The 137,596-nt window shown below is 55.2% G+C and overlaps 6 protein-coding genes and 1 pseudogene across 15 annotated transcripts; 4 read left to right on the forward strand and 3 right to left on the reverse strand.

Moving 5' to 3' along the window:
* Window positions 1-5,016: 5,016 nt before the first annotated feature.
* On the reverse strand, window positions 5,017-26,204 carry ILF3 (interleukin enhancer binding factor 3). 6 transcript variants are annotated; one of them, XM_077838871.1, is made up of 20 exons: window positions 26,112-26,204; window positions 20,484-20,576; window positions 20,174-20,400; window positions 19,664-19,844; window positions 19,152-19,299; window positions 17,745-17,836; window positions 17,263-17,358; window positions 16,775-16,886; window positions 15,957-16,054; window positions 15,433-15,544; window positions 15,221-15,331; window positions 14,725-14,924; window positions 14,041-14,211; window positions 13,408-13,545; window positions 13,013-13,189; window positions 12,572-12,725; window positions 12,232-12,285; window positions 8,103-8,468; window positions 5,885-6,013; window positions 5,017-5,668 (listed from the first exon to the last, which is right to left on the reverse strand). In XM_077838871.1, exons 2-20 carry the CDS (start codon window positions 20,484-20,486, stop codon window positions 5,535-5,537), a joined length of 2,703 nt encoding a protein of 900 aa, XP_077694997.1. In that variant the 5' UTR covers window positions 20,487-20,576; window positions 26,112-26,204; the 3' UTR covers window positions 5,017-5,534. The 6 variants fall into 6 exon arrangements, with proteins under 6 accessions (XP_077694997.1, XP_077694993.1, XP_077694995.1 ...); XM_077838867.1 differs by having other exon boundaries at window positions 5,876-6,013; XM_077838869.1 differs by having other exon boundaries at window positions 12,572-12,728.
* A 3,213-nt stretch (window positions 26,205-29,417) lies between these two features.
* SLC44A2 (solute carrier family 44 member 2 (CTL2 blood group)) lies at window positions 29,418-67,888 on the reverse strand. Of its 5 annotated transcripts, XM_077838552.1 has the most exons (23): window positions 61,349-62,125; window positions 55,934-56,089; window positions 51,475-51,523; window positions 51,105-51,178; window positions 49,866-49,950; window positions 48,904-48,988; window positions 48,137-48,256; window positions 47,881-47,941; window positions 47,126-47,252; window positions 46,246-46,329; window positions 45,270-45,382; window positions 44,363-44,494; window positions 43,400-43,499; window positions 43,020-43,112; window positions 42,688-42,772; window positions 41,723-41,985; window positions 41,508-41,602; window positions 40,427-40,530; window positions 39,868-39,941; window positions 39,097-39,167; window positions 38,721-38,809; window positions 38,115-38,199; window positions 29,418-34,373 (listed from the first exon to the last, which is right to left on the reverse strand). In XM_077838552.1, the coding sequence occupies exons 2-23, from the start codon at window positions 55,968-55,970 to the stop codon at window positions 34,267-34,269; spliced, it is 2,133 nt and encodes a 710-aa protein (XP_077694678.1). In that variant the 5' UTR covers window positions 55,971-56,089; window positions 61,349-62,125; the 3' UTR covers window positions 29,418-34,266. The 5 variants fall into 5 exon arrangements, with proteins under 5 accessions (XP_077694678.1, XP_077694679.1, XP_077694676.1 ...); XM_077838553.1 differs by lacking the exons at window positions 55,934-56,089; window positions 61,349-62,125 and adding an exon at window positions 67,778-67,888; XM_077838550.1 differs by lacking the exon at window positions 55,934-56,089 and having other exon boundaries at window positions 61,349-62,126.
* Window positions 67,889-72,593: 4,705 nt separating this feature from the next.
* On the forward strand, window positions 72,594-78,899 carry AP1M2 (adaptor related protein complex 1 subunit mu 2). Its single transcript, XM_077838530.1, has 11 exons — window positions 72,594-72,870; window positions 73,108-73,175; window positions 73,735-73,865; window positions 74,114-74,261; window positions 74,534-74,660; window positions 75,580-75,722; window positions 76,246-76,317; window positions 76,980-77,138; window positions 77,467-77,592; window positions 78,358-78,433; window positions 78,677-78,899. Exons 1-11 carry the CDS (start codon window positions 72,624-72,626, stop codon window positions 78,697-78,699), a joined length of 1,320 nt encoding a protein of 439 aa, XP_077694656.1. The 5' UTR covers window positions 72,594-72,623; the 3' UTR covers window positions 78,700-78,899.
* A 1,837-nt stretch (window positions 78,900-80,736) lies between these two features.
* Window positions 80,737-83,543, forward strand: CDKN2D (cyclin dependent kinase inhibitor 2D). The gene is made up of 3 exons (XM_077838734.1): window positions 80,737-80,800; window positions 81,033-81,190; window positions 81,859-83,543. Exons 2-3 carry the CDS (start codon window positions 81,047-81,049, stop codon window positions 82,216-82,218), a joined length of 504 nt encoding a protein of 167 aa, XP_077694860.1. The 5' UTR covers window positions 80,737-80,800; window positions 81,033-81,046; the 3' UTR covers window positions 82,219-83,543.
* Window positions 83,544-85,514: 1,971 nt separating this feature from the next.
* On the forward strand, window positions 85,515-96,817 carry KRI1 (KRI1 homolog). The gene is made up of 19 exons (XM_077838751.1): window positions 85,515-85,625; window positions 85,994-86,070; window positions 86,420-86,525; window positions 87,064-87,163; window positions 87,772-87,823; window positions 88,172-88,221; window positions 88,457-88,553; window positions 88,794-88,868; window positions 89,721-89,837; window positions 90,742-90,864; window positions 91,254-91,349; window positions 91,735-91,905; window positions 92,499-92,574; window positions 93,067-93,170; window positions 93,422-93,563; window positions 94,069-94,199; window positions 94,531-94,595; window positions 95,138-95,233; window positions 96,034-96,817. The coding sequence occupies exons 1-19, from the start codon at window positions 85,544-85,546 to the stop codon at window positions 96,476-96,478; spliced, it is 2,205 nt and encodes a 734-aa protein (XP_077694877.1). The 5' UTR covers window positions 85,515-85,543; the 3' UTR covers window positions 96,479-96,817.
* Window positions 96,818-100,390: 3,573 nt separating this feature from the next.
* On the forward strand, window positions 100,391-101,950 carry LOC144277594 (galactosylceramide sulfotransferase pseudogene; annotated as a pseudogene).
* Window positions 101,951-102,684: 734 nt separating this feature from the next.
* ATG4D (autophagy related 4D cysteine peptidase) lies at window positions 102,685-112,848 on the reverse strand. The gene is given in 12 exon segments (XM_077838485.1): window positions 102,685-103,122; window positions 103,613-103,732; window positions 103,819-103,895; window positions 104,394-104,472; window positions 105,095-105,243; window positions 105,501-105,565; window positions 105,782-106,115; window positions 106,698-106,871; window positions 107,577-107,660; window positions 110,712-110,802; window positions 110,804-111,013; window positions 112,723-112,848. Coding segments are annotated over 11 exon segments (1,473 nt in total). The 5' UTR covers window positions 110,930-111,013; window positions 112,723-112,848; the 3' UTR covers window positions 102,685-102,948.
* Window positions 112,849-137,596: the final 24,748 nt, after the last annotated feature.

A 137,596-nucleotide genomic window follows, 5' to 3' on the forward strand; every position in this document is an offset into this window, starting at 1 on the left:
TGATACTGACCTCCTTTCCCAAGTGCTTTGAGATCTACTGATAAGAGCTAGGTGGTGCTAACTGAAACCGTCAGGAGGTGTTTAAGTAGGTAGACTGCCATCTGCCATGCCAGAACCCAGCGGGAACACCAGGGTTATCGCCCCAAGCCTTAGGAAAAGGGCCCTGTGACCTGGAACAACCACACACAAGTGCAGCCTGTGATGCAAATCTCATGCAAAAGCCAGCTCCGTTCAATGCAGTGAATAGCTTACTGCAGCCACCCTCCCTTCATCTGCTTTAGCACCGGGCCCTTTGAAGCGAGCTGCCTGGTTTCAGCAAGGGACACATTTCCATGAATATACAGCTAGCAAAGCCTGTGCAGATTTACGGAAAATGCTCAGTACATCCCCCCCAGCCAGCTACAGCCTAGTATGGCTGGGTGCAGCCTTCCCTCCCCCAAGACATGGGGCTATTTCCCCACTTTCTCCCTCCCTCTCTAATTGGTTTCCCAGAATTCCCCACGAATATCCCGTCCTAAGAACAGCCCCCCAGGGTCAGACCAACCAGTCCATCCAGCACAGTACCCTGTCTTCCCACAGCAGCCAATGCCAGGTGAACAGAACAGGGCCACTCCCAGCTTCTGGTGGTCAGAGGCCGCTTTCACTTTTATGCCAGATCCAGCTCATTGCCTGTGAAAGTCAGCCCTCCCCCAAGCTATCGTACCCAACAGCTCCCCCCCTCACCCTATCCTTAGGCTTAACCTGCATGGCTTGGAGAAGGGTCCTCCCATGCCTACCTTTTCATTTCCTCCCCCACAGAACTCCCCAGGCCTGCTTAAGCATTAAACCCTTCCCTGGTGCATCTTCCCCCACAGCCTGGCTGGAAACCCAGGAGGACCGGCAGCGGGGACGGATGTCAATCTAACGACAAAAGGGACAGACAAGGGCCCGCAGGCTGTGCCCAAACACCCAAGCAGATGGGGATTCACTTCCACTAAAGCACACACCAGCTTCCCTGACAGACAGGCAAAGCCCCGTTGATTTCTAGCCTGGGTTGTGTGTGCCACTGTCAGCAGGGTGGGTGCTGCATTCCCCCACACTCAGATGTAACACGCTGGGGTTCCTTTTCCTCCTGCACCTGGCAAGAGAGCAGGGTGCCCACTGGCACCCTGCTGGCTGGGTTGGCATGAGTGCCCATGAAGCCCTACCCTGCCTTGTCAGGTAGAGCATGATGCAAGGGGGCTGGAGCTGATTGGCTCTTCTAAGCAGGTTCTGGCTCAGACGATCTAAATCAGCAGCAACGTGCTCTCCTGTGAGTCTTTCCCACGGCAATTCAGGTATCAACGCGCTGCAGGGATGCCGTGCTCGGCAGCATCAGGAAGGGGTTATTAGCCGTGCACTTGCCCGGGCAGCGAAGTCAGGACTCTTGGGCCTGTAGACGTGAAAGGGGGAAGCTGTACAGGTAGGCTGGAGCAGAACCAAGCTGGAAAGCCTCTGCTACACATCACCAGGGCAGTTTTCTTCCCACAGAGGGGGAAACACACTTCCCTGCAGAAAGAACAGGAGGACTTGTGGCACCTTAGAGACTAACAAATTTATTAGAGCTTAAGCTTTCGTGGGCTATAGCTCACTGCGTCGGCTGCATAGAATGGAAAATATAGTAAGATATACACATACCCACAGAGAAGTTGGGAGTTACCATACAAACTGTGAGAGGCTAATTAAGATGAGCTATGATCAGCAGGAGAAAAAAACTTTTGTAGTGATAATCAAAATGGCCCATTTAGACAGTGGACAAGGTGTGAGGATATTTAAGGAAATAGATTCAATAAGTGTAATGACCCAGCCACTCCCAGTCTCCCTTCAAACCCAAGTTAATGGGATCTAGTTTGCATATTAATTCAAGCTCAGCAGTTTCTGGTTGGAGTCTGTTTTTGAAGCTTTTCTCTTGCAAAACTGCCTCCCTTAAAGAATAAATGGACACAAATCTGACATCAGGAATCACAACACTCAAAAACCGGTAGGCAAACACTTCAACCTCTCTGGCCACTCAGTAGAAGATTTAAGGGTGGCAATTTTGCAACAAAAAAGCTTCAAAAACAGACTCCACCAAGAAACTGCTGAGCTTGAATTAATATGCAAACTAGATCCCATGAACTTGTGTTTGAAGAGAGACTGGGAGTGGCTGGGTCATTCCACTTATTGAATCTATTTCCTTAAGTATCCTCACACCTTGTCCCCGGTCTAAATGGGCCATTTTCATTATCACTACAAAAGTTTTTTTCTCCTGCTCATAGCTTATCTTAATTAATGCATCCGCTGAAGTGAGCTGTAGCTCACAAAAGCTCATGCTCAAATAAATTGGTTAGTCTCTAAGGTGCCACAAGTACCCCTTTTCTTTTTTCTTAATTAAATTAGCCTCTCACAGTTTGTATGGTGACTTCCAACTTATCTGTATGTTTCAGAGTAACAGCCGTGTTAGTCTGTATTCGCAAAAAGAAAAGGAGTACTTGTGGCACCTTAGAGACTAACCAATTCATTTGAGCATGAGCTTTCGTGAGCTCATGCTCAAATAAATTGGTTAGTCTCTGAGGTGCCACAAGTACTCCTTTTCTTTTTATCTGTATGTGTATATCTTACTATATGTTCCATTCTATGCATCCGATGAAGTGAGCTGTAGCCCACGAAAGCTTATGCTCTAATAAATTTTAGTCTCTAACGTGTCACAAGTCCTCCTGTTCTTTTTGCGGATACGGACTAACACAGCTGCTACTCTGAAACCTTCCCTGCAGGTTAACCTGCCCAACCATCTGGCACTGAACTGCTGATGCTAGACTCCGGCCCATTCCCCACCACTGCACAGCAGCCCAGCACCCTCCCTGCCTTTCACCTGTGACAGCAGATGCCTTGGCTTCACTAGACAGGTCGCTGCACAAAGCTGCCTGGCTGGTGCCTGACTGGCCAGAGGCAGGGGGGACACCAGTCACTGTCCGGCGGAGCCTTGACATAGTTTGCTGCCTGCCTCAGCACTCCTTGTACAAAGGATGATTAAAGGCAGCAAAGTTCAGCCTTCCCCAAGCTGCCTGACCTACTGGCTCATTTGTTAATCCCGTTTGACAGCAGCAGGATGCAATACACTGCTTGTCTGCAGCTGGGTAAGCTTGCCAGTCATTTAAGCTACACCAGACTGATGACTGAAATTGATGTGCATGTCAGAGAAAGGGCAGGCAGCATAGGCTGCCATCCTTTCCTCTGGGATCTTCTCTAGCGCCTTAGCTTAGTGACTGATGCGCTTTTGGGGGTGAGGAATTTCTCAGAGAAACTTATTGCTAACGGTCTTGCTAACAGTACCGACCAAACCTGGCTGCCAGAAGAGGTCAAAGCTTGGTGAGTCTGCATGGCCACGCTGCGTCTGGACAGGGAGAGGGAATAGAGGTCGCTGGGGCTGGAGGGGGAATGAACACTGACAGGTGGGAGTTGGCTCAAACCCGATTTCTGCACAAACACAGGCAAAGCCTTTGGGTTTAATGCTGCAGTGCTAGTCGCAAAGGAACGCTCTGCCCGTTCCCTGGCGGACAGCAGCACCACCTAGTGCTCATCTAAGGCATTTCAGACACGCCGGCTTGAGACGGCTCTCAGCTTCCACTCAATCTTTCGTGTGCCAAGGGCGAGGTAGACCGGTTTTTTAATTTTGACAAGAGTCAGTGTTTGTGACAGCCTGGTGCTCTTCGGTGTCCACGTTCTCCATAACTGGGTGGAGAAGAATTGCTGTTCTCTTATGTAAAAGTACTCCAGGATCTGATTTCCTTTTGATCTGTCACGTCTTCCAGTCCATGGGTACCTAGGGCAGCACGGCCTGCAGAGTTCACGCTTGCTACGAGGAAAGGAGTTTTCTTGGGTCTCTTCCTCTGCCTGGCTAGAGGCTGAGAACTCATCCTCTGCAAGCAAGGAGGCAAGGGAAGATGCTGGTTAGTAGATTGTTTTCATGAACAGCATGGTTACTTTTTGGAGAGCCTCTTCCCACCTGGTTAATTTCCCAAGGATAGGCCTGGAAATAAACTCAGCAGCCCCTGACAGAGGAGACGGGCTGCTGACTCCATGTGTGCCCTGCTACTTGAGGTAGATCTGAGCCACTGCTGTACTTCCAGTAAAGGAGTGAATCCCAGTCCTTTACTGGTTACTGATAGGGAGTCTGCAGCTAATGGTGCCACCAGGGATCTGCCACAAGGCAGTCCGGGGCTCAGGAGGGACAGCCCTGTTGGTACTGGAACCTCACCAAACCTCGACTAGGGAACTACTGCCTCCTGCTGGGCTTGAGGTATTCCCACTACGGCTGCTGCTGGAATCTCTCTGCCCACGGCAGCACTGGCACGTGAGATACCAGACTGAGGGAGCGTCAAAGCTCTTGTCCTCTCACTGCTTCCAAGGGCAGCCACAGAAGCCTCCGGGAACCACTATTCCTAAGTGTGTCCTTTGCCAAGGCAGGAGATGAGGTGGAGAGCTCTGTCTCTGCACGAGGTGGGGAAAACAAGGCTGCTTCACACAGTCAAGCAATTCTCTCTGCCCTAAAGGGACGCTGCTGGAGGAGCACAGCAATTCCCAGCTGAGAAAAGAAAGGAGGAACTTTGATCTGAGTTCCAGGCTCCAATGGGAATGGCAAGCCCCCTGATCTGGTGACTGACAAGTTCGGTCCCATTTCAGCTACACAGCAGAAAACCCAATGTAAAAATGGCAAACCTGGATATGAACCAATAGGACTGAACAGTCCAAAAAGGCGATTGTAGCCAATTTTTATAATTGAGAAGAAACATTGAGTTCTACTTTCTATATTGATAGAAACAGCTATTTAATTCAGGTCTATCATCTGCACACCTCTGGGGCTGCTGGATATATTTTTGCAAAATGGTTTTCTGGCCATGTTTCACTATTTGTGCCACTGTGGCTATTAAAGGAAGGGAAAAAGTTATTTTGCTGCAGACAAACATTCTAGCTGACATTTGTATGCAAGGCAAAACTACACGTTTGGAGACAAAGACATCAAGAGTTTGTGTTTATTTGTCTACATTCAGCTTAATCAAGATGTACTGCCTGAATGATCCAGACATACAAAACCCACTCTTTCCCACTGGTTTTTAAAATAAAATCTTCACTTATAAAACTGAAACACTAAAGCATTAAAATACAGAAAGCTTGTTTAACTCACTTCACAAAAGCATTAACAGATGGCATATCCCTTATCTATTTAAAGCCATACTGGGTTAACACTTGAATGACAATTTTAAATAGAAAAAGGATACTGAAATTTTATTAACTCAAAAATTCTATTTAGACAAAGTTGTAATGGCAACTAACAAACCATTAAATACATAGATGTCCAAAATACAGCTAAGTATGGAATTACAGGTACTCGACCATTAGTGACGGATATCACAAAGAGCACTGCAACATGGAAACGGGGGTTTACATGTTTACTGTGATGCAATAAAACTGAATATTCAAAGGGTGCGCAAGTGCGGAAGGTAACAAAACTTCACACCCACGGAGAAAGGGTCGGTTTATCTGTACTGATAATTCATGTTGTGATCGTTTCTGCCGTAGCCGCCTTGGGAAGCTTGGTAGGAACTTGGGGGTCCGCTGTAATTCTGGCCTGAACCTGGAGAGCTGTAGTTAGTCTGAGAAGAATATCCACCTGAAATGGAGAGAGAAGAGTTCATCTAAACCATGTTGAGACGAGCTATTTTAACACAACAGTACGCAACAAGAATTGTTGTTACTTATCCAGTCTGGGCTGCCATCCAGCAGAGCACACACAGAAAACAGAAGAGTGGTGACTGCATCTTCGCACCACACACAAAAACATTTTACAAAGGAGAGCCGAAGAGGGTTGTGTACTGACCTTGCTTACCTTGGTAAGACGACCCTCCTCCCCCAGATCCTCCCCCATAGCCGCTGTGTGAACCAGTATTGTATGAGGCACCTCCTGACCCATAGTTATTTCCTCCACCTCCACCACGGCCACTGCCGCCACCATAACCTGCAATTGAGAACACACGCTGAGCAAGGCTGACAGTGAAGTCTGCAACTCTGCTCTTAGACCAGGACACCTTAAAAATATCTAGACTATCAATACAGAACTGAGTTAGTAACAGGAACTGCCAAGGAGTTTATGACTCATCAAGGTAAGGGTTACGGCCAAGTGTTCAATTAGAGAAAATCTTTCTCCTGCAGCCTTTGGCTGGTAAAAGTGCCACAGGCTTAGCTGCCAGCGCAGGAGAGGCTTGATCAGTCAGAGCTGCACCAAGGAGAGACTACGGTCTGTAACAGGGTAACTTCTCCACAGCCTGTACAACTGCATATGGCTGGAGGGTCTGGCCTACAGCTGGAAGAACAGCTCATGCAAGTAAAAAAATTCCTTTTGTGGAGAGTGGGGACTTGGGTAATTTTTTGGCTGAGTCACATGGGTGGCCTCAATTAGCCTTGCCTAGCCAAAAACTACATGGGTGTTGTACGTAAATTTGTTAGTCTCTAAGGTGCCACAAGGACTCCTCATTGTTTTTGCATGAAGAAACAGTATTTCTGGACAGAGGTGTTTACGGGCCTTGAAGATTCTTTCAAACCCTGTTCATGTCCCTGATTCCACGACACTGCTCCTTAACCAAGGCTGGCTTTTGGCATAAGTGCCCTGAAGCAGTTTGATTTGTGATGGAAAGACCAAAACTATCAAATGTTTATTCTTCTAAAGTGTTAAAGACTAAATGCCCAACTGATCACGTTAGTGGTAATGTAGCAGACAATATCCACAAAGACGCAGCACAATTGTACAGGCTGTGGAGAAGTTACCCTGTAACAGACTATAGTCTCTCCTTGGTACAGCTCTGACTGATCATGGGAAGTAGCATCAGAATGGGAGAGAGATCAGTCTAACAGGTCAAAAGGCCAATCTGGTATCTGCTACATTTGGCAGCAAACTACTAAGGCTGCGTCTCTACTTAACATGCTACAGCGGCACAGCTGCAGCTCTACTGAATCTCTTCGGTGTAGACACTCACTACAGCGAGAGGAAGGGTTCTCCCATTGCTGTAGTTAACCCACCTCCCCGAGAGGCAGTAGCTATGTCCGTGGAAGAATTCTTCTGTGGACCTAGCACTGTCTATACAAGGGTGTAGGCCAGCTTAGCTTTCTCTCAGGGGTGTAGCTTGTCACACAGCTGAGAGGTGTAGCTATGCTGACTTAAGTTTCCAATGTAGACCAGCCCTACGTGTAACAGGGACAGTTTAACTTCACTAACTACCTACATTATTCTAGCAGATTCAGATCCTGAATATGGATACCATCTCACTCTGGAATGAAGTCCACAGGGTGTCCATTTCAGAATACAGATTTACATTCACTGGGAGTCCTACTTCTTTCCAGTTGAACACTAAATACGGTATCTAAACTACACGAAATAGGAGGATATATTTATGTCAAACCCACGGATTTTCTGCCCAGAATCACCAGGAATAGAAAGGCCAGGTACACAGAATGGGCCTGCATTTAGAATTTGTAATTCTCTGCATCTCAGACCAGACACATGATCAAGGGCTAGTCTCTCACTAGCCATCTTTCATTTGGACTGTATATCATGAAGAAACAGGTTTTAGAGTGGTAGCCATGTTAATCTGTATCAGCAAAAACAACACGCAGTCCTTGTGGCACCTTAGAGACTAAAATTTATTTGGGCATAAGCTTATACCCAAATAAATTTGTTAGTCTTTAAGGTGCCACAAGGACTCCTCATTGTTTTTGCATGAAGAAACAGTATTTCTGGACAGAGGTGTTTACGGGCCTTGAAGATTCTTTCAAACCCTGTTCATGTCCTTGATTCCACGACACTGCTCCTTAACCAATAAAGGAAGTTTCAGCAGAGCAACACACCCATAATAGACTCTCATGCCAACATGGCATTGAAGTACCATCATCACAACTCCTGAAGCTCACTACAATTCTAATGTTTAAGGCAGTACCACCTGCTCATCCCAAAAAGACTTCATAATCCCTGTGGAAATCTCTGTCTGGCCCCCAAGTGTAGCATTTTAACCCTGAGTATCTACTTAGGTCCTTATAAACAATCCCCCACTCACTGAATTTGCTCTCGTAGTTGTAGTCTGATCCTCCGCCAGAGGAGTTGTAGGAATTAGAGTAAGAGTAGTTGCCTTGTCCGTGATTATATCCTTTTTGTTTGCCTTGTGGAGGGCCGTAATTGCTGTACTGGTTTTGGTTGTAAGACTGCTGTTGCTGGCCTTGGTGGGATTGATACCCTGACCCATAGGAAGGTTTTTGCTGTCCTCCATGCTGCTGCTTCTTTCCAGCATGTTTGGATGGAACTGGTGAGCTGTAGTTGTCACCACCTTGGTAGTAGGATCCATAGCCAGAGGAGCCCCCGCCGCCACCACCACCTCCACCACTTCCTGTGTTGCCGGAGTGACCACCATTGCTATAAAACTGGCCTGAACAAAGGAAGAGGAAGTCAAACGGTGTTTCTGACAGGCTTGAGGAAACAGTCACTCCACCACTTTGTTTTAAAATACCTTATTAAATGTAAATGGTTGTGTGCCTTGTATCACACTATGATGTTTTGACATTATATAAGCAGCAGTTTAGACTCCAGAACTCTTTTGACCAACACAAGAAGATTTAAGTAATTCCAGACAAGGCCAACAGGTGTAACATTTTGTTCATTTAAGTAGATAAGGAATCACGATACACATTGACACAGGATCTTCCAGTTACTATCACTGCTCATTAAACAACTCTTCAAGTCTTAGGAATTAAATGTGTGTAGAACTTTAAGGATCTATATCAAATTCTAGAACTAAGTTCAAGGTGACTAGTGGTTTTTCCAATGCATGTTACAATATCTAACAATTATTACTTAATGTTCTACAAATTTAGTTGGTCTCGTCCTCAAATTACACTGGAGACAAGCTAGCCACCAATGATAATTGAAGCTCATTCTCCACAGAAAAGGAATGAAAATCAGGAAGAATCTTACTCCAGTGACAAGGACTTAGAGCCAACATCCATGCAAATCACTCTAAAATAAAGAGCACTTTCCACATGAAATGCTGTTTGAATAGGAATAATTTGACTGAAATCAAAGATTCCTTATACAAAGCTTATCCAACTGTACCAAAGTGCTCACTCCATCAAATTCTGACATCAGCATGAACTCAGAAGGTTACCAGAACCCTGTGTTAGGGCTGAGGATCCCCAAAAGGAATAACTGGAATAACCTTGTACTTAGTCTTTTGGCAGCTAGAAACTTATTTTCTGATCGACCTGTGGCACTAACAGGCTGGATCTTGCACTGTTGAGTAACTACCTTCCTGCCCAATTTAAACATGTTCAGGTTTAAGGGATTGTTCAGTTCAGGCCCTAGATAATTGGCCTACTTTAATAACTTAAGACGAGAGCAGGTATGTTGCATTTTGATTTTTTAATAAAGGTCATGATTCTTATTTACCAAGAAACAACAGCCACTAGGATCTAGACAAAAACCTGCATCACTGTCCACAGTAGAGTACGCACAGCTCCAGGAGCTTAAGTGATGCTTGAGAGACAGGTGGAGTTTTACTGAGTTAAACTACATTAGAAACAAAGGAGGGGTGTAATAAAAACATAGTACTTCTCAAATAGAGAAGAATGTAAAGTTAAAAAGTCAAGGAGTAAACTTGTGACCTTTAACAGCTCCACATTTGTGAAACTTTAAAAAGCACATCTGAATGATGGAACGTGAATCAGAGCTCATTTCCAACATACAAACTGCAGTTTGTACAGAAGAGCTGGCTCTAGGAACCATCCAGCTTTTTTCTTTATTTTGCATACTAGTTTAAAACTTCTAATATTCCTGGAATAACCATTTAAAAGGACTTCACCCCACCTCCAAATTAGGGTAAGGCCCTTTCCACACTATGCAAATAAACATGTTATAACATCTCTTCTTCTGTGGGCAGAAGGCCACATTTCAATAGGGCAGAAACAAGGTTCTTTAATAGTTCTTTCCACCCAAAAGAAGTTATAACATGGTTATACCATACTACAATAAAAAATATTCCTGTAGTGTGTAGCTTGGTACTAAACCTCCAGTCTTTGGTACAAACAGAGATCCAGAGTTATAGCAAAAGAATATATGAAAGAATGCAGAAGTGAGCTTCTTCCGAATGGGAGGTGAGGGAGAAACGTGCATCACCTGAGTTGAAAACGTAAATGGTGGAAGTTGATGCTTTTCCCAAGAGAGTTAAGACAGCTTTTGGGACAGTCATTTCTAGATGAATGCTTTATATTTAACTAGGCAAGTGTTAACACGGTTCAATGCCTAAATTCCACCCCTGTTCAGTTAAAACTACTGAATAAAAATATCCAACACACAAGTTACTTTAACATGTATTCATTTAAAAAAAAATGGCATTTTCACCTCATTCAGAACAATATCTATTCCCTTGTATAAAAAGACATTATCTCAAACAATAACTTTCTAAAAAAAATAGGACATGCATTATTTTTTTAAAAAGTGTTCACACTGAATATTTAAAATTTTGCCCAAGGAGGTTTCAGCAACCGGATGTTTGACAGGTTACTGTTTTCACCAGTTTAAATTATTGAGTTAACTAAAAGGTTATTGAGCCTCACAAATTAAATTAATGCAATGCTTCAGGATTTGCAGCTAAAAAGAACAGTGACAAAGAAAATACAATTTTGAAACATAAGTATCATAGCAAGAATAAAGGACCGAACACATGATGTTTTATTAAATATTAGAGAGTCTCAAAAGGCAATTTATTCCCTGAGACTTCAAACTCTTATGACGTTTCATTGTCCGGGCTATTAAATACTTCTGCTTTTAGGGCAATGTGCATTTTACAAGAGGCATAAGCTACAGAGAATATCAGATGGCCTGAGCAGCCAGTCAGCCTGCTGGGTTTGCAACCCTTGGACATTTTAGTTTTTGAAGTGCTTTAGGCCCTTTATGCTTGGATCAAAAAAAGCCCATTTTTATGTAACTAATGAACCCATGCATTTTTAAGAAGTCATGAAAACTAACACTTTTACATCAACTCCTTAATGCCTGGATATTTATTGTACCAGTATTGGAAGCACAGTACAATACCTTTGACAGTATACTAGCTAGCAGCCACAATAAGTCACACCCCTCCAGCATTTATTCACCAGTGTATTACAAAGGATGTAAAGATTAATTTAGCACATATGATTGCACATACAAGTCACCATTTTGCATGCTTAAAATGCTGGGCTGTACTAGATTCAGAAACGCTGAAAGTATCTTCCCTACTGTCAGAGGCATCAACCCAAGTTCTGGTGTTTATTAAAAGGCTTAAATTTTGTACAAAACCTGCTGTAAATTAAGACAAAGGTAGATTAAAACTTCAGTATTTGTTTCTTAAAAATAAAGTAATGCTTTCCATAAAAAGCAAAGGTGGGCTTTTTGCCTTTATGCTGAACAGAGCTGACTTTAAAATTTGTGCAAATTGCACAAAAACGTTCTTGGATAATTAGTTCCCCCTGTTGTGTACATCAAATTACGAGCAAGTTCAAAGGCAAATCACAATAAAAACTGCCACTGTCTTAAGTTCTGCCGGCTAATAGTTTCAGACAAGCTGCGGTGAAAAGCCACTGTTGAGAAACCCAGTGAAGCACAGGGACACAGCACGAACACTTTGGGTTTTGGAGTTCGAGAAAATTGGAGTAAAAAGCTGTTTTTTGCAATACTTTTAGATGATCTAGGAAGACCCAAAATCATGATAGCCGTAGCAGTCTGTGAAAAAGTCACCTACAAAAGGGGGAGACAGAGCAGAGAAAAAAATTAGAATTCTTTTGAAGATGGCAAAATGCGCCACATTTGAAAGTCATGTTTTAGATTTCTCTGCTCCTGTCACCCCCCAATGAAGGCTTCTTCTCAAGACAAATAGCTGTGTATTTTCAGGAAAATCTTATTCACAAGAGTGGTGGATTGCTTCACATGGCTTAAAGCAGAGAAATTTAAAATATTCACATTTGAAGAGGAAACCTGATGTTACCTGGATTTGAGTTTAAGTTTTAAACATCTGATTCAGCTCCCTTTCATTATTTCTCATTTTAAAATGAACATGCTATGATGGTTCAGGTACAGGTATATCACTGTATGTTGAAACCCAGAGTTCGAGTAACCCCAGTTGGGTGCTGTGTTTCAAAGATTAAAACCTTAACACTTACTATAGCCTGCTGTTGCAGAATTTCCTCCATAACCATAGCTTCCGTATCCAGCTCCTAGAATGGAGGAAAGCAATTACTCTAAGATATTCATTTTCTATTGTTGATGAAAGGAATGAAAAGCTCATTAAAACAAACTTCACTTCCAATAAGCTACAGCGTAAGTTATCTAATTTGTGTAATGTAGGAACTTTATTACCACCTATATGCTTAAACCAAGAAAGCTGATCAACTCCATTGGAGATACCCTACTTGTGAACAGCTACTTCACTTTACATGTATTAAGTTTAACATGCGACAGCAGACGTTTAGTTAGTAGAGTGAAACATTCACGGTAACTCACCAGCATTCATATAGCCACCATGATTGCCACCACCAAATCCACCTCTGCCTCTGCCACGGCCTCTGATGTTGCCTCCTCTGCCACGTCCACGCAGATTCGGAGGAGGTGGCACTTCATTGTGCATGGGGCCTCCCATTCCAAAACCTGGATTATGCTGCTGTGGAAGAGACACCTTGTTACACAACCCTATTTTTAAATCAGCATTTCAGTGCCCAACCTGAAATGGATTTGTGTTTCTAAAGTCCAGTGCAGGTAGAACTGAGCTACGAACTTGAGTGTTTGGCCCTAATTCTAAACCTAGGGGTAAATCAATCTCCGTTTCTCCGAAGGCAAACTGGGATAACAACCACCCCTCCTCTGCCTCTCTGGGGTGTTGAGTAACATTGCTTAGGTTACACACACATAACAGAAACATTTAAAATCACCAGCAAGTGTACCTACCTTTACTGCAAACTTGGGTCCTCCCCTTGCAGGTACAGGGGCTCTTTTCTTCTTATTGGGCTCAATAGCAACTGGAGCATCGGGAAACAGCTTCTCTAGGGCAGCTAAAGCAGCGTAGGCTTTTGCCACTTTTTTGTTTGAGCCAGCTCCTTGAAATTTCTGCCCATCAACCTCAACCTTAGAAATAGATTAAATAACCATGCTATGAATCACACAAGAGATGTCACTTTTGACACTGCTATGTTGGTAAATTATGGCATAGCTTGCTACTTCCATGCACAGTGTCAGACAGAAATTAGTATGAACTAGTGAAATTTTACTAGGCCTGGAAGTTAAAGCTGCACAGAATGTCTATAAATGTAACCTTGTGTACAGAGAACTACAAAGTCGCTCACCTCCATGACAAAGCGCTTGTCATGGCTGCCACCTGTTTCTGAAATCAGTTCGTATTTTAGACCACGCCTCTTCTCATTGAGTTCCATCACTGGATTCTTGCCATGCTTAGTCAGGATTGGTCCCTGTTGTTTCACATTCTAAAATGAATTAGAAGTGCCGTTAAAGGTACAAAGAGCTGTTGGACTTGGAGTTATCCAATGTATGCTTGTGGTTTTTATAATTAAGGAAAATGTTAGTCTTAAAGGGAAAGTTACATTGAAAGTTAAGTTTGAGGAATAAAAGTTTCAGCTATAACCCTTATAATTATTGTAACTGAAAAGTTAATGATTTTTATAGTTTTATTTTGCATTTGTCAGCATTATGTATAGTCAGTGTGCTCCTTACCTACAACACCCCTTTAAAACAGGAGAGAAAAAATCCTCAAATATTTTACGGGATTGTAAGGAGTTTCAGGACACACTATTTAATCAAAACTCCACTGAAACTCAAGTGGACAGTATTCCTGTTAAAAAGTGCTTGAGAGTTTCAGACTCATGAGTGAAAGAATCATTTAAGCAGCTTGTCACAACACGGCTCTCCTGAAGGTTGGAGGAAAGATTTGGTCTCAAAAGACGTAAGAAGTCTGTGCTCACCTCTGGAGTTTGCTCTGAGGGAGGAGAAGCAGCACTGGGTGTAGAGATAGTTTCCACTACAGGAGGAGGAGGAGCAACTACTGGTTTCTGTTCTGTTTCTTCTGCCGATTCATCTCCTTTTCCAGACTCTTTGCCTTCCACTCCTGTAGGTAAACCCATATCCTGCAACACCTAGGGGTGCAGGAGGGGAGACAGGCCATTGAGAAGTACTGACACTATATCCTCCATGCCTCTTATCCCCCTACGGTGAGGTACATAGCTGAGAGGGCTATGTAGAAGTGGATCCACTGGCCCTGTCCCAGAAATTACAACTACCTCCATTCATTCCAAATGTAGTATTAGCCCAAGCTTCTAGCACCATCAGTGGGGATGGATGAACTTCCAGGAGGCTATGACCATTCCCCCAAGCCCTGCAGGCCCTTTAAACATTGGCAACAGAAAGGGTAAAGTCTTTGGGCTAGTGATTTACTTAATCCGTCACGGGCTGCTACTATTTCAGTGTTTTAACTTCAACACAAAACTGTACCCAGTGTAGAAGGGCCTACACACTTCACATACGATTTCTAACATGATCTTCCAGAAGATTAAGTCTAAGGGAGTAACTGTTTGGATACTAATGTTTTTTAGAGAAAGGAATTTGAAGGGGGGGAAAAAAAAGTGTTTACATGAAGACAAAGCTCTTACTTTCACTGCCACATGCAATTTGGCTGTCTTTTTGGAAGGTCCAGATGCCTCAAACGTGCTGCCATCGACTTCCACGGACATAGTAAAGATAGGAGCATGAACCGGACCAGTCTGAGACACAAGTTTGTACTGGAGACCAGGTTTTAGCTGATTTAATTTCATCAGTGCATTCATAGCCTGGGGAGGTTCAGTTTTTTCCTCTAAACAGAAAAACAGTTTGTTTGTTAGACATGCACATTTGTTTTAAGACAAACTTGACAACTGAGTTCAGACAATAAGAGGTTACAATCTGCCACTGTGGACTTCTTGTTTAGAAGTATAGATTTGAAAGGATCATTTACAGTAGATAAAGCCTTAAAAAGCAGGAGAAAAATCCAGTCACTCAGATTTACAAGCCATTCCACAAGAAACACTTTCTTCTGCAGTTTGCCCCTCATTTAGTCTGAAAACAGCTCTTAGGCAGCAACTTGTTACCTACCTCTGGTTAACTCAATACCTTTTTTCTGAATCTTCTTTTTCTTTTTGCTGGGAGACTTCTCCTCTCCATCCTCCTCCATAGGACGCTTCATTGGGGTGATGGCATATGTGGTACTGGGGGGAATCTGGACTGTAAAGATCATAAGAGGCAGCTAAATATATCAATTACTGAGTGATGGAGTAGCAAGAGCACTGGGCACTGAGAATGTATTCGTTTATTCCAATACCTACCAGTGTAGTCAACTGGATTTTCGTTCTTTGGTTTCTTGGGCATCTTGGAAGGCAGGGGATCCATCCCCAAGACCTTGTGAAGCTGGCCAAAAGCAGCAAGTCTCAGAGCATGCTAAAAAGATGGAACACATGTTAATGGGATGCACAAGTTGCTAAAGTAATATTTGCTCACTGCAGAGGTTCAAAGAGGAATCTTCTACCCACCCCTGCTCAAAAAAAAAAAACCAACAAAAAACACACCAAAAAAGACAGCTCAGTTTAAATGGGATGCTCCTTAGAATTCTAAGTTCAATCCAAAACCTGGGCCACAGTGGTAAGTCACTATTTAAAACCTGATACTTTGCTTCTGGCAGATGAAACTATAAATTTCTTTTTTAGTGTGAGACCCATTTTTTTACATGACTAGGTATTAAAAAAATTAAAACCAACCTCAGAGAGGTTACTAGACTACCATTAACCAATATGGAAGTTCAACATAAATTGAACTCATTAAGTTTTTGCAACATCTGTAGGCAAAACTATACCTGAGCACTCTGTGTGATATCTTCCCTTTGTTGTCTGTCTAGATGCCCAATAGCATCAGTGGCTTCTTTTTCACAAGGATCATAAATACCAGAACCATCTGAAGGCAGGAAACAAGGAAGATATGCAGAGAATTATCCTAGTGTTTCTAAAAAAACTAAACTAAGTATTCCCTTGGCATCATTCAACACTCATCTGTGTAACACCGATCAACGTCCAACATTTTGAAATTTATCTGGATTATTTTACAAGTACAATTATAAGTGAAGTTGGTTAATACCACTTAGAAAGTAAGACAACCAATTTAACACTTGTAGAATCTGGTACTTCACACTGCAGGGCTTATCATCATGGGTCCTTGTGCCCTAGATAAAATGATGGTACTGTAATACCCATTTATGCTACATATTTTTATGAACTTTTAAATCTCAACTGTGCAAACACAGAATCACAGAAATTTAGGTCTGGAAGGGCCGAGAGGTCATCTTGTCCTCCTCCTCGCGCTGAGGCAGGATCAAGCATACCTAGACCAGTGGTTCTCAACCTGCGGCCCATGGGCCGCTTGCAGCCCAATCAGCACAGAGCTACAGCCCATGTGACATCCTCAGGGCCATACAGGTAGTATTGGATGCGGCCCACATAACACACTGGGCCATATATGTGACCCACAATGGTAAATAGGTTGAGAACCACTGACCTAGAGCATCCCTGACAATGAGGGGGGCCTTGTAAGTACCACACAATACTATAATGCACCAAACTTTAATTGCATCCCATGTGATTTCTTGCTTTGAAATGTATATGCAGAGAACCATCTAACCTGGCATAACAATTCCTGATGCAAGACATTCAAGTACTCTTCTCAGGGCCTCACCAGCTCCCATTGGTCTATTAGCTGTTCCAATTGATTTTTCACACAGCAGCTCCAGAGGCTGTAAAACATTTGAGATTTTAAAAAGTGAGAGATGCAGACACATGACGGTTTTAGGGAAACTTTACAACAAATGCCTAAGCAAAAGCAAAAGAATCACCAAATTGAATATAAGAAGCAGACGGCTGTAACTGCCATAAGTTTAGAAATTACTTTAAATTCAGCCTACAGATCCAAAGTATGTGATCATATAGAAAGTCTTCAAGTGTATATTTCAAAACCAAAATGCTTCAATAATGTCTTCAAATTAAAGAAAGTTGCAATTTGTGAAAATGGCATTTCAGACTGAAGAACAGTTCTCTCCAGTGACTTAAAGAATAAAACCAAACAATTCAGAAAACAGTAAAAAAAAAAAAAAAAAAAAAAAAAAGAATTACCCATCCTCTAAGTGGTCCCCAAGTAGGAATCCGAGTACACAGATCTCTCAGCACCCTGATGACTATGACGCACGATTTCAGACCATTAGCCCTGGCCTAGAATAAGTAATCAAGCAAAGGCATATTCAATAAAAATACCAAAACCAATTTATGTGCAGACAAATATTAATTTTTGCAGTGCTACTTTGTCAAGGGTAAACAATATATATTTACATCATTACAATTTTATAACGGAATAGTAATTACAGTGTACAAAAGTGACATTACTCTTAACACAAAGCAGCAACTATGCATCTACTCATTAAAAAAAGTTTCCTCTTTGAACATTAAATTCGCTTAAGTGCTTCTTTAGCAACTGTATGGTTGACAGATGCTAAGTTCAGCACAACTATCGTCCAATGTTAAAGTACTTTAATATAAAGTTAGATATTTGTAAACTTTAACTGGCTACTTAAAGACAAATATAAGAACAAAATGCAAACCTGGAACCACTTGGCGTGTCGGAGTGACGCCAAGGCAGCAAGGCATTTCTGCCTGTCCAGAACGTCCGGGGTGTCGTTGACTGATAGCGTTTCTATTCGTGGATGGAATAAGAAGACAGGCACAGTTTGACCAAGGGGGTTCTGTCAGGTGGAGAGGGGATGAGGCAGCTTCCTAAAGGGCAGCGGAGGCTCCCAAAAGATCTCGAACTATACCCTTTACCTGAAAGGATAGTCTGCAGTACACTTCACTTTATTACCCTTAACTGGAACTTCACACTGCAGAGAGGGGGAGATTAATGTAACAGGGAATAGGCTAACTCCTATACTATAAGGGGAAAGAGGAATTCTGTGTAGGAGGGGACAGAAAGCCTATACTGCTTTAACAAAGCTTCAGAAAGTAGAATTCTACAGTACCTAACAGAAAGGGAAGTTTGAACTTAACCCTCACTCTACATCCAGAGCAGAGGTAAAGGCTTTTCTAAAGCCAAGGGAACCCCCTCCGCCCACAAGGCTTGACTGCCCTGGCCCCGGCCCGTGACAGAGTGCGTCCTGTTGGTCAAAGGTCCAGCGTCCCTAAAATTGACAAACTAGAAGGCTTGGTAGACGAAGTCAGATATCAGAACCATAGACAATCAATAGAGCACAAAAATATTCTCCAGTCTGTGCTGCAGCAAAACTGAAGATTTGTGTTACTAATTTTGAAGTGTCTGAAGACCAGGGTTTTAGATAAGGCTAGTTCGAACACTTGTTATGCATACAAGTTCATGAGTCAAATAGTGTGATGCTTGTGATACAGAACTGATTATAGTAAGAGATTTTTCAAGTGAAAATATTTTTGACGTCTTATTCCAAAGAGTAAGTTTGAATAAGATCATGGATGGCGTCTAACTTTATCCAAAACTCTGCATCACGTCCTGGAATTCTGAACTTTAGCTGATAAAACAGCCAAAGAGACCCAACAGTGCACCTATCATTTTTGCTGCAACACAAACCATTTTATATAACATATCCAATTTTATGTACATGCAAAAGTCATTTACAAGAAGCCTTCAATATTTTTTAAGGTACAAGCTTACATTTGATGTCATTTGTGTGGGCCTTTAACACGGCTAGGTATAAAAAAAGATTTAAACAACATTACATATTAGTGAACTAAAGGCCCAAGTAAGAAAAGTGAAATACCACTTGAAAGGTGCTACTCAATTTTAGGAGTCTGTTTCTAATTATCCACATCCATGGTCTCTTGTAGTATTACAATCTGGAAATTGAATTTGTCTGCATGAAATATTTTTGTCTCAAACAACTTGGACTACCTACGCTGAAATTGAATAGCACATTTTAACAGTGATTAGCAATACACAACGTAAGTTCCCAGACTGACTGTTAGCCGTTTTCAGTCTTCCATACCTCCAGCTAACAGTTTTTCCATTTCTTCTCTCACAACAGGGGATGTCAAGTGAATGGTCAGCGTCAATGGAGGCTCCTGTGTGTTCTTAATGATAATTGCAGCTTCGCTCACAGACTGGATTATTTCATATTTATCTTCAGTAATAGTCTACAATATAATAATTTTACCATTTAGAAATTTTCTCTTGGATTTATGCGTTTCTTCCAAGTGCACAGCACCGCCCTTTCCCTTAAGGGTATCAACAAGCCTCATACGGATGCTATAACTTACTTTTCAGTTTAGTTAGTTTATGAAGTGATATTATAAAATTGTTCGCGGCAAATGACATCCACCTACTTTACAAGGTGTTTCTGTAAAGACATGGTGGTTCTGTAAAGATATTAACCACATTTTCCCATTCTGTCTTAGTAAGAAGCCTAATAAATATCCCAGTAACCTTCTAGTCCCTTTAATCCATTCACTTGTGTGTGTTCACTGTGACAAGCATACACAATCAAAGGATTTTACTCACAGCAAGCTGTACGCCAAGATTCTCAGCTACTTTGTCCAAGAGACCAGTTGTGGGTTTCTCTTTGCACAGGAGAACTAGCTCAAGATCCAAGTCTCCCTTCAGTAGCAGGCCTTTTGCTACAAGCCCAACACGCATCACTCCACGAAGGGTCCTAGTCAAATGCTCGGCAGCCTTCTGATCCCTGTGAAAAATATGTAAATGCAGTTATGGCAGCACAAAAGTCGAAGCCTGAAGTGCACTTAAAGGGACACTTAAATTAACCTAGCTCACAGGACAAAGCAGTAAAGGTTTAGATCCAAAATATGAGCACTACTACTATACACATACAGGAAAATTACTTGAATTCCATGTTTATTTCCTCTGGCTATGGAATGTCAGAATTAGGGAGAAAATGAGAACTAATGTCTTTTCAAGCACTTAAGAACACATTATAACAGTCTAGAGAAAAAAAATACTACTGAAGCACTTGACAGAGTCCCCATAAAACAGCTGACTAGTAATGTTACTTACCCTCCTTCTTTGTTTTCTTCTTCAGCTGCTGTTTCCATGGCCTCCGGTTCTGGCTGCTCCCCACTGACTTTTTCCTGTTCATCAATCCAGTCAGATACAGCTTTGAGAGCACGTTCTGTATGGGAGACCATGTTCTGAACTGCCTCCAACTCTTCCTGAGTTGGGTAAACAGCAGAATGTTTTGCCATCACATGGCGGTCATCATTCACAAAAATACGCATCGGTCGCTGAAAAGACAAAATTTGATGCAATTTAATAATAGACTAAGAATAATATTTATTTCTGAAAGCTGGAGATTTCAGAGTCTTACCATTTTTGCTTCTGAATCTTTGCTGAAGCTTTCAAAAAGTACTTATTTAACTTCTTCCTCCAAGGAATTACAACCAATACAGCTTTCTATAATCTAAAAACAGAAAAATAATTACCAATGATTTGTAGGTGGACTGATAAATCATCTGTCTACTTGGTAAGTACATACCTGTAACTCAAATTTGTTATCAAAGTAATTGGGTGTATAAACTGTGCAGATTAGGACCATATGAACAGTTTATAGCTGACCAAGTATTCTACCCCTGAAGACCAATACCCATAGGCATTGATATAGTAGCTGAACATTAACCCAAATGCAGAATAATGATCAAAATCAAGTTTGCCATACAGACACCATTCTAACATGTATGGATTGCTTTAAAAGTTCTTACTTTGAGAAGAAGGATGAAAACATTCCAGAGCTCATCAAGTGCTACATCAAATATATCTATTTAATAAAGGTTTGACAACCACTACCATACATCCAAGATGTGCAATGCAACATGTGAAATAACTACACAGACCTAAATGTATAATGCCAACCCTATGCTATATTTCATTCAAGAGCACAAAAGGAGTGAGGTTTCATGTTGTCTAAAGACTTAATTATAAGAGTCCAATGGTCTGAGCAAAAAAGACTGCCTGATTTCTAATCCTACCTCTTACACTGTACCCATTGTGGACTTGGGGAAGTGATTTAGCCTCCCTCTGCCTAAAACACGCTCTCATTTTCTTTACAAAAAAAATCCACTACACAAGCCCCTCTCTACATTTTAAAGACATGAATTTTTAAGTCCAACCTAACTAAATCCCCAGTTAATGCAAAACTACTTTCCACTAGTGAAGTGGAGCATGAAAAATGGAATCACTGCAAACTTAACTAACTACTGCAGTTTCATGGCAAAAGGAACAACCTGGTGTCCTAGCAGAAAGGATCCTCCAATGCCTGCTCATCCCAGACAGGCCTAAGTGATCACTTGCGATAATCTATTTCCCATACCACCACCTCATCCTACTGCCTACAAGTAAACGGGCAGCCTGTTTCACTATGATGATATATGAGCAAGTATGGTTATGTTCACTGCCTTAACTTTTGTTTTCCTTGTTTCACTATTTGTGTTCTGAGTAGGCATGGCAGAATTCGGGTTTTTTTATACTTCTGACAGATAATACTGATGTCTATTTTTAAGCATTGTTTGTTATTTTTATCAGTTTAAATTTTCACCAGTTGCAGGAAGTTACGTGGAGGGTCAAACCATTATTTCATGACAGACGACACTGAGATTCAAAAAATTAAAGCTTTATAACCATTAAAACAAATTGTCAACATCACATGTCAAAATATACAAAGTAAATATCCTTATAACCAACCCTAATAATTCAAACAACATTTTTCTTAATTTGACTATGTGTAAATTTTAACGTTAACATTTTTTCCATCAGTTTGTGTGTTTAACGAAATCCATGTTTATTGATAAAAATCTAATCCTTCCAGGCCTACCTATGAGGAAATACACTTGTGCAAACTAAACTCTAAGTTAACTAATTTTTGTGTAGGAATACAAGTGTTTTGATAATTCCCATAATTGTTGTGCTACAGTTGTACAAGAATCTCCATGGAACTACTCATCACCATTCTGAGGTCATCTTTAGAAACGAACAAAACGCTTTAAAACAGTTTATGCCAGGGGATCTCAAACTGGGGGTCGGGAGGTTATCATATGGGGGGGTCGCAAGCTGTCAGCCTGCACCCCAAACCCCGCTTTGTATCCAGCATTTATAATGGTGTTAAATATATAAAAAAGGCTTGCTATGTGAAAGGGGTCACCAGTACAAAAGTTTGAGAACCACTGGTTTATGCCATAACTGGTTTTTAACTCTGTATCAACTCAAACTTCTACCCCTTTGTTTCTTCATATGAGTAGATAGATGGCAGTAAGATTAATCTCCTAAGGATTCATATCTATTCTTTGTGAAAGGAAGGCAACACCTTTCCAAGAACGTTTTCAGATGTGCAGGTGACTTTTGGCATGAAGCCCAAAATACAATCTAGCACCAAACTGGCTTTACCCTTCTAGTTTTAAACAGCAGTAAGAATGCAGGAAGCTATGAAATAAGAATATGACAAGAACCAACAGTTTATTGAAATAGAGACAGTAAATCAAAATCAGTTTGAAAATATTTATCTTTAGTAAGTCTCCATGATTTCTCTCTGCAAAATATTACAAGGTCAATTTACCCCCCACCCCAAACTCCTAGTTTTCTAATAACTTCAAGGAACTAGATTACCTGTTAGGTGCTGGCTAAAAACATCTAAGCATATGGCATCTCCAACATGAAATTCTTACTGAGCTCAAAAAGGTGATGCAAAGTTATCAAGCCTCAGAGCTAATGAATAAATTTGTAAAGGTTTACAACAGAAATTATAGTTGGAGACAAGTGCTGGCAGACCCTTAACTTCAACACCACTACTGGGCTCTGCTTAATTTTAATTAAGATTTTGTCGAACTGTTTTAAATGCATCCATATTAACCTTGTCTGGCATTTCCTACCTACCTCAGATTTACATGGCAATCGTGTCTCAACTGTATTTTACACATCAGAATCAAATACATGTACTTGAATTTCAGCTGTTTGCAAATGAACATACATCTTCACAAAAAGGGGACTAAATTTTAACTTTTATTACATTAAATTACACTGGGATCCATGCAGACAGGTATCTTAGGAGACAGTAAAAAACAAAAACACCCTGATGAGTACTATAAAAATACTTAGCATTGACAATATACTCAGGATGCCATATCACTTTTTCAATAATACTAATTTGCAATTAATCCGGACACATCTTAAATAAATATAAACTATTGTGAGGGGCTAGGAAGAAAAAAACACTAGCAATGAAGTGGCAAAACACTCAGTATTTTACTAAAGCAGTGCTGCTCTATGTTTTATTAGCTGTATCATCATAGTGCCTAGATCCCCGTCACGGACCAGGACCCCATTGTGCTAGGTGCTGTACCAATACAGAAGGAAAAGGCAGTCCCCCAATCCCACAAAGTAATATCCTATGATGAAGACAACTCACTATCATTAATCCTTTGACACAGCAAGTGGGGAATTTTCACCATGCAGCCTTTTATGATAACATATTAAAAGAAACAGCTAGGGCTGCAATTCTGCAAATATTTACAAACATGATAAACTTTCCTACTGTGAGCAGTCCCATTAGCTCAATGAGACTACCTGCAATAATAAGGATAAGCATGTACGTGTTTGCAGGACTGAAGCCTAGATGTCTCAATTCCAGGATTCATTCTTATCTTGTAATACAGAGGTGTGCTGGTATGCTGACACCTTGTCATATGTTAGGAACATATACAAGTCCTAACCTCTCTAATCCCTGTCCGAAGGCCTGAGTTTGGATTCTGAATATTTCTGAAAGTATTTGTACCAATTCTCAAAAATGCCCTCACCTGTTAGCCAAATATCTACTTAATTTACTAAAAATTTCTTTTATATTTATTTGTACCCTGAATATTAATTTTGTAAATAAGTGTTGACAGCCATACATTGATATTTGTTAATGACATCTGTATTGTTCCCTCTCCAAGTAAGATGAGAAATTCTGAATCGTGTCAATAAAAAAAAAAATGAAAGGTCACATCCAGAAAATGCTACAGCAGATTAAACTGAAATTTCCAGTTTTCTAAGACTAATATTATTTATGCATTTAAGATCATAAAAACCCCTTTTTAATGTGAGAATAAGAGCTACTTATGGTTTCTGCAGCATCATAGGATTCAGACCTTGCAGGAAAGGTAACCACAGAATAGGTTAAAAACATTAATTTTACTTATGGTGTGAACTATCGACAATGCTTCACAAAGTTAACATTCAATAAAATGTGGGAAAAGGACTAAAAAAGGTAACACACACACTTCGAAATCACATCATGCTCTTTACTACACTAAAACTTCCTCCTATCATTTCCACTTCATGATTTAACTAATTATTCCAATGCTATAAAGCACTGGGTTCTTGCATTTCAAAGTAATGGCCCAAACTGGCTCATGTGGGTGAAAAGCAAGAGAGTAATTAGAATGCTAAAGGTTTAAAGTTTGGTTTTTTATAAACTTTTCAGAGTAGCGGCTGTGTTACAGTCTGTATCTGCAAAAAGAAAAGGAGGACTTGGGGCACCTTAGAGACTAAATAAACTTGTTAGTCTCTAAGGTGCCACAAGTCCTCCTTTTCTTTTTTGCGTTTTTTATAAAGATACCCCATCTATTCTGCGATATCTTAGCTTGATGAGGAAAAAAATAGTTTCTATTTCTCCATTTATACAGTTTTCTTTTTTAACTTCCTCAATTTGAATAAGACTGGGTACTCCATTTCATTTTTGTTTATGACCAGTTCTGTAGGCTTTCAAGTTCTCATTCACTAACAGGACAGGACACATTTCTGAGTTGTTCAAATCTTGGTCCCAGAACAGCCTGTTTGTGGGAAGATTTACAAAACCTGGCTCAAATGTAAAGAGATGCAGGATGTTAATGGAAAGCAGAGATTTCCAGGTTTTTCAGTAGGTATGCCATTACCAATCTGCGAGTCGTACTTTACATTGAATTCTGAGTTACAGAGAAATCCGGCAGCTCTGAAAACTGGTCTGAAGTAGAACAAAGGAGAAATTTCAGCGACCAGGGAAGCTGTGGGGAGACGAACTCAATGGGACCCAGCCGGATGTTTCCCCATCTCTGCTACATGCCCCTCCGGGCCTGTGCTCTGACGGAGTCACCCTCCCCCACAGCGCTGTTTCACTGCACTGAGAACGGCAGAGATCTGCAGCCTACTGCCAGGATGCAGGCCTCGGGCAGTAGGTGTCTCCTGCCGCACCGGAGAGCGCCTCGGGCAGGCCCCTGCTCCCCCCACCACCCGCAGCAGGGGAGCACTGAGCGAGCGCGGCTCTCTGCCCGGGCTGCCACTGGTGCACGCCGCGGGGCGGCCTACCCGGGATGCGGCGCTCCGCCCTCTGCAGGAGGAGCGGGCGGCCCCGGGACCGCGGGAGGGGGGAAACCCCTGCATCGCGCCGCGCAGGGAGGGAGGGAGGGAGGATCGGGCCCCCCACGCGAGGAGCAGCCGCCGCCGCCGCCATTTGCAAAGGCGGCAGCGAGAACAAAGCGGCCCCGAGCAGCGCGTGGAGCCGCGGCCGCCGCGAGACCCCGCACGCGCCACCCCCCCCGCCACCCCCTCAAGCCGGGCAGCGCGCGAGGGGGTGAGCGAGGTGCGCGCGCAGCACCCCCCTGTGCGCCCGCGCCGTACCACTCCCCCCCCCCCCGCTTTTACTCCCGGCCCAACCGCCATCCGCCGCCATTTTGTCTCCACAGCACAATGGGGCGAGCGGAGTGGGGGGCCGGGCCGGGCCCGGGGTGGGGGACCAGGCACCCGCTCGCCTTCAGGCCGGGCAGGAAGGGGCCGCCAGGCCTGGGAGTAGGCCCAGCACCGCCCCCCCGCGGCCCAGCACCGCCCCCCCTTCCTCCGCCTCAGCGCGGGGAGTCCCTCAGGCCGGGGGCGGCCCCTGCTTCGCCCGGCCCCGCTCCCCGGCTGCTGCCCGGCTCCCCGAGGCCGCACTCACCGGCCGGGCCGTGCCCACCGCCGCCGGCTCCCCACACGGTGCGGTGCGCAGCGCTGTTCGGCTCCGACTGCAGCGAGGGGGGAGGAGCCGGCGGGAGAATGGGGGAGGGGGACCGTCGGGGGGGCAGGGAGGGATCACGTGGGGAGGCCGCCGGGTCCGCTCCCCACCAATCGGCGCGGGACGCCGCTGCGACGTCACCTGCGCGCCCGGCTAGGCTCCGCCTCCTTCGGATCTGCGTCTCCGCGCGCGGCGCCGCGGGCTCAGAACGAGGGGGAGGTGGCTCGGCGCGCGGGGAACTGGGGCAGGTGCGAGGCGAGGGGGCGGGGCTAGGGGATCGATGGGGAGAGGGGCAGTGTGGGGCGGCCACCCTGATGGCAAGGGAATGCGAGGGGGGCAGGTGCTCTGAGGGGAAGGGGGAGGGAGTGTGGGGAGGCTGCCCTGAAGGGAGGGGGATGTGGGGGGGCAGTGTGGGTTGGCTGCTCTGAGGGGAAAGGGGCATGGGGGGGGCAGCTGCCCTGAGGGGAAGGGGGCGGGGGACTGGCCTCAGGAGAAGTGGGGGCAAGACACAGTTGCTCTGAGGGGAAAGGGGCATGAGGGGGTAGTGTGGGGAGGCTGCCCTGAAGGGAAGGGGATGTGGGGGGCAGTGTGGGATGGCTGCTCTGAGGGGAAAGGGACATGGGGGGGCAGCTGCCCTGTGGGTATTACAGCCCTCAGGAGACTAAACTGTGATGTGCCACAGGAAGAGAATAGGAGGGAGTGAGGTGTCCCAGTGCCAAAGACCCTTGCCGTGGCAAGAAACTGATTAATTGAGATATATACCCAGACGATCCTGGAAAGCAGTCCACACCCCAAGCCACAGAGGAAGGCAAAAAACCCCCATAGGTCTCTGCCAATCTGACCTGGGGGAAAATTCTTCCCAAATCCACATATAGCACGCAGTTAGACTCTGAGCATGATGTGAACAAGAACCAGCCAGCTGTAGCCATCACTGATGCTTCTGAGGAAGGAGAGAAACAAAATACAAATACAGAATAGGTTGTGGGGTTGGGCAATCTCTTTCTGACCCCTGCAGATGACCACCTGAAGCATGAGATGTGAGCAGAAAGGATTTTGGGGAGCCTGGCAGCAGCTGTCCATCCTGTCATGAAGGGAGTATGGGAAGGATCACTGGGTGGCTGCTCACCTCACACCTGTTATGAGGTGGGGTATGGAAGGGCTCAGATCTTCTCATTCCCTGCATTTGTGTGCATGCATGTGTGAGGTTCTTACCCTCAGCACAATGAGGAAGGCTCACCTGACAGGACTCAGACTCACCAGTGGCAGCCCCCCTGCCCTCTTTGAGCGTGGATGACTGTATTTCCAAGCTGGAAAAATGGGAACACTTGCCAATTTCTCCAGTGCTCTCTCCCCTCCCTGTCTTGTTACCATTCTCCATCCTTCAGGGTCAGACTTGGGCAGGAGGGGAGAAGTGGTAGCATCCTCCTCCAGCACTGCCCACAGATTGGGGTCCACCAATGAACAAATGCAGTCTGTGACTGCTCTTTGCCTCAGACCTGAAGTCAGGTGCCCAGTTCTGGACTGCTTACTCAGTTTATTGAAGTCATGTGAGGATTGCAGGATCAAGTCCCTGCTTTGCCAGTCTTGTGAACCTCCCAAACAAGCCATTTCTAGTCAGTTTCCAAGCAAGAGCCAATATTATGCTTGGGTGCATTGTGGCTTTTAAAAATCTGTACATTTCACTTGGAGCAGGTTTCAGACTGTTGGCAAGTTGACAGTGCACATAATAACTACAACAGCTCATCCCTTGCTAAAGCAAACCTTGGGTGCGCTGTTCCATTGATATTACTCTCTGAAGAATTCAGTTTATTTGAGAGCCCATGACACTGAAAAAATAACAAGGAGTCCTTGTGGCACCTTAGAGACGAACAAATTTATTTGGGCATAAGCTTTCGTGGATTAGAATCCACTCCATCAGATGCTGAAGTAGCTGCATAGCCATTTCTAATAACTTACAGTTGTGTTACTTGTTAGTTTTAGAGTGCAGACAGACAGCACCTGTAGATTATTATCCTAGTTGGTCTGCGTACACTTATAATTTACTTCATCCATTGTATTGTTTAGATGCAGTCAACAAAACAGGATCTATCTACTGTTGCTGAGAACTCTTCAGTGTAAGGAAGAGGCAGAAAATGTTGTTTGATTTTGGATGGATGGGTGACCCACTGAACAGCCTTTGTTTGGGGAGCACAATTGAGAGAAGAGATCTGAGGTTTTACCAGAGTAGCACATATAGAGAAGAAGGTAGTAAGTGCCTTTCGGTTCGGTGCTATGGTAGGAGAATTTTTGGTTTGGTTTCTTTGCATTTGCTATGTCAAAGTATCAAAGTGAAAGGGAGGCTGTAACTGTAGGGAAGAAGAAAATGTTGCACTGTTTGTGGAAAATATTGTGGAAGTGTCTAGAAATTTGCCAAGATTTATTTGTAACTCCTTAGGATGATTTTGAGTGACCCAAGTTCCTGGGGATGAGTGCAAATGTCTCCTTAAAAGGTCGAGAAACAACAGCCACTGATGGCTATTAGCAACCTTGGAATCCCAGTCTTTGATCCAGACTCAGGGTATGTCTACAGTGTAGTCAGAGGTGTGATTACAGCTCAGGTAGGCATACCTGTACTAGCTGTAACCTAGCTAGCACAGCTCAAAATAATAGCAAAGCTGTAGCATCATGGGCCTCAGTGCAGGCTAGCAACATAATGTAATCAAGATCCCAGGTGGGCTTGTACAGCCCATGCCACTGCATCTTTACTATTTTTAGCCATGCCAGCTAGATAGAAGGTGTAATATGTAGACTGCTAGACAGCGTTTTTACCACTGTCATCTACCTCAGCAGTCTGGACAACTCATTGGTAAAGATACAAAGCAGCTCCTCCACACAAGTGCTCCCTGTGTTGCTAGCATAAGTGCTGGACCAATGGTGGAGGAACTCCCTAAAATGACCTGTTTAGGTAAGGCCAAGGAGTCTGATTCTCTCTCTACTGTATTTAATCTGGTCCAGGCCTTGGTCTTGCTGTGTCCTCCCTTTCCCGCAATGAAAATTTGGACATTTGGCGGAATTCAGTCAAACACCCTTCTGTATGTGGTAGAATGTTACTCTGTTATGACAGCAATGCTGATTTGTTCACCTACCTTGTCAGAGAGAGAAGAAATGAAAGTAGTGAAGAGATTTCAGTAGACTGTTTGTCATGACAGTGTAATCTGGCTAAGGATTAGCCACACAAATCAGAATGATCCATTCGGAAGAAAGCCAAGCTTCAGTCCAAGTAGGCACTTTATTTGTGGTTGGAATGCTGACATTGATATAATGGAATATCACATATACATTGGAAATATACACATACATCCCCACTCAAGGTTGTTGGTTTTTATTTTATTTTGCGTAAAAGGCCTCCCTGCATAGAGTGAGCATCTTTGGGAAATCAAAGGAAGGGACAGTTATCACAACAACATAGAAGGGCCAATCCTGCAGTCTTTGTACAGGCAAAATACCATTGCAGAATCAGCCCTGAAGGATCCAGGGAAGGAAATGGAACATGAGTGGTTTACAGGGACATAAAGAGGTATTTTAAAGGCAGTCTGAGACAGTTGTTCTTAAAGGTAAGATAAGCAGTTATGGCTTTAAGATGCAGCTCAGGTAGGTAGAGAAAAAAGCTTCTAATCACACAGTCAATTGAGTAACAGAAACAGGCTTCCATAAGGAGATAGAGAGAATCACCAAGTCACAGCATAACAATCAATCACTGGAGTTCATTTTGGGGCATTAGCATCCCGCCACGCAGTGTGCATGTGTAAATGTACTAGACTGTCTTTCCAGTCTGAGTGATATGGCAACAACATTAATATTCTGAACAGCTCCTTAATAAAAGATATGTCCCTTTGCTGCAGAAGGCAGGGCCCCGCCAATGTTTATCTACTTCACCAGGATAAATAAAGAAGCATGTTCATTATAGTGCAGTGTGGGTGTAGTTGTCATCTTTAAAAAGGGGGAAGAGGCTACATTACAATTATATCAAGACTATGAAGGCAGAGAGAGGGCTGGTTTCTGGTATTCAATCTGAATTCCGTTAGGGTATTTAACTAGGACTTCCTCCCCATCCTGTTCCTTAAATTCCATAGTTTCTTATACTACAACTGAGTCTGCAGAATACATCCCAAGCCAAAGCAATGGTTTCTGCGGGAACTATGCTTCCTCATCAACTCTTGTATGCCTGAAAATACAAATCTTTCCATAGTGACTTAAAATGAGCCATCTTATGAGAAAAATATCCTAATAACAGAAAGGCCCTGAAACCCCCTTTGCTGTTGGTCCTTCTGGGCACCTGCTATTTTAGAACTTTATTTCTACAGCAACCAAAATGATTCTATTAGAAAGATAATTAGCAGTTGAGCTGGAGAAACAAGCAGCAGAAATAGACCACCCACAGAGCCTGTCCTTGTGCAAATATCCCTAGCAGTAAAAACAAAACAAAAGACTGTGGAAGAGATGAAAAAGAGCAATAGATGAGCAGAATAATCTTGCACAAAACATTTTGCAAACATTTTCCATTAGATGCCAGTAAATCAAATCTGTAGTTTTGTTTCTGTAACCACTCCTGCCCCCTTACCTAGGTGACCATCTGTCCTTTTGAACATCCCGTATCTGGTGCTTACTATCCCGCAGCCCATCTCCGGTAAGTAGCATTTGATCAGGTAATAATCATGCAAAGGATCATGCACTATAAGTCTAGGATTTTGTGACACGAATAAAAAATTGGGGATGAAATAGGGGAAAAGCTGGTTTTTATTTCCTAGAAATGCAGTTGGTCACCCTACCTTTATGATTAGTTTAAAAAAAGTGGCACTGTAAATATGTGATGCGTAACAGGACATACAAAGTTCGGACAGGGTTATATTTTAAAATGGGATGGGGATTCTAAAGGAATCACCAGGAGTTTATGTAAGGGTAGAGTAAGAAATCCTTTAAAGTAGTTTCTGTGGACATTTTTGGTATATATAGCCCCATGGAAGGGATTACTAGCTGTCAGGCACAGGTAGATGATGCCAGGTTTGGAGACTCCACAGCACACAGATTATCTATGTAACAGGCTGTAGTTTTTTCAAAGAGGTGAAGTTTAGCCAATGAGTCATTGATGAGGCAACTCCTGCTTACCAAGCTCAGGTGGGTTTTTTTTTCCTATTCGATATAGGTTCTTATACTGCGCCCTCATCCCTGTAGCATCTGAGCATCTTCCAGTAGTGAGTTAAGTGACAGAACAAATCACATATAACAGATATTACTTATTTCTCTCATCTTCTCCGCGGAGGGAGAGCAATGGGTGCAGTACAGTGTTTTGGTATGGTTTGTTTTGGGGCCGTTTTGGTTTTTTGGTCAGCGATCTGGCAAGTCTCAGTCATATTTTCTTATATCACAGTGTTGAAGAATAATTTGTCCTATCTACACTAGCAGAGCTTTTCCCTCACCAATTCAAGGGGGCTGGTTACCCCCTGCTATTGTCAGCAACAGATCAGCTTCCTAATATGGATGCTGCTTCTGAGACCCAGTGGTCCAAAAGACAGTTCTAGGAATATGAAACTCCTAAGTTCCAGTCCAAAGTTCTGATACCAACTCCCAGTGGAAGCTTTGGGCAAGGTCACAGCACATCTCTGCCACAGTTTCCCCAATGATAAAGTAGGGATAATGCCTGCCTAACAGGACTTTGGGAGGATTAATGCATTTGACAAGTGTTTTGAACTTGTAAAGTTCTAAGTATTAAATGAATAGCAACATTGCAAAAGCATGTGAGTCTTTTCCATTGGAGAGTGGTTTAGAAGAGTAGCTAGAGCTGCCTCTGCAAACTCAACAACTTGGTCATTTTTATTTGCTTATTTAAAACCAAAGCAAAATGTCCAAAGTAACTGGTTTTCATTATAAACACCAACCTTTCAAACGTGCAAAGCTGATAATCAGTTGGAGAGAAAGAAAACTTAACAAAAGATTTTATACATATATATTTTAAAAATCCATCACAAATTTACAGCTGTAATGAGATCATCTATGCTGTGCTCCAGGCTCATGTGACTTTATGGCTAAGGGGCTATACCAGTACCTAAGACCTCTGTTGAACGAAAGAAGCAACGTTGACCAATAACAATACTGGAACTTGTGGGTACAACTAATAAAAACAAAAATGTACAAAACCAAAAAACCCTTTAATATTTCAGATAATAAAACAATTCTCATATCTTACAAAAAATACTACAGGCTCAAAAGGTTACTAGAAATAGGTATAAAAAAAGTAAAATATAACCTTTAGCACAAATTAAATGCTACAAATTAACTGGCCAAATTAACATATTTGGAATAAAGAGTTCCTTTTTGTTTAAAAAAATAAAGAGTCCAGATAACCTCACAATGCCTCTTTACACCTCTGTGTTCCTGCATTATTAGGAAGCTGTAAACCATCCAAATAGCCCCATTTCAATTCGTTTAAGCAGATTAAAAATAATAAATGAAGTCATGAGGTTGACCACCTTTCCTATCCCCAAGAGGGCCCCATCTACATTAGTGAAAATAGAGTAATTCACAAATAGTGGTAGCAAGGGTGGATGCTCTAGTGCAGCCTGAGGCCTGTCCTTTTTCCCCACCATCCTGGCCAACCCTGCTCACTGGTGAAAAAAAAAAAACTGAGTCCTGTCTACTCTGCAGCTTCTACTGTTGCTACCGGAGGCAGAGTTGCCCCTGTGGTACATTATCAGTTTTGCCAACACTGGACACAGTCAGAGAGATGACCATTTAAAGGAAACTACAGCGATTCTTAACATGCCTGATAACTTAATTTGCAACACTGGGCTTTCTGATGTTCAGTGGCATTCTAGTCTCGCTTTTTCTCTCACACACATTGCTGGTGTTTCTCTAGGTGAAAGCTGCCCTTGGACTGGAACTTCCCAGCAGGCTCCCCCATCAGATGGTGGCTTTCAAAACTGTGAGGCAAGTTTGTTTGTTTGACCCTTTGGTTTGTTTCACCACAGTTAACAATACTTTTCCATTAGCCAGCTCTTTTTATGTATATATATATATATATATACACATATATATAAAGCAACAATGAGCAGCCTTTCTTTCCCATGCATTCAAATGGGTTTTTGCATATAATGCTGGATTTTTCCAATAAATCAAAACATGTTAAAGGTACAGAAGCAGCACACTCCTGGACTGTCAATCTCACTGAAGAGACAAAACAAATGACATAGAGCTTTCATCAGTAATACTAATGACTATCCAGAGATGCACATTCCCTACCAGTGCTTATCTGAGTATTTTGCATTTCCTCTGCTGTTCAAGTTCTACAGCTTGATTAACATTGCAGGTTTCTCTTCTGTCCCTGCCATCATCCATGAAGACAAGGCATTAATAGGTGCGTTCCTCAATCAATGAAGGTATTTAATGTGTCCAACATGGTAGTATCTGAGTGCAGTCAAGTATGTTAGTGATGTTCTAGCGAGCTAATGGAGGAGGTAATGGTCTAGCTTTACTGGTGTGACAGATTTAGTAGTTTTATTTTAAAATTCAATTTGGTGTCTGTGAATCTGTGATTGGTGCTGGCTTTACAATCCTGTAGACTGAATTCAGTCTCTGGAATAGATGGAGATGGACAAAGGCAGGGCAAGTTAACCTTACATCAGTGGGCCTCAGCTGAAAACTGACCAATTCATTTCTTCGATTCTCTCCTGAGACCAACAAGGTCCCAGTAGCGCTGGGTTCTGCAGTAGTGGATACCTGTCCACTAAGGCAGTGGGCTCAGTTTTTACTTAGCAATGCCTAACAATTTTAAGTAGAACTATTTACACTAATTCCTTCTCTCTATCTGAGGAAGGAAAATCCTGCAAAATGCTCTCCAGAAACAATTTCCACTGCTCTGGACAAGCTTGTGGCCAATGCACAGGCTGACAGCCAAAGCCGTCCATCTTAATTTGAGTAAAGGATACTGCAGTTCACAAAGTACTAACAAGGTTTGCATATTGGACTAATAGCACTTAATGCTGTATATTATTATTTGCTCCTGAAATAGAAACGGGGAAGGGACAAATAGAAGTGAAGAGGGCAGTGAGTAAAGAGGAAGCTGCTATGCATCCGAGTGACCTTTGTTTGTCTTGTTCAGAAGTTTTTTCAGGTCAGATGACATGAAGTAAGGCTTTTCGGATGAACCATCGTTACGCTCCAGGTCTTCCACTGCAAGGGGGGAGAGGGTTAAAAACACAGAACTTAAGTACTGCAGGGTTGTAAACACCTCAAACTAGAACCAGTTACTGGGCTTGCCAAGCCTCTTAGGGATAAATTTGCCGGTGCTCTTACATCTACATGCACAACCTTCTCATGATTCAGACTAAGTTGGATGCTCAGGAAAGTGGCTGCAGTCCCTGTGATGGTCATAGAAGGTGCAATAAGGAGTCTAGAGACAGACAAGTGCTAAAAGAGCAGATGTAATACTCATCCGTTAAATACCCAGTTGAGATTCGAATGCCCTTCTGCTTCTCACAGGCAGTGCATGTGTGTGTATTCTCTCTTTCTTCTAAAGCCGTTGCTGTATGTAGCTTCCAAATGTAAGCCAGAATTACACTTGTACCGCTCCCATTTTAAAGACAGAGTATTGGCCTCCTGAAGGGAGGCTGTTTATCAACATCTGTTTGGAACAGGGAGTCTAAAGTGTTAGGTTACAAATCAGCTAAGACAGAGGCTCCTCCTATATGAACAGAACAGGTTGCTCAATAGTACCATTGCCTGGAAATACAGAGATTACCATTACTTGGGGATAGTGTGGAAAGACAGTGCTCACTCATTGTTCTTCAGTGTAGTGTAACTGCTCATGACTTGACTGTAAAGCAAGTCACTTGTTATTTGTTTGGCACAGTTCACCTAGTGTACAACACCCCTGTCAACATACAGTACATACATAATACTTAGGCATGTCTGTGGCACAGAATATATTTTTCAGATGCTAGCTGTTCAAAGCAGAGCAGCAGCTCCAGCAAAAGCCATAGGAGAATAGCAGCCAAAATCACAGAGACCATCAGCTTCATAGTTTAGTGAAACAGTCCTGGAATATTTTGAGGGTGATGGCATAGTGATGGCATGAGTATCGAAACCCAGCAACTTTTTCCTAGAAGGATAAGACTCAAAATATGGAAACCTTATTTTGATGGGAATTTGTAATGCAAGATTTGGCAGTGTTCACAGAATTGAGTCCCCAAGGAAGAGACTCTTAATCAATCAATCAAAATAAGACAACAAACCCCATGCAACATCCTTCTCGTCCTTGATATAGTAAGGAGAAAATAAGGTGAAGATCCATGGGGTATTTGCGGGCATATGTTTTAGATGCCGAAAACTTTAAAAATTGGCCATCTGTCAAACCTCTCTAGATTCAGTTGTATTATTTCTGTCCACCATCGTGCTGAAACACCTCCCAGATGTAATATCTGCCATTTTCTCTTGCTCTTCTAATCATTAACACTGGGTACATAATCACAGATTCTTGTGGCATCTAGACTTGATGGATGGTCTAGTGGCTAAAGGGAAATCACAGTAGCTACTTAGGGCATCCCTTTCTGTACTATGTAGCTCAGTTTCCGACACCGACAGTCAGTTATCTTCTGCCCGACTGTCCTGACTGCACTGGGCTGTAAGCTAAGAAGGTGCCAAGATCTTATTTGAGATGCCTGGAGGCTATAACCCTGCTTTACCCCCTCCATCTAGCGCTCTCACTGAAAAGTGGGACAAATGTTAGCTGAACTACCTCAGGAATGAGCAGAGTTCTGTGAGCCGGTTACCACAAAGATCCACCATCTTCCATTTAGTTACTAGTTAAGCGAGTAGCCAGCCAGGAAGTGGGAGACAGACTGAAATAATTCTATACAAGTCAAGGTGTACATACAAGTGAAAAGATCAATTAGATTTTTCAATTTAAAAAAAAAATTATAAAAAAAAAATCCTGCCAACTTGTTCATTCCCCCAAAATAACCTTTCTGAAGAGTCAGCATGAGAAAACAGCAACTACAAGTTTCCTACTTTAAACAGAGAGAATTCCACTTTGGGACACAAAGGTTTCCAGGACCCTCGTGGACACAACGGGTTTGAAAGTGAAGGATATGCCACCTAGTAAAGAAAACTTCAGGTCTGCCAGCTTGATTTTGCATAGAAAGAGTAGTGAGAAAAGTAGTTAATTTCTCTTTGCAGCTAGCTGGAGGCTGAGCAATAAAGAGGAAAATATAGTTCCATCCAGAACAGATTGACACATGGGCAGCTGTAAACCTCTTGATCATTCTACAAATTAGTATCTCACCAACTGCAAAGAGAAACAGCTCCCCCGCAAACAGAGCATAGAACGGGACAAAGCAAAAGTGAGTCAATTTGTAAGGAACATTCCAGAAGTAGCTACAATGCCCCTTTCATTATAGGCAATTGAGAGTAGAGGAGGATGCAAGTTAATTTTTTTTAATAAGTGAGATATACACTATCCTGTGTATATATAAAGCCAAATTTGGCCTCTGTGGAGGCAGAGTCTTGTTAGTTAGGTTAGCAAAATGTTACCTATCATGCATTAATGGAGGAGATGATTGTGTCAAATGCACAAGAGTCCCAATTGCAGTTCCACCCATTTTGGTACAAGAATATCAGTTAGGGGGAAGAAACATAGATTTGATACAGCATTCACCCACTTGCACTGTCCTTCCAAAATCAACACCTCCTCTACCCTCAAGAATTCCAAGGACAAGCAGCTGAAAATCATGCACCACCAGGGTGGACCCTTGGAATAATGCCACACAGTTACAGATTGGCTGGGGGAGCACAAGTCTTCTACAAGACACCCACATGTGCTAGCCCTCCCTGTTCAGAAAGTTGAGCCCTATCCTTGGCTATCAGCACTTTTGGATGATTCTAGGCTCCCCTTCAGCAGGATTTCACTCAGCTCTGGGGACATGTAGTAAGGTCGCTCAGGAGATCCATCATTCCTCTCCAGGTCTTCACCTTTTCGCAACCCCAGGAAGATGAAGGAAGCGGCCACGGAAAGGAGGAATGAGAAGCAGTGGAGGAGCAAGGGGAGCAGCACAGCAAAAACAAGAGAGAAGGACGACAGAGGGAGAGAAAAAAAGAAGGAAAAACTCACATTAGTTGCAATTAGATTCCACCACCGAGATCAAACCACCAAGAAATTTAGAGAGACTAAAACAGATTACAGAGAGTCTACTCTTGGGCTACAAATTTCTTTTGCTACCAAGCAAGGTGTACAGGAGCTGCTTGTTAGAGTAGTGATGGGGGTGGTGAACAGGGAGAAGCAGAAGAGAACTTCAGAGTTTTAGAAATGATAGAAGGAGTTAGCTTTCAGGGGTTCTTCCATCCGTCTCATTTTATTCAGGGTTTTAAATCACTGATGCAGAGTTGGTGCATGTGCATTTCTGTACGCAGTTCTTAGGGGAGATTTTGAAAACTTGTACTTCTAAATCCTCTGGCATTTTTGAAAGATTTGCCCACGTGCTCCAAGCCCTGGGCACATCCTTCCCATTGCAGCCCATGCACAAAAGGCAGCATTTGAGAGGACTGGAGCTGTGATGCAGAAGACAGAGGAACGCTGGCGGTTTGCAAGTGCCCATAACAGTCTTTAATGGTAATGAGAAGTATGGGGAAGCCCTAGACTAAGGAAAAAATTATGATACCTCAGTTCTAGGGAAGGGGAGGATGGAGATTGGAGGGTCCCTTTGTGGTGTGCTGCCCTCTTTTATAAGCAGAAGCCATGTCGGTGGAAGTAGTTCAGTAGAGCAGAAGCAAACTATGAAGTGACAAGTAGTGAAAGAAAGGTCGCGTAAGTCAAACACAACAGAACAGTTCCACAGGCCAGCCGTCTGGGATGACAGAGGTATAGCTACAAAGTAATACTCAACTGAGCACCAAAATCCCTGAGGCCCAGTTACTTACAGAAGCAGAGGAAGAGGGTATCCACACACATGGCATAGACGCTGAAGAATCCATGTGCAATGAGATAGGAGCCCACAATCACAGTCTGTAAGAGAAACCGGGTTGTCACCTCAATGCCAAACCTAATTATTTTGGGGAAGTTCTCTGCCCTGTGTTAGGAGGTCACAGTGATCCCTTCTGGTCTTGAAATCGATAACCTGATACCAGTATAGAGAGCAAAAGCTCTGTCCCTTGAAAGAGAGAAAAGACGTGCTGAACTCCACGCACAGTTCCCCCTTCCATTTCCATAGGAAAAGAGAAACAGCCCTGCCCAACCTGATTCAGACACATGGAGGCTCAAGCAGCACCAGCAAATGGAAGCTGGCCAGGCTTGGCTCAGTGCAGCCGCCTGGAAGTGCCTATGGGGAGATGTGCTTCTGCATTAATTGGCTGACTCTGCAGAGAAGCCAAGGTTTGAATGGGAAACTGAGAATGAGCTCTCCTTGCTCTACAAAGAGGGACTCCTGGAGGACAGTGAGTAGGGGAAGCTTTCTCTGCTCAAGCTGCACACATTCTGGAGAAAGGCTAATGTCCCTAAATTCATTGTAAGGCAAGTAAGATACCCACCAGAATAGGGACCCAATAGTAATTGAGAGGAGGTGCAGTGTCCTGAACCAGTTTTATCCGCTGAGTGAAGAAGAAAAAGGCAAGGATTCCTAGAGAGGAGAAAATAATAATACAGATGTTTGTGAGATGCACTAGTTACAAGCAAGAAAGGGCAGCATTATAGGGGGCTGACGGGGGAGGAGGAAGGTGAATTTAGAGACCTAGTAGGGGAATTATGGACAAGAAGTTGGTTCCTGGAATGGCTGGGGAGATTTGCAAGGAGTTGAGAAGATGCAAAGACATGCAGCTTTCACCAGTCTTTCTACAACAGCAGGGTTCAGGGGGAGGGGCTGTAATCAAAGTAAGCCCTGGAAGAGGACTGAGGTCCCAAACTTACCAACACTTCCCACGATGAGGAGTTTACCAAGGAAGAGCAGAAAATCTGTGACTTTGTCTAAAACAGCCACCCTGAAAACAGAGAGATGTGAATGTCTTTCCATACCCTCCAGGATGGGGGGGGGAAAGAGGCAAAGTGCATCCAGGCTCCCCCAGGGGCTCTGTGATAAAGACAACCCAGGATAAGAGTCGCTAAAGACACAATGGTTTGTGCAAACCTAGAGCCAGTTTGCATTTCCCACCTGATATGTGGCAGATAAACAGACCTTGGATCTCCATAGTGAGAGTCAGTTGTTCACACAGGCCTCTGAAATGGTTTCAGATACAAATGTCACCTTTACATATCCCTAGATAGGCTGCTTCCCAGAGGGACTAGAATCCTCCCTGTCCTCTTACTTCTAGCTACTGCCTCTTATTTTCCATTCCCAACACATCTTTTTCCACAGGTCACCTATCTATCCGTGAAAAGAAAAGGAGTACTAGTGGCACCTTAGAGACTAACCAATTTATTTGAGCATAAGCTTTCGTGAGCTACAGCTCACTTCATCCAGACTAACACGGCGGCTATTCTGAAACCTGTCTATCCGTGGTCACCTGTCCATCCGTGGCAAGGCATCCAAAGCCATTTTCATAGATTTGGCTGTACCCACGTTATGCCTTCAGTCAGCTACCCTGGCCAAGCCTGGTAAATAGCAGCCCTGGGGAAGAGGAGCCATTTCCTTGTTGGGTAGTCTTGGAGGAGGGAGGATTCCATCAGTTTCCAGGTTCTTACCTGATAATGTTTCTCATGAGTAGGAAGAACGCATTCTTGGCTGAAGTGCAGAAGTTGGTGCCATAGATGGCAATCTGGGACAGATCACAAAGGAGGACACAGAGAAGAAATGGGGTTACTCAGTAGGCATCATGGTCTTTTCCAGAAGATTTTGCCCTGAAGCCTAAAGATTGTCAACAAACTGTCACTGTACAGGTTAGTCATTCAGAGCCGCATTAGGGTAAAGAGACCCACCTCCTCTCCTCCTCCGCCCCCCTCCCCCTTTCACCACACTGCCAGGGCAGAATGTGCCAAGCGGCCGTTCTGTCTGAAGCCTGTGCCATCTCTCACTAGTACACAGGACAGATCTGATCTGCTGATACTGTGTACACTGCTGGATGTTGGGTCACTCACATAAGACAGCCAATGCCTCTTAAGACCTAAATGAGATCGTCATGGAGCTAGGGGAAGCCAACCATTGATGGGGTGGGAAGGAGTGTTCAGAAGCAGTCCCTTTTTGAGAATCTCCAAATCCCCATTCACTGGATGTTTGGTGGCATTCTTAAACTAGGGTCCTCACCATGATGTATGCGTTCCTGTTCAGGAACTTGATAAATTTTTCCAGGCACCAGAAGCAGCATTTGAGACAGGTCAGCAGGAACTTGGCAAACTTATTCTCAGCAGCTAAAAGCACAAGAGACACAGTGGAAAGAGTGTGGAGCAGAAGAGAAAGTTGTTCTTTGAAACAGCAACTCTTCAAGTATCAAAAATCTCAGCACCAGACACCTCGCTCTCTGCAACACATCTCTCCAACCCCGATCCTGTGCACAGTTCCCACCCATATCTGTTCTCCAGCCGTTTCTGTTTGCTCCTTTCAGCTTAAGCCTATGTCACAGCACCATCACTTTGGCAGATGGAGCTGGCAGCTACCTTCTCTTGCACAGCTACTTTCAGGAAACATAAACCAATTTTCTTTTTTAGCCATCCACTATCAAAAGCATCCTCAGAGAAGAAGCAAGCAGCAGTCCCTCACTTCATCCTGAGCATCCGATGAGAGTTTTAGGTTGGGTATTCCAGTTAGCCACAGCCATCACGCCAGCAGGAGCACTGGGATTTTAGTACTCTCATCTGGAGTGAGAGCCCTACCCACTGGACTGTACTATTCCTGTGGACAGAGAGGATACTCTGGAGAATCGTACGGGGGAAAGGTCTCATGTGTCGCTCTTGTGCTTTAATTCACGGTCACTGAGGTCATTTGGTTAGAACAGGACTGTAACAGGGTATCAAGTGCAGTTCTGCACAGAGGTCCAGAGCCATTCTACTGACTCACTGCCAATCAGACCAGCTGGGTTAGTGCCTACCCAAGAGGAGTATGTAAGGTCTCTCTACTCACAAAGGCAGAAAGATCTAGAGAAGAGTGGGTCTGACAGAGAAAGCCTTTAGGAACAGCTAGGCTCAGAAGGAAGCACACAGTAGTACCTATGTTTAAATTCAGTAATAAGATACAAAGATAAAGGAAAAGGGCAAGTTTGGAGTAGAACAGGAACACCATCTGCTTACACGGACCAAATTATTCTGAGTTGTGACTCGACATGGAGAAACTTTGCTCACCTTGTTTGTCCCTCCACCTGCCCTTTCCCAAACTATCCTCAACTGGGTACCTTTCAGCCTGTGATCCAGATACTCCAGAAGGACCCTGATGATCTGGACAATGGCAAGAATCAGAGACCCAAAGGCCAATGAGCCAGTGTGATACCTGCCACGGGGAAGAGGGCCTTGATTAGATGCAGCTTCTTGGCATTTTTGCTTTTACATTATTTCTCCTGTAGCCAACAAGAAAACCCACAACCCTCTTTGGAAAAGCTCCAGTGCTCACCTGAGTGCCCGGCCGAAGGAAGAGAAGAGGGGAAAAGCCGGCATGTCATCAGGTTTCTTGAAGGCCCAATAGTAGGAAGCAAAGGCTCCGGCTAGCGTGACCTGGCCCAGCGCAATCACAAAGTTGGCCAGCCAGAAGAACATAAAGGCATTATAGATCTGGAAGACGATGAGGTATTTATGGTAGGCTGTCTCGCCCCCATAGAAAGCAAAGAGGCAGCGGGCATCTGGGCACTGCTTGGTGATGTTGGTCATATTGAATGTCTAGAGAGAATTAGAGACGCTCAGATACTGCAGAGATGAGGACCACACAAGAACCTAGACAGACAGTAGTTCTCGCCAACCCAAAAGCCACTTCTGGAGTTTGAGTCCAGGAAATTATTCTTCTCTTCTCATACACCACGTTCAATCCCAGAAGCAGTTGCATTTCAGATGGGTAAAAGAACTTGTCTACACACGCTACTCACTGAGCCCCTGGGAGTACTGTGCAGATCTCTGGTGCCTCAACATCACAAGGATGAGGGGTAAAGGCATGAACTAAGCTCAAGGCGGGGAGTCAGGAACTTCCAAGTTCTAATTCTTATTCAGACACAGGACTTCCTTTGCAACCTCAGCCAAGTATGTGCCTCAGTTTCTCCTCTGGAAAATGGGAATATATATATTTCCCACTCTCGAGGGGCTTGGAGAGGGAGAGGGTTAAGTATACACAGTGGTTAAAGGAGGATTCTGAGGAGGAGGAGAGCAATCAACAGATACGAAGAGTGTAAACATGAACAAAGGGCGGTGAGGGGAGGGTATAGTTTAGCTAGCCTGAGAGACTGTCACAGCAAATAGGAGCCATATGGTACTCCCAGGGATGGAGGCTACAGTAGCCGCCAAATTGGCTTTTGCACAATATGTCTGCTCAAGAGACTAATCTTATTAAGTCCAACATGTTCAGTTGTGACTATTTAGAGAGCCCCTCACCTCTGGTATGCAGGTCTGCCCAGCGTAATCACAGTTAGACTCGTTAAACACCTTGTAGACAGCCTCATTAGAAGTAGATAAAAAACTGGGAAGAAGCAGTTAAGGGGATTCAACTTTAAGGAGACTGGACCCAATTCTCTATCTGTCCCACACAGACCTGCTCTTACCGTCCTGTTTATCACCCTTTTTTTTTTATTATTTAATCATGAGACTGGATACATGTAAGTAAATAATCCCACAACATTTCTAGCCTTCTGAGGGATGTGTGATTTCTGCCCCCACCACACCAGGGGTTCTTTGCGGGTGGAGGAGAGAGGAAGATGGAAGGATACACAGCGGTGCTGGCCCAGTAAGCAATGCAGAGACACACCAGGAAGAAGGTGCACAGAGGAAACACCAGCGACATCATGATATGACCAACAGCCCTGCCAGGGAAGAGAGAGTCAGTAAAAACAACAAAAATCCTCTCATTGCAAAGGAAATCCAAACAGATGGAGTAGAAACCATCCACAGACAGCAGCTTGCTTTGCATAGGCCCCAAACCTCCCACCACAGGTTTGGAATTGTGACTGTGCAGCCATCTCTATCATGGGCCAGAGGGGGAAACTTGGCTTGTGGGTTAGACCCAGCAAGAATTGGTCTTCGCCATTCCCCCTAAGCGAGCACAGCACTCTCTATTGCATGCGGCTGCTGCAGTCCACACAAAGCTCACCTGCTGGCTTCCTTGATGAGCGCAATGGCAATAAGGATCCTCTTGCGGAGGAAGATGAGTAACAGGATGATGATCACCTCTATGATGCACAGGATAATCACTGAAAGAGAGAGGGGAAAACTGGAGTCGTACCATGATCAGAGCTCTGGATGCCAGCAGTTTCTTTGTTGTAGGATCCTACAATGCTGACCCCTAGATATGAGAGCAGCACACCTTGAAAAGACCACCTCTTCTTCCACAGAGTCTTAAGGAAACCCACCAACTTTGGGTTGGGGGTAGCATTACCACTAATACACCTGGGTTTAAACTCTCCAGAGGTTATGAGCATAGATATCCTCTGTAGGGGACGGTCTACATTTTTTTCCAAAGAATTGACCAGGCAGTTGTGCGACGTGATTGTCCTCCTTAGACGTTGGCTTCTGAAGGAGTTCTCCCTTCTTTCCAGTTCCCAGGCGTCCAGGTTGCAAGAGGGACAAAAACTGGTGGCCTTCTCAGCAGCCTCAGCAAAAAGTCAGAGGACTGAAGGGCCATGGAGGATGAACTCTCTTCCCTTCACATCCCCAGAGGAGCTTGGGAAAAAGGCACATGTCCTGCCACTGCCCATGCTGATGGGCCTGTTGTGGAGATTGAGGATTCCTGTCTCCAGGAGCAGTCAGTCCAGCACTGAAATTCACATCCCCCCCAGCCAGGCATTTCTGCCTTTCGGATGCAGCCATGAACACAGTCCCGTGATTGGGACATCACATATGGAGGTACATGAGTTCTTGCTGTGCCCCCCTCTAAGACCACCATCTCCTATTCTTGCAGGACAGCGGAACCTATAACCTTCATGATGTCTTATTTTCTAGCCTCTTCCTCCAAACAAACAAGCACAAGAGATGAGCATACAGGAGCGCTTGTTGTCCCACAGCCCCATGTTTGTTTGCATTGCACCAGGCCCAGTAGAGCAGAAGAGAGACTTACTGAAGGCCAACCACGTTTGCTTCAGGTGGAGATAGACATGCAGATCAGTCTGGAATCCCAGGTCCTTCAGGGAGACATCAGAGCCTGCTTCTCCTTTTAGTCGGGCGTATTCCATGTAACAGTGGAAGATTCCTGCAGTGGAAAGCAGAGATTTGACTGCCTTAGAGTAAAACTGTTAGCCTCTGATTAACCTCATGCTCAGAGTATCTGCTACCCAGCGGGAACTATCCTTAAAAGGAGACCGTGGGGAGGGTCTGTCAGCTCTTTGGGATGCAAGAACGAGGAGGCTTCAGTAAATGCATACCTACAGGAGCAACTGCTGTCTAACCATTCAGGGAGCTCTAGGCAAAGAGACAAATGATAACTGGAGAGGGCCTCTGGCCCCAGCCCCATACAAACTAGGGTTAAGCGACAGACCAAAAGATGGCAGCCAGTTTAGTCAGGTCTCCCCTCCCAGCAGATGTTCATGTGTGTTCCCACCCTGGTCTACACAAAAGGTACATGCTGGATATGGTCCAAACTTGCCTTCTTCCTGGAGCTTACTTAATTTTTATTGTTAATGTAAACAAACTTCTGACTAAGGTTGGCTGTTCCTCAGCTTTTCCTTGCAAAACTCCCTGTCCCTCTGCCTCAGAGAGGGATATTCCCATCCCCTCTTGTATCCTGGGTTGGAAATAATAGGATCCACCTGCTAGCATAAGTCAGTGGAAATAACTGCATCTTTAGCCAGAAGAGCCCTGCAACCCTACTGCAGTATCACAATGAAACAGAAGAGACTAGAACATAGACTGAGCGGCTGTGATCTAAGTCACTAAACCAATCTCAGATAGTTCTGCAGGGTGAATGCAAGGAGAGAATCCCTGGAGCCAGCCTCATGTCAGAGACCCTGGGCTCAACAGCCACTCACCATATCCGAGCACCAAGATCACCAGCACAATCATAACCCAGATCATGATCCCAGCAAGGAAGCGAAGCAGGACAATGAAGATGAAGCTGATCACCAAGGCAATCACTAGACCTCTGTGGAGGGGAGAGAGTGGCAAGTTCATGAGCACAAAACCACATGCAGAAACAAGCCCATGTCAGAGCGTCCCATTTTCTGTGCCCTGCAGCTTTGTTCCATTAACTGATTTAGTCTCTCGTTTTTTCCTGTGAACTTTAACAACAGTGGAAGGTGCTAAGTTGGCAGCCGTACTGATGGAAGTCCTCTGTCCCCAGAGCAGATGCAACACAAGCAGCATCAGAGCAAACTTTCCCCTAAACTGCCTTCTCTGTGTCTCTCAATCCTGGAGGAGGGGGGAAGAGGTCAGTCCCCCAGTGCCTGTTCAAATCCTTGGTCTCTAGATGGGGGCTACCAACACGGGGGGCAGTTTGTCCTGGCAACACGTATCCTGCTAAGAACTGGACCGAGACCCAACAAACTCATTGCACACAAGATGCCCAACTGTCAGAGTTGAATGACTCAGCCACTGCCACATTGGTGGTGGATTAGAATCGGGAGGGGGGGGACACCAACAAACTAAACAAAGAAACCACTCTGGATTCCATTCAGATCCCAAGCCAGCCAGTCTCTCTAAACTCCTTTATTTTAGCATAGTTCCACTACCACCTTTTTACCATCAGCAAAGTGGAGTGGAAAAATCCCCACCACAACCCTCATTACATAGGGAATAGAAAAACCCTACAGCTTCCATAACCAGCAAGCTTTGATACATGTTCATTCAAATGCCGCACTGTTCTCAGACAGCACATGTTCTGCCAGACTCTGCACCCATTAAGTGCTAGCAGCTCCCTGGCTCCGTTCCCATACAGCTCTGTCTGGAAGGGGATCGGACATCATGCTCTTTGTATGCATTAGCTGAGCCATTCAGTTCTCTGCTTACATTATTATCCAGTACCAGGAAACTGTGTAATCTTCAAAGATCTTCATGGCCAGTTGTCTTGCTTCCAGAACCACATTTGCTTTTCTGGAATTAAAAACAGCAGGGAGTTGGGGGGAGAGGGGAGAAGAGAGGCATGTCAGTTTGTGATCAACCCCACACTCTTTATAGGTCGACCAAGGCCCTCCTGGTGCCGGGATAAGAATTGTTCTCACTGAACATCCTCAAAGCTACCTCATTGTCCTCCTTCAGATCCCTTTTTAGAATTCCGCTGTGATGCCTACAAACATTTTGTTAGTGACTGGGCGGTTGTTGTGCACTGACCGCTGCCCGGTGTTTCTTCCCTGTATTCCCCCAGTTGTGTGTCAGTCTCTACCCGTTTCTGGTCTTTATACTTGGACTGTAAGCTCTTTAAGTCAGGGACCCTCTGTTTGTTCTGTGTTTGCACAAAGCCTGCCACAGTGGCTTCCTGGTCCAAGACTTTAGATAAGCTATTACCAGCAGGACAGTGGGGTGGGAGGGGGTATTGTTTCATGGTCTCTGTGTGTATATAATGTCTACTGCAGTTTCCACGGTATGCATCCGATGAAGTGAGCTGTAGCTCACGAAAGCTCATGCTCAAATAAATTGGTTAGTCTCTAAGGTGCCACAAGTACTCCTTTTCTTTTTGCAAAGACAGACTAACACGGCTGTTACTCTGAAAACTGGTCCAAGACTAAGGCTCTCAGGTGCTACCGCAACACATGTAAATAAGCATTATTTCATGGCAACTTATTTACCATAATGCCTTCTGGTCATGTTCGAACGTGACCGAGTTTCCTAACGAAGACAAGCCCAGAGGCACCCAGGATACCTCTCCTCAGAGATGAGGCTCAGAACTCACTTGGCCCCTTCCACCAGCTCTGTCACGTTCCTTTTTGTTTGTCCCCATCCATCATCAAAGGTCGTCTCGTTCCCAACCATGATGACCCCTTTCTTGGTGTTGATTGCTGGTAAACACCTGCGTGCCACTGAGGGACAAAGTACAAGAGGCACAGGTGAATTTTGTAGAGCAAAGCAGTCTAATCGCCACTTGCCTCATCAGGAAAATCCAGTACCCTCAGGTAAGGCTAACAGGAAGTGCTTTACACAAGTGTCAATATCACTAACCCCATTTTACTTATATGGAAACTGAGGCACAGATTAGGGAAGGAACTCTGCCACAGTTCCACATCAGATCAGCAGCAGAGCTGGGTTTAGAACCTGGCTGGTTCCCTTGCTCTCATCACCATAAACCCAAACCCAGCAGCTGGTCTGCTCCTGCTCTTATCTAGCAGTTTAATGGGGATTTTGCTCAGTACCCTGTCCCAGCTGGTTGGATGTACCACTGGGGGAAGGAAGCTGTACCCTTTTATTTGCAGGTCTCTTCCAAGCAACCTGCAAGGGAATGAACTGGAGCAAATCCTAGGTAGGGGGACATAGACACATGGAGACCAGCTGGTGGTAACACACCTGTGTGCAAAGCTATCTTGGATGTACATTGCCCTCACATGCTGTTGCACAAGAGGCAACAAACCCTGTCTGAACTCATACACGACCCATATTCAGTTCCCAGGAGCCTTCCCAGCCTCTTTTCCTTCGTTCCCCAGTCAGACTTACAAGGTTTGCTGGGAGTGATCATGGCGGGACAGTCTCCATCCCTCAGCACTTCCGGGACGCTCTAGAAGAGAGAGAGAGACAAGTTTAAATGAAATTCTCGCCTGAAAATTTCTACACCATTCACTCTTCCTCTGGAGAAACATGCAAGCATCAGGTTAACATCAGAGAAAGAAGAGTCTAGAATGGCACCACACTGGGACCAGTTTTGAACAGTTTACTTCTAAAATACATCCCTTTCCTTTAATATAAAACTCACCTTCTGCTGATTGTTAAATTCTGGGACGCAGAACTGCTTGTAGTATTCAAAGTCTTTGGTGAGCTGTGTCCTGACTTTCAGGTACGTGAGATACCGGTCTGGGCACTTATTCACACAAATCTGAAAGAGTTCAGATATGCACAGTATGTAAGACTGAAAGAACTGAGTGGGGCTGTATAAGATCTAAGTATCATTATTAATCAGAGAGGAGCCGATGAGACAGACACAAGGTCACTGCTCCCTCTTGGGTGAGGGGCAGGAGTCTGCTAGCTGGCGTCCTGTCCATTCACTCTCAGCCTACAGTTCAACTCTTGCCCGTTGTGCCATAAACCTCAAAGCAAATCACCAGCAGAAGCCACTCATTTTGCTCCTCTTCCTGCACCTTTCCCTGTTGAGGCTCTCAGTTGCTGTTGCAATGCTCAGGCACAACCAAGAGAGGGCATCCCGCACTGTAGCTCCTCTCTCCTTAAACACTGAGAGACACACAAACACCAGGAGACATGTGCTCTACATACCTGGCACAGTACCCAGTGCCCACCCCGTTACAGGATTCACTCATGGCTGACTGGAAAGCAACACCCCCTGCTCCCCGGGCGGTGGTCTGTGTGTTATCTGCAAGGACATTTGCTAAAGATAGCATGTGGGACATTGCAAAGCTCTTATTTAAAACCTTCCAAATGAGAACAAAGCAGGGGTTGGGGCCCCAAGAAGAGAAGCAGCAACAAGTGGTATTTGGGAGCATGAGAAGCTGCGGAGAGCTGTATTACCTGTTTGGTCGGACACTGGAATTCCAGCAGTACCAAGGGGCTGGCGCACTTCATGATGTTGAAGTAAAACAGGAAAGGCTTGTTCCTGCAAACAAGACAACATTTCAGTTTCTGGAATCTCCTGTCCAAGAGGGGAACAAACCTCCCACACCACCTATTCTAGTCCAGGCCTGCAGTGAGACCCTGTGCTGCCTTGCCCATCCAACGGCAGTGGAGAAGTCACATTGTCCTCCCACAGCCACGACAGTCTTGTGGTTTTGAAGCATTTATACTGCTTCCCTTTCAATATGCCGAAGAGCTAGAGCAGGAATCTAAAGTCAAACGCTGTCCCACCAGGCTGGAGAACCTAGTTCTAATCCTGCTCTTGTATCTGGTTCCCTGGGAAATGGTCTAGAGGTTCATCTCCTGGGGTGAGAGACTCGCAGCAATACACGTCCTGGCTGATTAGAACTGGAGCTGCCAAACTTGGAAAATCACAGTGACCCACACTTGGGTGTGATTTGAGACTAAAAGGTGGTGTTGCTCAGCCTGGGTCCGTAGCCTCTACCTGCAGCTCTAGTAGTCTCTGCTGGTTTGATCAGAGCTCTTCTCGCTTTGCCTAGTCTCAGGCAGTGGCAAGTGGAGGGGGGTTCTCACACAGCCTGAAAAATGGAAGGTAGCACTGAGCAAACAGATAGGATTGTTGATGTCTCGTTTATACCTCACAGGAGCTTGGGGGTGGGGGGACAGAGGGAAAAGGGCAAATCCCACAGGCAAATCCTAGCAGCCAGAGGCAGGGAGGAGAGGAGATACAGTTGAATGGGGTTGTAGGGAGCCAAGAAATCAAGGATGTAGTATTTTGAGGCTATATTTCTTCTGGAGGTATTATGGAGCAAAGACAGGACATTACTCAGTGTTCCCATTTAATGGCAAACCAGCTTTCCTTGCAGTCTTTCAAAAGAAGAGTGATCTCAGACACATACTCATTGGGAGTTCCCAGCTGGCCACAGAACTGCCCGCGACTGTCTGTGGGGTATATCACCTTCCGGGGGTCACCATGTGTCCATGCTGAATGGGAGAAAAAAAAGCTATGATTAACCAGGCAACCTTCATTTCCTTCTCCCACCTCACCTGCTGTATCAACCTGCTGAGTCAATCATTGGCCAAGGACCTCCCCCAGTTAGCAAATGATCTCATATAAACACCCTCCTCCCCAAACAAATCAGTGGGACAACCTCATCATGGGTAGCCCCACCCAGAAGTCCCCTCTTTGCTGATTTGACATGACCGTAGATACATGGACCAGTCTCTTCCAGCCTTCACATGAAACAGGAGCAGATGGAAAACTGAGGTAGGGCATGAAATGACAACCTGCCCTCATGAGTCTTCAGCTGCTGAAGAGCTAAAGGGATTGTCCCAGGGTGGCTGGGCCCTGTGAACAGGCCAGGTCTGGCTCTCTTGTGCCAGAGTCGGTGGGCCCAGTCGAGCTCATTAAAGGGGATAGGGCTCCATGTGGGGCTAGGAAGGCCTGTCAGAGGACGGGAAGAGGAGTGATTGGGACAGATTGTTCCTGAGGACAGAAGCCACAGAGAAGTGGAGCTAACTCTGGGGATGGATCCCTGGAACAAGGGGCCAGGTGCTCAAAGAGGTAACCCTGGTGCCAGCGTTCCAGAAGAAGGGAAGCTGGGTGAAAATGGGAAGCTGCAAAAAGCAAGATTACCAGAAACCCCTAGGAGGAGAGGCCACAAAACACTAGAACAGAGATGAGCTGAGGAACTAGTTTTGCTGGTTTGATTAGGTTTGGACAATAAACTTGCTTCAGTAAGACTGGCCATGGCAACATATGCTTGAAAACTTGGGAGAAGCCCTGCCATGTCACAGTCAGGGATCCTGCCTCGAGGAACAGGGGCGACTCCACCTGCAAGAGGAGAACCATCCCTCCTACCCAGAGACATCACCTGTTAGTGGCTGGGCAATCGGTACTGTGCCAAGTACTGCCCTGTGAGCCACCCCCCTCACACACATGTGTAACATCACAACACACTAAGCATTTAATCACTTGTCAACCTGGTGTTTTTACCCCAACCAAGCATCTGATGTACGCCAATGCCTTTTTAGGGCCTGTCCCCGCCAGGATCTGAGTCTAGAGGTGTCAAGGGTGACAAATGCCACTCTGTTTCCTAAAAAACAGAGAAAGGAAGAGAGGGCCATATGCTACCTACCTACGACTCCCACAATGACATAGCCAAGGATGGCGATGAGGAGGAGGATACAGCAGATGATGTCAGTGCAGCCCCTGAGGGAGGAAGGTGAAGTAAGAACAAGATCAGGCACTAGCTCCAGAAAAGCAGGGAGACTGGAGCACTCACTATGCCCCCCTGCTTCATCCCAGCACCTCCCTGCAGAAACCACTCCCATCCACATTCCCGCTGAGATGTGGACCCTGTCTCCAAGGTCTCTGCGGCAATCAGCATTCCCCAGTCACCTATTCATATTAGCGCCACCCCAGAGTGTTGGATGAGAACAGGTGTTCTCTGCTCAGCCTGAGGAGCACCCCACTCCTATTGTCAGCTGCTGAAAGGCTGCTCTTACCTGTCATGAATGGGACCTTTGAATGTTGGGTCATATTTCTGTGGCGTCCCTAAAAAGAAGGTAAGAGGACACTGAGTTAGCCATCCATTTGGAGTAGCATTGGGCCAGCAGGGTAAATTTCCACATCCTTTTCCTTCTACTAGGACCTGTTTTGGAGCTACTTCATACCCAGGAGTAGCAGGAACTTGGCAAATATTGATGTTGGTTAGAGATGACAAATATCCCTTTCATCAGGTGGCAGGGCAGCTGGTAAACTGAAGCCAAGCAAGAGAAAGTGGTTTGCCCAAAGGGACACAGCCCATCAGTACAACAGCCAGGAACAGGACACCATTTTCCATGGCTCTAACTACTTGGCTCCCTCTTTGCTCCCTCTTTGACCAGTGTTTGTAGCCACCAGACACAGACTGAGCCAAATCTGCCCCTGGTGGGGTACCCATGCAGCCCCGGAGGTAACAGAGGGTAGACCTTGGCCCATTGTATTTCCTTTTCAAAATCAGAGTTTGGCACGTCTGCTATGTTATGGTGGGGAAGGTGTGTTGAGGAAGTCTGATTCTAAGTCTAATTGTCATATGTGGCAGTTGAATTTCTTCCCACCAAGAAGAGAAGAACTCAGGATGCTGTAGGGTTAGTAATGAGTTTGGGGCTCTCATGAGCAGGAGAACTTCCGTTCTATGAGACACAGGCAAGAAAGATTCAGAACAGGAAATCCCCTGCAACCACCATTTTCTGGGCTGATCCTAGCCACCCCACAGGAGCACGGGAATTAAGGAAAATGTTAGTTCAGGGATGGGGAAACTTTTTGGCCCTAGGGCCACATTGGGTACAGAAATTGTATGGAGGGCTGGGTAGAGAAGGCTGAGGGAGGCTTATGCCTCCCCAAACAGTGAGGTGTGGCCTGGCCCCCACCCCCTATCTAGCCCCCCGGAACTCCCACCCCCATCCAATCCCCCCTGCTCCCCACCCCTGACTGACCCCAGGACTCCTGCATCCTCTCCAAACACCCCTGCTCTCTGCCCCCTGACCATCCCCCCAGGATGCCCGTCCCCTATCCAATCTCCCCTGCTCCCCACCGCCTGACCGCCCCCCTTGGGGCTCCCCTGCCCCCATCCAACCCTCCCTGCTCTCCCCAACCCACATTAGCTGTGGGGTGGGGGAAAGGAGGCTCAATCCTTTCCCTGTGCATTTCCCCTGCTCATTTTGGCTGCTCTCCCTGGCAGTCGGGCAGGGCTCGCTCCGTGTCTGGGCTTGCTGGAGGTGCATGCTGGAGGTGCATGCTGGAGGTGGAGGGGGGCCCTGGTTTGCTCTGCCCAGCCCCTGTCCCCGGCAGCAGGCCCCAGGCCCCTTGACCGACCCCTAGCTCCTCACCTCCCCCCCGGAACTCCCTCTGGCCCCGCTATAGCCATGCTGCCCCGCTTGGGGAACTGTGCCCTGCGAGGGCGGCAGGGAGCGAGGGGAGCAGAAGGGGAGGGGCCAGGGACTAGGCTCCGCCCCGCTCACCCGGCTGTGGGGAGTCGGGCTGGCTCCTCTGCAAGCTTGTCCTGACCCCGCTCCCTGGCAGGAGCTCGGGGGCCAGAGGGAAGGGTCCTGCGGGCCGGATGTGGCCCATGGGCCGGAGTTTGCTCCCCTCTGGTTTAGATATTAGAATTCATAATTTTATTAAGATGATGTTGAAGTAAAAAGAAAACGGTACAGAGTTTAAGCATAGAAGTTTCTGGCTATCAGGGAATAAGGTACAGATTATCAAGGGGTGCGAAATTCGGTTTAGGAACGGGTGGCGTAAGGAATACATAATCTGCAATCTCCCCGATTGGGGGTAAAAGTTTAACAGGTCAAAGTACAGACATTGAGATATGGGGTATGTTGTTCATATAATGGCTACGTTCAGGTGTGGAGTATAATGCGTGGATACGATGATGAGGATGGATTTACCCTCATTTGGTGGGATTTAATGTTCAGTGAGTTTACGGAGTTTGCCCCCCTTTGGTTTAGATATTAGAATACTACATCCTCATCTTGGCACCACGGACGGTGCCGATAGAGGAGGCTGGAAGCAGGTTTCACCTTTACAGCAAAGGCCTGGAGACTACCCAGAACCAGGGAGGAAAATAATCTACCAAGACATCATTTTTCTTCCGATATCCTAGTGTCCAGGGCTGGAAATAATTTGGGGCCTGACTGTAGAACAAGTTTCCACATAGCTCCTCAGCCAATTCTCAGAGAATGTTTCCATTCAGCTCCTGGGAATTTTCCAAGAGAGAAAGTCACCAGAAATGTTTTCAGAGCCTCAAAAGAGGCCCAGGGGCCCCTCAGTCAGGTTACCCAGAGCCAGCTCCAGATCTAGGATAGTAAGTTCTATCTAACCTAGAAATCCCTTCTCTCTACAGGCTGCAACCGCCCTAACCCACCCAAGCACTCCTTGGATGGAATTCAATAGCTGGAGCCAGACTGCTCATTCCATTACCTCCTGCCCTGAGAAGGAGCCACGCACGGATCCCTCTCTGAGAAACCTGGGAGCTGCTGAGATGCCCTAATCCCCGAATCAAAACGTGGGTAAGAGCCAATGCACAAGGCAGGCATACACAGATGCTTTGAAAGTGAAACCAGGTGGATTTCCTGGAAAAACAGGCCAAGGCTAGCATACATACGCCAGAAATTTCAGCTACCTAATGACAGGTTTCAGAGTAGCAGTCGTGTTAGTCTGTATCCGCAAAAAGAACAGGAGGACTTGTGGCACCTTAGAGACTAACAAATTTATCTGAGCATAAGCTTTTGTGAGCTACAGCTCAAATAAATTTGTTAGTCTCTAAGGTGCCACAAGTCCTCCTGTTCTTTTTGCAGCTACCTAATATACTTGTACTTACTGCTGGCACTTGTGGAAGAGACATGAGTGTGCAATGTTCCTTCTCTGTATGTCTCATAGGCACACAGCACCTGCCCTGGTCATCTTGTTTGTGGACAGGCAGTGAAGTGATTTACAAGGCCCCTGTTTTCCTTATCTACAGAGCAGGATTCTTGCCAGCTTCTGTGAACTGTCTGCGCAAACACTCAGAGCAGCTGCATCCCCACCCCCACCAGGGAGAATTTATGCAGAAGAGTTTATAACAGCAGGTTTGCAGCTCCCACTCAGCACTCAAAAGATGCACCATGGCCCATGTGCCAAGCTACAGAGACCACCAAACTCTCAGCAGGACCTGTGGGACCCGTGAAACGAAACAGTTCTTGATTTCTACTCACGGGATTCCCCCCTTTCAGGGGCATCACAATTCACTGCTCAGAGAGTGAGCAGCTAGTAGCCCTGCTTGGAACTAACAGCATGCTTCAGGCCAAACCTGCAGCCCCTCCCTGCTAATCCAGGCCTGGACACTGCCAGTACATCTCAGTCCTGACTAGTGGCACCCTTCTGTTCCAGTCCTGGACTCCCCGTGCCCCCAACTCTGCCAGCACACCTCTGCTCTGCCCCCCCCCCGCTCTTCCAGTCCTGGGTCACTCCAGGGCAGCGATGGCTAACTTTGCTGGAACGTTCGCCTCCCTAAAAATACCACGCAAGCAGCAACTTTGCGGCAATTACCCCCAAACTAGCCACCCCCCATGCAAGGTCTTGGAAAGCATTGGGGGGGGGGGGTTCTCCACCATCTGTGCTGATGCAAGGGGAACTCTGAACCTTTGCAGAAAGGGTGAGGGTCACAGAGGAGAACTGGAAGTCCAGGTTCTCAGCCATCAGGGCCAAGAGACTCCAGGGTTAATTTGTGGCCATGGGAGCCTAAAAGAGGAGGAGCTAGAGCCCAGGGCTATGAACCTAACGAGTGACTCACAACAAGGGAGTGACAATTTGTCCACACACAAGTCACGCTGCTTTAACTACACCATGGAAAGCAGTACAAGCCAGCTGGTGTTTATACTGATTACAAAGGTGCTTTTATAGCTGTTCCCCTGCAAGAACGGGAATAAACTGTATGGGTGTAGGGCGCCTTTATACCAGGGCTTAGAGTGTTTTTCTCCAGTCAGTCCCAAGGGCAGGGCTCACCACAACTGAAAAGAAATGCAGAGGAAAGGCAGCTGCTGTCTTGTTTCGCCAGGAAGCTGTTTAATTAACTGTAACGCACCATCTCTACCCTCCATGGACCTCAGCTGCTTGTGAAGGAGCCTGATGGTCAGACATTCATTAAAGTTCAGGGAGTTTGCAGAGAGCCAGCCATGTCCATCCATGCCCAGATTCCACTCTTCTCTCTGCCCATAATCAGAAAGGCATCCGAGCACAGACTGCTCCTGGCAAAGGCCCAAGGCACCCCGGCGAGACAGCACCCGGTTCCCCAGAACTCAGTGCTGTCCCCTGCAGACCCTTGCACACACAGAGGGGAAAGCGAGCATCAGGAGCAGGAAGGGAGCACAGGAGGCTGGCATAAGCAAGCCCCAGAGAACAGACACACTGGACATTGCTGCACGACGCACACTTTCTTACCGTGTTTGCCATAATAATTCTCTTCGTCTACCCCCATGCCAACGACTCACTGCAGGAGCTCAGCTCACTTCCTTCCGATTCCCACAGTCCGCTAGGGATCAGTTGCCCAGTCAGCTCTGGTGGCCCCCTCTTCCTGTCTGGCTGAACTGGTCTAACCTGTAATAGGTGTTTAGCAAAAAGCTCCCTTTGCAGGCAGTTTGTGTTGCTCTTTCACATACTGATTCTCTGGCTGTCTTAGCCGTCTTTCCTCTTCTCTCTGGGTGTGACTATGGGCAGCCAATAAAAACAGAAGCCCATTCAGCAAACACATTTAAAGGGACAGCAACCACTCCTATAGGACAGGCCTGGGTTGCTGGCCTGATTCTCCCAGGCCCTGTGCCACGTCTGATCATTTACACCCTGTGCCACATGCATGCCAAGCGCTCCCGAATCAGAATGGGAACAAAGGTGGAAACATCACCCAAGGTGCAAGGCAGGGGCCAGTTCAAAAACAGGACTGAGGCTCTCATAGGATCTCTCAAGGTATCCCTCGGATGGAAGATGTATCAGCTTCTAGCCATCTCGCACGGCCAGACCTGCGGCCAAGCAGAGCTTTGCACAGAAAAATCCCAAACACACAGGATCTGACCCACTGCGAAGAACTTCTCCCCAAAGAAAGGGGTCAATGAAGCAGCTCCGTGCCTTAGTGCCAGGGTAGCATGGTGGCACATGGGAGAAGGGAGTCTCACAGACACGCTGTGAACAGTTGTAGCTGCTTAAATCATAAAAAGGCAACGAAATGGGGGAAGTTTTATTGCTTAAAAAAATAAGCTTTTTTACACCCATGCCAGTAGGTATGCAGTGCTTTGAGCTGGGCTCTGACCCCCTCCACAGCTGGAGTCAGGCGGAATTCTCTTCTCTCTCTCTCTCAGTCACGCACGCTTAGCTTGTGCAACGGCAGCTCCAGGCAGAAAGTCTGACTTTCTTTTCTTCTGAAAAAGAAACTTTCCTCTCGCAAGCCCTTGATGCAGAGAATGAGGGGAGGGCACAAGTGAGAGAGAGGCGCATCGAGAGGCGCGCGCGCATTTCTGTTCCGCTGACGGGCCGAGGCACTGTGGTTGCACTGGTAGAACTGTGTTGGTTCCTGATACAGTCATACTCCCACAGTCTCTAGTGTGGATGCACTTATACCAGAATAAAGGTGTCTTCCTGCTACACCTTGTTCCCCTTCCTGTACGGCAGGGGTTCTCAAGCTGGGGGTCGAGACCCCTCATGGGGTCGCGAGGTTATTACATGGGGGGTCGCGAGCTGTCAGCCTCCACCCCAAACCCTGCTTTGCTTCCAGCATTTATAATGGTGTTAAATATATTAAAAAAGTGTTTTTAATGTATAAGGGGGGTCACACTCAGAGGCTTGCTGTGTGGAAGGGGTCACCAGGACAAAAGTCTGAGAACCCCTGCTGTACGGGACTAGCTAGACTGGTACAAGGCACCTTGATATCGGGCTAACCAGGTTCACACTAGGTGACTCTACCGACAGTTAAGCTTTTGTGTATAGACAAGACCTTAGAATTGTGTCTTTAAAGAAAGCTTTAAGCCTTTCTATCTGTTGTGCTCATGTACCCTCCTTCACACACCCCTAGGAGGCAGGGCTGCTACCACTGGTGGGCAGATGGGACTGAAGGCCCAGAGAGACTAAGTGACTTGCCCGAGGCCACACCAGGAGCCTGTGGCAGAGCAGGGATTTCAACCTGGCTCACCTATGTCTCAGGCTAGAGCCCTTCACCACTAGACCTTCTTCTTCCTTTAGCCACCCACTGGCCACCGCTGGCACAGGACCAAGGTGTGGGGCTGTGGTTGGAAGCTGGTTCAGCTTGTTTTGTTCTTAACGCGTACTCAGCGGCACTGGCAGACGGTTCTAACTGCCAGCCCCAGCACCTCGACTGACCCTCAGGGTGCACACACTGTGAGCCACGGCAAGGCAGGGATCTACCTCCCGCTGCCTCCTGCCAGGGCCTCAGCTCCATCTCAGCGTCCTCGGTGCCTCTGCTGAGATCGAGAGCAAGAAGCCAGCTGGTACCGGTCTGTTCGTGGCTGAGACCCACCCGATCCATGTTGCGTCAGGGCGCACGTTCCGATCTGGGGCTGCCATGGAAATCACTGAGCATTGCATGGCCACGGTCAGTCCCCTGAGCCTACAGTTCATTGCTGTGGTTTACCCTCTTCGCTATATTTAGATTGTAAATAAATCTCCACTAGACACATTGACTCAGAGTCAGGAATAGAAACCAGAAGCGCTAACTCCCACCCCTCCCCAACTCTAACCATGAGACCCCACTTCCCTCCCAGAGCTGGGAATAGAACCCAGGAGTCCTGGCTCCCAGCCCCACCGCTCTAAGCACTAGACAGAAATTCGTTCGGATAGTAACTGAGCCAAAGGTTGACGGTACATCCTGTGCACTCCCCCTAAGCCAGCGCAGAACCCACCTCCCTGCAGCGGTATCGGTTGCTGCTGGGCTACGACCTGGGGCCTGATCGAAGGACGAGCCATGGGAGTGGCTCTTGGACAGCTGTAAGCAGCATGTTTCTCGCCACCCTAAGTGGAGGGCAGGAGAGAGAGATTTATGGGCGACCTGTGCCAGTCGCCCGTGAGCCCTTGCCCTGGCAGCAGCTCTGTGCCCCCATTGGCTGGTGGTGATGTCATGGGGCAGACTGGTAGGCCACTGATTTACAGCTCCAAAACAAAAGCTGGGATTGGAGGAGCAGGAGAATCCTCGCATCTCTCCTGGAGCTGCTGCCTTGGACTGAGGGATCACCCCCACCAGGCACCCGCACCCCGCTGCCCAGGGCCAGGCTGCCCCTCAGCACAAAGGAGGGCTGGGGAAAGCCTCAAGAGTGATGGGGAGAGGAGAGAGGCCAGGGCAGAGCCTGCTGGGCCATGAGTCATTCTGCCAGTCAGGCTGCTGCAGGGAGGGTGGGGAGAGAGGAACAAGAAACACATGGGTGTGATGGCATGAGGGAGGCTGATTAACCACAGCCCAGTGGGTGATGCTCCTAGCCGCTCCCTGAGCCACAGTGCTGGGGGCAGAGGGAGAGAAGCGGGAAGCCTGGAGGGCTGGGACTGAGAGATCCAGGCAGTGGCGGGAGGAAGGATGGTCCAGGGGTTCAGCCTCAGGAGATCTGGGCTCAACTCCCCGCTCTGCCACTGACTCCCTGTGTGGTCTTGGCTGAGTCACTTAGTGCCTCGGGTCCCAGCTGTACAACGTGCATAACAGCCCAGGGCTGGGCTAGAGCAGCAGCTCCCATAGCTAGGGCTAGCAGAGATACTGCAAAAAGAACAGGAGGACTTGTGGCACTTTAGAGACTAACCAATTTATTTGAGCATAAGCTTTCGTGAGCTACAGCTCCCTTCATCGGATGATACTGCGATGCCACAGCCCTTGGCGTGGCCAGCTGACCTGGCGGGGGGGCTGTGACGACGTGGGGCTGTTCTTCATGTTTCCTCTGAATACTGTTGGGGTGCCTCAGTTTCCCCTAGGCAGTTCTTAAGTCTCCAGGTGGTGGGATAAGGGGGTGTAATGGCTGCAGAGCAAAGGGCCAGTGAACATAAATGGTGACACTCTGTCTCCTGGCAACTGATTGCCTGGGCCCTTCCCCCCTGCAAGGTGAGAGCTAAAGGGTTGGAGAACAAAGGAATCTGGTGCCCTCCTGGCCCGGGAAAGGGACAGAGCCCAGGGGAGGAGGGGCTGGAGGGTGAGTCAGTTTGGGGCTGGCTGGGAACATGGAGTGAAGGGCAGACGGGGTTGTCTGGCTCACTGCCCCCCAAAATGGACCCGGCTGAGGGATCCTGTTCTCTGCACCTACAAGCTCTGTGTTAGACCATGTTCCTGTTGTCTAATAAACCTCTGTTTTACTGGCTGGCTAAGAGTCACGTCTGACTGCGAAATTGGGGGGCAGGACCCTCTGGCTTCCTCAGGACCCCGCCTGAGTGGACTCGCTGTGGGAAGCACATGGAGGGGCAGAGGATGCTGAATGCTCCGAGGTCAGACCCAGGAAGGTGGAGCTGGGTGAGCTGTGTGTCCTGCAGACAGGCTGCTCCCAGAGAGGAGACTTCCCCAGGGTCCAGCCTGGCTTCGTGGGGAGCAGTTCCAGAGCATCGCCCAGGGACTCCGTGACAGGGGCTGGCTCGGTTATTCACACACCCAGAGCCATTTGGGTTTCTTTTGTCACCCTCTGACTTTCCCATCATGTGGCCTTCCCAGGCCCCTCTGGCCATTTTCCTTCCCCAACATGGATTCTGTGAGTTTGTTTCAGTCTCCCTCAGGAGAGGCTCCCACGGGCTTCTCTCTCCTCACCCCACCAGCCAGGTGGGCACGATCTCGTAGCCTCTCCCCTCCATCCACAAGCTGCAGGCTCTGAGCCCCGAGCCAGCCCCCGTCCCTGCACCCCGGACACGGGCTCACAGCTTTCGGAAGCCACGAGCTGCGAGGCCTGAGGACGAGAATGAGGAGACGGTAGAAAGTGTCACCTCCCGAACCAGCAGCCCAGAGCCTCCGGCCACACACAGTGACAGACTCCAGACCCCCCATCTCGCTAGGGGCTGCCCCAGGGCCCCAGCCCCAGTGCGTGCTGTTCAGAGGAGGTGGAAAGCAGCGTCCTGGCAAGCACAACCTGATCAACAGGAAATGAAGTGGTGCAAATTAAAAGACATGGATGCTGCTGACTTTTATCTGCATTCAGCCAGGATCAAAGGGGCGCTCGATAGAGAGGCCGTTCCAGAGAAAATGCCAGGAAGCGGCAAGTTTGCAGAGCCCCAGGAAACCCCCGAGGCCCCTCTCCATGGCACGGAACCAGCATATTCTTCGCAGCCCAAAAGTGGAACAACCTCCTTGCACTCATCAGTTCAGCCACTCCCTGCCCCATTGGCTCTGAGGGGCACGAGAGCAGGCGCGGGGAAGTGGGGCATAGCCAGAGATCCTTGAGCAGCCGCGGGCTCGCTGCAGAGCTAAAAGTATCACAACAGCAACTTGGTTTTAGTCTGTCCCCCCACAAACACACACACAGCGGCTGCTAGACCAGCCTTGCTGACCCCGCGTGGGCAGGACACGGACAGAAGAGACAAATTCAGCTTAAAGCATTTATCAGATTAAATGGGCTTGGGTTTGTGTCCTATTGTAACGGGGGTTTAATTCGGTTTTGGTTTTAAATTGAGAAAGAGTTCGCTGCCTGGGAGAGTGGAGGATCTGTGCCCCTCAACCCTGACCCACAGCCCCTGCTATCCCAGCCCTGCCCCCCAGGCCCACCGGTGCCCCTCAGCTCTGACCCACAGCCCCCTCTATGCCAGCCCTGCCCCCCACTCCCAACCTGCAGTCCCCCTGCTACCCCAGCCCTGCCCCCCAGCTCCACCCATGCCCCTCATCCCGACCTGCAGCCTCACCGAAGTCTGGTCCTGGCTCCCAGCTGAACTCTCCCAACGCCCTTTGCTCCATCTGCAGCCACCTCGTCCGCCTGCCGGCAGAGCAGCCCCAACCCCAGGCTGTGATGGGTTCTCAGCTTCCCCCCTCAGCAGGGCCCTGCTGCTGCCTGTCTTTATCTCACCAGCCACCTGCTCCAGGGAGACTAGTATCCCAGCATGCAATGCTCGGGGCTGTCTCCTGCTCTGGGTGGATCTTCCAGCTGATGCAACGCTGCTATTGTGACCTACGGGCTCTTGACCAGCTTGGGTCAGATGCCTCCCACCCCCGTCCCGGTCTGGACAGCCACCCCCTCTTTGTGCTCCAGGACACAGGAAGGACGGTGTGATGAAGTGGGAATGTTCTTAATGTTTTCTCTGACTACTGTGTGGGTGCCTCAGTTTCCCCTAGGCATTTCTTAAGTCTCTAGGTGGTGGGATCAGGGGGTGTGATTGTTGCAGAGCCCTAGAGGGCCAGTGGGATGCTGTCTGCCCAGAGAATGGCCAACACCCTGTCTTCTGGCAACTCATAGCCTGGGCCCCTCCCCTGCAAAGATGCCAACCAAGGGGTTCGAGAACAAAGAGATCAGGTGGCCTCCTGGCCCGGGAAAGAGACAAAGGCTAGAGGAGGGGCTGCAGAGTTTCAGTTTGGAGCTGGCTGGGGAAATGGAGGGAGGCCCAGATGGGGCTCTGGCCTCCCTGCCCCCCAAGACAGACCCGGCTGAGGAGTCCTGTTCTCTGCACCTACAAGCTCTTTTAGACCATGTTCCTGTCATCTAATAAACCTTCTGTTTTACCACCTGGCTGAGAGTCCCGTCTGACTGCGGAGTTGGGGGGCAGGACCCTCCGGCTTCCCCAGGACGCTGCCTGGGCAGACTGGCTATGGGAAGCGCACGGAGGGGCAGAGGAGGCTGAATGCTCCGAGGTCAGACCCAGGAAGGTGGAAGCTGTATGAGCTGTGTGTCCTGAAGACAGTCTGCTCACAGAAAAGAGACTGCCCCAGAGTCCTGACTGGCTTTGTAGGGAGCAGTTCCAGAGCATCGCCCGGGGTCTGCGTGACAGAGGGTTCCCCAATTCCAGCCTCCAGGCGCAATCTCAGATTTATTACCTGGGGCCCTTCCTAAAATCAGCAGCTCATCCTGCCATGGCCTGGGCTGCACCTGTGGTGAGGTCAGAGACCTCGAGACCCCAGGGCAAGGGATGCAGAGCGGCAGTGGGTACAGGGCATGGGCACAGGTGCTGCAAGTCAGGGTGCCGGGGTGCAACCGCACCCCCTGGTTTGAAGTGGTTTCCATTCTACACAGGGTTTACAGTTTGGGTTCATTGGCTCTCAGCCCCCACTATACAAACTGTTCCATCCCCCCAGGTGTGGGGTCACCCTGCCACAGGTCCTGCTCTGGGCTTAGAGGATGCCAGTTTCCAGAGCTGCCAGTCTGGCACCTGCCCTCCGCTAACAACATCCAGCCCGGAGGTGAGGAAATCCCCCTGCAGGCCCACATGACCGTGTGGCTTGTAACAGGATGTCATGCCTGCTAGCGCAGCCAGACAAGCAAGAGGCCTGGCCTGTAACCAGTGGCTGTGCTGGGCCTGGGCCCCTCTGATGCTGGGGGCTCTGTGGGGGCCCGTGGACAGCGCTTGCCTCTTTCCAAATCTTCTTGTGGTCCCGGCACCTCTGCCGTTTCCAGCCTCGCAATCCAACACTGTTTGCAGCATCAAACCACCAGCTGTTTGCTGTCCGGGCCCAGGCCTCTGCTGCCCTGACGGGTCCCAGCACGGCCAGGATCTGCAGCTCTCCCTGTAAGCTGGGTCTGGACTGGCATGTGAACTGGCAGGCATCTCAGAGCCTGGCTCTCCACCCCTCAAAACTCCCTCTCATCCGTCTGGCTGAGGCAGCTCCTGCCTTGCTCAGATTCCCTTTCCCTGAGTCAGCTAGCTGGGGCAGGAGTCCGCTGGGAGAGGGGAGGCTCCTTCTCCTCCAGCCAGGCCAAGGTCTGCAGCCTCTGGTCATAAGGGTCTGGACCCAGGGACCGGGGCCCTAGGCAGCCTCTCAACCTCCGGGAGACTGAACATCCCCCGACAGACGGAAACATCCCCCCCGCAGCAGCTTCGGGTGCAGGTCTCTGCAGGACAGACAGGGAGCAGGTCCGTCTTTCTCTGGGACATTCTTCCTCCCTAGATCCCACTGGGCAGAGAACTCCTCACCCCCCACCCCCTAAGCTGTGGCTGTGCAGGGTTACACAACACCCGCTCCCCCCGGAAGCACTTGTGTAGGCAGGGGCTGGGCTTCCCCATTTAAAACAGCACGGTTGGGAGCAAAAAGCCACATGTATCGAAACCAAGAGACTCGACGCTTTGTGGGCTCTCTCCCAAGGCAGCATGTCCCTGGGGAGTGAGTGGCTCCGCGACCCACCCTGTCCCGAATGCCTGGAAGGCAGCCACCTCCTTCCTCAGTTCCTGGCCCACTTCCGCCCCTCTTCCCGGCATGCCATGCTCTGAAACGCTGCCAGCTGGCGGGGGTGGGAATGGGGGGGGCACCTCTGACCCCTCATCTGCAGCCCGGAATCCCAGCTGCAAACCCTGAATCCGGCCATGACGCTCCCCTTGTACAGGGGGCAGGGCATCACCCCGCCTTGGAGAACCCCTACAGAGAGAGACGCATCCCCTGCAAATACCCCTGCCCCCCACCACACCCCCACACCCCGTGCTGCCCTTTCCCAGCCAAGCTAGCCCTGTCAGGCGAGGTCCCAGCCCCATCGTCTAAAGCAGGGTATTTCTCCCTCTCCTGGAGGGTGACGGACCTGACCTGCCCCCCTAGGCAGGCCAGGCTCTAGCCGAGGGGGAAGACAAGGCCGAGGATCCCCTACGCTCACCTAGGGAGAGAGTAAGAGCGAGCGAGTGAGCCCCACGTGACTGGAAGGGGCCCAGATACCATGGTGATGGGTGCAGTGGCCGCACCTATCGAGAGCGCAGGAATCTACGGAGAGGAGGGGCTTGGACTGCGGTGCCATCCACGGCCAGGCTCAGGCCCCCGCTGTGCCAGGCACATCGGATCTCACCTCCGGGGCCCGCTGCCTGCCCTGGGACCCACACAGCGCCCACTCTAAGAGCACGTCTATGCAGCGGCCTGGATGGGTGATTCCCAGCGCGGGCAGCCAGACCCGGGCGAGCTCTGTCCAAGCCAGCCTGCTACAAATAGCTGTGTGACCACGGCGGGACGGACGGCGGCTCAGGCCAGCCCCCCAGTGCCACCCCAGCCCCACCCAGGCCCCATAGCTAGTTTAGCTGGAGCAGCGCGAGCGTTCAGCTCCCCGAGCCAGCTGGGCATCCAGCGGCTCTGCCTTTACCGCGGAGAATGACATGTCTGGGCCGGAGTGAGCCAGCTCGGCGTAAACCCCGCGTGGGGACAAAGCGCTGGTGGCGTGGGCCTGGCTGAGCTGACCCCCACGGGCTCCAGGGAGGGGATAGCAACCTGGGCCTTGTCCCCAGGGCGCTACACGCAGAGCTGGCTCCAGCGAAGAACAGAGCCCAGCCCTGCAGCCGATCACACCAGCCGTCTGAGCCAAGAAACCTCCTTGGATGGATTCAGTCTGGCTCCCGCCACAGCTCTTCCTCCAGGAGAGAACAACCCCCCCCAGACCGGGCTGACGACATCCCAACTGCTGGGGTGCCATCTGGCTGCCAGAGCCAGAGCATCACCAGGGTGGGGCACTCCAGGACTCCCTGCGTGGGGACCAGGACAGAGGAAAGAGCTCGTTATACACCAGGAAGGTGAGAGCACCCCGCCCCCAGCCCTGTTCTGTCTCATTGGGCCGGGGGGGGGAGGGTGCGGAAACCATCTCCTCAATTCAAACTTGCCCCATAAATCAGGAGAGTTAAAATTCTGTGGCCACCACAGGGGGTCCCTGCGGAGTCCTGGGCATTGGGGAGGAGGCTGTTTGAGAGTGAGCTTTTTGGGGCAGGGACTATTTCCCAGTCTACATTTGTACACTGCCCGGCACGAGGGGGTCCTGATCTCGGGCGGGGTCTGGGCAGCGCCTGGACCAGTGGCTCTCCACGCAGGACCAAGGTTTGGTAGCCACCGCAGTACCACTAATGAGTGACCAAAAGGAATAACCACGCTGACCCTCTGGCTGCACAGTGCTCTGCAGTGAAAGGGGCGAGATGCTAGATCGTGGGGGGCCAAATCTTTTGGCCCAAGGGCCACATCTGGGTGTGGAAATTGTATGGCAGGCCACGAACGCTCACAAAATTAGGGCTGGGGTGCCGGAGGGGGTGAGGGCTCTGGCTGGGGGGCGGGCTCTGGGGCCGAGCCAGAAATGAGGAGTTCAGGGTGCGGGAGGGGGCTCTGGGCTGGGGCAGGGGGAATGGGGTGCAGGCGATGTGTGAGGGCTCCGGCTGGGGGTGCAGGCTCTAAGGTGGGACTGGGGAGGAGGGGTTTGGGGTGCAGGAGGGGGCTCTGGCCTGGGACCGAGGGGTTCGGAGGGTGCGAGGGGGATCAGAGCTGGGGCAGGGGATTGGGGCACTGGGAGGGGGGCGGCTCAGGGGTACAGGATCCAGGTGGCACTTACCTCAGGCAGCTCCCAAAAGCAGCGGCATGTCCCCTCTCCAGCTCCTACACGGAGGCACAGCCAGACGACTCTGCACACTGCCTGGTCTGCAGGCACCACTCCTGCAGCTCCCATTGGCCGCGGTTCCCGGCAAACAGGAGCTGCAGGGGCAGCGCTTGGGGTGGTAGCAGTGCGTGGAGCAGAGCCCCCTGGCTGCCCCTACGCATAGGAGCTGGAGACGGGACATGCCGCTGCTACCGGGACCTGCTAGGAGCAGCCCCAGACCCCGCTCCCCGCCCGTAGCTATCAGCACTGTTTGTGCAGGAGAGCAAGTGTGGGCACCCACCTGGGGTAGCTGGGCAGCTGCCCTGGCCCATCGCATTTCTCACAGGGCTGTCACACCAGGGTGTGCCCCAGGCCCAGCCACCCCGCCCCCACTCCTTTCCCCTGCCCCTGTCAGTCCGGGTGGAAGGAAACAGAGCAAGTGGTGCTGGTGATTAGAAACACAGGGCTCCGCACTGAGGGAAACGGAAGTGGGGGTGGGGTGGCAGCCAAGCCCAGGGCTGGTTGGGATAAACACCCCGTGGGAACATCACCCCAGGAACTGGACATGATTGACAGCTGGGGGACCCGGAATGGGGGGGAGGGAACTAATGGTCTGTAACATCACATATCTGGCGCTCCCAGCCCCCCTCTACACACAGCAGCCTGCAAATGTGCTGCAGGGCGGGTTAGAGCCAGCTCCCCGCGAAGGGAGAGCAGCTGAGTGCTGTAACTAAAGGGGTCTGGGCGGCGCCCGGCGCGACGGGGCCCTGGTCTTGGCTGGGGTCTGGGCAGCGCCCGGCGCGACGGGGCCCTGGTCTCGGTTGGGGTCTGGGCAGCGCCCTGCACGACGGGGCCCTGGTCTCGGGTGGGGTCTGGGCAGCGCCCGGCGCGACGGGGCCCTGGTCTCGGGTGGGGTCTGGGCGGCGCCCGGCACGACGGGGCCCTGGTCTCGGGTGGGGTCTGGGCGGCGCCCGGCACGACGGGGCCCTGGTCTCGGGTGGGGTCTGGGCGGCGCCCGGCACGACGGGGCCCTGGTCTCGGGTGGGGTCTGGGCAGCGCCCGGCACGACGGGGCCCTGGTCTCGGGTGGGGTCTCGGCAGCGCCCGGCGTGACGGGGCCCTGGTCTTGGTTGGGGTCTGGGCAGCGCCCTGCACGACGGGGCCCTGGTCTTGGTTGGGGTCTGGGCAGCGCCCTGCACGACGGGGCCCTGGTCTCGGTTGGGGTCTGGGCGGCGCCCGGCGCAACGGGGCCCTGGTCTGGGTCACGGTCTCCTGGCCGTAGTTCTCAGTTCGGCTGCATTGCACCCTCCCCAGGGCAGGACCGAGGGTTTCCTGGCTTTGCACCCCGCTGGGATCTTTGCTTTCAAAGCAGCCGAGGCGAACCCAGCCCCACAGCGCCCATCTCCCCATCACAAACCAGCATCAGCCATCACCCGCCCCTGGCGATGCAGCGGACCAGCTAACGGGCCTGGTTCCCCCCGCAGCCCCCAGCCTGACCGCCCCCCACGGACAGCGGGAGCCCAGGGGCGCGGTTCCCTTCTAAGGGCACCTGGGCCCCAAACCCCGAAGGGGGGGGAATGCGGGGCTGAGCCCCTGGGCGTTACAGGGTCCAGCTGTCTGGGGCCCTAAGGGGAAATAGCCGCGGGTGGGCGGGCACAAGGGGGGATCCCAGCTCACTCCCACCCCGGCTGAGCCCAGCAGATGGGGGCAGCCCCACCCCAGCTCCCCTCGGGCACTTTCCTGCCCAGATGCCCGGCGATGCGGGCGGGGGAGGGCCCCGATCCTGGATGCAGCCCCCCCGCCCCACGGAGCCCCCCCGTTACCGTAAGCCCCGTCCGGCTCCTTCTCCATCGCTGGCCCGGACCCCGCGGGCGGCTGCGTTCACCAGCACCCGGCGCCGCCGCCGCTCGCCCGGCACAGCCCGGGGGCCGCCGGGGGGGCGGGGCTTGAGGACACACCCCCAGAGCTCGGCTGCCCGATCGCCTGGGTCCTCCGCCGCCTGCCTGGGGAGGGGCAGAGAGGGGTTGTGGTCCGCTGGGGCAAGGCCATATAGCCCCATGGCCGCCCCATCCCGTCAGTCCGCATAGTCCAATATCCCACCTCCTGCAGCCTCGGACTGGACCACAGTCCATATAGATCGGTCCATATAGCCCAGTATGGAACCTCCTGCCATTACAGATCAGACCTTCAGTCCACATATCTCATCTTCCACCCTCGATCAGCTCAGCGGTCGCTACTGGCCGATATCTCCCTGCCTGCCAGTGCCACGCCAGGTTGGGCCATCAGGCCATACAGTCCAGCACCCTCCTTCCTGCCCTGCAGGATCGAGCCATTACAGGTCCGCTGGCCCACTTGCCCGCCCCCTGCTGTGCTGGAGAAGATACCACAGTGATGCGCCCCAGACAAGACCCTAAACAGCCCGGAACAGCAGCACGGGTCTGTCCAGCTCGTTAAGTGGCTGCATAGGGGACCAGGCCTCAGATCTCAGTATCCACAACTCTTCCCTAATGGATCTGACTTACAGGTCGATACAGGCCAGCCCCCCATGTCCTGCCATACTATATAGACTGTTGCTGGTCCATATAGTCCAGTATCCCATGTCCTGCCATATAGATTATTATGGGTCCATATAGCCTGATATCCCAGCTGTATCAGATGAGGTCAGCAGTCCGTGTAGATGCATCCCTGCGGCCCGTCAGAACAAATCAGTCCATAGAGTTTGAATTTTTTTTAATGAAAACTCATTGTTAATTTCACTCCCTGCATCAGCTAAGCAGGAGGGGAGGGGGCACTGGTCCCAGGCACTGAGACCCCCCCCAGGACCCGCCCCTTGCATTAGATCCCCCCCTGCTCCTCCTTGGGTCTCAGCAGTGCACAGCCCCTACAGCCCTATAGGGCCCGTGAGCTGCACACAGGGATGTCAGTGCCTGCGAAGGAGCCAGCCGGCCACATTTCCTGTGCGCTGCTTGGCCTGTGATCCTGGCTGTTATGACAAGAACTCACAACCACAACCCCACCCAGCCACAGTCCTGCTGCCTCCCTCAGATCCAGGAATGCTTGTGAAAGGCAAGCAGCTCTTCCCGATGTGGCCTGGAACTGCCTTGCTCGCTGACCCCCTCCAATTACCCTGGGCGTGGGCCCTGCTGCACCGTGGGTCGTCCCCCCTGACAGAACGTGCTTGTACCCACCCAAATATACACCGTGCAATTACAGAGACATGCTGAGCATGGAGGGCTCTGTCCCTGGGCAAAGAGCCCAGGGCTTGGCACCAGCATCTGCCCACACTGCCCAGCACAGAGCGATTGCCTGCTTCTGATTTCTTCCTGAGCTTCCCCTTATTATTATACATGTACCTCAGCAGTGCCCAGAGGCCCCAGCCGAGACCAGGGCCCCGTCATGCCGGGCGCTGCACAAACCCCGACCAATATCGGGGCCCCGTCGTGCCAGGCACTGCCCAGAAAATCAGTCCCCATTTCCAATCTAAAGAGACCAGACAGACCGAGCAGGAGAACAGCAGGCTCACTCTCATTTGACAGAGGGGGAATGGAGAGAGATGCAGGGACAGGCCCAAGGCCCCACAGGAGAGTCTGGGGCAGAGCTAGGAACTGTCCCTAGATCTCCTGGGTCCTACCCCAGCACCTGGGCCGTCAGTGCATCCTTCCTCCTCATCCCTTCTTGGCTCTGTGCTGCCAAGCCCCAGGGTTCGCTTCCCAGACGGACTGATCTCTGCACCTCCCTGAATTCCTCGGGGGCACCCCTGAAGAGATCCCAGGGTGCAGGCGCAGCATAGCGGGGGCATGGAAACAGACTCCCTGGGTCCCTGAAAGGGGAGCACCAGCACCCCCTGCTGCCTCGCTTAGGAAACACATCACAAGGGTTATGTGGGGACAGGGCAGGGGCTGGGCCCTTTGTTCATCTTCTAGCCAAGGGCTTCAGGTCCCTTGGAAAAGGGCGAGTCCCCTGCTCATGGGGGAGCCAGGCCCTGGCAGCTCGGGCTCTGCTTTCTGGAGCCGGGCACTCCATTAGACCTGCGGGCAGCTTGGCTGCAGTGGAACCCGGGGGTCGCCCCCGATGCTGGGGTGACTCTGACCCTCCATCAGGCTGGTGCCAGGGGCAGAGATGCTCAAAGCTCTGAGTTCTGCCCCGTGGCACCAGCGCAGAGCCCCGGAGCAGCAGCCGAGCCGGACGCCCACCCGGGCAGGGCCGACGCCTGGGTTTGGGTTTTGTAATGGAATCGTCCCTGCGGCCCCTGGGTTCAGCTGCCTTCCGGCTCCCGGGGAGCTGAGCGGGCACACTTCGGGGAGGGGCCGTGCCCGGTGCAGCACACAGCCAATAACAAACAGGCCATGCCCACGGCACTGCATATGAAGTGCTGCCGAATGGCAACAGCCGAGCAGCACCTGGCATGGAGGGCCCCCCCAGGCTGGAGGGAGCAGATCTCCTCTCCGCTGAGGTTGCTGGCAAGGAGGTGCCAACCAGGGGGATGGTGTCTGGGAGCTGGGCACCCACCCCACTAGGAGATGGGCTGAGAGCTGGAGCAGGGGAAGGCACCGAGAGTCCCATGCCACTGCTGGGCTGGGGAGAGGAGGGATCGGAGCCAGCCCACGCACATCATACCCCACAGACACTGCGGCTTAGTGGGTGGGGCACTGGGCTGAGACTCAGGACACCCGAGTTCCATTCCTGGCCCTGCCACTGCCCTGCCGGGTGACCGTGGGCAAGTCACATCCCTCTCTGGGCCTCTATTTCCCTGCCCAGACTTTGCCTCTTTAGGGAATCTCTCTCATGCTGTGTCCATACAGCACCTGGCCCCAGGGGGGTCCTGGATCTTGGTGGGGGTCTGGGCAGCACCAGGCCCCAGGGGGGCCTCGGATTTGCTCAGGGCTTCTAGACACTCCTGTGAGACTCTTCAGCGGGAAATGGCATCGGCTGCATGAGCTCCCACAGCTCCAGCTGCCACCCACCTGCATTCCCCGGCTCATGCCGTGCTGCTGAGCGCAGCCTGGCTCCCACGCCCCTCCACATCCAAGCCGCATAGCCCGGCGCAGAGGAGGCTGGATTCCGGCTGGCACTGGCCCTGCCCAGCACAGGCCCCCATTGTCCTGGCTGGCGAGGTCGCCCAGCCCGGGGCTGGAATGCGCCCGCGTGGGTGGCTGGGGAATTCTTGCCAGGCCAGGGCCCTGGGCAGAGCAAGGAGTTTGTGGAGATTCCCCTGCCCCAGGCCACCCCCTCTCCTGCCCCCCATCTTTCCACAATGCTCCCCAGCTCCCTTACCTCCTTGTCCCACCCCCAGCCTGCCCCCCTCTCCCTGGCCACCCCCACACACTGACAGCCCCAGGGCTTGGCTCTGCCCGCCCCCCCCCTCCCCCAGGAATGACCCCCAGGTGCTAAGCAGGGGGCAGGGGTTTGGGGCAAAGCACTGAGGGGGGTTCGCTGGACACTTGGAGGGCAGAGAGGATTCCTCCAGCCCAGCCCCCTGGAGCTGCAGCCCAGAGGTCAGGCCAGCTGCGGGGCAGACCCATGGGGGCAGGGGGGCACAAGCACCATCTGTCCCACGGCCTGTGGGCCCAGGTGAGCCAGGGGTTCCGTGCGCCCCCACCCCAGGGCGCCTCTGTGGCCGCCTCCCTCCTTCCTGTCGGCGGATATGTGTCACTTCCCCTTTAAGGGGCCAGCTCACCTGTGGGCGCAGCTCCCTCACCTGGCCCTGCGGGGAGCCAGGAAGGAGGAAGCTGCGCACAGGCCGGGAGGGGGCCAGGCCAGGATCATGTCAGCCTCCGCTGTCTTCGTCCTGGACCTCAAAGGCAAGGTGAGCCCTGCTGCTCCCCCCACCCAGGCCTCCAGCCCCCGACCGGCTCGGCCTGGGCAGCTGGGTTGGGGGGGGGGCACTTTGCAAATGGTCCCTAAAGGGAGGCTGGAAAGAACCCCAGCATGCTCTGCCCTGGTCCAGTGCCACCCCAGCCCCCACTCTGAACTGGCCGTGGAAACTGAGGCACGGGGTGGGGGAAGGAAACTCACCCATGGCCACAGAACCAGATCTAAGAATAGAACCCAGGAGTTCTGCTGTCAGGCCCCTGCTCCAATCACCAGACTCCACTCCCCTCCCAGAGCTGGGGAGAGAACCCAGGAGTCCAGCTTCCAGCCCTCCCCCCTAACAACTAGACCCCACTCTCCTCCTAAAGTCCTGGCTTCCAGCCCCCCTGCTCTGACTAGCAGATGAGATGTGGGGAGGAGCATGCTGTGAAGGGATGGGGGGACATCCCACTCCCCACAGGGTCCCATGAAGGTCACAGAATGGCCAGAGCAAAGTGAGACTGGCCAGCCCCGAGGCCCACCCAGCCCATCTCCCAGCCAGATGCCCAGCTCCAGCTACACCAGGGGCAGGTGCGGGAACAACCTGCCCCACGAAGGCCTCGTCCGACCCTGATGGAGCTCTGGGCTCTGCTCACCTGGGCTCTGGAGGGGCTGACAGGCCATGCGGGGCAGGGGCTGCGTGGGTGCTGTGGGGGAGCTCGGCAGAGTGTGGGAGGCCAGAGCAGAAGGGGGATTCCCTGCTTAGGGGACTCCACCAGGCTACTCACCTGAAATGAATGAAAGAAAGAAAGGTCACAAAATCCTCAGCCCGTGGTGGAACAGGGCGAAAGCTTCACTGTGGGGAGTGGGTCCCCATGGATGGCGGGGCTGGTGCTCTCCTACAGGGGTCCCCATGGGGGGGCTCCCTCAGGCCTGTCCCCACGCACCCCCAGCCTCTCCGTCCCACAGCCGCTGATCAGCCGGAACTATAAGGGGGATGTGAGCATGGCAGAGATCGATCACTTCATGCCGCTGCTGATGCAGAAGGAGGAGGAGGGGGCCCTGACCCCGCTGCTGACCCATGGCAAAGTCCACTTCCTCTGGATCAAGCACACCAACCTGTACCGTATCCTACCAGCGCTGGCTGCCGCCCTGCCCCCCCCCGGGCATCCCCCCCCACCTTCACAAGCTCTGGTGCCCATGATCTCCTGGTGCTGTGTCCCCAAATGGATGACGCTAACTGGCAGCTGCCTGACCCCTCTCCCCCCGGCAGGTCCCTCCTGGGGCAGGAGTGGGCGTATGGGCAGAACGTGGCACCCTGCTCCCCAGAGTGAGCCCCCCCTTTCCTTAACTCGCCCCACAGTGGTGGCCACCACCATGAAGAACGCCAATGCCTCGCTGGTCTACTCCTTCCTCTACAAGGTGGTGGAGGTGAGCGACGCGGGCGGTGCTGGATCCAATGGGGGTGCGTCCCTGAGGCGCCTCCTGCTGGGCGGCGGGAGGGGCTGCAGCCTCAGCGTCATGTCCCCGGGACCCCGCTTCAGTTGAGCGGAGCGGGGTTGGGAGAGCCAATGATGTCTGCACGGGGAGGCAGCAAAGCCCTGGATATTGGAGCTCTGCCTGATCCCAGAACAGATTCACTTGATTCCCCCTCACCCCCACCCCAGCCTGGCAGCACCCCGCTCCATGTGATCCCAGAACAGATCTGCTTGGCCCCCCCAGCATCACCCAGCTCTGCCTGATCCCAGAACAGATCCGCTTGATTCCCCCTCCTCCCTATGCCTGGCCTGGCACCACCCAGCTCCATGTGATCCCAGAACAGATCCACTTGGTCATCCCCTCCCACCCCTATGCCTGGCGTGGCTTTGCCCAGCTGACTGAGTGGGGCCAGGGGTTATTCCCGGGGAAGGGAGATCCTACCTCGGCCCCTAGGAAGAGGCCGGCGAGCGAGCGGCGTCTGAAGTGGCTAGTGCTCCTGCCCCTCTCCCAGGTTTTCTCCGAGTACTTTAAGGAGCTGGAGGAGGAGAGCATCCGAGACAACTTCGTCGTCATCTACGAGCTGCTGGATGAGCTGATGGATTTCGGGTTCCCCCAGACGACTGACAGCAAAATCCTCCAGGAGTGAGTAGCCCGGGCAGGGGCCAGTCGATTCACGTGGCTGGGCCCGGGAAGGCGGCCAGTGAAAATAAGGCAAATGGAGAAGCTCAGGAAACAGAGGCTAGTACAGAGAGAGGAGTTTCCTGTCAGGTTCATGGGGCTGGACCTCTGGCGCGGGTGTAACTAGGATCTCTCCGGCCAGGGGCAGAGTGGGCAGCAAAGCCTGTGCCCCGGGGAGGAGATGGGCTCTTTTAACCGGGCATCATCCCCAGGTACATCACCCAGCAAGGCAACAAGCTGGAGACCGGCAAGTCCCACGTGCCCCCCACCGTCACCAACGCCGTGTCCTGGCGCTCCGAGGGCATCAAGTACAAGAAGAACGAGGTTTTCATCGATGTCATTGAGTCAGTGAACCTGCTGGTGAGCGGGGGGGGGGGGGGGGGCGGCCCTGGGGCCACAAGGGAGATGGGCCAAGGGGTCCCGGGGGCTGGAGACGAGACTCCAGCCTTGGCTCCCTGCCCTGGCCGGTGGCTGCCCAAGCCCCCCAGCCCAGCTTGCCAGGAGCCCCGGCGTGTGTCGGGGCCGTGGCCGGCTCCTGGGGGCAGGGCCCAGGCCCAGCACTGAGCCCGTGCCCGGCCAGCGCGGAAGAGGGGAACAGGGTCCCTCCGCTGACCACGCTCCCGGCCCCCCAGGTGAACACCAATGGCAGTGTCCTGCTCAGCGAGATCGTGGGCACCATCAAGCTGAAGACGTTTCTCTCCGGCATGCCCGAGCTGCGGCTGGGCCTTAACGACCGCATGCTCTTTGAGCTGACCGGGCGTGAGTACCTGGGGTGCCCCGGCTTGCCCCTACCACGGCTTAGCCCCTTCTGCGGAGAGCATGCACAAGGGGAGGGGGGCTCCCTGTGTGGAGGGGCAGGCTGACCCCACAGCTGCTCCCCCCACACTTATGGCAGAGCTCCCTTTAGCACCTGGAGTTATTGTAGGCCCTACATAAACTGTGTCTTGGTGTCGCGGGGCGACGACTCACCGCTGCAGCACCGCCTGCTGGTTGCCCAGGGAATTAGCTCTTTTCAGCCAGGAGCGCCCTCTGCCAGTCGGTGTCTCGCCTGCCGCTGGCCCCATGCCCCTCCCGGACCCCTTCTAGCCTAGGGCTCTGCCCCCTGGCAGTACCCCCTCAGTCTGGGTCCCCCCTCCCAGGGAACCCCCAACCCCCATCCCTCCCTTGCCTCAGGGACTACGGTCAGTCATGGTCTAGCCCCCGCTCCCTGGGGCAGACGCAGTCCGCACCACTCGTCATCGGCAAGCGGGGTCGGACCAGCTGCCTCTGACTAGGCCTGGGCTGCCCCTCTGCAGCCTTAGTACCCTTGTGTGGGCCTTTACCTCGGCCTGGGGCTCTGCTAGGCTGGAGCGCCCCAGCTCCCTCTGCCCTTCCCTGGGTACCCCCTCATCTTCCCCAGCAGCCAGGTCCTCCTCTCTCCAGGTAGCTAGAGAGAGTCTCTCCCCTTCTGGCCCACAGCCCTCTGATAAGGGCCAGCTGGGCCCTAACTACACGGGCTACAGCTGTGGCTGTTTTCCCTCCCAGCGTGGCGGGGGGAACACCCCGCCACACTTGATGTTCAGCTTCTTATCACAGAGCAGTAGATCTTGAGTGTCTGCAGGGCTCCCCCCATCCAGTTGCACCCCCCCAGCCCTTCTGCCACCCCCCTCACAGCTGCCCCCTCTGCTCGCCGTTCCAGGTGGCAAGAACAAGTCGGTGGAGCTGGAGGACGTCAAGTTCCACCAGTGCGTGCGGCTCTCGCGCTTCGACAACGACCGCACCATCTCCTTCATCCCGCCTGACGGAGACTTCGAGCTCATGTCCTACCGGCTCAACACGCAGGTGGGCAGGGGGCCTGCAGGGAGGGCACGGCACCACACTCTGCCCCGTCCGACACATGAGACTGGAGGGAGCAGGGGGCTGGGAGCCAGGACTCCTGGGTTCTGTCCCTGGCTCTGGGAAGGGGGTGGGGATCTCGTGGGTTGAAGCAGGACTCCTGGGTTCTGCCCCTGGCTCTGGGAAGGGGGTGGGGATCTCGTGGGTTGAAGCAGGACTCCTGGGTTCTGCCCCTGGCTCTGGGAAGGGGGTGGGGATCTCGTGGGTTGAAGCAGGACTCCTGGGTTCTGCCCCTGGCTCTGGGAAGGGGGTGGGGATCTCGTGGGTTGAAGCAGGACTCCTGGGTTCTGCCCCTCGCTCTGGGAAGGGGGTGGGGATCTCGTGGGTTGAAGCAGGACTCCTGGGTTCTGCCCCTGGCTCTCCCAATGACTCGCTGTGGGACTTTGAGCGACTCCCTTTTTGCCCCACTCCTGGGCACTACCCGGGGCAGGGGGGGGCCTGACTTTCCGTTCTCTCTCCCTGCGGGAAGGTGAAGCCCCTCATCTGGATCGAGTCGGTCATCGAGAAGTTCTCCCACAGCCGCGTGGAGATCATGGTGAAGGTGAGCCCCTGGACTGGGTGTGTGTGGGGGTAACCTGCCATGACCGGGTCCAAGGGCACCTCGATCCTTTGCGCCCCCCCAGATTTTTACACTGCTGTGCCAGATGCCCCAGAGCTAACGGGGTGTGCGGACTCCCCTTGGCCTGCACTGAGCCCCCCCCAAAACACCCTCAGCCTGCCAAGGAGAATGAACACCTACAGCTTTGTATGCCCCCAGTGGGGTAAGACTCTAGTGGGGAAGGAAGGCCTAGTGAGTAGGACGCTCCCTTCAACTCATGAGACCTGGGTTCAATTTCCTGCAGGACCCTGAGTGTGTCACTCACGCTGCCCCATGCCTCAGTTTTCCCATCTGTAACATGGAGTTAACATGTCCTTCCCCCCGGGGGCAGGAGGGTGGCTGTGAGTGGCTTGGACAGGCACCTAGACAGGAGACCTTTCCCCTAGCGCTCCTTGGGCTGCAGGGCCCAGTGTCCTCATGGATGATGATAAGCCCCACCAATTAACTCCTCCGCACAGTAACTCTGCTGCCTTCCTGGCTGAGCAGCGGGAGGGTCTGATCTCATTCCCCCCAGCCCCCCGGCCCCAGCTGGCTCAGCCCATGGGGTTGCTGAGCTGTGAAAGAGGATGCCCCTGACGCTGCGTTCCCCCCCTTGCCCTGGGAAGGCAAAGGGCCAGTTCAAGAAGCAGTCGGTGGCCAATGGTGTGGAGATCTCGGTCCCCGTCCCAAGCGATGCCGACTCCCCCAAGTTCAAGACCAGCGTTGGCAGTGCCAAGTACATGCCCGAGAAGAACATCGTCATCTGGAGCATCAAGTCGTTCCCGGTGAGAGAGCAGCCTTTGCCCTCCCCCTTATGCTGGCAAGGGCTGGGAGCCGGGACTCCTGGGTTCTATCCCTGGCTCTGGGAGGGGAGTGGGGTCCAGTGGTTAGAGCAGCAGGTGCTAGGAGCCAGGACTGCTGGATTCTACCCCTGGCTCTGACACTGACTTTGCTAAGTAACCTTGGGCGAGTTACTTGCCCGCTGCCTGTCCTGGTCGAATCGATCCCCCAGGTCAGCCAGCTGTTCGCAGGGATGTGGGAAGGTGGGGAGAGGGCGTCCTGGGGTAATCTGCAGCCTTAGTTTCCCCATGAGGGCCATGCTTGTCTCCACAGGGTGGGAAAGAGTTCCTGATGCGGGCCCACTTTGGGTTGCCCAGCGTGGAGAAGGAGGAGGTGGAGGGGCGGCCGCCCATTGCTGTCCGCTTTGAGATCCCCTACTTTACCGTCTCCGGAATCCAGGTAAGCAGGAGCGGTCAGGGGGGTTATATGGAGGGAGGGGGGCTGGGTGTGGAGAGGAGAGAACTAGGAGAGTGGGGGGCAGGGTGTGTGGAGAGAGGGCCTGGGAAAGCCCGGGGTGGGGGGGCTATACCCTTTCCCATGCCATCCCCCCTCCCCCTGCTCATGGTGCCTTCAATCCGAGCTGCCAGCCTCCCTCTCGCCCCACCCTGGTCTCTCCAAGCCATCCTGCCTATGACCGCCCCCGGCCCTGGGGGGGGTGGGGAGCTGGGGAAGATGAGCTGACGCGCTCTGGTTCCCACATTCCTGCTGCGCGGCGGTTCTGTGGGCAAGCGACTCATCGGGGGAGCTGGACCCGGGATGGGGGAGCCCCCCCCGGACTGCAGCTCAGTTGCCAGAAGTGGGGCTCATTCCCCCTCCTCTTCCCTGAGCCTTCCTCTGCAGCAGGGGGCAGCCTGCGACCCTAATGCAGAGTCGGGGCTGTCGCGGGGGGCGGTGCTAAGGGAAATGCAGCGACTCTGCAGATGGGTTGGAGACGCAGGGAGGTCAGGCCAGGGCTGGGCTCTGCCCCAGCTCCTTGGGCAAGCCTGTGCCTCGGTTTCCCCCGGAGAGGGGCCAGAGGGGAAGGTCCCGGTGACTGGCAAGCTGGGGGGAGGGGATACAGCTCTGAGCTGGGGGGAGGCTGGAGCAGTCCCCCAGTGGTGCCAGGGGAGGGCGGGAATGTCCCCACCAAATAGCCGCCTGCCTTGTGACTTCCTTCCCCGGCAGGTGCGCTACATGAAGATCATCGAGAAGAGCGGGTACCAGGCACTGCCCTGGGTGCGGTACATCACCCAGAGCGGGGGTGAGTCACCCAGGGGCTGTCCGGCTGGGGGGTGCGTTGGCCGGGGTCTGCCCTCTCAGCCCTAGAGGGGGGGAGCTCACTCTGTATCGGCCCCCCGGCCGTGGGGGTGGGGGTCTACTGAGGGTGGGCGGATTCCAGGAAGGGTCACCAGGCCATGGTGCACTTTGTGCTCCCGTGATCCACTTGGCCCATTATGATCCCCGGCTCCGCATTTCACACGCACGTCTCCCTTTCTCGGTCCAGATTACCAGCTCCGGACCCAGTAGGCTCCAGCCGGGCGGCGAGGGATCCTGCGGCCCCACGATTGAAGGAGGCTGGAGCCCCCGGACCGCAGCGAGTGCCCTGTGAACCTAGAGAGGCCCTTTTAAGAGAGAATTTTGTGCATTTCCCCCTGGGCTGCTGTCCGCCGTCCTGCCCCCAGCTGGGGCTGAATTTCTGGCGACTCCCCTACCCCAGGGCCCGGTCCTTTCTCCCGACTTATCTATTGATTTATAAAGAGGAAATGAACCTCGCTTGGCTCTGAGGATGGTTTAGTGCCAGCTGCCAGGGGGGTGTCCGCTGTGAATCGGGGAGGGGCTCTCCTGACCCCTTTGGGCTGGAAAGTGCCGCGGGTACCTGGGCAGGACTCGCAGAGGGCCCCGTTCTGCCCTCAGTTGCTCCCCACTGCAGTCAGCGGGGCTGGATATGCGTCCCTGAGCACAGGATTGGGCCCAGCAAGAAACCCAAGGGAGGACGACATAGCCCGAGAGCTGGGATGGGATCTAAACCCACCTGCTCCCGGGCATGAGCCAATCTCTAATGGGTCAGGAGGGCACTCCAGCACCAAGGAATCGCAGCACTGCAGGGCGCCAGGCCCCTTCCTTTGAAGCAGGAGTATCTGGCTGCTACAGGCCGGCCTCTGTTTGTACCACCACGAATGGCAGCTACGTGGGGGACCCCTATGTGTCATCCCTGCTATGGATCAGCTGGGGGACAATCGGCCAGGAGGGGACAGGAGGCAAAGAGCTGCGGCTGAGTTCTGCCCCATCCCCTGCCAGCTCCATTTCCCCGGGCAAGGGTCTGACCCAGTGCTCGTGGGGAAAGGTAACCGGGGCCTGGCTCCAAACTGGCCTGCGGCTCCTCCCCGGGCCTGCTGGCTTTGCGGCGCCGTGTCCCGGCAAAGCTGGGGCTGAGGCGAGGGTGCGTCGGCCCTTCGCGCCGGGCGGCTGGAGCTGCCAGTCATCCTCACACAGCGGCTGCTCGCCCGAGAGCCGGGTATTAATGGCCCGGGCGTAAAGGCCGACCCCCCGCAGCTCGGCGCCTGGGCCAGGGGGCGGAGGGGTGTGGGCAGGAGCAAGGCAGGATGGATGGCTGCGCTGAACGGGCTGGCATGGAGAGGAACGTATCCTCCCTCTCTGGCCGGGGGGGGGCAGCACAGGGGGAAAGGCCTGGGAATTTCCCCACTCTGGTAATGCAGTGCCCAGCTGGATCACAGGGGGCTGGCCCCCCATCTTCCAATGCAGCATGTGGGGCAGGTACTTTGTCTGTCACGCTTCATCGGGGGGGCTGGGGCATGGCAGCTGGTCGCTGCCTGCCTGCCACAAGCGGCTGCTTCCTCTGGGCCGGTCCGGTGCTGCGCTGCCCCCCATGCAGGGTCTGCTGGGGATCCCTTCCCCACAGAGCATGGCTGGGGGGGGACAACCCAGGTCTGGGGGTGCCAGAACTTCTGCAAGGCTCCTGGCATTTGTGGGGGGTCCATGGGATGGGGGGCTCCTAGCAGTGGGGGGCAGAGAGCATGAGCTGGGGGCGGCTCCTCCGGGGGGGGGCTTGGCCCCAGGGGGTCACTCAGCCTGGGGGGCTTGGCCCCAGGGGGGGCCTAGAGTCTGTGAGTCTCGCAGCAGAAGGGGGGTCCCGGCCGCTGGGGGTTCACTGGGGCGGGGCGGGTCCCGGCTGGGGGGTCCCGGCCCCCCCCAGGGTGGTTCGAGGGGGTCCCGGTCACTCCGGCGCCGCCGCCTCCTTCCCGCCCGAAGCTGCGTTTGAATCAGGGAGCCCCGCCCCCCCCGCCGCCTGGCGGCGGCCAATCAGGAGGCGAGAGGCTCCAAGAGCTTGCCCGGAGCCGGGCTCCGATTGGCCACTCCGGGGGAGGGGGCGTGGCCAGGGCGGTGGTGGTTCGGATACAATGTATCGAGCCCAGAGCTGGGAGAGAAAAACAAACATGGGGCGGCCACGTGGGCGGAGCCGAGCGCGGGACCCGCCCCGGCCCCTGCCCCCAGCCTCGCTGAGCCCGGCCCCGCCCCGCCCCCAGCGCCCCCCCCCAGCGCCGCCCCCGCCCTCCCCACTGCCGCAGCCGCCGGCCCCGCTCCCTGGCCGCAGACGACCCGCAGCAGGGTGAGGGGGGCGCGGAGAGCCCCGGGCGGGGCCTGGGGGGCCGGGCAGCCCGGAGAGGGGGCTGGGCGGGGGCGCGGAGAGCCCCGGGCACGAGGGGTCCCGGGGGCAGCCGCGGGGAGCGGTGCGAAGGGGGGTGTCCCGGGCGGGGCCGGGCCGGCGCGGGGAAGCCGGGCGGAGGGCGATCCCCGGCGGGGCTACGGGCTGACCCCCCCCCCGGTGTGTCCGCCCCTAGGTCCCCGCCCGGCCATGCTGCTGGGGGACGAGATCAGCGCCGGGGACCGGCTGAGCGGAGCCGCCGCCCGGGGGGACCTGGCCGAGCTGCGCCGCCTCCTGCACCAGGAGCTGGTTCATCCCGACTCGCACAACCGCTTCGGCAAGACGGCTCTGCAGGTGGGGCCCCCGCCGCCTTCCCCCTGGGGCTGGACCCCGGGGCGCCCCCAGCGGGGCAGGCAGCCGCCCCCCGCTACCCCCCCAGGAGCTTGGGGGATCGCCACGGGGAGCTGGCGTCCCCCATCGCAGCTGCAGGTCGAAGGGCACTCGCGGGGTGAGGGAACCCCCAGCTCCTTTGTGCCCAGGCTGTCCAGCTCAGGGCTCTCCCTCCCGGACGGGGCTGGCAAGCCCGCGGGGGTCCCAGTTTTGGTTGCCCCATCATCTCCAGCGCCCTGGTGTGCGCGTGCCCCCCTCCAGCACCCAGGTCCCACCCCCCCAGTGCCCTCGTGTGTCCTCCTCATGCCTTCTGGCCGCCCCTCCCGGGTTCACACTAGTCCCGCAGGTGCCTCCCAAACAAGCGATGTTTATAAACAGCGGGGGGGTGCAGACCAAACAAGATGGACACAGCCACCGGGCCGAAGGCTGCCACTTGGCCTGGCTCCAGGTCTCACTGGGTGGGGGCCCTGGGTTAGGGTCCCAGTCCCTGACCGCTCCCTGCCTAGAGCGGGATGAGGGCTCTGGGGCACGGGTGCAGTCCCCAGCTGCCCATGGGGGGGGGCTCGTGGTCCTGGGTTCAAATCCCCTCCCCCCAGGCTGCGTGTGACACCCCCCCCCTTCCGCTCGCCCAGGTGATGATGTTCGGCAACACGTTTGTGGCAGAGGAGCTGCTGAAGCAGGGCGCCAGCCCCAACATCCAGGACGAGGCCGGCCGGGCGCCCGCCCACGACGCCGCCCGCACCGGCTTCCTGGATACCCTGCGTGTGTTGGTGGAGCATGGGGCCGACGTCAACGTGCCCGATGGGGCGGGGGCGCTGCCCGTCCACGTGGCCGTCCGGGAGGGGCACATGGAGGTGGTGCGGTACCTGGCGCCCGAGTCCAACCTCCGGCACCGTGACGCCGAGGGGCGCACCCCCCTGGAGCTCGCCCGTCACCTGGGCCTCTCGCACCTTGAGGCCATCCTGGAGCAGCACCTCTCTGCCCCCGCGTAACACCTTCCTGGGCAGGAGGTGGGTGGCACTGCTCCTCCTGGGACATCCCCAGTCCTGCCGTTGCACCCGCCCCAGAGGGACTTGCCTGCCCCCTCCCGTCCTAATTCCCGGCCCGTGTAAAGGCAGCTCCCTGCCCCCCACCTACCTCAGAGTTCGTCTTTAACTTTCACTGTTGTTTCTATTTATATTTTTTGTGGGTGCTTTTCTCCCCTCCTAGGATGTTCCCAAGTGAGGGGGGCTTCTCCCCACCCCGTCCTCCTTGCCGTGGGTGCTTCCCCCTCCCTCCCGGATTGCTGACCTGTGTGTGTATGTGAGGGGAAGCCTGGTTTTGCTGCCCATGATTCAAACTCGGATCCCTGGGCGGCTTGCTAACCTTGCAGCCAGGAGGAGTGCCTGCCATGCAGCGAAGACTGTCTGTGGTGTGGGGAGGGCACGGTGACACAACGGTGCTTCAGTTGCAAAGCCGGACCTTCCCTGCCCCCTCCCACTTCAGCGCAAAGCAGTGCGGGGGTTGTATGGCTCCCTAGGAGAGCGCTCCATGCACAGGGCCCTCTGGTCTCTCCCCACCCCCATATCTGCCCGTCCCCCTGCCTTGTACAGTGTTATTTTGTGAGTGTCCGTTTTGCATTGAACCCAGCCGGGAGGGGCGGGGGTTGGTGGGGGGCACTGGGAACTGCGGCATGCAAAGGGTTAATGGGACCAAGCTGATGAGAGGGACAGGAGGTTAGAGCCCAGGGGGCTGGACTTGAGTTGGAGCTATGGGGCAAATACCCAGGTCTAGGGCCGGCCAGCATTTGGGATCCCCCATGGCAACGCATAGGGCTGCTATTAAAGAGGGCGTCCCACTGGCAAGAGCCTCATGTTGCCCATGGGGTTCCACGACCCATCCCAGCTCCCAGATCAGCTCTGTGCCTCCCGCCCCTCCTTGGTCCAGGCTGCCCTAGAGACTACACATCCCAGCATGCAATGCAGCTCACGCTGGGCTCTGTGGTCTTGCCAAGCCACGCTCCAGCCATGGTTTGGGGGTTGGTGGCTGGTGTTTTCCCTCCTCTGCTAGGCCCCTTGGGGACGGGCGAGCAGTGTCCCTTCCCCCCGAGCGCCCGTGTGTTTGAAACAGAATTGTCTTTGCGTTGAAAACGTTTGAGCTTGATTCTTCCGGCAGCAGCCTCTTCCCGGGATGAATTGGTGGATCTGTGCTGTGTATATAGTGGTTTTTTTAAAACAGAGAAAAGATTAAACCAGATTCTATTTATTGTGCTTTGGAGAAAATGTTGGGGGATAATTTAATGTTTTTAACCATTAAATTAATATTTGTGGATTATGAATCCTGGGTCTTCCTTCCGGCAGAGATGGCAGCCCTAGCTGCGTGGGTGGGTTCCCTGCAGCTGTCTTGCCACAGAGGTTGGGAATTAGGATCTCAATGCACTTTTCAGTCAAACTTCCCGTCACCGCTCCCATTTGATACTGGAAGGGGAAGTGACTCTTCTGAGGTGTCACAGATTGCAACAGAGCCCGGGACAGAACCCAGGAGTCCTGGCTTGCAGCACCCTCTGCTCTAGCCACTAGACCGCTCTCCCCTCCCAGAGCTGGGCAGTAGTTCCAGCTGCCACGATACTTCTTGTTTTGCACCCACGTCACATCCCACACAACTAGGGCAGCACTGCCCCCCGGCTCTGGGCTCCTGCTCTGGCTCCCCCGTCACTGGACCGTGATGGGCTGGGCCAGGGGCTCTCCTGCCTTGTGTGCCAGTTGATGTAACTCTGCCAGGGGGAGGACATTGGGGCTCCGCTACCATTGCTCCCTGGTGGCACCCTCTCCTTTCCCCTGGCTAAGCCTCCTGCACTCCTGTAGCCTGCAACAGGGACTGGAGAAGGTGCAAAGAACCCGTCCATATCCCCGAGATTCAGGCAGAGCTCTCCTCCCAACTGATCCATGTCGGGCTGCAGGGAGAAGGGGCTCAGAACTATTCAGGTTTTTCCGGAGCCTTTGCTGTGACTCTGGCTGGGAATCCAGCGCGACCTTAGATGCTCCCCCACAACCCGTGCCCGGAGCCCAGCTCGGGGATGCTGGCCAGGTACCTTCCCCTTTTCTGCTGGGCCCCTAGGAGGCCGGGGAGCTGGTTTCCCAGCTACTGGCCTGGAGGTTCCTGCTGCAAGGGAGGGTGTCTGTCCTGGCTCAGATGCTGCTATAGGAACCTGTAAGGGGGGGCGCAGCAGGGGCCGCCCTGGCACTCGTGGGGTGGGGATCCAAGCTCCCAGGCCTGTCTCCGCTCCCAGGGCTGGCTGGGTCTCCGCAGAGATCTTTGCGCAATGGGTGACGCTGCAAGGGACGCTTTCTCGGGCGGGCTGTCCCCGCGGCCTGGGCCCAGCCTCTGGGTGTGGCACGTAGTGACACAGCAACGGAAGGAAGGAAGCCAGGGTTTGGCAACGCTAGCTGGGTGCCTGTTGCCAGGCCAGGGTGGGGCAGCCCAGCCTCCAAGCTAGGAGAGGAGGAGAAAGGAGAGCTGGCTGCTGCCAGCAGCTTTAAAAAATAAAAGCAAAAGCCCAAGGCCCAGCTGGGGCTGTTTCACAACATCCCAGCCTGTGGCAAGTGCCAGAAGCCACAAGCAGCTGAGAGGAGATTACCAGAGACAGAGGCTTTTCCCAGCTGCAGCAGCTCACCCCTCCACCCCAGGCCCCTTTCTTCTGTCTTTGCTGCATCCCAGTGATGTAGTTCACTGTGGGGTGAACCCGAACGGTGCACCTCTCCCTCCAGCAGAGTGTGCCACAGACCCCAGGTGGCCTGGAGCAAGTATCTTAGGTCCAAAAAAAATCTCTCTGGGTCTCAGTTTCCCCGTACAATAGCTCTGCCCTACCTCCTGATTGTGGCACTCAGGTACTGCAGGGGTAAGAGCCAGAGAACTACCTAAGATCCAGGGGTTTGCTAAGAGAAAAGGAGGCCTTATGGCACCTTCGAGACCAGCAAATTTATCAGAGCATAAGCTTTCGTGGGCTGCAGCTCACTTCGGCGGATGCATACAGTGGAAAATACAGTGGGGAGATTTTATATACACAGGGGCACCTGGGGCTGGGATGGCCGGGGGGCTGTGGGTTGGGACTGAGGGGCACCGGCAGAGCTGGGGGGGAGAGGGTGTCCTGGGGGGGTTCTGGTTGGGGGTGTTTGGTGGGGGGGGGAGGACACTGTCTTCAGTGACAGCCCCAGGTTGCTGCGGTCCCTTTAAATGGGGGGTGGGTGGGGTTGCAGGGGCGAGCGCCCCGCCCCCTTGGCCTGCCCACGTGGTCTCCCGACCCGGAAGTGCCCGGCGCCCACGTGGTGGGCGAGGAAGATGCCGGAGCCGGGGCTGAAAATCAACGCGGGCTTCGCGGCCCGCTACGGGCGCTACCGGCGGCGGGAGGAGCTGCGGCGGCGTGAGCCGGGGGCGGGGCCTGGCGAGGGGGCGGGGCCTGCCGGGGGGTCCCCCGACCCCAGCCTGGGGAACCCCCCACTCCAAGGGCGCCTTTCCCCACCAGGGACCTGTCCCTGCAGCGCCCCCCCATTGCATAACATCTGCCCCTGCAGCCCCCCCTTGTCCTGGGCTGCCCCCAAGCTCAGCGAATAGCCCCCTGCCCTGACCCAGAGACACCCCCCCCTCCTTCTATGGTCCTGGAGGAGGGAGTGGGGCGTGGCTGGAGGGGGTGCAAAGTTGGGGCGGGTGGGGCACCTGGAGGAGAGGGGAATAGGTACCTGCAGACCCCCCCCAGCTCCCCACTAACCCCACTGCCTTTGACCACCCCAGTGCAGGATCGCTATGGGGCCGACGCGGGGGCCGGTGAGGAGTCCAGCTCGGAATCGGAGGAAAGTGGGGATGACGTGGTGAGCCTGGGATGGAGGCTGGGGGTCAGTGGGCCTGAGAATGCGAAGTGGCTTCAAAACAGGACTCCTGGGTTCTATCCCCAGCTCAGGGAGGGGAGGGAGGGCTTGTGGGTCAGAGCAGGAGGCTGGGAGCCAGGATTCCTCTTGGGTTCTGGCCCCTGCCCTGACACTGACTGGCTCTATGCCCTTAGGTGAGTGACTTTCCTTCTCAGTGCCTCAGTTTCCCCCTCTGTCCTTTGGGGATAACGCTGAGCTGCCCCTTGGTGCCTTGTGGGGTGGGGTCAGTGCTAGACACAGAGCCCCAGAGAAATGGTGGGGGTCGCTGTTGACTAACCCGCTGGCTCCGCAGGAGCTGGACCCCCTGGAAGACAGAGATTTCTATCGCACTCTGGCCCTGCTGAAAACCAAGGACCCCAGGATCTACGAGAAAGATGCCACCTTCTACAGCCAAGCAAGTAATGTCTCCCCGTCCCGTGTGTGCTGTGCAGTCCTCCCCTTCTCTCCCTGCCCCCAGTGGCTCCCCCCCATCAGAGCCGCAGCGTTGGCCTAACGGTGTGGTGCTGCCGGGAGGAAGTATCGTCCTAAGTGGGACCTGCTGGTCACAGTAACTTTTCCCCCTTTGCCCGGCTGTGCCGGGGGGAGCGCTGGAGCCAGAGGCACGGTCCTGGCTCCCATGGGCAGCTTGCCACCTTGCCATAGTAACCTAGGAGGGACACACCACCTGGGATCCCCTTCCTGCCCCCCCCGGGTTAATTCCCAGCTGGGACCCCCTCCCCCACTGCCTGTACTCCATTCCCGAAGCCCCCACCCCCAAGGCCCATGGCTGGGGTCCCTGAGCCAGGAATGCTGGGCTGGGTCTGGCTCCCTGATCTATGGGGACTCCCCTTCCCAGCCTGCAGGACACCCGAATTCCTGGCATGTGCGTCCAGCTACCTCCCCCTGACCGGAGCGCCAGGCTCCCCGCACTGAGCTGGGCTGTGGCTCTGTCCTCAGATTCCTTGTCAGAAAGCGGGAGGGAGGTGGCCCCGAAGAGGAAGGAGAAACCCATGTACCTGAAGGATTACGAGAGAAAGGTGATCCTGGAAAAGGAAGGGTAAGGAGCAGGGGCTGGGCTGGGCCACAGAGGTCCCCGGAGGGGTGATTTCATAGAGTTTAAGGCTAGTTTAAGTGAGCAAGACCCACCAGCCACGCATCATAGATGGAGGATGCTTTGTCCCAGCTCAGAGCCCTGATTTGCACTGACTGGTATCTCATCTCTAGCCGAGGCCAATCTCTGATGCTTTAGAGGCAGGCGGGGCAGAAAAGACCCAACCCAGAATATATCTGGCCAATTGTGCACTGGGGAAAACATCCCTTCCTGACCCCTGCAAGCGACTGGCTGAGGCCCTGAAGCCTGCGATTGGATTATAGCCATTGGCTTAATGCCGCACTTCAGGTGTTAGGTGTATACTGAGGACAATGCGGATGAAGGGTTGACCTCCCTCTGGAGCCCACCAGCCAAAGGCTCAGGCCTGGTTGCCCTGTCGCTGAAAGGGCAGTGCAGCGTTTGAGGGGTCCTGCTCCGGCAGGCAGCTGTGGGTCTGTGGCAGTGTTGATGTAGCCGGGATTGGGTGCCTGGCTCCTCTCCTGATGGTGGCTGACGTGGCGCAGGGGCTGCGTAAAGGCTGAAGCAGACAAATAACCAATTTTTTCCTCTTCCAGCAAATACGAGGAGGATGAGGAGGACGAGGCAGCAGCAGCTGAAAGACAGAAGGTGGCTTGGAAAGGGCCTTCTCGGGGTGGGAGGGGCTGTATCTCTGCCCAGAGAGAGGGGGGAGGAGGTGCCAGGGAAGCCTTCCCCACTACAGAGCCTGTTCTTTCTCCTTAAACCCCACCTGTGGTATCAATGGGACATGGGATTCTCCTCTTCCTGCCCCATGCTGTTGCAGCATAGCTGCTGAAAGACTGCTGGCCCCCACCCCAGAGGTGGCCGCATCTCAGCGCTGGGGGAGGGATCCCTGTATAAACAGCCTCCATGCCCCACCCCAGAAGTGGCCACATCTCGGGGCCGGGGTCTGGAGACCAGTGCCAAGTTTAACCCTCTGTTTCCTTTGCTGTGCAGAGAGCTGCCTCCCAGAGCTACGTTGAGGAGCAGAAGCGAATCAAGGAGAGGTGAGGGGAAGGACGGGGTGTGGGGCACAGAGGGGGGTGTGTGGGTGACCAGGCTGAGTCCCTACGGGGACCCACCAGACGCAGGGGCTGCCGGGGGGGATGCGGGCCCCCAAAGGGGTAGGTGTGCTCGGGGCAGCTGGTGCTCAGCACTCCAGCCAGGCAGGTCGATGGGGGGGTCCCGTGGCTTCGAACCCCAGTGTCTGCTGCTAATCCTGAGGCGTCCCCGTCCCGACAGCTTCCGGCCATTCGTGGCAGACAGTGATGGGGAGGAGAGCGCGGGGGAGGGCGGCTCGGCCCTGCTGCAGAAACGGATCAAGAGCACGGAGGAGACGGTGGGTGACCGGCGGGGGGGGGGAGGGGGGGTTGCTCTGGGTCCCTGGACTCAGCCAGGGGAGCTCTGGGCAGAGACGGTTCCTGTGCCGGGACGGGGTTTGGTGGGGTCAAGGTGGCTGGGCTCGGGGGATGCGGTTCTGGGGGCTGGCTCCCTTAGGTGGGCATCACGGCATGGCACCTCCTGCTGAGCTGGCTGGATTCGGGGGGGCTGACGGGGTCTCTGCTTATCTCCACCCCAGGCGCGCGAGCAGGAGGGCTATGTCAGCTGGCTCAAAGGGCAGGATTTCCCCCCGGACCAGCAGCTCGAGGACCTGGTAAGCGGGCGCCCGCTCTCCCCCGGCCAGGTGCTGTTGGAGCCCCCAACCCCGGGGCAGGGCTGTGGTGCTGGGCCAGTGTCCTATGTGACCTGCCCCTGGCTGCCTGGGCTGGCTGCGGCTGGTGCGAGGAGGATGCCTGTGCCCCCGGCAGAGACCCCCACAAGCGCCCCCTTCTGGCCAGTGAATAGGGTCTACAGCCAATGTAAAACCCAAATCGTGTCCACCAGCCCCTGGCCCAGTGCTCGGCCCCTTGCCCAGGGTCCAGGCACTCCGGCGTCTCCCCTCTGGAGAGTCCATCCTCAGCCCGCAGGCAGGAGGCACCTGCTGGTCTCTGCCGGGCGTCGGACCCTCGGGGCTCTGTTCTGCTCTCTCCCCTGCTCACCACTGAGCTCTCACCCACCCAGCCAAGCCCACTAACCCTCCCGCCCCCAGCTGAGCGATCTCCTGGAGCTGCTGAGCCCCACGGCCTTTCCGGGGCCAGCAGGCCTGTGACAGCCGCAGCGTGGGCCAGCCCAGCCTTCGATCCGCTCCTTCCCGCCCCCATCTCCCTGCAGCTCTGGCTCGGCCCAGGGGCCTGTCTAGCCTGGGATCCCGCCTCTGACGGGAGTGGCACCAGCTGCTTCAGAGGTAGGAGCAGGAGGCAGAAATGGGATCGCCTGCCCTGGGGGAAGTCCCTCCTGACCCATGTGAGTTAGAGGGTTGGGGTCCTGCCCCAAAGCGGGAGGGGGTCCAAAACCCCTCTCCCAACTCTCAGTTACTCTAACCCTGGCTGCTCCTGTTTCCCGTATCGATGCCCTGGCATCAGTCGCCACCTTGTGGCAGTGAGTTCCGCCGTCTTCTCTCCGCCAGGCCCCGCTGAAGGAGTATTGGAGCAACCCCGCGCTGGACCCCGGGGAGCGCTTCCTACGCGACTACATCCTGAGCAAGGGCTACAGGGAGGAGGAGGAGGAGGAGGAGGGAAGGCAAGTGTAGTGGGCGCACCTGGGGACGCTTTCTTGCCCGCTGCCTTTCCCTGCCCCTTGGGGCTGGCTGGATGAAGGGATCCCCTGACCCCAGGAGCCAGATCACGAGTGGGCCATGTTTTATTGGGTGGGTGTGGGGGGGGTCTCTAACTTGGGGGGCCTGGCCTGACTCTCGGGGCTGGTGCCCTGCAGAGCCCAGTGGGGGTTGGGCCCCCAGAGTCATGGCTCCGCCCCAGCTGCTGCCTGGACATGTGCCCTTCGGAACTCCTGGAGACCGGCCTCCTGCCCCATTGGCCAGTCTGGGGTGGGTGTGGCCACCCCAGCCAATCAGAGCAGGAACTGGGGGGCGGCGGGGGGGTTATTGCTCCTGTAAGAGGAGAAACCACTCGGGTTCCGCTGCTGTGGGGCAGTGGGGGGGCAGCCGTGGGGGTGGGGGGCTTCCTGGGGATAGCAGGCGGGGGTGAAAACATAGCCTGTGAGCAGAGCTCCCTATAGGCACCCCCCAGAGGGGATGGCTAGCTCCTGGAGGGGCACGTGTTGAAATCAACTTGGGGGGCAAGCATGCAGTGCCACCGAGTGGGGGTGACGGCTGTCAGCAGGGGACACTTGTCCTTGGCCTGGGGAGGTGAAAACATAAGGCAAAGGCCTGGGGAGGGCTAGAGCAGTGGGGAGGAATGGTGCGGGGAGCCTGGGCTGGGGCCCCCAAATTAAACACCACCCCCGTCCTAGGTGGTGCAGGTGAATGCTGCTGGCTCTTAGCTCAGCCCTTTAGATCCCGTGGTCATGGGTTCCATCCCCGGCGCCGACGACCCGCCCAGGGTGTCACATCACCCCTAGGAGAGGTTCTAGGGTGGGTTTAGCTCCTGGAGACACCCCCGCCCACAGCCTTGTTGGCTTTCCCCAGGGAGCCTGGGGCCGTGTCCCCCCTGCGGCTGGAGGACTCCTCGGACGAGGGGGAGCTCTTCCTCAAGAAGCAGGAGGAGTTTGAGCGCAAGTTCAACTTCCGCTTTGAGGAGCCTGATGCACAGCTGGTAAGGGATACCCCCAGGCGCCGTGTCCCCCCGGGCGCTGTCTCCCCCTGCCCCTCCCCCCTCAAGCGCTATGTCCCTCCCCAGGCACCATGCTCCTCCCCCGGGGAGGGGGAGTGACTCTGGAGCCAGTGCAGCTGGGTGGGGCACGATAGGGTCCCAGGATAGGGGAGCTGGGAGACCCCAACACAGATGCAGCCGCAGTCCCCCTGGCTGGAGTGAGGCCTGGGGGCTGCAGTGCAGGGTGTCCCCCATGCTGTGGGTGGGGGTGTTCAGGCTGTGGGTGCAGGACACCAGGGGCCCTGGAGTCTCGCCTGTGTGTGGGGAGGGGGGGGGTCTGGCAGTAACGCGGATCCCATGTCGTCGTCCCATCTCCCACCCCCCCACCGCAGGTGAGGACTTATCCCCGGACCATCGCCAGCTCGGTGCGCAGGAAGGACGAACGGCGCAAGGAGAAGCGCGAGGAGATCAGGGAGAGGAAGAGGAAGGTGAGAGATGATCACAGCGTGAAGGGGGCTGGGGGGTCTCCACCCCCTGGAGGTTGTGGGGCAGCCTGAGTCGTGGAGCTGAGTGAATAATGGGGGGAGAGAGCAGGGGGCCCAGACGCTTGGGTTCTATCCCCAGCTCTGGGAGGGGAGTGGGGTCTAGTGGTTAGAACGGGGGGGGCTGAGAGCCAGGACGCCTGGGTTCTCTCCCTGCTCCTGTCTTGGGTTGGTCTTGGGGGCTGGTTCTATCAGACAGGGAGTCTCTCGCGGGTTAGGAGCCCCCCCCGCCCCGTCTCTCTGGGTTGCATGGACCCCCTGGCGGGCGCGGGGGAGGCATGAGCAAGTGAGGGGAGCCCATCCCATAATAACCCCAAGTCCCTCCCCACAGGAGAAGGCCCGGAAGCAGGAGGAGTTGAAGCAGCTGAAGAACCTGAAGCGCCAGGAGATCCTGGCCAAGCTGGAGAAGCTGCGGGAGGCGACGGGCAACGCGACCGTCGGCTTCGGGGAGCAGGAGCTGGAGGGGGCCTTCGACCCGGCCGAACACGACCGGCTCATGCAGGCGAGAGCCCCCCGCACACCTGCCCTCGCCCGGGGGACGGGGACCTGCCCACCTCGCCCTGGGGGGCCTGGCGCCTCCTGGCCTGCAGCACAAACACCCCCACCCCCAAATGGGGCCTGAGTGCCTCCCGGCCTGCGGTACAGACCTTGCCACCCCGGCACCTCCTGGCTGGCCTGCAGACACCTCCCCACTCTCCCCATGAGGCCCTCGCATCTCCTGACTCTGCCACACCCCTCTGGGCTCCAAGGGATTAATGTCCGCGCCAAGCCCAGCTGGCTCCCAGCTGGCCCGGGGCCCATGTCCCTGGCCTGGCCTGGCTTGGCTCCTCTGTGGGTCAGCGGGATGGCACCAGGCAGCATCCCCAGGGGCAGGGCGGTCCCCTCTGTTCGGGGGCCGGAGATGCAGCCCTGCATGGGGCTGGGATGGGCCCAGGGTGTTCGTGGGGACCAGCCTTGGGACAGAGGAGCCCTCCCTTGTCCTGTCCCACTGGGCACAGCCCCTCCCCAGGCTGGGACCCCCTGCCCCGGGGGGGAAATCCTGCCCCAGTCAACCCAGCTGCTCACTCAGCTCCTTCTCCTTTTCCCACCTCATAGAAGTTCTTCGGGGCCAAGTATTACGGGGAAGGGGAGGAGGAGAAGCCGCAGTTCGAGGAGGAGGAGGGCGTGGATGGTAGGTGGATGGGGGGGGCAGGGCGTGTGCGGGGAGGACAATTGTGGGGCACCATCCAGGACACACTGGGCCCTATGATGTCTGGGTCCCGTCCCCACCCTGCTCAGACCAGCTGGGCAGGTCACTTCTCTCCTCACCCCCATGCTGCAGGGAGGTGGTCTGATTTGCATATTTACATATGCAAATGACTCACTGTCTGGGAGGGGTGCGTGAGTTTGAGGGGCTGGTTCTGTGGGAGCTGTCGCGGCACAACGCAGACGCCACTCGGAGCCCGCCTGGGCTGGCTCCATAGCGGCCCCACACTGCAAACGGCGGGGGGCAGCAAGGGGACATTGAATCTGAACTTCCCGTCCCCAACCCTGCGGGCAGTGCTGTTAAATCAGCTGCCACGCCCCAGCCCAGAGGTGGCTGCCGCTCAGTGGTTGTGGGGGGGGGAGCAGTAGGAGTACGATTCTGCTCCAAAGAAACCGTCTCTTTCCCCTTTGGACCCAGATGGCTGGAACTGGGACAACTGGACCGGCCGGGACGCAGAGGGGGGCGAGTGGCCGGAGGAAGAGGGGAGCTACGAGCCACACTGCGAGGACCCCAACTTCATTGTACGTCCCTGGGGTAGAGGGAATTTGCCAGCTGGTGCTGAGACCCCGCTGAACTCATGACACTGTTGGCAGTGCCGGGTGACTCCAGCAGAGGGCGCTCCCGGCATGCCCCAGTGGGGTGGTGCCAGCAGGGCATGTTCGGGGGCACCCCATTTGGGGATCGGGGCCCGTGGCGCTGGGAGGTAATGGGGGGAAGGTGTATCCCTGAGCCGAGCGTGACGGGTGCCGCCGGGGCGGTTCTGTCCCCCCAGATGGATGCGGATTACGACCCCCACGTGCGGCCAGGCCCCCCCCGGAAGCGGCAGAAGGAGCCTCCGACGTTGCTGGGGAAGAGGAAGCTCAAGACACGGTTCACGGAGGCCATGGAGCGGGAGAAGCCCCCGTTCGACCCTGGTAAGGGGGTTGGGGGGGGGTTCTGCCTGGAGCTTTCTCCAGCGCAGGTGTCCTGGGGTGTCAGGCTCCTTGGGCCCAGCAGCCGTCCTGCCCCCTCCCCACCCCACCAGGAGCCACGTGCTGCCAGGTATCCAGCCCCCTCCCTGGCTGTCCCCACGATGGCTCCCTGCAGCTCTGCCCAGGCCGGCAGGCTCCGCACTTGGGGTGCCCCCCACTGGCTAAGACATGGCTGCGTTGGATCAGGCTCCCTCCTGCCCCCCGGTGCCCTCCCTGGTATGCCCCAAGGGCACCCTGTAGCCAGGGGGGCCCAGCCCCCGGCTCCCTCTGGGTCTGCCTCAGGGCCCTCCGCAGCTGAGAGGCGGAACTGAACTGGGTGGGGGATCACCTGTGGGAGGGGGCTGTACTGGGGGTGCTGCCTTGGGCTGGGAGGGGGTTGCTGGACCAGGGAGCTCCTGAAGCTGCCACCATCCCAGGGCTGTGCTGAGCCCCACCGTTTCCCCCCCAGAGGTGGGCTCCTTCGAGCAGTACCTGGACGAGTATTACCGGCTGGACTATGAGGACCTGATCGGCGACCTGCCCTGCCGCTTCAAGTACCGCACCGTGATGCCCTGCGACTTCGGCCTCAGCACCGATGAGGTACCCGCCTGCCGCCCCTTCCCTGCCCAGCACCCATCCCTGTGCTCTGCCGGCCTCCGCAGAGTTCTGGGCCTAGCCCGGCTTTCTGTCCCAGCTCCAGGAGGCGAGTGGGGTCTAGTGGTCAGAGCAGGGGGCTGGGAACCAGGACTTCTGGGTTCTCTCCCTAGCTCTGCCTCAACTCTCTGACTTGAGGGGATCAATCCTGTCCCTTCTCTGTGCCTCAGTTTCCCCCTCTGGATCCCCGGCTCCTGGGGGGTCTCCTCCCCCACAGTGGATTCCTGCTCCTCACAGGCCATGAACCCTCCCCCACTTTGCTCTCGTCCCCCGTCAGATCCTGGCCGCTGATGACAAGGAGCTAAACCGCTGGTGCTCATTGCGCAAGACCTGCATGTACAGGTGAGGGGCTGGCCCTCCTCTGTGGCGCTTGGAGGTGGGGGATGGGACGGCAGCAGATGGGTCCTTGGGCCCCAGGGAGCTTCATACCAGGACTTTGCTTTGCTCAGAAACCACATGCAGGGCGAGATTCCCACAGCCCTGTGGAACAGGACTCCTGGGTTCTATCCCTGGCTCTGGGAGGGGAGTGGGGTTTTGTGGTTAGAGGCCGGGGGGGGCGGGGCAGGGCAGGGAGTCAGGACTCCTGGGTTCTATCCCTGGCTCTGGGAGGGGAGTGGGGTGTGGAGGTTAGAGCTGGGGTGGAGGGGAGGGCTCGGAGTCAGGAAACCTGGTTTCTGTGTGTGCCTCAGTTTCCCTGTCTGGTGCTCTGCCGTAGCATTGTCAGATTACAGTCCAGGCCCCGTTCACACGTGGCCAGGCTGATTCTCCCATTTCCCAGCTCTCTGGCTCTCAGCCCTTCTCCAATTAGAGGCCTTGGAATGTGACCCCTGGGTCCCCCTTTGTGGGTCAGGATCTGAGCCCTCCTGTCCCGCGTCTCCCCGCAGGTCGGAGAAGGAGGAGCTCCAGGACAAGGCTGCCTACACCCGCAAGGCCCAGAACACCAGCAAGAAGCAGCAGATCCTCAAGTCCCTCTCTGCTGCGTACGTACCCTGGGCCTGGGCTCCAGCAGGGGGCGCCAGCGCTGGGTCCCCGGTGCTGTGCAATTTGAACCCTCATCCCCTGCATGGGAGCTCGTCTCGAACCATATTTTTTTGGCGGGGAATTTCCTTGGTTTTTAGGAGTCCCAGGGGGCTGCTGGATGGGCCCCCCAGCTGCTGCACATTCTATGGGGCTCCAGGGGGCTGGTAGCACGGGCGGGGTGGGCCCCTGGCAGGGAGTCTTAAAGGCACTGGGGTTACAGAACTGAGGCCACTCTGCGGACAGCATGTTCCCTCCTCTCCCCGCAGCTGATTGGGCCTGTTGGTCAGTGCCCCCGGTCCCATGCTGTCCCCAGAGAAGCAGGCTGGGCAGGTGGGGGGCAATGCTCCTGAGCCCGTCACCCTCATATAAAGGAAATGCTGTGTTCACATGGGGCACAGTGGGTCGGTGGAACTCCCTGCTACATGATCCCAGGGAGGCCAAGAGCTGGGCAGCTTGAAAAGTTTGGGCGCTTGTATGGACAGCGTGAACGGCTTTGGGGCAGGAGCCCTGACCTCTGCCTGGTGGGTGGGGATCCTATTTCTGCTGCTTCCTGCAGGGCATCTTGCACCTTCCACTGGCACGGCCCCTGCTGCAGACTGGATGCCAGGCTAGATGGGCCCCCGGGCTGGCGATGCCTGTGCTCTCGGGGCCGCAGGCCTTGCAGGGGGTGGGTGGCTCTGGCATGGCAGGGCTGAGTTCGCACAATGCCCTGGGCTGGGGAACCCCCGCTTTTCACACGGCCCCTCTCCTTGTCCTGCAGCGCGGAGGAGGCCGGTGAGGACGAGCCGCGGCCCAAGCTGGGGAAGAAACCCCAGGACAAGGCGAAGCGGCGGCGGCTGGAGCAGGAGCCGCACGGCGCCGGGCTAACCGCCCGCCCAGAGGCCGAGGGGCCCTCGGTGCCCACAGCAGGGGCCCTCGGCCCCACCCTGTCCCCTGCTGGGCAGCCCGGGGGCCTGGCGGGGAAGGCCTCCCCTGGGCCCCAGGCAGGGCCGCGGCGGGGCCGGCGGGGGCGGCTGCTGGGCGCCAGGGTGCGGGTGGGCGGGCGGGAGTTCAGCGGGCAGAGGCTCCAGGCCTACGGGCTCAACCCAGGGCGCCTGCAGTGGCGCCAGCTCCTCCGTCACCAGAGGAAGCAGCTGGCGCGACAGACTCAGCGGGCCGAGGCGCCCGGACGCCAGGGTCCCGTGGGTAAAGCCGCCCGGGCCTGAGCACGGAGAGAGCCGGGGGCTCGCGTGGCTGGGTGCCGTCGCCTGGCAGCTGGGGGAGAGGGGCCCCAGGCCTGCCCTGGAACTGAGTGTGGGGGGCAACTCTCGCCCCTCCCCAGCAGCTGGGGTCACTGTCTCTACCCCTTCCTGCTACCAGCCGTGGGCTTGACGCCTGGTCTGGCTCCGTGCCTCAGTTTCCCCTGCTGGAGCAGGTGCACGGCAGGGTGGGGCTCAGTGTTTGGTGGCAGAGAGTGGAGCAGAGCCTGTTTCTCCCTCAGCGCCGCTGGGCCTTGTTCCCTTTTTTACACGGATTCTGAAATAAACCTCGGTCCAGTGCTCTGACTCCCTGAGCGCAGCTTTCATCTTGGGGCGGCCGGTGCCCGTCCTGCCAGGGCCAGCTGTGGCTCCCCCTGGCCGGCCTGCCTCCCCCAGAGTCCGGGGGACACATTGAAACTCTGCTGCTTAAACTGAGGGGAGCCAGCCTGCGGGGAGGCAAACCCTCCCCTGGTTTCCCACGGGGGGAGATGCTGGCTGCACAGGGCTGTCCGCTCCTCGGGCCACGGGGATTGGCGTTGTGGAGGGTTAGGCTGTGGGGCCGGGTTGGGTGAGCGCCGTCCCTGGGGCTGACCCCCCTCTCCCCCCACCAGACCAGGAGCTGCCTTTGCTTTAACCCAGGGACTTAGCCCTGGCAGCTGGTGTCCTCGGGGGAACCTGCTAATGCCCTGTGGAGCCGAGTCTCCTACCTGCCCTAATCGGGCCCTGATGCAAAATTGCCTCTCGGGGGGAGCAGAAAGGCCCCAGGGTGGGGGTAGATCCTGCTTTTCCCCAGCTCCCTTCAGGGGCACAGGGCGCAGGGCGGTGGGGCGGGGCCCTGAGGCGCCGTTACACAAATTAGCCCCCAGGGCTGGGCCGGCCCTTGGTCCTGCACTGTCAGCCTGGCTGCCCCAGGCAGGGCCTGGCTCTGGTCTGGGTTTGGGCAGCCCCTGGGACCGCCTGTGGCTCCTAGCTGCTGGTCCCATACTCCCCCGCAGGGCCCAGGCCCGCTGCTGCGGCTCAGCCCCTGGGGCACAGCGGGGCAGGCTGGGCCTGGCTAGGGCCCCTACTGCTCTGGGGCCCAGCTGCCCTGTCCCTACCAGCGCTGGCTGGGGGGAGGGGGCTGTGCAAGGCTGATAGTGGTGGCCCAGGTGTCCAAGGCTGGAGCTGGGCCCTGCCGTGCCCCTCAGGGGCTGGGCCCGTCGCTCGTCCCCCTCCGGGCTGCAGCTAAGCCGCCTTAGCAAGGTGATGCGAGGCAGCCCTTGGATTTCCGAGCGATTTAAGAGGCCGCGGCAGGCGCTGATAGCCCCAGGCTGGGCACAGAGCAGCAGGAGCGGGAGGAGATGGCCCTGGCTCGCTGGTGCCACTCGGCTGGGCCATGGCGGTGCCGTGCGCTGCTGCTGGCAGGACTCCTGCTGCTGCTCCTCCGGCAGGCGGCCAAGCGGTGAGTAGCTGGCACCTGTGGGGTGCGTCGGGGGAGCTTCAGCAAACTGGGGGGGGCAGGGAAGCCTGCAGGGGCTGAATGTGGCTGTTGGCAGGAGCAGCTATGGGTGCTGGGCCATGGCTACCCTGTAATTCAGTGCCCAGCTCTTGCCATGGGCAAAGGCTCATAGTGGGCAGGCTGGGATGAGACACACCCCCCCCCAAAAAAAAAACCAAAAAAAAACCGCAATGCTGGTTTGGGGCCAAGGGCTTGCTCATTCTCCCCAATGGCCACACACCTCAGCAAGCAAAGCAAGGGGGCTGCTGCTGCTGTTTCAGGAGCCCCTCCTGGACCAGGCTGCCATTGTGCCAGGTGCTGTACATGTGGGTGTATTACAGTCGTGTCCAGGGGCACCCACATTGTGCCAGGCACTGTACGTGGGGGTGTATTACAGTAGTGCCCTGGCACACCCCCATGGTGCCAGGCACGTCACAAACCCAGAACAGGCCCGGCCTCATAGATATTAAGGTCAGAAGGGACCATTATGATCATCTAGTCTGACCTGCACAACGCAGGCCACAGAATCTCAGCCACCCACTCCTGCGATAAACCTCTCACCTATGTCTGAGCTATTGAAGTCCTCAAACCACGGTTTAAAGACTTTGAGGTGCAGAGAATCCTCCAGCAAGTGACCTGTGCCCCATGCTACAGAGGAAGGCGAAAAACCTCCAGGGCCTCTTCCAATCTGCCCTGGAGGAAAATTCCTTTCTGACTCCAAATATGGTGATCAGCTGAACCCTGAGCATGTGGGCAAGATTCACCAGCCAGATACCTAGGAAAGAATTCTCTGTAGTAACTCAGATCCCATCCCTCTACATCCCATCATAGGCCATTGGGCCTATTTACCATGAATAATTAACATGATTTTGTCAATTAATTGATCTTTATCTCATCATACCATCTCGTCCATAAACTTACCGAGTTTAATCTTGAAGCAAGATAGGTCTTTTGTACCCACTGCTTCCCTTGGAAGGCTGTTCACTCCTCTGAGGGTTAGAAACCTTCCTCTAATTTCAAGTCTAAACTTCCTGGTGGCCAGTCCATATCCATTTGTTCTTGTGTCCACATTGGTACTGAGCTTAAATAATTCCTCTCCCTCTCCGATATATTTATAGAGAGCAATCATATCTCCCCTCAGCCTTCTTTTGGTTAGGCTAAACAAGCCAAGCTCCTCAAGTCTCCTTTCATAAGACAGGTTTTCCATTCGTCGGATCATCCTAGTAGCCCTTCTCTGTACCTGTTCCAGTTTGAATTCATCCTTCCTAAACATGGGAGACCAGAACTGCACACAGTGTTCCAGGTGAGGTCTCACCAGGGCCTTGTATAACGGTACTAACACCTCCTTATCTCTACTGGAAATACCTCGCCTGATGCATCCCAAGGCCGCATTAGCTTTTTTCCCGGCCATATTGCATTGGCAGCTCATAGTCATCCTGTGGTCAACCAATACTCTAAGGTCCTTCTCCTCCTCTGTTACTTCTAATTGATGCGTCCCCAGCTTATAACTAAAATTCTTGTTATTAATCCCTAAATGCATGACCTTACACTTCTCCCTATTAAATTTCATTCTATTACTATTACTCCAGTTTACAAGGTCATCCAGATCTTCCTGTAGGATATCCCGGTCCTTCTCTGAATTGGCAATACGTCCCGGCTTTGTGTCATCCACAAACTTTATTAGCACACTCCCATTTTTTGTGCCGAGGTCAGTAATAAAAAGATTAAATAAGATTGGTCCCAAAACCGATCCCTGAGAAACTCCACTGGTAACCTCCCTCCAGCCTGACGGTTCACCTTTCAGTATGCCCCGTTGTAGCCTCGACACACTCCCTGGCATTTAGTGGCTGCTGGGGCAGTTCTCCCAGGCAGGGTTTTCACAGGAAACAGCCAAGGGCTGGGGCACCCTCCCTGCCATGGGAGGGCCAGGCCCTGAGCCCCCCAGCAGCTGGCTGGGCCCCAGGCTGAGGGCAGCAAAGCCTACCACCACCACGCTAACAAGTGGTGCAGGCTGGGGGTAAGCACCAAGTGCCCCCGCTCTGGCCTCGCCAGCATGGCCGGGCACACAAGGCCTTGAGGGCACACAGGGCCTTGAGGCCAGCCACTAGTGACACAGGACCACTAGGCAGAGGATAGGGGTGCGGGAGGTTTACGAGGGAGCAGCACAACCAGGGCCCCAGGCTGGCACTCAGGACACCTGGGTTCTATTCTCAGGGCTGCAGGCTGAGTCCCCTCCCCCGCCTGGCCCTTTCTCCCATCCTGTCCACCAGTCGATTCAGACTCAGCTCCGTGGGGCTGGACCTGGCTGTGCAGCACCTGGGGGCCCTGCTCCAGCAGTGAGGGCCTCTAACCCACCCCCTCTCTCCCACCACAGGGAGGTGGGTAGAACCAGCCCCCCTGAGATGCTGCGGGGGAAGAGCTCCGGCCACCCTCCCCCCAGCGTGGTGTTCGTGAAGACCCACAAGACGGGCAGCAGCACCCTGCAGAACATCCTCTTCCGGCTGGGCGAGCGGCATAACCTCACCGTGGCCTTCCCCCGCTACACCTACCAGTTCGCCTACCCCCAGCGCTTTGCTGCCGCCTTCGTGGAGCCGCTGCCGCCGGGCACCGCCCGCTACAACCTGCTGCTCAGCCACCTGCGGCTGGCAGCCAGTGAGCTGCGCCAGGTCATGCCCCCAGACAGCCTCTACCTCACCATCCTGCGTGACCCCGTCCGCACCTTCCAGTCCGTCTTTGCCTACTACCGCAGCACCGTACCCGCCTTCCGGCCCCTCGCCAACCACACCCAGCCCCTGGCTGCCTTCCTGCAGGCCCCAGCGCAGTACTATGACCTGGCCGACACGGGCAACGGGCTGGCCAGGAACCCCATGGCCTTTGACCTGGGGCTGGAGGCCGGCGGCGACGAAGGGGGCAGCCGGTGGGACCGGGAGCTGGAGCAGCTGAACCGGACCTTCCACCTGGTGCTCATCGCCGAGCACTTCGACGAGTCCCTGCTGTTGGCGCGGGAGCTGCTGGGGCTGCGGCTGGAGGAGCTGGTCTACGTGCAGCTCAACGCCCGCCAGGGGGCCGTGGACGAGGCGTTGGCCCCGGGGCTGGCGCGGCAGATCCGGGCGTGGAACTGGCTGGATGTACGGCTCTACCGGTATTTCCAGGCCGTGCTGTGGCACCGGGTGGAACGTTACGGCTATACGCGCATGAAGGGCGAGCTGGATGCCCTGCGCTCGCTGCTGCGGGAGACCCGGGAGACCTGCCTGGCCGGGGAGGCCGTGGGGCCCGAGGAGACAGCAGACGAGCTGCGGCCCTGGCAGCCTGACACTGCTGCCATCCTGGGCTACAACCTGCGGCCCAGCCTCCCACCGGCTCAGCACGCCAGCTGCTATCGCCTGGTGCTGCCGGAGCTGCGGTATCACGCCCACCTTTACTACCGCCAGTACGGCAGGGAGATGTGCTCCCTGCCCTGTGGCTAGTGGGTGATAGGCCAGGGGGCTTTGATAACCCACCCGTGGGGCCCAGAGCAGCAGCCCAGCCCCCTGGCACTACAGCCCCCCTCTGAGCCACAGCCCGCGAGCAGAGCAGGAGGCAGGAGAGCTGGGTTTTCTTCGCTGCTTTGTCGCTGCCCACTTCTCGCTCCGGGCCTGTGACTCCCCACCCTTCGCCTAGCTAGAGGGTGAGCCCTTCAGGGCAGCGCTCGGGACTGCAAGCTCAGTGTGGGTAGCGCCCAGCCCAACCCCTCTCCCCTGCCCCCTGGGGGCTGAGCAGCCAGGAGCCCCGCTCTTAGCCGGATCCACAGGGCGCTGCTGTAGCACACGCTGGAGAAGCTGGAAGTGGCCCTGACACACCCTATGTCACCCGCACTTTCTCCTTCCAGCAGGACTTTACCCGAGAGGCCCAAGGAGCGCCTGACTTCGGGGGGAAGCATCCCCGCACACTGTGTCCTGAGCTGGGGCCACCCACAATAAATAAACCAGGTCCATTCAAAACCAGCTGCCGTGGCTCATGTTCTGACACCGCTGCAGGAAGAGCCTGCTCCATTGGGCTGCCCTGGGCTAGGGGGGAATGGGGCAGCTGCCCCAGAGGGGTGCTCAGGGCGGTAAGGAGAGTTCCCTTTCTTAGGGGGTTTCCAGAGCCACCCCTCACGACACACGTTGCACATAGCTGGTTTGAGTCTCGTCCTAAAGCCCTCTCAGCCTGCCGCCACCCCATAAGCCATGGGGCCCCTGGCTCCAGCTTTCCTCTGTGCCAGGGCTGGATTAGGGCAGTGGAGGGGCTGCCTGGTGCCCCCACAGTAGCCCTGTGGCTCTACTGCCGGGACAGCCCTGGGGGAAGGGCCTAGCCCCTCACATTTGCTAGTAACCACCTCCCGGCTCGGAGGCCTAGTCTCATTCCCTGTGGTGTGAGGAGTGATGCACAAGGGCAGCAGTCTTGTGGACAGCAGTGCTAGGGTCCCCTAGGGGATGCAGGTGTCCCCCCACCCCACAGAGTCAGTGCCTGCGGATGGCAGCTCCCTCTGGGGACAGGCTGCAGCTGGGCCATCTGACCTCTGCACTCCGGTTCAGAGGGACAGCGGGGTCCTGCCCTGGCAGCCCAGGAGCCGGCAGAGGGCAGAGCCAGACTCCAGCAGGAAACCACAAAGGACCTGCACAGCAGTTGATCAGCTTCAGGGGGTGCTAGATCCCAGCAAAGTAACAGGCCCAGCCTAGGTGAGGGCACCGCTCTCCCCCGAGTGCCAGGGATTTATTCCAGTGTAAATTGGGAAGTACAGTGTGCAGCAGGGCTCTCTCCAGTTCGCCGGCTGCCTGTCCCCACGGTGTGTGTGTGTGTGGGGGGCTGCCCTCGGGCAACGGCCCAGCGCCCCCGCTGCACTGCCAGTGTTGTGACATGGTGTGCGGGGCAGCCAGTGGCCCCCGCCATGTCTCTATAAATAAGTAATAAATAATGGGGCGCAGCCCCCCCCCCCCGCTCACAGGAAGACGAACTCGTCCGAGCTGGGCTTCTTGGCCTTGCTGCGCTTGGGGAGCTGCACGGTCTGCTGGGAGAAACGGGAGCACAGCTCGGCCAGCCCGTACTCCTGCGCCTGACCCTCCGTCACCGTGAACATGGGGTACTTCTCCTTGGCCGACGAGGAGTTCAGTACCTGGGGGGCAGAGGGCCGGGGTCAGAGGGCCACGAGAGGGAGGCAGACACCCCACCCCCTTCGCCACACACACGTTATCTGCTTGCAAAATCCACGCGGTGCCCCCCTGCTCCCAGCCAGCACCTCAGGGAGCCTGTGCTGCAAGTGGCAGGGAAAAGGCTCAGGGCCAGGCCATTGGAGGCGCCAGCCCCTTGGCTTGGCATGGCGGGTTCTCTGAGCCCTCACCCGCATGGGCGAGCGTTGGGGGAGGAGAACGGAGCTGCCCTGCCCTGTTCTGACCAGGCAGGATCCAGATATTGAGGCGGACTTAAGTCTCCGCCAGTGGCAGGAGGCAGAATCCACACGGCACTTTTCCCAGGCAGGTGCCCGCATCCAGCACGGGGGCTGCGGGAGGGCTACATCCAGGGCGTTCTGGGGCCCTGGCAGAGCGCACCCCCCAGCCGGTCCCCACTCCAGCTGGCACCAAGGCATTGCCCGCTGCAGCCCTTACCCTGGTCAACACCGAGCACAGCGTGTCCAACTCCTGCCCATCGCGGGCGTAGAAGCCGATGGTGCAACTGGGATCCATTTTGCTGAAGGCCATTTTGCGGGGTGAGCTGCAGTGGAACGACTGGGAGAGAGAACGTGTACACGTGTTACTCTACGGAGCCAGCCCCTGGCAGCAGCTGCCCCCCCCATCCACCGGCTTGTACCGACCTCCAGGGGGAAGTTCTTTTTGGTGGTGTCCACAACGGGCTGGCAGTAGTGGGGGTCCAGGTACAGCAGGAAGTCGTCTGGAAGGCAGCGGGGAGGTGGGGAGAGGAGAAGCATCAGCAGGAGCTCAACAGCCCCTCCCTCAGGCAGTCCGGATCACACCAGCCCCAGCAGCCAACCCAAAGTATTGCAATTCAGACCTTCTGCGGTGCCACATGGGAGCGGCGGTTTGGTTCCCTCCTGTTCCCCCTTCTCCTATGGGCCAGGCTTCCCAGCCAGACTACACCTCCCATGATATACTGGGGCCAGGGACGCCCAGGAGACAGCCACCACCCCTCACCACAGGGAGACTGTGGTGCATCATGGGAGCTGTAGTCCAACCAGGAAGCCAGGCCTCGGGAGGAGACTGGGAGGCACTGCAGCAGCGTTTCCAAATCGGAAACTGCGGGTGTTTCCATTTTTTGCCAAGAGGCCGGAGATTTCCCACGGGAAGAGCCTGTTTTCCGTCCGGCAGCTCCCGCTTTGCTGCCCCGAACATGCCAGGGATGGGCACCGGGCAGGAGCTTGCGGGCACATACCTTGGTAGCCCACGAAGTAGAGCGAGTGCTTGGGCTTCCCGCCGATGATCCCGATGCAGAGCTCCAGCTTCAGAAGCTCCTGGAGGGGGATGGAAACACAGGGTGGGGGGCTCAGCCTTGCTATTCACTTCCTGCTGCCCCACCACGGCCGTAGCCCTGCCCCCAGCCCTGGTCCTGGGGCGGGCGTGGCCTGCCGAGGCACACAGCAGGGATCCATGCAGCTAAACGTGGGGCTGCTCTCCACTATGGAGCTGGACGGGGGCGTCACCGAGAGGACTTCCAAGGAGACGGGGCTTACCCCAGGGCCTCAGGAGGTTCCTACACTGGGCCGTGTCTCGAGGCAGCTTGACGTACCATGCCAGAGCAGCTGGCAACACAGGGACTGAGAGGAAGGACGGGCAGGGTGCTAGCCTGGGACTTGGGAGACCCAGGTTCAATTCCCAGCTCTGACAGACTCCCTGGGGCACCTTTGGACATCCCTTAGCCTCTCTGTACCTCAGTTTCCCCATCTGTGCCATGGGGATAATAGCATTGCCCTGCCTTTCGGAGAGCAGTGAGGAGAAATACATTAGAGATTGGGACAGGCAGATACTTATGTGATGGGGGCTGGACAGCTAGGGACTGCTGGACAAGTCCTGCCTCCCATTCCTTCCCCCACCAATCAGGGTCCCCCAGGTGTTCAGGCCCCACCCCTGCCCTACCTTCACACAGTCTACATAGACAGGATTGAGGGTCTCCCCGCCCAGGCGCATGGGCACCAGGATGATGACAGCTTTCCGCTTGGCGCCGGGATCAGGCACGGTCCGGCCGTCGCTCCCCGACACCAGCCTCACCACGTCCCCCTTGTACACTGAGCGGGTCACCAGACAGAGGGGAGGGGGGTTAGTCACTGGCAGCCTGGCACCACCCTAGACACCAGTAGGGTCTGGCTTCTTCTGCGGGGGGGCGGGAGGGGGTCAGATCCTAGCCTGGGGCAGGGAGAGACCCCCAGCCTCTAGGTGTGACACCCGAGAGTCAGAGCGCCCCCTAGCTCGGGTGTCCGTGGAGCACATCGGTTTTCAGCCACAGGCTACCCCATCACCACAGCACCAGCCTGGGGCAGCTCACCTGTGCAGTCCTGAGATACGTAGACAGCCAGGCTGCTGCCTTCTGAACAGCCTTCGACCGCTTTCCTGCAGGAGATGGAGGGGAAGAGAATGAGCGTCCTGCGGCCTGGCCACGCCCCAGCCCAGCTCCGCAACTGGGATCGGAAAATGCCAGGCTCCGTGGGAGTGGAGATTGCAGGCCGCAGGCTTGTGCTTCAGGAGAGCTCCCATGTCATGCCCAGGGCCGCCCCGGTGGAGTCAGCATGGATTGATCCCCGGTGCTGGGGGCCGTCATCAGCTCACCTGACAATGTGGGCCGCAATGGAGGGGCCGTACCAGTCCCCGGCTTTCTTCCCTGAGCTCCTCCCCAGCTCCACCAGCCGGTGGATGCCGAAGGGTGCCTGAGGGTGATCTGCGAACCATGAGACGATCGTGCGGTGGCTGCGCTCCTTCTCCAGCTCCTGGGGGCTAAGGGGGCCCAGAGGGGCCCAGATGCCCCAGTGGTCCCTGCCTCTGTCCACGGCGAGGGTAGGCAGCTGCTGCAAGCCAGTGCTGCCAGGCCGGGCAGGAGAGACAGGCTTCATGGGGTCCATCTCCACCAGGCTGGTGGTGAACAAGGCATCGGGCCAGGTCCAGTCTAAGAGTAACAGGAGAGGTACAGGCGACGTGTCCCACAAGCCTGCCCTGGGGGGCGCAGGGTCCACACGTGGCATGATGCCAATACCCCTCTCCAGGGGCCAGAGCTCAGCCTGAAAGTCACTCATGGAGTCCAGGCCAGAAACGCACTGTCCTCCTGGAGAGCCGACGCCTGGGTTCTGTTCCTGCCCCTGCCAGTTTCCCTCAAAAACACCCACCTACGTTGTGAAAGGCTGAGTGCTCTAGGGAGGGGCTAGGCAGGGTATTACCAACAAGGGGACATGACCCAGGGTGCTCGGAGCGCCGGCTGCTCCCTCCAACCCAGCAGCCAGAGCAGCTGTGGCCTGCGCTGAGCATGTGCAGTGTCTTGCCCCTAGCTCTTGGGGCAGGAGAACTCTCCCCCGCGGGCAGACGGTCCCACTGCCACCTCCTGCAGAGTGTCTTAACCCTTCCTCTGAAGCTCCTTTACCCCTCCCACATGCCACCTCCCAGGGCCTGGGCACGGAGCCGGGAGCCCTGGGCACATGCTGGCCAGCCTTGGATTTCTGCGGCATCCACCAGCAGCCCCTGTCCCCACACTCACTCCTGCCGAGGAAATGCATGAGGAGTCCCTGGGCGAGAATCATCTGCCCGCTGCGCAGCATGCAGCCCCAGCCGCAGTCCGTGGTCCACACGGTGCCCTCCAGCTGCTGGAACTCCCGGCGGTAGGTGAGCCAGATGCGGGAGGCAAAGTCCTTCTGGAACCGCTCCACGTCCTCTGCAGGAGAGACCCCCCCCCGCGCCCAATCAGCCACAGCGGGGAAGGAGGGACCCCTGTTCAGCCACGGACCACCAGACATGTATGGGGGGGCCTCCCCACTCAATCCAGGGGCAGGGTAGCAACACAGAAAGGAACCCCACTGTCACGGTCCCATCTCTGCCAGTGGCCAGAGGGGGCGATGTTAGCACTGAGCCTTATCAACAGGAGAGAGCTCTGGGCCAGGGCTCCCAAACATTGGGGATTAAGGTGTGTGATGGGGGCAGGGGAGTGGGATTCCACGTAGAGCTGGGTGGGAAACGTGTCATCCAACACAAATGTGAGATTCTGACACTTTTCCCCTCCCCAAATCGGGAGGGAGAGCCAAGATCTCAAGGGAAGAGTTTTGGTTTGGGTCACTGCAAAGGCTTTGTTTCCATCCACTGGGGGCGGGGAGAGGGGTTGTGCTCAAATTAGTTTGAATTTATAAACAAAATCGGCACGAACCAGGAAACCGGAACTGCTCATTTTGGAAACACCAAACCCAACGGTTTCCACAACTCAGCAGCTGCCTCCCTTCTCCCCAAGTTTGGACAAATCAGCTTTCTCCGGCTAGGAAACGGTTCACTGAAAAATCCCACCCAGCTCTGGTTCTGGGCATTTGGCCAGACGGGAGCTAGGCAAGATGGAGTCATGGCTGATCTCTGCGCTAACTCGGCTACTCACCCTCCACCTCAAAGCAATAGACATGGCCAAAGAGGTATATGGGGGACAGCTTGCTGAAGTTGGTTTTAGTCTTGACCGTCCATCCTGGGAGGGGAGAAGCAGAGAGAAGTGAGCAGTGCCCTCCCGTCCGCACTCCCTTCCATTCCCAGGCCCTGACCATCAGAGAGTAGCCAGCTCCTTCCTCCTGCTAAACCTTCACATCCCCAGCAGCCAGGGTCAATAACCCACAGCTGTGTTCCCATGCACAGGGCATGGATTCAGCCAGTGTACAAAGCTCTGATGCCCTGGCTGGCTGCCCTAGATTTCCCTGCCACGGGGCATTATCCCAGGTGCTCCAGAGGTGCCCTGTCCTCAGTATCACGTCCTGACTGCAATCAGTTCAGGTCGGCACCATGTACTCAGCTTGGGGGGGTCACTTGGGGGTAGGGTTGACTGAGCCCTTGTGTCTGCAGCTCTGGTTGTGTTTGCCACCTGCCCGTGTGCATGTCATTTAAAGGAGAGAAAATGCCAGCAGTCACACCTTGGTGCAGTGGTACAAAGAAAGCCAGACCGGGTCAAGGGGCAGCTGAATCCTGCCACGCAGCCTCGCCAGTCAAACCCAAACCAGTCCTCTGGCCAGCTCCCTCAGGAATGCTGCCTCCACTTGCTGGCTGGGCCATGGCCCTCCCACCCCTTTACTTTGTTGCTCTAGGCTACAGCCCCTTGGAGGAAGTGAAACAGGCAACAGTCAAGAACCGCGCCTTGAAATTCCCTCTGTGGGTGGCTCCAGGAGCTGTGATCAGCATTTGCCAGCAGCACGCAGCAGGTTGTTAGAAGCAGCCATGTTAATTGCAGCACTGGTCTAGACAAAGGGTGGGGACAAAAGGCGCTGCTTATTTCTCCTCCACTCTCTACGCTGGCTTCCCACACTGCTGGCTCCAGATCAAGGTCTCGGTCCTTAGCTTCAAGGGGTTCGCTTCTTGGCCTGGGCCCAAGATATCTAAAAGACCATCCAAAGCTCCAGAGGACCCTGGTCGACAGCTCCACTCCCCGGCACAATAGAGCGCTGTGCCCTAAGGGTAAGGCTTGGCTGGGCAGGAGAGAGTTTTCTCAGAGGCCACTCCCTGGTGGTGGAACAAACTCCTCGTGGAACGAAGGACCTTCCCAAACCTCCCACCTTCTGCTCCAAATACAAGGGGCATTTCGATGACCTGCCTTTTCCAACACAGAGCAGCAGGGACATTTCAAACCACTCTAGAATGCTACCAATACACGCCACATCACTGCATGGGCTGCTCCCCGGGGTGGGGGGGGGACTAACAGGTGACAGACACGTAATCTCATTGCTTAATGCGCGCCTGGGAGGAACTCAGAGAGCACAACAATGAGCAGCGTAAAAGCCTGTAGAGAGGGTGTGTACACCAGCTGGGGCCAGGAATACCTCTCAGCTCGCACAGTCTGAGCTCTGCATTTCGCTCACCTGCTCCGTTCAACATGCCCACTAACAGCCCTCTATGGTCCTGAGGCACCTGCCTCCACCCGTGGGAGTCCCTGCACTCTGCTTTGATCCTGGCCACTCACAGGGCTGCAAGGTAGCAACTGCTTCAGGGGTTTGTGGTGGGGGGATTCTAGGGACTTTCTTTGAAACACTCCTGCATTATCCCCTAGCCCAGCCACACCAGGGCCCAGGAGTCACATGGCACAGCAGGAGGAGCCTGATCCTCCTTAAGGCAGGTGACCTTCGGCCAGGGCTCTATAGGAGTGAAGCTGTCCTCCCAGGACCTTCTAACTGCCAGATCCTAACCACCCAGAGGAGAGCAGGACCAGAACTGCCTTTGTTGACATGCTGATGCAGCAGAAGTGTTGCAAAGTTTATCAGCAAGATAAAGTGACTCTCACATGCAGGCAACAGGCACCCACAGGAGGAGGAGGGTAGGTTTGAGGTCAGCTCTCGATGCCCTGACACAAACACAGCCAGCACTGGGGGGGGGGGGGGGGGGGGGAAAGGAGTGTGGTCTTTCCAGCCACGTCAGCAGCCAGCGAGTTGAAGGAGCCCTTGATCTGCCAGAATTGACTGAGTTACAGGAAGAGAAACCTGCACTCAGCTGCAATGGGGAACCCCACCCCCTCCATTCATGGCGAGGTTTCTGCTACCCAGCTAGGAATGGGACTCGAAGCTGTCCTGGTTAGAAACAGCATGAATGATGGGTCCAGTTTGTAGCCATTACCCTAGACATTCCCCATTTCTTAGGGATCCCCCTAAGCCTGCAAGACATGTGGAGGCACTGACTGACTGATCCTCGCCACCCTCCTGTGCTGTGGGTGAGCCGTTCGATCACTGTATTTCACCGCTGGGGAAGACAGAGAGGGTTAAGTGACTTGCCCTGGGCCCAGAGGACATCAGTTTCAGGGCTGGGATTAGAACAGGAATTTCGAGGTCCCTGTTCCAGGTGGACTGAAGTCTTCAGGTCACAACACAGCTAGGGCTGAGCATGGGTGGAAGCCCAGCCTTCCAGCAGGGCCACTGGCTGGAGTCCAGCCGGCAGGATTCTCACAAACATCAAGGCCTGGCTTGCTCATAGGCCTAGACTTGCCACAGCATCCAGACACACCCACAGAGACCGTAGACAACCTGGACAGGCTGCTCCCCCATGGCCAGGAGCAGGAGTTTTCTGACACAAGCACCAGGGGTATCGACATGGGAATCTACAAGACAACTAGCAGATCGCAATGCACCAACCTGCCTGCTGCCCACAAACCAACAGCTGCCACGCCCCAGCTAAAGATCTGGGGGAAGAGCCTTTTCAACACACAGCCACGCACGTCCCTTTACCATCACCACAACAGGCCAGAAGCGACCTGCAACAGGCTGCTGCGCCGGCACAGCTAAACTAATCCAGGCCAAGCACTCCCAGGAGACCAGGAGCGGAGGGCAGCTTAAAGCCCCAGAGACAGCACATTTTGGGGCAGCCCCAGTTCCAACACAGACACGTGACATCTCATCATTCTCTTCCCCGCTGGCCAAGCCGCTCCCGGCACATTTGAAATCCCAGGTGCACTGACTGGGCGGCAAGTCAGAGCAGGATGCAGATCTCCTTGCCCCGAAGGCCAGCGCAACAGCGAGCCAGGCAGTACCCAGGTGGCTGGGGCGCTCACCGTATTTCACGTTGTTCCAGGCTGAGAGGAGCTTGCTCTTGATCTTGTCCACCTCGTCAGGTTCGCTGGGCTGGCCGCTCTGCGCCCCCCCCCGGGAACAGCCCATTGCAGCTCCCATCCTGGCTCCCGGCCCTGGGGTTAAAGAGCTTCCTGCCATCTGAATGGTGCAGCTTGTCCTGGCTGACGTACTGCACCGAGGCAGGCGAGATGGAATTCATTTAGAAGGCGGGACAGGCGCAGACGGTGTTCTCAGGGTGGCGGGGCCGGGATGCAAGTGCACGTGCATTGCCAGGAAAGCAGAGCTGCTGAGCGACCAGAGACAAGGGGTTATTTTCAGGGAGGCGGCGGCGGCATTTGGATACTCACTGTTAGCACAGAGGGGTGAATGTCACCCCCTCCCCGCACCCTGTCACTTCCCCCAGGTCAATGCTGCAAGAGAAGGGCATTTGAACGCGGGCTGGGCTGCTTGACACAGCACAGGTGAGCGAGAGGCCCAGGGAACAAATCCAGGCATCAGGGCAGTAAGTCAGTGCAACACACCAAGCCAGGGCAGAGCAGCACAGTTAGTAGTGGGTAAGGCACAGAGGGAAGCCTTCCGTAGAGTCCTTTCTCCCCACAGCATTTTCCTGCCCCACACCCTGTCCCACACCTCTCTACAGCAGGGATCTTGCCTCACCTTACACCCACATGCCCCACCCCCCACGGTGCTGTCCTCACCCTACCCTCTTTCCATACTGGGCACGCAGGGAGAAGCAGCTTCCTGCCGCACTGGGTTGCGGGGGCTCTCTGAGGACTGCAAGCCCTGGACACCCTGGTCCTCCCATCACCTGACCTCCCGCAGGCACCTCTGCCGGGGGAATCCCTTCATGGTCCCCTCCACAGCCCTGGCACCCCCAGCCAAGACTCTTCACCACCTTTCCGCCATGCAGCTATCCAAAGAGAGCTCTCATAGCCCCGAGTCCCACCCCAGACACAGCCCAGAGCCAAGACCTACCCCTGGCACTCCCCCAAACCTGCCCCACACCTGCATAGCCCCGCTGCTCCCCACCCAACCGATGCCTCGTAGGCAGCTCTAGCACCCCACAGCCAAGGCCCTGCTCCACACCCGAGGGGCCCCCCTCCCCAAACCTACCAAGCCAGGAATTGCCTGAGGTCCCCTGACAATCGCCTCACAGAGGGACCCCCACAGCCTGAGCTCCCCACTGCCTAGCCCAGGCTGTCCCCACACAGCCCACACGCTGAGCCCCTCCAACCTGAAAACAACCCATAGCCCTGTCCCAGTGCCACCCCCCACAGGCCTGTTGGGGGGACTCCAGCCCCTCCCCCCTGCAGCCCTGTCCGCAGCACACCCCCCATAGCTCAGGACTTCCCACACACCTGCCCCACAGCCCTGCCCCCTAACCGCAGCCCAGCGCTCCCCCACAGCCCTGCCCCTTAACCGCAGCCCAGAGCCCCCCCACAGCCCTGCCCCCTAACCGCAGCCCAGAGCCCCCCCACAGCCCTGCCCCCTAACCGCAGCCCAGAGCCCCCCCCCCACAGCCCTGCCCCCTCACCGCAGCCCAGAGCCCCCCCCCCACAGCCCTGCCCCCTAACCGCAGCCCAGAGCCCCCCCCCACAGCCCTGCCCCCTAACCGCAGCCCAGAGCCCCCCCCCACAGCCCTGCCCCCTAACCGCAGCCCAGAGCCCCCCCCCCCACAGCCCTGCCCCCTAACCGCAGCCCAGAGCCCCCCCCACAGCCCTGCCCCCTAACCGCAGCCCAGCGCCCCCCCACAGCCCTGCCCCCTAACCGCAGCCCAGCGCCCCCCCACAGCCCTGCCCCCTAACCGCAGCCCAGCGCCCCCCCACAGCCCTGCCCCCTAACCGCAGCCCAGCGCCCCCCCACAGCCCTGCCCCCTAACCGCAGGCCAGAGCCCCCCCCCACAGCCCTGCCCCCTAACCGCAGCCCAGCGCCCCCCAAATAACCCCCCGTCGCGCCCGGCCCGCAATAAGCCCCCCACGACCCCGGCCCCACCTGGGCGGACTCGGGGCTCGGGCCCGGGCCGGCTCCGCTGCTCACTCGGTCCCCGGGGGGGGCCCCGCGGCTCCCCCACCTCCCGCCGCCGCCATCTTAGCTCCGGGCCAGAACCCGGAAGCGGCCGGCCCCTCTCCGGGCGGAAGCGCCTCCCTGCCGGCGCCTTACGTCACCGGAAGTAGCGTTGCCAGGCGACGGGGCGAGTCCCTGGGGTCAGCGGGGTCTCGAGGGGGAGGTCGGGGTCAGAGGTCAGCGGGGTCTGACAGGGCCGGAGGTGAGAGGTGACTAAACTATGATGGGTCGAAAGGTCAAGGGTCACTGGAGTTTAGAGGGCTTCAGAGATCACCCAAGCAGCAGGGGTCAGGGGTCACCTAATCAGAAGAAGTCAGGGGTCAGAGGTCATCGGAGTGGAAGGAGCGAGGGGTCAGAGGACACTTCAGATGAAGGGGTCAGGAGTCAGAGGTCATCGACGTGAAGGGGTCAGAGGTCACCTAAGTAGAAGGAGTGGGGGAGGGGTCGGAGGGCCCGTTTGCCCAGGGCAGTCCTAAATTTAGTGCCGGCTTCTGCAGCTCTGTGCCCCGGGCGTTGCCAGCCCCACTGGGGTGCCCCCTGCTCTCCGACCCAGCCCTGGGTCGCAGGGTCTCCGTGGGGAGAGAGGCCCCCTCCGGGGGCCGATCAGGCTGGGTACCGCTCCTGAGGCACCTGAGTGGTTCCCAGGCTTAGGGGGCCCAGCCGGTCCGTGCCTGGTGCAGGGCCCCCCGTCATCATACCGAACATCACCATCAGCGCAGACCAGCACCAGTGTGGAGAGACCACGGGGACATCCCCAGACGCTGCCAGCAGCCGCAAATCGATGTTATGCTCCAGGAGTCGAGGGCACCTGGCTTTGGGGCCCGTGGTGGAGTCGGCCAGGGGACGGTGAGCCCACTCAAGGGAGCCTGGCGGGGAGGGCACGGATGAGGAGAAGTCGGGGAATGGGAGCGTGTAGGAGAGAGGAGCGGGGTTCAGTTAGGGTTGCCAGGTGTCTGGTTTTCGACTGGAACGCCCCATTGAAAAGGGACACTGGTGGCTCTGGTCGGCACTGTTGACCGGGCTGTTAAAAGTCCGTTCGGCGGCGCAGCGGGGCTAAGGTAGGCTCCCTGCCTGTCGTGACACTGCGTGGCTCCTGGAAGCAGCAGTATGTCCCCTGCTCTGGCTCCTACACGTAGTGTGGGGCAGCCAGGGGGCTCCGCACACTGCCCCTGCCCCAGGCGCTGGCTCTGCAGTTCCCATTGGCTGGGAACCACGGCCAATGGGAGCTGCGGGGGCGGCACCTGGGGCAGGGGCAGTGCGCACAGTCGCCTGGCTGTGGCTCCACGTAGGAGCCAGAGGGGAGACATACTGCTGCTTCCAGGAGCTACCTGAGGTAAGCGCCATCCTGAGCCTGCACCCCTGATCCTTCCCACGCCCTAACCCCCTACCCCAGCCCTGATCCCCCTCCCACCCTCAGAACCCCTCGATCCCAGCCCGGAGCCCCCTCCTGCACCCCAAATCCCTTATCCCTGGCCCCATTCCAGAACACGCACCCCTAGCCGGAGCCCTCACTCTCTCCTGCATCCCAACCCACTGCCTCAGACCGGAGCCCCCTCCCACACCCGGAACTCATTTCTGACCCCACCCCGAAGCCCACACCCCCAGCCAGAGCCTTCACCCCTCCTGCACCCCAGTCCCCCGCCCCAGCCCGGTGAAAATGAGCTACTGAGTGACGGTGGGGAGAGCAAGTGATGGAGGGTAGGGGGGTGGGGATGGAGTGAACAGGGGGCGGGGCCTCAGAGAAAAGGCAGGGGTGGGGCTTCAGAGATGGGGCGGGGCAGGGGGCAGGGCAAGGGTGTTCGGTTTTGTGCGAGTGGAAAGTTGGCAACCCTAGGTTCAATGTGGAGTGGATGGGAAGGGGTCCTCTGTGCTGCGGGGCGTGGGGGAACCCTGATTTAGCACAGACATTGAGCGTTTCTGGGGGAGGAGGAAGTGGAAGTGTGCTGCTTAGTAATGTGCATACAGGGCTTCTATGTGTCCTGGAGTGTCAGGCCAGAAGGGACCCCAGATGGTGACGTCTGACCTCCTGCATGCCACAGGTGGCTACCTCCCACCCAGCGAGCCCGGTCTGGGGCCCAAGGACCTGCACTGGGCTAATGCGGCACTGCCCTTGGGGGACTAACCTGGAACATGCAGCAGGTGATGGGCAGGGAGGAGGTCAGTGCTGGGACCATCTTTTTGTTCTGTGTCTGCACAGAGCATTGGGGCCTGGGCTGTGGCTGGGGTTCCTAAGCGCTACTGTAATACACCTAATAACAATGGTAATACGTGCTCTGCAGTGTTGGTGCTGAGTGTTTTAACGCTACAGGGCAGATGGTGCTAGCTGGTTGCCTGTTTTTTACATGGCAGCATCCTGGGTGCTGGGTTCTGTGCTGGTTCTGTTGAGGGTTTAAGGTTCAACTTCCACCTGTGTGTTCTTTCAGCTCTCAGCCTTCCCCCAGAGGTGCTCCTGGCCCACATCTCTCGCTGCTGCGTGCCGGGGGGCAGATCTGAACACAGTGTCTTCTCCTAGGCTTGGAGAGGCTCGGGACCCTGCTTGGTGCGTGGCAAAGCAGGGTAGAATGCTAGGAATGGAGGGGCTGGGATTGGGAACAAGAGAGAGGGGACACTGGGTAAGGAAATGGGATGTTGAGCTTTCCACCTCTGTGGCACTGGTGCCAAGCCAGCCTCAGGTCAGAGGAATTCTGGCTTAGGAGTATAGGGAATGGGACACTAGGCTTTTTCCCTCTAGGGGGCGCTGGCATGGATCTGGCTCTTGCATAGGGAGGACTGGCTGGCTCGGGGGGGTGGGGGTCACACTCAGCCTTGCTGTGTGAAAGGGGTCACCAGTACATATGTTTGAGGACCACTGCTCTAGATCCAGCCTTGTGGCCCCGAAAGGGGTGCGATACTGGCTGCAGACAGCAGGTGTCACACTCCACCTGGCTAGAGCTAAGTGCTCCCCTCGGCGCTGGGTCTGCTCCTGAGGTGGATCTCAGGGTAGGTCTACACGTTCAGCAGCCCCGAGCCCGGCCGCTGGCAGGGGCCAGCATCTAGCTGCAGTGTAGACAACCTCTGTGGCTCAGCTGCGGCCTCCTTGGGGAGCACAATCCTCGTTGAGTGCTAATTAAATGCCCAAGGATACTGGGTACCCGGATCTAAGCTGACCCTGCCCAGGCCTGGGCCAGCTGTGCGCAAGAGACAATGCGACTATCTTGTCATCCCAAATACCCCCAGATTCTCCGACATGCGGCCACTTCTGGAGCGGCGAGCGGAAGGTGGCACACGGAGACAGGGGCAAACGCTTACAAAAACTGCCCAGGGGTCTTCAGCGTTTGTGCAGGGGCTCTGGGTTCCAGGCCTCGCCCAGCAGGGCTACTCACAGAGGAATGCCCAGAGCCCGGTTTATGCACACTCTGCACTGGGGCAAAGGAGGGGGCTGTGCGCAGGGGTGAACGACCATGACGGACGGCTGGACCCCATGCAGCTCCCTGGGAAGGAGCCTGCCCCGGGGGCGTTTGGAGCCCTGGCTCCCCGCCCACCCCCTCATCAAGTAGCAGCGCAGCGGCCCACTCACCTAGACTGCGTGGGGAATTAGCCTGCTGGGTGCGCCCAGCCAGGCTAGGAGTGTGCGGGAGGGCGACAGGGGACCCCTAGTAGTGAGAGCCGAGGTGAGCTGCACCCAAGGTCAGGCGCAGGAGGGGGGGCAAGGCAGCGACAGCCCCGGTGGGGCAGGGTCAGAGGTCAAGTGTGGGCTGCTTTGCTCCATTGTTTGGGGGATGGGCTTCGTAGGCAGGACAGGGGAACCTCCCATTGCTCTGCTGGGCCTGCATGTGTGCCCTCTGCTAGTGTAGGTGGGGCAGTGCCATGCAGAGCCCCTCCCACGCCCCCTCGCCTGGAAAGCCCCAGATTGTGGTTCCCAGTCCCATGTGGGCAGGCGGCCAGATTCAGTGGCCTCAGGCTTCCCCCTCGCTGAGTCTCTTGCCCTGGAGCCTTGAGCTGCCCTGCTTGGGCACACAGAATCCATGGTAACGTGAAACTGCAGCTTCCCACAGACCCCCGGGGCCAGCTTTCCGGCCCATGGGTCTCAGGATTGTGATATGCCAGCTCTTCCCCCACAGAGAACCGGGATTCTGGGAACTGGGGTTCAGCTCCACTCCCAGCCCCTCAGAGGCAAAGACTCGGACATGCCCGCCCGGAGCCAGCGATGGGGCAGGTTGCTGGGGTGAGGAGCTGTCATGATGCAGCCCAGGCCCTGTTCACACCTGTGCCCCTGGCCTCACACTCTGTAGTTTTCACATCGACAGAGCGAACCTCAGGGGAGGGGAGGAGAGAGGTGCCGGGCCTTGTTCACACCCCTGGCCTCCCACTCTCCTCCACATGGGCACGTGGTCCTTGCACTGCTGAGTGGCTGGCCATAAAATCCTTAGACCCCTCTCCTCCCCCTGTCTCCCACAGGGCCCTGTGGCTTTGCTGGCCCGGGGCCCTTATTTCCACCCCTACTCCCCCAACTGCTCGGTTTAACGCTACCATCCAATTTGAGATGCTGTAGAAGAGCTGAAATCAGCTTATTTTTTTTCCAAGCCAAAGACCAAAGCCGCACGGGCCTCCTGGTCCCCCCAGCCCAGTGCCTGGCAGGCTGCCCCCTGGCCTGCATGGGCCAGGAGCTGCTAGCCAGCTGTGCCCCCCACTCCTGACTGCAGGGAGGGCTGTGGGTCGAGATTGAGGGGCACCGGCTGGTTATAACAGCTCAGAGGGTGCCGGCCGACACGCTCCAGGTCTGGGCAGTGTGCGAGAGAGCAGTGCTGGATCTGCCTGCGCTCTGGGTCCAGGGCACATGCTCCTGGTTCCCATGAGAACAAAATCCCCACCGAAACTGCTGCGGGGGGGCAATCTCCTGGGCTATGAAATCCCCACAGGAACCCCCAGGTAACAAGGCTGGGTCGCTCCAAGCCCCTAAACCTCCTTGATCACCCTTGGGGAAGCTGTAGGAATGGGCTGCTGCAGGCAGGGTCCATCAGTGTGAGCGCTGGAGCACGCAGCCAGCAGGGGGCGCATGAGAGCATTAGCCATTCTTTTCCTGTAGGCCCTACAGAAACTATCCTTGCATTTTTGGGTTTTCTTCCCAACAGCCGAGTGCTGGTGGCATTTGGGGAATGCAGAGGCCCTGCCAGACCCAAAGCATCTCACACGAGGCTACGTTTTGGGCCTACAGAATTTGACAGTGAGTTGGCGAGTGGGTTTCGAGCGATAAGAGGAAGCGAATGCTTTACAGAAATCCCCATGGGGAGGGCAGAGGAGTTTGGCCTTTGCAGCTTTGCATAGCATGCTGCCTCTGCCGGGAGTCTGTACAAACACATGCCAGGTTTTGTCATTTTGCTGCAAAAATGCCGCTCCCCCGATCAGTGCAGATCCACCCTGACCCTCCCGCCAGGGTGGATCCACCTTCCCCCCAGAGCAGACCCCATCCACTCCCCATCCCCCAGAGTGGATCCACATACCCCCGGGCAGATCCACCCCACCCCCTCCACTAGGACAGATCCTCCACCCCCCCACCCCCACCTCCACCCCAGGAGGAGAGACTGGATGGAATGTTTCATTTTTTGCCAGGCAGCCCTCGTTCAGGGTCCGTCAGCGATGGCTTTCCAGCTCAGGGCGGGAGCTGGTGGTCTGCAGGGACAGGGAGTGGAGGGCTGCGGGGCATTGGAGAACATGCCTTCCCAGGGAGGGGAATGGCTGGGGCCAGTCCTGAAACCCGGCTGCTTTGCTCTTGTGCTGGAATGTTTGCCTGCGGCCGCCCCTAACCCAAGTGAAATGAACCTCCCAGGCCAGGGACTGGAATTCACACTGGACTGGGAATGGCAGAGTTAGGGGGAACCACACTCCCTCCCTTGAGAGCCACAGCCTCCATACAGAGTCTGGAGCTTCCTGCCTCTGCTGGGCAGATGTCTCTTGGAAACCCACAGCCTCCTGCTATCCAGCCCTGGGATCCCCCACAGCTCTGCCGGTGCCTCTCACTCCTGACCCACAGCCCCCTACTATCCCTGTCCTGGGCTCCCCAAAGTTGTATCTCTGCATCTCAGCTGTCCTGGAAGCTCTCAAATCCCCTTTGCCACTCCTTGGATTTAGCCCACTCCCACCTCCAGCTCGGCTTCCAGGGCCCTGTGGGAAGCTGCATTCCTTTGGGACTAGCCTCATCCCCTGGCTTCCCAGAAACCCTCAGGGCCTTGGAAGGGGGGCAGCTGGAAGCTGGTCAGGCGGGGGGAGGGGGTCTCTCTCCAGGAATCTCTTGGAGCTGCCAAGACACAAACCGGGGAAGGCAAAGTGCTAGTTATCGCTGGGGCCGCGCGCATTGCCGGGCAACCCGGCCGCAGCAAACAGAGACACTGGCTCTGCTTCCCCACATGTCCCACTCAGCCAGGAGACCCTGGGTCCAGAGCTGGGAGCCTGGCAGGCCGGGGGAAAGCCAGGAAGCCCCCTGCACGGGCCCAAGATCAGGGCCCTCATGTCATGCCAGGCGCTGTGCAGACCCTGCCCTGCCATTGGGCACTGGGCTGACACAGCCTGGCCTTGCAATACTCACCATCTTACCAGCCCAGGGAAGGATCCCTAGCCCCGCCTTACTAGGAGAAATGGGGCCCAGTGAGATGCAGCCACTTGCCCAAGGTCTCCAAGGCTGAGCTGGCAACTGAACCCAGGTGTCCTAGGCTAGCGCTCTCCGCAGTGGGCTGCTCCTCGGAAAAGGCAAATCCGGCAGGTTGCTGCCCCCTGCTGGGGATGCCCCAGTGCCCGTCAGCCGGCCCAGCATGGGCGGGGTTTGCAGGTGGGAGCCCCACCCGTGGGAACGCAGCGCTGCAGCAGCTTGGGGCCGGGCAGCTCCAGGGCGTGGCAGGACAGGCAGAAGCAGGAAGAGGAGCTGGGCCCTGTGGGTGGCTGAGCCCCAGCTGCTCATGAGCACTGGGAACAGGTGGGGCCGGGGGCAGAGAGAGGCCAGTAAGAGGGTCTCTCTTAGCCAATCAGGATCCCTGGTACCCATCCTCTGGTTTCCCATGCCTCCTGGACCCTGTACTGTTTAGGGGAGTCTCCTTTAGCTTGGAGGCTGCTCTGTCCCCGCTGGCTAGGACGCAGCCCAGCGTGTGGGCCATGGAAGGAAAGCTGCCGGTTTGTCACACTCACATAGGGCCTGTGGGCAGAGGGAAGTGGTTCTGTTTCAGCGACAAGGCGGGGGTGGGGGCGTAATGGGGGGTTAGATGAAGACAGAGGCGGGAGGGAGTTTCCCACCCAGGAGTGGGGGCGTTTGATGTTAAAGCCCCATTGTGCATGGAACCCGGGAGGGGAAGAAGCAGCCCGGTGGCTGGGAACAAAGCTGCAGGACGCTAGGAAATCTGGGCTACTGGGCAGAGAGAGGGGGTTGAAGCTGGGATGCAAGAACCCAGCTGAGCCGGAGACCCAGCTGCTGCCCTGTAGCCTCCCCCAAGCATCTCTGGGCTCCCCGCTTTACAGACACCCAGCCTGACCAATCTAATGCCCATCCCTGCCCCCGAGGGCCTCTCAGCCAGTGAAACGAGAGCTGGGTCACCTGCCCCCAACCCACCCCACCTCCCAATGCTCCCAGTCACGGAACAGGGAGATGGGGGGTTATCGGGATTCAGACTGAGGGGGAAGCAGTGTCCCCCTCTCCCCTCTGCCCCATGGCCTCAGCTCTTGTTTAATGATAAAACAAGCCAGCCCCCTCTGCCCATGGAGGCTGGCACTGATGTTGATAAACTGAGGGAATATGTCTAGTGGTTAGAGTGGGATACTAGGAGCCAGGACTCCTGGGTTCTATTTCCCAAGCAGAGTCACACTCTACCTGTGCAAAGGAGGGCTCACAACAGGATAACTTGCCTCCCGACATACCAGGCCGTGCCCATGCCATGCAGTTCCCCTAGGGGTTTGCCCCAGGGTGAGTATCTTTAATGTCAGCAGGCCATCAGCCTCTGGCAATAGTGACTGGAATCTTTGTAATAGGACCCTGAGTTTGCCGAGAGCCTCAACCCATTGCTCTGCAAACCTTGCTCGCCTCAGCCAGGGCTGAGCCCAGATCCCTGCTGAGAACTGATTGACAGGGCAGCATTGTACACATTTTCCCTGCTGATCAAAGCAGATGGGAAGGGGGCAAAGCAACACATGAGATAGGGCCAGTTGGCTGTGGCTGACACCATGAGTGGGTGGGGCCTGGGAGATCACAGGTGAGGCTAGAGACCGAGGTGACGCTCCTGAGATCTTCTCAATTTGCCCTGATTGTGCCTTTGGAGTGGGTGGGGTTTGCTGTGTGGGCGGAGCCTGCAGTCCTACCTACCACTACCCTCCTTGCCTGTGGTCCCATGGGTGCCCCTTTTTCTGAGGAGCCTGACGGATCTGAGCTCTCTGTGCGAGCAGCCTCCGCCTAGAGCAGAGCTGGGAAAGTCACAGAGTGGGCGCCCCCTCACCCGGGCAAGGTCTGGCTCGGGGGTGGGGGTGTCCCTGCATTTTCCCACCATCTGACTCATCCGGGTTATTGGCCACATCCCACCAGCCCCCTCCTTCCTGCCCAGCCCATGAACTGGAAGCTCTGCCAGAGGCAGCCAGCTGCGGCCGCTGATAAATCCTTATCGCCCGGCCAGCTGCAGGGAACGGGAGCAGGCGTTGCCAGATGTGGGGCCCACATTTCGGGGCCAACTGTGGAGGAACTGGGGGGCCAACATGCAGCATTGGCTGGGGAAGCAGGGAGGAGATATTCCTGGGGGTTGGCTGGGCAGGCTTGGAGCATGACCCTGTGCCTGTCCACTGAGCAGGCAATGCCAGGGGGAGCGTTCTATTCCTGCCTATGCCACTGTGTGACCATGAGTAAGTCACTTAGCTGCTCTGTGCCTCAGTTTCCCTTCTGTGAAATGGGGACAATCCCTGTTCTAACCTGGGTACAGTGCCTCAGCGACAGTCTGTATCCAAAGGCTCAGAGCTAGACCCCCTGTTCTGTTCATGCTCCCGGAAACAGCCAGCCTCTGCCTTGGAGATTACCTGAAAGGGGCAGGGGCTGGTCTTGTCTTGGGGGTGTCCTCTGGAGCAGCTGGCACACCCCCGTCTGTGCCACCCCTGTCCAGGCATGGCCGGAGCCCAGGCCACAGGGCCTGTGCGTCAGCACTGTAGACAGCCCAGCTGCATCCTCCGCTGGGAGGAAGTACATTGCCCCCCCGACCCCACCCCATGAGGCTGCCTTGGCTCCTAGAGCCCCAGCACAGCTTCCTGCCAGCCCCGCCGCAGTGGGGAGCAGCAGTCCAGATGCTCCTTGCCCGGCGGCCCTGCAGCTCCCAGACAATAACCGGACATGATGCCTGCCCCGGCCTCTTAAGGAGATAATCTTCTGGGCGAAGGGCTCCTAAGCAGAACCCAGAAGTCCTGGCTCCCAGCCCCCCAACCCCCCTGCTCTCACCACAAGACCCTGCCAGAGACAGAACCCAGGAGTGCTGGCTCCCAGTCCCCCCTGCTCTCACCACCAGACCCCAACCCTTCATCAGAGCCTGGACCCCAATCCCTCGTCAGAGCCTGGGTCGGAACCCAGAAGTCCTGGCTCCCAGGTCCCCCCCGATCTCACCACAAGACCCCAATCCCTTGTCAGAGCCTGGGACAGAACCCAGGAGTTCTGGCTCCCAGGCCCCTGCATGCTCTGACCCCGGTGATGAGGTTTTTGGGAGCACCCCCTCTCGTCGCTGACAAACGGGCTTCCTGTGTTTCTTCCTCCGCTCCTTGGGAAGACACGAACCTTTTATAAACTGTCCAGAGCCTGAACTTCTCCCCAGTTCCCAGTAGTGGAGGAGCCCTGGGATTTCTGCTGGGGGGGGAGTGACATGGGGGGGCTGGTTGGCAGGGGCTGGTGTGTTGTCAGCCTCGCTCTTCATTTCCTGAAAAGAAAGCAAGTTTTGCAGTTGCACCTCCCCGAGAACCACCCCCAACATCCCCCATCCACTGTGCTGTGGCCAGCCACAGCCCTGCACTGGGGGAGGTGTGAAAATGGCTTCCCAGCGCAGTGGGGAGCTGCAGAGGCAGGCTGCCTTTCCTGCTGTTAACCTCAGGCCCAGCCCAGCTCTGCACCCCAGCTGCAGTGCACGCTGTAGGGCTGAGCATGGGCCCGTCACGCCCAGGTGCTTGCAGCTCGCTGGAACCCGCTGGCCGCCTCGTGTCCTCATGCACCTTGACACGGATCCTTCTGAAATACCAGGGGTTAGCATGGGCCTCCTCCAGTCCAGCCTTCGCCTGCTCTGTCATTTGGCTTCTCTCCCTGCCCTTTGTGATGCAGAACAGCCTGGGGTCTTGCAGACCCTTCACCAAGGGGCCAGGAGCCAGGGCATTCCCAGGGGTCTGTGGAACAAACTCACCTAGGAACGAAGGACCGTGTCAAGGCTGGGGGCATGGTTCCTCCCTCCCTCCAAACCCAACCAAAACAATCCCCTCTGCTGCACACACGCTCCTCCCCAGGGCAGAGGGGGGCAGTTCTCGCCAGCGCTCTTCATCCAGACAGCACCAAGCGCTTTGCGAAGGAGGTTGGTGTTTTTTTAAAGAAGGGGGAAAATGAAGCAGCGAGTGGGGAAGGGACTTGCCCAAGGTCACCCAGCAGGCCAGTGGCAGAGGCAGGAACTGAACCCAGGCATCCTGAGTCCCAGTTTGTATCCGCAAGGCCATGCTGCCTCCACTCTAGGATGAGAGAGAGAGAGAGCCACATGTAACAGATGTCGCTCACGTCCTGTGCTGCCCGGAGGGCAGGTGCCAAGATCTCTGGGGGGTGAGGGCACGGGAAGGCCCTGCATGGAATGTCGTTGCCCCTTTGGGCCAAGCAGTTAGCTGTGCAGGGCTGGCTAGGAGGAGAGATGGATGCCAGGAGCTAGGTCTGTGCTTGGTGGGATTTTATTTATTTACAGAGAAAGTGCCCAGAGTCCTGGTTCCCTGGGCACCGTGGGTACAAACAGCTGCAGGCAGTTCCCTTGCTCCAAAATCCCCACATCTGCCCTGGCAGCAGGCTCTGTGCTCAGCCAGCTCTGTCTCTTGGCTTCCTCCCAGAGCCACACTCACAGCTGCTCTCCTGCCATCTCCCTCCAGCACCCAAGGCTGCAATCCCAGCCCTGCGACTGGGGAACCTCGGAACTCTGCTCTGAGCTGCCATGTGCCTTGGGCGGTCCCTCCTTGTCTGGAGCTGTCTCAGCTGCACGATGGGGGCTTCATTGCTCCTTCCAGTGAGTCTGAAGGACGGCGCTTGGCACAGCCTTTGGCTTTGGGCTTGTCTATGCATGGCATTGTTCCTGACGACCTCCATGCGTGGCTGCACTTATTCGAGAACAACAGTGCCGTGTTCCTATCTCGGCTGGGCTGGAAGGGGCCTTGAGCCCAGCCTCTGGCCCTGAGGCAGGACCAAGCAGCCCTACCCTCTCCCTGATTTCGTGGCCTTCCTGTTAGGAGCACGCTCGCAGGAAGTGAACCAAGAACAGCAGCTGCGCTTTAAATTCACACCCTATTTTAATCCCGCGGGAACGTTCGAGTTTAGCCAAGCCCCATCTGTGACTGTCTGGGGATTGAAGCCTCAGCCCCTGGCAACTTTCAGCCCCTCCGCTGGGCTTGCTACTTGTGGCTGGTCCTGCCATGGACAAACCAGCAGCCCGGGAGTGGTGCCCAGGGCTGGACAGGGAAAGGATTTCCCCAGGGTTCCCCAGCAGGTTAGTTGGAATAAACCCTAAGTGTCCTGACAGCCTGTCTAGTGCCAGACCCACTGCCCCTCATCGCTGGCAGGTCTGAGGGCTAGGCAACGCTGACAAATTGCATCAGCAGAGTGACCTTGCTCAGGGTGTGAAATCTCCATCAAGGTCTGGGCAGTACCTGGCACAAGGGGGCCCCGCTCTCAGTCAGGATCTGGGCAGTACCTGGCATGGCGGGGCCCCGCTCTCGGCTGGGGTCCGGTCAGTACCTGGTGCAATGGGACCCCACTGTTGGTTGGGGTCCACGCAGGACCCAGCATGATTGGGCCCTGCTGTTTGTAGGGGTCTGGGCAGTACCCTGAGCGACGTGGCCCCGCTCTTGGTCAGGGTCTAGAGACATGACTGCCACACAGTGAATTACAGCTAAGACTTTATATCTCTAATTGTAACATTAATCTTGGAGATTTAATATACACGCACTGGAGTCCCATTCTGAACATAACAACCTGGTCAGAATCCCTGCTGCTCCTGTGTTGAGGGATTTTTGTGGGGGAGGGTGAAAAAAAAGTTAATTTCAGTGTCCAGCAGTAAAAACAACAAGGAGTCCTTGTGGCACCTTAGAGACTAACAAATTTATTTGGGATTGGAGCAAATGCGGTTGTGTCGTAGAGCTTGACTGTAGACAATGGTTCGTGTGGTGTGTCCTGGATGGAAGCTAGAGGCATGTAGGTAAGTATAGCGGTCAGTAGGTTTCCGGTATAGGGTGGTGTTTATGTGACCATCGCTTATTAGCACCATAGTGTCTAGGAAGTGGAGCTCTTGTGTGGACTGGTCCAGGCTGAGGTTGATGATGGGGTGGAAATTGATGAAATCCTGGTGGAATTCCTCAAGGGCCTCCTTCCCACGGGTCCAGATGATGAAGATGTCATCAGTGTAGCACAAGTAGAGTAGGGGAGTTAGGGGACGAGAGCTGAGGAAGCGTTGTTGCTGTTGCTCCAATCCCTCAGACAGAGACAAACACCTACAGGATCGCTATCAGGCGTTCTTAAAACTACAATACCCACCTGGTGAAGTGAAGAAACAGACTGACTGAGCGAGACTGGTACCCAGAAGTCCCCTACTACAGGGCAGGCCCAACAAAGAAAGTAACAGAACGCCACTAGTCATCACCTTCAGCCCCCAACTAAAACCTCTCCAGCGCATCATCAAGGATCTACAACCTATCCTGAAGGACGATCCCTCACTCTCACACCTTGGGAGACAGGCCAGTCCTTGCTTACAGAGACAACCCCCCAACCTGAAGCAAATATTCACCAGCAACTACACACCACACAACAAAAACACTAACCCAGGAACCAATCCCTGCAACAAACCCCATTACCAACTCTGTCCACATATCTATTCAAGGGACACCATCATAGGACCTAATCACATCAGCCTGTCCTGTAGTAGGTGACTTCTGGGAATGTCACGGCTAACCTGGTGGCTGAACTTTGTGACTTTGTCCTTACCCATAACTATTTTACATCTGCGGACAATGTATACCTTCAGATCAGCAGCACTGCTATGGGTACCCGCATGGCCCCACAGTATGCCAACATTTTTATGGCTGACTTAGAACAACGCTTCCTCAGCTCTCGTCCCCTAACGCCCCTACTCTACTTGCACTATATTGATGACATCTTCATCATCTGGACCCATGGAAAAGAAGCCCTTGAGGAATTCCACCATGATTTCATCAATTTCCATCCCACCATCAACCTCAGCCTGGTCCAGTCCACACAAGAGATCCACTTCCTGGACACTACAGTGCTAATAAACGATGGTCACATAAACACCACCCTATACCGGAAACCTACTGACCGCTATTCCCACCTACATGCCTCCAGCTTTCACCCTGACCACACCACACGATCCATTGTCTACAGCCAAGCTCTGCGATACAACCGCATTTGCTCCAACCCCTCAGACAGAGACAAACACCTACAAGATCTCTATCAAGCTTTCTTACAACTACAATACCCACCTGCGGAAGTGAAGAAACAGATTGATAGAGCCAGAAGAGTACCCAGAAGTCACCTACTACAGGATAGGCCTAACAAAGAAAATAACAGAACGCCACTAGCCGTCACCTTCAGCCCCCAATTAAAACCCCTCCAACGCATTATTAAGGATCTACAACCTATCCTGAAGGATGACCCAACACTCTCACAAATCTTGGGAGACAGGCCAGTCCTTGCCTACAGACAGCCCCCCAACCTGAAGCAAATACTCAGCAACAACCACATACCACACAACAGAACCACTAACCCAGGAACCTATGCTTATCCTTGCAACAAAGCCCGTTGCCAACTGTGCCCACATATCTATTCAGGGGACACCATCACAGGGCCTAAGAACATCAGCCACACTATCAGAGGCTCATTCACCTGCACATCCACCAATGTGATTTATGCCATCATGTGCGAGCAATGCCCCTCTGCCATGTACATTGGTCAAACTGGACAGTCTCTACGTAAAAGAATAAATGGACACAAATCAGAGGTCAAGAATTATAACATTCATAAACCAGTCGGAGAACACTTCAATCTCTCTGGTCACGCAATTACAGACATGAAGGTCGCTATCTTAAAACAAAAAAACTTCAAATCCAGACTCCAGCGAGAAACTGCTGAATTGGAATTCATTTGCAAATTGGATACTATTAATTTAGGCTTAAATAGAGACTGGGAGTGGCTAAGTCATTATGCAAGGTAGCCTGTTCCCCCCCCCCCCCCACGTTCTGGTTAAACTTGGATTTATGCTGGAAATGGCCCACCTTGATTATTATGCACATTGTAAGGAGAGTGGTCAGTTTGGATGAGCTATTACCAGCAGGAGAGTGAGTCTGTGTGTGTATGGGGGTGGGGGGTGAGAAAACCTGGATTTGTGCTGGAAATGGCCCACCTTGATTATCATGCACATTGTAGGGAGATTTCACTTTGGATAAGCTATTACCAGCAGAGAGTGAGTTTGTGGGGGGCGGGGGGGGGGGGGTAGAGTGTGAGAAAACCTGGATTTGTGCTGGAAATGGCCCAACTTGATTATCATACACATTGTAAGGAGAGTGATCACTTTAGATAAGCTATTACCAGCAGGAGAGTGGGGTTGGAGGAGGTATTGTTTCATGGTCTCTGTGTATATAATGTCTTCTGCAGTTTCCACGGTATGCATCCGATGAACTGAGCTGTAGTTCACAAAAGCTTATGCTCAAATAAATTGGTTAGTCTATTAGGTGCCACAAGTACTCCTTTTCTTTTTCCCCCTGCTGATACTCACACCTTCTTGTCAACTGTTTGAAATGGGCCACCTTGATTACATTGGCCTCATTATCACTACAAAAGTAATTTACCCTCCCTTGGTATTCACCCCTTCTTGTCAGCTGTTGAGAATAGCCCACTTCCACCTTAATTGAAGTGCTCGTTAGCACTGACCCCACACTTGGTAAGGCAACTTCCGTCTTTTCATATGCTGTGTATTTATACTTCCCTACTATATGTTCCACTCCAGGCATCTGATGAAGTGGGTTTTAGCCCACAAAAGCTTATGCCCAAATAAATGTGTTCGTCTCTAAGGTGCCACAAGGACTCCTCGTTGTTTTTGCTGATACAGACTAACATGGCTACCGCTCTGAAACCTGTCCAGCAGTAGCAACCGATCACCTTTCCAGTGAGGTTCTCAGCCAGATTTGACTTTGTTTTTGTTTCTGTTTCAGCGCTGGCCCTTTTAGCCAGGAGAAAACTTTATAATTTACAAAACCAACAAACCACAGGCTTCCCAAAGCAAAGAGACTGTGTCCAAGTGTTGGAAAAATGCTGAATCTCAACCCACAGCCCCTCTGGAGCATGAGGGGAGCCGCTCGTGTTTCATCTCCCTTTATTTTGTGGTCCCAAGGCTTTGGGAGCTCATCTGGTGGGGACGAGCCTCCTCCGAATTGAAAGGTAGGATGGGGCCCTGTTTAATTCCTTGCCAATGTTCCATCCCTGGGGAGCTGGGGTGTGTGGAACAAGCTGATTTGAGGGCGGCGGCGGTGGGACACCGCACCACACTGTGCAAGGCTGCGTTTGGGATCTGGGGGCTGTGTTTTCGAAAGACAAACAGCAGCTCCCCACGGAGACAGAGGCTTTTATCCTGTGTGCAGAGAAACGAAGTGGACCAGAAATGAGACCAAACGGACGTTCGTACAGCCCCTGGCACAACAGGCCTTGAGCCTCGGTGCTACTGTAATTCACCCAATCAATAATGTACAGCGCCCACATAGTGCGGTAGTGGGGGTGCTACCGTAGTACACCAGCAAACAGCGTGGAAGGTCCCTTTCCTTCAACCTGCAGATGCAGAAGGATCTAAAGCCAAAGAGGTGCCGGAGGCGCTGGGCTGCAGGGAGTTATGTGGGCAACTCAGTAGGGGGCACTCCCCCCCCCCCAGTCAGTGCCGATGCCTGGGGGGCAGCGTGCCAGGAGCAGGGAATGGCGGGGGTGACTTGGCAGGGGCGCTCTCCCGTCTAGGGCGTTGCTCCAGCACAATGCGAGGGGGCGCTGTGCTGCAGGGAGTCAGGGGTGGCTCAGCGGGGGGCTCTCTCCCCTTGGAGTCAGCACTGCCCCCACTCCTCCAGCCTGGGGCCAGGGGTGCTGTGCTGCAAGGGGGCAGTGTCTTTCAGATGCGAGGGGAAACCAGGGGCGCGAGGAGCACAAGGGAGATCCCAGGGACCCTCAGCCTCCTGGCCCAGGTCAGAACCCGGGGCCGGCTCGGTCTGAGTCCTGGAGAAGGAGGCTTGAGGCGGGATGCACCAGGGCAGGGGCAGCTGAGCACTAAGGGCAGGATGTGAGGGGTGGGAGCTCACCCTTGGCTGGGGGGGCCCTCAGCTCCCAAGGAATCATCCCCCCCTCATGATACCCCCCCCCATGTCTGCCCCACACACTCCCAGCAGCCCCAGGAGGAAGCAGTGGCTGGGGTTGGCAGGAATGACCAGGAGGGAGGCCAGGAGTATGGTGATGGGGTGAAGCCCCTTCTGATCCCCACGAGCCCTTCCCGGGGCTGACCCTGGGAGCCCCAGAGCCTTCTGGCTCAGGCTGATCAGCCCTAAATCGCTGGGCTCTCCCCTCACACCCCGACTCTCCAGGGGCTGCCCCACAGCCCGTTAGCGCCCCAAACACGAGCGTGGCAGCATCTCTCCGAGCGCGGTTTGGAGCCACTGGATCCAAAATCCCCAGGCCCCCGGGCACAGCCTGGCAGTGGGGCCAGTGGTCCCTCCTGCGGCTGACACGTGCCCCGGGGGCGCACGCTGCACAGAGCTGCTGGCTCAGCAGGTTGGGTGAGCGTTTCCCTCTCCGTGACTCAGCGCGTGGGCTCTGCTGCCTGCCACAAACACCACTTGGCTGCTGCCAGCTGAGAACCAGCAGCAAAGCGCCAGGCCGGTGGGGTGTGGAGAACAGACCTGCCCGAGGCCTTGGAATTGCCCTGCCCCTCCTGTGCCCGAGGATCTCAAAGCGCCATGCAGATGGGCACAGGGATGAGCCAGGAGCGCCCCACAGGAAGTGAGGGGCAAAAATGGCAAAACTCACATCTGAATCCATGGCTGCCAGAGGGCTAATCCCCGGGATTCTGGACTCAGCCCGCGGCCCAGCGCCCTACTTGGGGGCAATAGTGGCACACTAGGGACCGCGGGAAGGGCTGGGGCAGCTGGCAACGGAAACTGGGTGGAGGCAGGTGGGTGAGGATGAAGAAAAGCAGAGCAATATGCCTCGCCCGCCCCCAGGACATCATGCGTGGAGAGGGGGCAGCCCCCAGCCAGGGGGGAAGGCCCAGGGCAGTGGTGGTTTCAGGGGACTCTGCAGATCCTCCTCCCAATCTCATTTCCCACCCCCACACCCCGTGCAGCCTGCTCTGCTCCGGTCACCCTGCCTCCCCCAGCCCCAAGCCGGGCCCAGCCCGTCCCTCCCTTGTGGGGAGCTGCTCGTCTGGACACTTGCCTGGTGGTCCTGGCTGGCTGCCCCGCTCTGAGCCGGCAGGGCTTCACCCCAGAGCTGGGACCTCCCCGAGGGGCAGTCGTGGGATCGCATAGCCGTGCTGGGAGAGCAGGGAATGGGGGACAAGCCCACACAGTGTCCCCAACCACAGAGCCCTGGCTCCGGGTTTAATCAGCTCTACCCAGCCGGGTTTGCATTTCGCCTTATGGGGGCAGGACGGCAGCCGGTTGTTCCAGGCCGGGGAGGTAGAGTGGGGTGGCTGCAATGGAGGGGCTAGATCCCTGCTCTCTCAGATGTTGCCGATTTCCTCTGCAGAGTTTGACTGTGTCTCTCTAATCCCCTCTCAAGTGCGACCCTGTGGGATGGGATCAGGCCCCGGCCAAGCGCTGCCACCCCGGTGGCTTTGGCCTGGGCCAGGTGGTGTTGGGAGGTGGTTTGTGATCCACGGGGAGGCTGCTGCACTGGAATTCAGGCACCTGGGGGCTGGTCCTGGGCAAGTCATGGCCCCTCGCTGGGCCTCTCTTTCCGCCTTCGTCCAGTTAGGCTGTGAGCTGGGCAGCACGTGGCACAACAGAGGGCCAGATCTCGGTCAGGGTCTGGGCAGCGCCTGGCACAAGGGGGCCCTGCTCTCGGTCAGGGTCTGGGCAGCGCCTGGCACAAGGGGGCCCTGCTCTCGGTCAGGGTCTGGGCAGCGCCTGGCACAAGGGGGCCCTGCTCTCGGTCAGGGTCTGGGCAGCGCCTGGCACAAGGGGGCCCTGCTCTCGGTCAGGGTCTGGGCAGCGCCTGGCAAAAGGGGGCCCTGCTCTCGGTCAGGGTCTGGGCAGCGCCTGGCACAAGGGGGCCCTGATCTCGGTCGGGGTCTGGGCAGCGCCTGGCACAAGGGGGCCCTGCTCTTGGTCAGGGTCTGGACAGTGCCTGGCAAAAGGGGTCCCTGATCTCGGTCGGGGTCTGGGCAGCGCCTGGCACAAGGGGGCCCTGATCTCGGTCAGGGTCTGGGCAGCGCCTGGCACAACGGGGCCCTGATCTCAGTCGGGGTCTGGGCGGTGCCTGGCAAAAGGGGTCCCTGATCTCGTTTGGGGTCTGGGCAGTGCTTGGCACAACAGGGGCCCTGATCTTGGCCAGGGTGTGTGCAGGCTGGGGATGGGGGTCATCCCCCCAGATTTCTAGCAATGTGCACAGTGCTGGATTTGCCTGGGACGGTGCTGGGGCTTGGGCAGCGGCAGTGGAGAGACAGGCTGGAATCAGGGCAGGGGACATTCAGTCCCAGGTATCTGCCCCCGCCCTGACCCATGCGGGTTTCATTCCCAACATCTCCTCATCTAATGAACACCCCAGGGTGCACTGAGCGAACGTCCACTGGAGCCCCGCAGCCTGGGATCCTGAAGCACAGTGATCCTCCCAGCCCCCAGCGGTGGAACAGCAGCACTGCCCCCATTGTACACAGGGAAACTGAGGCACAGGGTGTGGCCACAGAGCAGACCTGTAGGAGAACTAGACATAGAACTCAGGAGTCCTGGCTCCCCTCCCTCCATCCATCCTGCTCCTACCCACTAGACCCCACTCCCCACCCAGAGCTGGGGTAGAAACCAGGAGTCCTGGTTCCCAGCCTCCACTGCACTAACCACTAGATATCACCCCCGCTCCCAGAAAGAGTGAACAAGGTTGCCCTTTAATAAGCACCGTTAGGTTTCAGGGTGAACGGCCCCTCCCTCAGTGCTGCTGGTGCAGGCTGCCCTGAGGGTGGCGTGACTCCACTTCCCACAGCCCCAGGATGTGCTGGGGCAGGGCTGGGCTGCTGTGCGGGGAGCTGGGGAGCAGCCCTGGGTGCTGTTAGCTCAGCAGCCAGGTTGTCGGTGCTTGAGCAGCTGCCTGTGCCCCAGGCTGTTCCCACGTCCCAGCACTGCGGGTCGGGCTGCCTTCCCGGCAGCTCGGGGCCTCTGCCCGTGTTCCTATGGGATCACGCCACTGTACCCCCTGCACTCCCAGAGCCAGGGGTAGAACCCAGGAGTCCTGGCTCCCAGCCCCCCTGCACTGACCCTCTAGGCACCGCTCCCCTCCCAGAGCCAGGGATAGAACCCAGGAGTCCTGACCCCCAGCCTCAACCCAATAAGCCAGACTCCACAAGCCCAGCAGGGCAGCTGAGGTGGGAAGGGCTGGGTGCTTGCACCCGAGGGAGCGGGTCGGGGCTTGCCTGGCAGGGAGGAGACAGACTCTAGGGGCCGCGGTGGATGAACCGGTTGAACATAAGGGCTGGGTGCCAGACAGCACAGCAGGGGGCCGATTCTGCAGGGATAGTGCCCTGGCTGCAGTGCAGGGGGGTGGGGGGCACTGTGTGCATCCCCATAGGAGGGCATGCGGGGGGCAGATTCCCCCAGACGGGCGGGAGGGTCCGTTCGCACCAGCCCATTGGGAACCCAGGAGGAAGCGTGGTGCCCAGCCCTGGGGGGCCAGGGAAGAAGGTGCTGCACTGCAGAGACCCTGCGGGCACAGTGCTGGAGCTCAGGGATCAAACAGCTCCCCCCAAGCCCTGGCAGACACAGAGGTCAGGCGTCTCTGCCCCCACCCCATGGAAGCAGTAGGGGAGTATTAGGGTTGGGGGCCATTGCCCCCCATTTCTCCCCATCCTGCCCAGCCCTGAGGCCTCGCCCCAGACTTTCATTTCTGTCCTGTGGACCCCACATCGCCCTGTTCCCTGCCTGGAACCGGTCACCTCTGGCTGGGTGAACCTTGGCACCCGGCTGGGTGAACCTTAGCACCTGGGGCTGTCTGGCATGGAATGCAGCCTGGCACCTGGGCTCAGGAGACAGAAGTCAATGGGCTTGGGGAGCCTGAGGGACCCCCCCATCCAGCTCAGCCCCCAATCCTTGCTGCATCACCCCCATGCCTGAGCCCTGGGTGCATCCCACTGGGTGGGAGGGGATGGGGCAGACGGGACTGTGGACAGCTGCTCCCAAATAGGCGAATCCTGGCAGCCCCTGGCATCTTCCCACCTGCCTACACTAGCAGCTCCCATTGCCCCGGCAGCTGTTGCTACATCTCCAGGGAACGTGGCTGGGGGAGGGGACTGGTGGGCCCTCTGGGAGGCAGAGCAGGAGTCGGGGGCATAGGAAGAAGTGGCTGGGGTTGAGGGCTAGAGGGTGAGAGGCAGACAGTGCTGTGGGATGGGGGGGTGACAGCAAGATGCACCTGCACTTGTGGGGTTGGGAAGGTGAGATCGAGTCAGGGACCCCTTGCCAGGTGCTGAGATGCAGCTGCCTCTGGGGTGGGGCATGGAGGCTATTGATACAGGGCCCTTCGCCCGAAGATGCAGCTGCCTCTGGGGTGGGACAGATGGGCCGCAGGGGCTGCATTCCCCAGCACTGGGCGTGGTGGTTCCTGACTATGCTCTGGCTCCCATCACTACCCCTGCTTGTGCCTTCATGACCAGGGCGTGGTGAGACACCCTATCCCAGTGGTGCATTGAAATCCTCTGACCCCAGGCTCCTGTCTGAGCCTCCTTTCCCACCCCAGGCTTCTAGCAGGGGCCCAGACACCCTGGCACGGGGAGCACGGTGGTGCCAGGCTGAGCTGTCTTCCAGTGCTCCTGGAGGATTCACCCTGCGGGACCCATCCCTATTGTGTCTGCATTAGGCACGGCCATTGCCCCTTCTGTCTGCCTGAACTGGGTATTGTTCCTCCCAGCCGGGCAGTGCCAGCTGAATGCACATGGAACCGGTGGAGCATCCCTAACCTGCAGCTAGCAGCACCCCAGACCCAGGACCCCCAAGCTGGGACTGCCCCCCCACATGGACTCTGATCCGCTGGCTCTTGGGGAAGGTGAATTAGGTACCCGCGGTAGTGAGGAAATGGCAAAAACTGGTACAACACGGCTGAGATAGAGGGGCCCCAGCAGAGCTGTTGCGGGAGGGAGAACCCAGGGCTGGGATAGTGGGGGCTGCAGGTCATCCCTGGCAGAGCTTCAGGGCAGCCCTGGGCTGGGATAGCAGGGGGACTGTGGGTCAGGGTTGAGGGGCACCAGCAGAGCTCAGGAGGTAGGGCTGGGACAGTGGGGGGGCTGCAGGTCAGGGTTGAGGGACACTGGCAGAGCTGGGGGGGCAGGGCTGGGATAGCAGGGGGGCTGTGGGTTGGGGTTGAGGGGCACCGGCAGAGCTGGGGGTTAGGGGTGGGATAGCAGTGGGTGCGCTGCCTGTGGCTTTGGGCTTTGCCTGTCGTTAGCTGGCCGGTCACCCCTCGCCCATCCACCTGGTCCCAGACACTCCAATGCCAACCCAGGCTGCATGGTCCCCCGCCCTGCAGGATGCCCTGGGACTCTGTCCCCTCCCCTTCCCACCCCCCTGTGGTCCCTGCCCCCAATGCAGCCATTGGGTAGCGGAAGGCTTGAGGGCAGCCTGGAAGGGAGCACTGCACTACCCATCCCCTGCAGCCAGCTCTAGGCTGTGCCAGGCCATCCCCCAGCCAGGGCCCCAGGCTGCCCCTCTGCCGCTGGGTCAGCGCGAAGCAGTGCGGGGGTGGCGCCATGCCAGGGGCTCTGGCACGCGGGGACAGAATTAGCATCTGAATGCGGAGGGTGGCGCAGGTCCCTGCTGGGAGCCAGGCCAGGCTGCTGGGCCTCCCAGCTGCTCCGAATGGCAGGTCCGGGGGTGTGGGGGGTGGGTGGGTGAGGTACCAGCCTCTTCCTCGCTGCCCGGAGGTCAGAGCTAGCCCGAGTGGCCGGAGGCGAACGTCGCTGCCCGGGGCCAGGCTTCCTCCCCCAGGTCCTAAATGATTCCCCAGCAATGGGGGGCCCTGCTCCCAGCCCCACCCCAGGGAGACCAGTTCCCAGCCTCAGCCACTCTTCCCACGGGGAAGGGTCCTGACATTCGGAGATGGGGGGCTCGGAGCCAGGACTCCTGGGTTCTCTCCCCTGCACTGGGAGGGGAATGGGATCTAGTGTGTAGAGAGAGGGGCTGGGAGTCAGGACTCCTGGGTTCTCTCCCCAGCCCTGGGAGGGGAGTGAGATCTAGTGGGTAGGGGGGGCTGGGAGTCAGGACTCCTGGGTTCTCTCTCCAGCGCTGGGCGGGAGTGGGATCTAGTGGGTAGATAGGGGGGTCTGGGAGCCAGGACGCCTGGGTTCTAATCCCGGCTCTGCCCTGCAGACCTCTCCGCCCTCTGTCTCAGCTCCTCGCCCTTTGCAGCGCAGCGTCGCATCCCCCGACCCCCCCCGGTGAAGGCTGCTCTCCCCCGGCCAGGGCGGGGGCGGGGGGAACGGGAGGTTCCCACGTGACTAGGCACCGGGCCAGGCTCCGGGCTCCGGGCTCCTCCGGCACGTTTCTCCGCAGCCCAGCCTGGGACGCGGCCGGACGGTGAGTGCTGGGCTGAGCCCCCTGCCCGGGGCTGGTGTTCGCGGGACCTGCACGGGGGAGCCCCGGGCGGGGATCGGGAATGTCCCGAGTGGAACTTGCGGGGGGAACGCGGCGCTGGGGTCCCGCGGGGTCCAGGCGGGCGGGGATTCGCCTGCCCCACGCGGACAAGGCGCTGGGCTCAAAGCTGGATTAAATCGGGGGGTGTCCACGGGGCCCCTCCGTCGGAGAGCAGGACCAGGGTGCTCCGACTCCTAATGCACAGGGTGTGTGTGCGCAGGAATGGGGGTCCCGGCCCCATGGGGCAGAATCACGGTGCGACCCTGGGGGGCCCAAGGGCAGCTCCCCTGCGATGTTCCCACCCGCACTTCGCTGCTTTCGGAAACGCCCTGGGAGTGCTCCCAGCCGCCACGCTGGGGGGCAAGGCGGAGGAGATGCAGGGCATGCCCCCCCCCCAGTCCCTGGCACACAGCTCCTGGGGTCCATGCACAGCTTGGGCTCTGTTCCCCACCGCCTGGCCCCTTGTGGTGTCCATGGGGCCCTGGTGTCAAGGATGGCATGAGGTGGCAGGGGATGGGCCCTGGATCTCTGCCACCTGCCCCTCTCTGGGGGCAGAGCACAGACCCGCTGAGGCATCCGACCCTCCCCCAGCCTGGGCTTTCCCCCCGCCAGCCTGGATCCTAGTGCAGAGCCTGCCTGTGGGTGTAGGTCACCGGGAGTCACGCCAGCCCAAGGGCATTGGCCCCCCGAGGTACCAGTGTGACCTAGGCATATGCTCTGGGGGGTGGGGAGACAGGGCATCACTTAGTTCTGGGTCGGGTCAGGCTCCCCATGCTCCCCCCTCCTTCCCCGTGGGGGGTCACACCCAGCCCTCACCCATCCCCCAAGCTCTGTGCTGGGTCTGTGGCTCAAGGTCTGGCTACCGAGAGCCAAAGAGGGGGAACCCCCCTCTTCCCCTCCCACTGGTCTCACATATGCCCATAGTGACCAGTGCTCAGAGGGAGCCTGGGAACTTTCCCAGCCCTCCAGACTTGCCCCAGCCTGAGGAGGCATGAGGCTGCCCTGTTGTGCAGGGCATGGCAGGGCCGGGGTTCAGCGCTTTGGGGGTGCAGCCAGTCCAGAAGGGCTGGGGTCCAGCTCCCACTCCCCCCCGCCCTGCCCCGAGCTACCAAACGCCCTGGCTTTGTGCTGCTGCTCTGGGAAGCTGCGGACGAACGATAAGTTACAGGGTTCAGAGAGACGCCGCAGGGGGATCTCCCAGAGCGCGCTGGGGAAAGGCCGGAGCTGTGGGAGGACAAGTGATTGTTAGTGTTTGGGTGATGGAAATGTTGACCAAGATCAGGGCCCCCATTGTGCCAGGTGCCACCCACATCCTGACCGAGATCAGGGCCCTGTTGTGCCGGGCGCTGCCCAGACCCTGGCTGAGATCAGGACCCCGTCATGCCACACTCTGCCCAGACCCCGAGCGAGATCAGGGACGCTTCGTGCCAGGCGCTGCCCAGACCCTGAGCGAGATCAGGGACGCTTCGTGCCAGGCGCTGCCCAGACCCCGACCGAGATCAGGGACGCTTCGTGCCAGGCGCTGCCCAGACCCCGACCAAGATCAGGGATACTTCCTGCCTGGCGCTGCCTAGACCCCAACCAAGATCAGGGCCCCATCGTGCCACGCACTGCCCAGACCCTGGCTGAGATCAGGACCCCGTCATGCCACACTCTGCCCAGACCCCGAGCGAGATCAGGGACGCTTCGTGCCAGGCGCTGCCCAGACCCCGAGCGA

This window comes from Eretmochelys imbricata, chromosome 20, assembly GCF_965152235.1.
Source record: "Eretmochelys imbricata isolate rEreImb1 chromosome 20, rEreImb1.hap1, whole genome shotgun sequence".
In the NCBI taxonomy this organism is placed as follows: domain Eukaryota; kingdom Metazoa; phylum Chordata; order Testudines; family Cheloniidae; genus Eretmochelys; species Eretmochelys imbricata.

Excerpts from the sequence above, each read along its gene's own strand:
- AP1M2 (XM_077838530.1), top strand. The coding sequence starts at position 72,624 with ATGGCGGGGCTGGTGCTCTCCTACAGGGGTCCCCATGGGGGGGCTCCC. Across the intron at positions 75,723-76,245 it reads CCTACCGGCTCAACACGCAG|GTGAAGCCCCTCATCTGGAT; the intron begins GTGGGCAGGGGG and ends CCCTGCGGGAAG. Across the intron at positions 76,318-76,979 it reads GCGTGGAGATCATGGTGAAG|GCAAAGGGCCAGTTCAAGAA; the intron begins GTGAGCCCCTGG and ends TGCCCTGGGAAG.
- KRI1 (XM_077838751.1), top strand. The coding sequence starts at position 85,544 with ATGCCGGAGCCGGGGCTGAAAATCAACGCGGGCTTCGCGGCCCGCTAC. Across the intron at positions 86,071-86,419 it reads AGGAAAGTGGGGATGACGTG|GAGCTGGACCCCCTGGAAGA; the intron begins GTGAGCCTGGGA and ends CTGGCTCCGCAG. Across the intron at positions 93,564-94,068 it reads GAAGCCCCCGTTCGACCCTG|AGGTGGGCTCCTTCGAGCAG; the intron begins GTAAGGGGGTTG and ends TTTCCCCCCCAG.
- SLC44A2 (XM_077838550.1), bottom strand. The coding sequence starts at position 61,400 with ATGGAGCAAAGGGCGTTGGGAGAGTTCAGCTGGGAGCCAGGACCAGAC. Across the intron at positions 42,773-43,019 it reads TACTGGGCCAGCACCGCTGT|TTTTTTATCTACTTCTAATG; the intron begins GTATCCTTCCAT and ends GCTTCTTCCCAG. Across the intron at positions 38,810-39,096 it reads CCTCATCGTGGGAAGTGTTG|GAATCCTTGCCTTTTTCTTC; the intron begins GTAAGTTTGGGA and ends TCTCCTCTCTAG.
- ILF3 (XM_077838866.1), bottom strand. Across the intron at positions 16,055-16,774 it reads ATCAGGAATTGTTATGCCAG|ATGGTTCTGGTATTTATGAT; the intron begins GTTAGATGGTTC and ends TCCTGCCTTCAG. Across the intron at positions 12,286-12,571 it reads TGGTGGCTATATGAATGCTG|GAGCTGGATACGGAAGCTAT; the intron begins GTGAGTTACCGT and ends CCTCCATTCTAG.
- CDKN2D (XM_077838734.1), top strand. The coding sequence starts at position 81,047 with ATGCTGCTGGGGGACGAGATCAGCGCCGGGGACCGGCTGAGCGGAGCC. Across the intron at positions 81,191-81,858 it reads TCGGCAAGACGGCTCTGCAG|GTGATGATGTTCGGCAACAC; the intron begins GTGGGGCCCCCG and ends CCGCTCGCCCAG.